We start from the raw sequence: 144179 nt of genomic DNA, 5'->3' as shown, positions 1-144179 counted from the left end.
TTATCAGAAGCCTGTATTTAGGAGCACCTGTTAGAGTTCTATAGCTGATTACATAAACCACCTTTTAAAGAGGGTTAAAACAAGACAATAATTGTCTGTTAATGACAAAACGTCTTAGGGTAGCCACAGTCAAAGACAATTGACAAAGACATTTGTTACCCCTGAGACACACAACAATTTAACATAACAATTATAATTATTACTAATAATGTATACTATGTTATATTAGAACTATAGGAGTTTCACATAATTTTGGAACATGTACCAATAACATTTTAATAAAAAGTAGATTAATGCTTTAATAAAACTCTGTTGTGTTTTAATTCCAGTGTTTACTATATGAATAAACTTAATAAAAGTCCTTTAATTTTGGCTAATGTTCACACACAGAATTCCTTTTATAGGATTAATTTTTTCACAAACCTTCCACAACTTGGTCATACCTTCAGCTTTATCCTATCTAACATAAAACAATCCTTTAACCCTCCAAACTAGGTAAAATTTACATTCCCATGCCTTCTTATAATCTTCTAACAAAAGCACATTCTACTTTCCTTGCATACCTTACATGTAAGACAGCTTTTCCAGTAGTCTCAGGAACATGTTACACTGCTAACTCTTCACAACTTTTACTTTTGTGAAAAACCTGGTAAGTAAGCAATTCACTAGACTGAAGATAAGGTCTCTTTCCAGCATAGCTGGGGGAATGGCTAACTCTTTAAGTCCCCAGGCCATACCTAGCTTTAAAATAGGCAAGTTGTACAGTGAAGAGTCAAAGTGGCAGTTTATGAAGCATTTATTTTGTAAGTCTAAAAACCTTTAAAATTGCAGAACATTTCTTTCATAAATTCCCTTTTATGAATCTTTTCACAATTTACACAGATCATCTATGGCATGCTTGGACTTTCTGACTTGTCCTAAATATCCCTCTTTTTAAAGAACTAGTCATTTTACTTTAGGACAATAATTTACCATGCAAGATCCTTTCTCATATAAAATCTCTTTTGTTTATCATCTTCCTTACGAAAAATACCTCTTTACCTTTGAATTAGACAAAAGTCATATTCCTTTTGTTAGAAAGTTGAGATTTGTACTGAATGTTGCTGTGCAAGTTCTGTGAAGGGGAAGAAAATGAGGTTATTTACATAGTATAAAAGTTATCTCCCTGTCAAGAAATTGCTCAGTTATATTTTTGCTAGGACTTGCCCAAATAATTGTAGGCTATTTCTAAACCCCTGAGGTAAAACCATCCATGTTGAAGTTGCTCATTAAAGATTCAGGTAGCTTTCCCAGGAGAAATACAGCTATTAGAAAGATGAATTCAGAGTTCAGGTAAATATTAAGCAGGCACCCATTTGGAAAGTATATTTTTGCTCAAAGGGATGTGAATCTCTTGGAGGGGGTGCCATTGGCCCCATTACCCAATAGGATTTGGAGGGGAGTTATTTAGACAAGGATATTAGCACAGAGTAGGCAGCTCTTGAAAGCAAAAGGGAAATTTATAATTTTACTTGCCACCTTCAGAGGTGACCTTGGCTTTTTCCTGTACGAGTGTTCTTAGGACAACCGAGCAGGGGTTGGAGAACTCATAAAGCAGCCAATAGTTGAGCCTGCCTCTTGTCCCTACGTTTCTCCTTTTTCTTAGCCCTGTCCTCCTTATTCTACTCTCAGTTATAAAAGATTGAGGAGGCTAATCTGAGGACCTCCTGCACAGGGGAACTGGGTTCCAAGGCTGACTTTTGTAATTTCCTCCCAGTTTATTTTTAAGCCAAACAGTATTACAAAGGAAAACTAGTTTTTTTGTTTTAACGTTTGGGAAAATCAAACTTTTCCTAGTTTTCGGGGATGCATCCCAGGGGCATGTCCTGTGCTATGGGGATGTGATTACCCATTTGCAAAGAGAACAGAAGAGAAAAAAAGGAAAAAGAAAAAAGAAGGCATTCCTTCTACATTCCTATTATCCTGAATGGGACATCCACCGTTGTCCTTTTGGTTCTGGAATTAACCGGTCTTACTGTGTACTCTTGGTCCCATCTCATCACAATTACCCACTTGAGAACAGAGGAGATACTGGAGTTAACAGTGGGCTCCCTATTCATCCTTGAGGTTCCAGAATAACTGGTCTTACTTCATATCCCTAACTTTTCATCTCTGTTCTAATGATAATCTGTTAGCCTGGGAGTACCCTTCATCTCTGTCCTATGGGTACTTTTGTCTCTTGCACCTATGGCCCTGGGTTGGCCTATACCCTTGTCTCCATGATTTTATAATGACTCTTGCTGAGAGCATTCTCTCTATAAAAATGATGACCTCTTTTCTCAGATTCCCATTTCCTATGTTAAGTAGACAAAAGCCTGTTTTTCAGCTAACTGCCACAAGGGGGCTAGACTTCCCTCCCCACTCCCTTTGAATATGACCCAGAAGGTCCTAATTCATGTTGAGAAGAGTGTGGAAGTAATTAGAGAAATGAAGGCTACAGGAAGAAGTGGGAGGAAGTGAGAGGAATACTCATGGAAAGCCTTCATATTCTTGCAAAAATAGCAGCCGTTGGATTCAAGAAGACATTTATTTGCCCTCTTGATGTAAAGTAGTAACCTCTAGAGGAGTTGGAGCTTTGGCTAATAACTGGCAGAGGAGGGGAAATTCTTCCTTTGCCACGAATGGATGCTTGCTAACTCAAAAAAAGCAAATAGGTGGGATCCTTAAAGGTCCAGGGTAAGGCCCCATGCAGGCAGACAAACTGCTTCAAAAGCCACCAGGAAACCCAGCCCTGGGGCGTAACGGGAAGGAAAAGCATATAGTAAGTCATAAGGAGCTGGTAGAGCCAAAGTTCCAATTAGTGTTTGTCCCGGCAATTTGTCAGCAGACAGGGGAAGGGTTGAAGGTCATCCAAGATGGTAAGGTAAGAACAAGAACAAGTATAAACCTTAGGAGATATTCACAAGGGAGCCCATGTCTTTGCTGCCTCTCAAATGTGGTAAGAGCTGCGGGAGTGTGTGTTTAAGAAGTCACGTGGCATGCGAAGTAAGAGCAAAGAGATAGACTTGCCACCATGGCAGATGGTCCGGAGGGTGCACAAGTCTTTTCCAGAACACACACAGAGAAAACAGGAGAATAGGCAGTGCAGGTTCTTGGGAAGGAGCCAATTTTAGTTGAAAAAGCAGAGGAAACCCCAGACATTACACCGTTTTAGGCTTCAGCCCTACCATTCTCATGAACCTCCTGTCCAGGAGGGCCATTCATGCCTCAGATCTACTCGGTGCAGATGCCACAGTCCTTCCCACCCCTGCAAGCCATCCACCAGAGTGAACTGAGAAATCAGCCAAGAGGAGCAGAATCACTTATGGCTGAAGGACTTATTCTGGGGGTTGGTTAGTAAGCAGAAGAGAGAAAAGGAGAAGACCGTGTACAGGGATTGAATGCCTCCAGCCAAAGAAGGTGTGGCAGAGAGGTCTCTTACCACTAGGGAACATATCTGAGTCATGCAGCATCAAAGTATGTTAGTGGCAGAAGTTATCCAAGTCCCATGGCACCAAAATATGTTACCAGTGGCCAGTATCCAAATGACTGGGGTGAATCTGTACAAGTCTGCAGCAACCTCAATTCTTGCCTCCTCAGAAGAAAGAATTCAGCTGAGGGACATAAGGCAGAAGGAGACACTGAGGCAAGTTTTAGAGCAGGAGTAAAAGTATATTAAAAGCTTTAGAGCAGAAATGAAAGCAAGAGAAGTACTTGAAGAGGACCAAGTGAGTGACTTGCAAGACAAGTGGGTGATTTGACTTTGGGGTTTTATAAGTTGACATACTTCTGGGGTCTTTCATTCCTTTTCCCCTGATTCTTCCCTTGCGATGGGCTGTCCACATGTGCAGTGGCCCGGTAGCACCTGGGAGGGAGCATGCGCAGTGTGTTTCCTGGAGTTTTACACATGCTCACTTGGGGCATTCTTTCCTTACCAATCTTGCATTTCTAGAGGAAGGTTATATACCAGTTAAACTCCACCATTTTGCTTAAAGCTTGAACTCGCTCACCCAACTCCTGAGATCTTATTGGGAAGCTGCTGATGACCAGTTTCAGGTTTTTTCTATCTATAGGGGGACTGCCTTTCCCTGGCACTGGCTGTGACCAATTATTATTTTAGAGAGACAGTTAACAACTGCATGACCCTCACCTGTCGCCTGACATTCCTGGTGTGTGTGTGTGTGTGTGTGTGGTGCAAGGGGGGTGTAATGGGTTGGGGGTGAACCAGGAGGAACCCTCTTCTGCTCTGCTCATGTCTGACTAGCTACCTACTGTAACACTTTTTCCTTACCATCTATCTGTGGTTTACTTCAGAACCAGCAGGAGCACTTTTTTTTTTTTTTTTTTTTTTTTTTTTTAAAGATATATTGAGCTCGGTGCAGTGGCTCACATCTGCAATCCCAGCACTTTGAGAGGCCAGTGTGGGCAGATCACTTGAGGACGGGAATTTGAGACCAGCCTGGTCAACATGGCAAAACCCCGTCTATACTAAAAATACAAAAATTAACTGGGCACTGTTGCATGCACCTGTAATCCCAGCTACTCGGGAGGCTGAGGCAGGAGAATTGCTCAAACCCAGGAGGCGGAGGTTGCAGTGAGCCAAGATCAAGCCACTGCACTCCAGCCTGAGTGTCAGAGTGAGACTCTGTCTCAAGGGAAAAAAAAGGAAAGATATATATGCTCTAGTCTCTCCTGGACTGAAATAGAGTCCCAAATTCATGCTTTTTTAGAGCTTTTTATAATGCATGCCCAGGACTGAAAATAACTTGGCTAGAGGTATATAAAATAAATTACAAAACTTTAAAATGATTTCTCCTACTATCATATTTTAAAATATTGTCTTCTAGATCCTTGAGGAATCGCCATACTGTTTTCCATAATGGTTGAACTAGTTTACAATCCCACCAACAGTGTAAAAGTGTTCCTATTTCTCCACATCCTCTCCAGCACCTGTTGTTTCCTGACTTTTGAATGATCGCCATTCTAACTGGTGTGAGATGGTATCTCATTGTGGTTTTGATTTGCATTTCTCTGATGGCCAGTGATGATGAGCATTTTTTCATGTGTCTGTTGGCTGTATGAATGTCTTCTTTTGAGAAATGTCTGTTCATATCCTTTGCCCACTTTTGGATGATGTACCATATGACCCAGCCATCCCATTACTGGGTATATACCCAAAGGATTATAAATTATGCTGCTATAAGGACACATGCACACGTATGTTTATTGCAGCACTATTCACAATAGCAAAGACTTGGAATCAACCCAAATGTCTATCAGTGACAGATTGGATTAAGAAAATGTGGCACATATACACCATGGAATACTATGCAGCCATAAAAAAGGATGAGTTTGTGTCCTTTGTAGGGACATGGATGCAGCTGGAAACCATCATTCTTAGCAAACTATCACAAGAACAGAAAACCAAACACCGCATGTTCTCACTCGTAGGTGGGAACTGAACAATGAGATCACTTGGACTCGGGAAGGGGAACATCACACACCGGGGCCTATCATGGGGAGGGGGGAGGGGGGAGGGATTGCAATGGGAGTTATACCTGATGTAAATGACGAGTTGATGGGTGCAGCACACCAACATGGCACAAGTATACATATGTAGCAAACCTGCACGTTGTGCACATGTACCCTACAACTTGAAGTTTAATAATAATAAATAAATTAAAAAAAAAAAGAAAGATAAGTGGGTAGGCAAATGAGGTATATCTATACGTCAAAATGTTATTCAAACTTAACAAGGAATAAAATTCCAATACATCGTGAAAAAAAAAATAAATAAAATAAATAAAATAAAATAAAATATTGTCTTCTTCTAATTCAATTAATCAGTGATCTGCATTTGAGAAGAAAACAAAAGGAAATATGTTCCAGTACTTTAATTGAGGACAGGAGAAAATCAGATCTGAGCATTTGTCACAATGAAGGTGAATATATTCTTCAGCATTCTGGCAGGGAAATGATAGTACATGCAAATGGGATTATTGAGAGAATTTAAAATAAACTATTTACCAGGTGTAGTGAAGGGTAAGGGAAAATCACAAGGGATGGGGTAAGTGTCCCAGGGTTCCCTAGTGGGAACCACCAGGCCTGAAGGGCAGGAGAGAGGAGGTGCAGCTGTAGGAGGGGGCCAGCAAATAGGGACTGTCAGGAGAGAAACAACCTGCAACCCAGCCAAGAAGAAACTAAATGCCCAAACCTCATCCTTCTGCCACCTTTCCAGCTCCTGCCAGCCCCTCCCACTGGCCAAACCCAGCTGGAGGCAAAGGGCAAGAATGCTGGTTGATACAGACCATGTAGTCAGCCTTCAGCCTTCAAGGGCGTGGTGTAGAGTGGAGAAGGGTGGAGCAAGGATTTAGAAGGGTAAATGGAGACTGTCTAGCACAGTAGATGATCTTACCACTGTGTATGGACACCTTAACTCCTTTATTTGCTTGACAAGTTTAAAGTATTAAAGGTAGTAAACATTGGTAAAATTCCTAGTTGCCTGGTACCTGAACATTGATGCTGCATTTGAGTAAATCTCCATATTTAAAGCCCTGTTTTTTCCCAGATAGAAGACAGAAAATTTGTTTCCCCAGCCCCTCAATTGCAGTTAGCTCATTAGCTTGTGAACCTGAGTCCCCCAGTTAGCGCTTTCCAAGCACAGCGGAGCCTTGCTTGAAGAAAGAAGTTTTGGGCAGAATTCATTGTGCTGCTGAGGATGGTGAGAGGGGTGACTGGCTTTCAGGGTCAACAGAGGTAGGACTGAAGCAGCACCTACATACTACGGAGGGTGTCTTCACAGCAGAAATGGCGGTGATGCTGGGGCAGTCATAGCTTCACTGAAGTCAAATTCCTGTAAGTATCTAGTTCATCTAGTGGTCAGTGCTTGGAGCAGTACTGATTTTTCTCAACAGGCCAGTTCTAAAGTTTTGAGCCATTTCTGAAAGCTTGTCCTCAGGTCTGGTTCTCTGGCCTTCCCAACAAGTTTGTGAGCTACACAAAATACTTGCAATAAATTACTTTTTTGACTAATCAGTCGGAGTCAGTTTTTGATGGTTGTATCTATGGACCCTGAAATACACAATACTTCTATTATTGTATCTGCTCTTATTTTTTTAATTCTCTGAGATTTATCTAAATTGGACACTTGATAGGTTACTGCCATGTGACCGATGAACTGAAGAGCATACTGGCTAATTCAGCTTTCTATGTGGAGCAAAAAAAATGCTGGTATGAACATATTTTTATTTAAAAAACAGCAGATTGAAACTGAGACCTTAAGGAACCTGGGTGTGAAATGCCTTTGCTTTGTAAACAATTAAGCATTAAGTAGAAATCATTTATCAAGCCTCCTAGTTATATCACTTTTGATATATGCTGTGGATGATTTTGTTGGAGAAATACAAATCTAGAAGAACCCAACCAGCTCTAGCTTTGCTACCAGTATACCATGTAGCTTGGAGCAAGACCTTTAATTTCTGTTTCTTCTTGCAGATCCAGAAATGAGGGGCCTATAATATAAGCCCTTTGGTATTCCTTTGAGCTCTAAAATCCTATGATTACATATCTTTTTAAAAATCTTGAGGGAATATACTTGTTTTTTTCTGTATATAAATCTTGAGGAACCACAGAATCTGCAATTCAATTCAGAGAGCTCTTGTTCAGTAAGAACAGTTTGACCCTTGACAGGGAAAACCATGACCTATTATTACTTTTTTATTGTTTAATATAGAGATGGGGTCTTACTATACTGATCAGGCTCATCTCAAATTCCTGGCCTCAAGCAATCCTCCTGCCTCAGCCTCTCAAAGTGCTGGGACTATAGGTGTGAATCATTGAGCCCGGCTCCTATTATTTTTATAATCAGCCAGTCATCCTAACATTGCTAAAGACAAAAATTCCATTCAGTTTTTAAGCATGACAGCCCATGGCCTAGGTACTAATTAACAGTCACTTGTGTGTCACAGAAAAGGGAAAGGATAGCAAGGTAGATTTTTTTTAAAACAGCTGTGGGCTTCTAATAAGCTGGGACTGGAAGTTCACACTTTCGCATTGCCATTCTTCCCCAAACACATGGCAAAGATGGATAAACTAGAAAAAAAAATGACACTGCGGAGTTCAAGACCAAAAAAAAAAAAGATGATAGTAAGCAACAGAATACAAAAGAGTGAGTCGGGCTGAAGCCATGGGCCTGCCGGCTCCAGGTCCAGAATCAGGTGGCGGTGGCTGGGTGACGGGAAGTCTACCCACCTGAGACAAGGGACCTGAATTTGAAGCATTGCTCTTAGACCGAGCTATGATTTAGGGAATCTGTGGGCCCAGGGAGGTGAGAGAATACAGATGCAGTCTTGAAACCAGAAAAAGACCCAAGCCACATGTTGCCTTGGTGACTGGACCTGAGATATCTGTGACATTGTAATGACCTAGAGCCTTGAACTGCATTTGTAGCACCTGGTTCTGACATGGAATTCCAGAAAGCAGGGTGACAAGACACCCACAAAACCACTGGATTTAGAGAAGCAGACACAGGGAGAGAGGAGAGACAAAAAGACTGAAAACAACAAAAAACATTTTAAAATAAACCTGCAAATCAAAATTGCAAAATTCACAGAATCTAATCCTGAAAAAAATATAGTCAATAAAATATGAAATCAGAACATGAAGTCAGAACACAAATTCATTCAGAATATGAACTCACTCCAGTAGGAAATTAATTTTAACGAACAGTGTGACACATTGGTTAAAACAAGGAAGCTTAAAGAGACCCATAAGAGAATAACAGTTAGCCGTCATGGAACTAAAATAGGCAAAAGTGAAGCAAGAGCAGATAAATATGCAAAAATAACCAAATAGAACTCTTTGAGTGGAAATATAGGCCTTGATATTTTAAAAAAATACTTAATAGATGGAATGAACTCTAGACCCAGTAGGGGATGTTCTCGTGAGTGGGAAGATCATAAGGAGGAGTTCACACAAAATTCAACACAGAAAGACAAAGAGTTCAAATATATGAATGAATGGTTACATGCATATGGGTCCAGAAAAAGAGAATGAAAAGAATGACAGAGAAGGAACATAAGGTGTTTAACACGAGAGCTTTTGTCCTAAGAATTATCCAGTTCAAAAGACACAAATCTCAGATTGAAAGTTCTCTTTTGATACCAGAAGAATAAATAAAAATAAATTCCCACCTAAGAGCATTGTAATTAGACTTAGAACATAAAGAATAAAAGGAAATCTTATATGTGCCAGGAAGAAAACACAGATGATCAAAAAGAATAACACTATGAGACTTCTCAGCAGCAACACTAAATGCTACAAAGCAATGGAGAAAGCAGTCTTTAAAGTGCTGAAGGAAAGAAACTTTCAACTTAGACTGTTATATCCAGCTGATCTTACTCACATTATTAACCTTTTCTCTCCCATCCCTACTCTTCCTCACTTTACTCTTCCCCCACTGACCTGGGGCTCCTTAACTCCATGATATGGACACCAAGCACCTGCAATCTCTTGCATCTCACCACCCTAGAGCAGCCAGCCACACCTCTGTGGCCTAGAGTTTCTGCTGTCTCCTTCCCTATAGCATGAAACCTGGGCAACCAGGACCAGAAGCAAAAAGAAATGCTGCTCCATTATCCTTCATGCAATCAAATTTGTGCAGGGGGTGGGGAGGAGGTAAGAAATACGAATGCCTGGGAAAAGGAGGAGATCCAGGTCATGGGAAGAAAGATGTGACACGACCTTTTTGAAAGTTTGAATATATCCACATTCTGTTGAAACCTTGAAACTTTAAATATTTGGGTTCTTGTCATTATCTTAAGTTCTTCATGCTACTCTTAACGTCCCAAAAAGTAGTCTCTAAGTCACATAGATGACCTCTTGGGCATTTTCTCTCTCAGCCATGGAGAGCTATGAAAGGCAGAATCGTTGCTTTTCTCAAGCAAGTCGATTTCTTGATGTCTTTTGGTTCTCACTTGATGCTTTGACCCCTTTTATAGATCAGAGTGCTCCAGGGTAATGGATGGTCTTGGGTGGTGAATAAAGGTGGATAAATAGGGACACGGACAGTTAAATTGGGAGCCTTTCTTACAACCTTAATGGTTTCCCCCACCCGCCAAGTTTCCTTCTCCACTGAAATGCCACACCAATGCTTGTTGGATTTATGAGGTGGCCATATCAATGTGTTGTTTTTTCTTTTTCTTTTTCTTTTTTTTTAAGCTTCCCTTGAGAGAATAAATGGTAATGGAGAGAACTATTTAACAAGGTCCTGGTTTTTCTTGCAAGACAGTAGCTAAACTTGCCTGCTTTTATGTGCATTTTTGTAGGGATCAGTCTGGTAGACAGTATTAGCAGAGAAATGACACCTTGATCTTGGTTTGCAAGCACTTCTCCAATCAGTCCTAGATTAGGCCCTGTTCAGCCATGCAGGAGTGTTGGTTTATACGTGCTGTAGCAGCGGGCGTAATGAATATAGTTTACCCGGTGGACAAAGGTATGTACCAAGTGAATTTAAATAATTGGGGTGGATTGGCTAGTAGGTAAGGAGTGGGCTTTTAAAGAGATATTGAAGATTGAAAGGTTTTTTTTTTTAAGAAAAAAAAACATTGATTGTAGATAATGAAAAGCTAGGGTTTGCCCCCTTCATATCTACTCTCCTTCCAAATAGTTGTATCCAAAACTGTTTTTCCCTCTCCCCTCCCTTGCCCCTTGTTAAAATAGAAATGGGGATTGATTAATGTCCTGCTCCTGAATACATGTAAAATTTGTACAAAAGTATCTTCTATGAAAATGATTTGTAATCTGTAGACTTATTACCTCGGAGATGTCTTGAGATGTGAAATCCCATCCTTTGGGTTGTGGGTTTTTTGTTTTCTCCAAATACATCTGATGAAAGAAAGAGAAAGAAAGAAAGAAAGAAAGAAAGAAAGAAAGAAAGAAAGAAAGAAAGAAAGAAAGAAAGAAAGAAAGAAAGAAAGAAAGAAAGAAAGAAAGAAAGAAAGAAAGAAGGAAGAAAGAGAGAGAGAGAGAGAGAGGAAGGAAGGAAGGAAGGAAGGAAGGAAGGAAGGAAGGAAGGAAGGAAGGAAGGAAGGAAGGAAGGAAGGAAGGAAGATGTGACAAGAGAGAATACTGAGAATTCAGCTATTGCCATAATAATCTATGATCTTAAAATGTCTCTTTCCCCATCATGTGTGTGTGCATGCGTGCATATGTGTGTATGTGTGTGTGTGTGTGTGTGTAATAGAGAGATGAGATGAGATCACTGAGATTTTGTAGTTTTTGAAATGTGGTTTCCCTCAACACATGTGTCTGAAATCAGGGGCAGCTAGTACAATAACACTGTTTCCTGACATTCTTGCATAACAGAGTTTAATGGAATTTCCCCTCTAACCAAGAGTCATTCTCATTTGTGCTGTGAAATTGCAGTGGACAGGGTTCCTGTTACACAAGAATGTATTGACCTAAGGCCTGATCTTTCCCCAGCACACAGTCTTACTGGTGGAATCCTCTATTCTGCATCTTCAGTCAAGTAATTTGATCTGTGTTCTGCATGCAGGAGCTCCCTGGCTCAGCACTTGTGTCTTCTTTTCAGTTTCTGGGGTTTTCATGTTGCTTTGAGGATGGAGTTTGTCCATGAAAATTTTTGCAGTAGTGAAGAGGTGTTTTATTGCAGGCCTTGTTGCCTCTTGACCAATGAAACAGCTTATTAACACCATCTAACAACTTTTAAAGATACTTCACTGAAACAAAATTAAGGCCATTTTGACAACTTTGGCACAATCAAATTTAACTTCCCCAAAGTATTGCCTAAGTAGAAAGCAGAACGCTTCCAAATATGATAGGAAGTGACAGATTTTTTTAATTGATGAAAAATGTAAGAAGTAGATGTATTTCTGAAAAGCCAAGTAATTTAAGTTATAGTCAAAATATAAGGAATTAAAATATTTCTCATGAAGTGTCTTTTTATGACATTTGTTGCTCTTTCTTTAATTACTAAGAAAAATATAGGAAGGGTAGAAGAGAAAAAAAAATCAGGTATTTTGGCCCTGCCTTAGAGATAGCCACTATTAAATTTTGGAGTCTACTATTTTATAGCCTGCTTTTTTCTCTTTGGATATAATAATTAACTTAATATACTATAACATTTTCTTATGAACTTTAATATGACTGCAGCATAACATTATTTTATGATTGCATAGTATATAATTATGTGAATGTATCATAATTTGTTTAACCAGTCCTCTACTTTCTGTCTATTTGGCTGTTTCTGATTTCTCACCCTAATAAGGAATGTTGCACTGAACTCCTTTCTACAAAAATCTTTTTTGTATATCTTGGATCCTCTTTTAAAGTGACTTCTGAAACATTATTTTTTTCATCCTGAAGGTAGGAGTAACTACCTTGAGGGATAACTTTTAAGTGACAATTTTGTTCTACCACAGGCTCTCCCAGGAGTGCTGACTTTCTGGTTCACAGTGATGTCAGTTACTGGATGGCTTGATGTTAGTTGCTAAGATGGCTGCATCCACTCTTAATGGACAGGCTCTCAACTGATGAACTCTTCATTTCCTTTTTGAAACTCTAGAATTTCAAAGATGAATGGAATGCTTTTGCCATTCCATTCAAACCCATTTAAAAAAAAATGAAATGACTCATGTCACCTTCCTGAAGCAGCTGAAATTAATTTTGATGTGTTTAATTTGTTCTCCAAGAACTGTTATTTTTGGATTTTTAGTAGCTGTTCCTGTTCTTTCACAATGCCAATTCATTAAGTTTATCAGATCCATAATGTACATTTTAATTAACCCCATCGTTGGCCAAGTAGAGTTCTGTAATACTTAATTGAAATTTTGGAGAAATTTGATGGGCATCTTCACACACGGTTCAGTCCTATTTAATATGAGTCAGAAAAAAAAAGACATCTTTGGCTCATAAAACTGCAGCCCTTACATTAAATCTCTCAAGTCTGTCTTAAATCCCAGCAGCCAGAAAATGAAGTCACTTTGGACCACAGCCTAAGAACACAATGACTTCAGAACACAAAGTCTTCAATTAGGGAGGAGTTCGTAATAGTCACCCTAACAAGAAGTAAAATTTAAACTCTCCTGGACAATAGTGAAACTGCTTATGCTCAGATAGCCAGAAAAGGGGGAAGGTGAGTGGCAGGGGAAGAAGAGAGCTTTCTCGGATTTATCCATTTCGTTTCATTGTTTTTTCTTAATTTGGTGTTTTCTGATAGTACAATATCTGAATGCATAATTATGGGATACAGTAGTTCTCTTCATTTCACCACCACTAAAAATGTTGGGAAAATGCAGATTTGTTCCAGCTGACCTAATTACTGCTAAAGTAAATCTGATAGATTAAAAGAAAATCTTTTTTTCTCAATATAAATAACAATGTTCTGAGTATCTTGGGTTTCCAGGGTGCAGCAGCTGAAAATAAAGTTTATGGCCTATGGCAAATGCAACGTATCTTAAGATATATCAAATTATCTGGCTGAAAACAAATAACTGGGGAAAATAGGCATAATGAAAGTACAGAATTTCCAGGTCAATTTTTAATATTTTTAGCAGCACTGACCCCAGAAGAATTATAATCAGTTTTTAATAAAGGCCAATTCAAAAGCAGCAGTGCAAAACGTAATATTCCTGGCACTTTTCATAATCATGGCTGTTTTCTCATAAGCCACTATTATTCAATTTATAAAAATTGGATAATGCTACCTGGCTCATTAAATAGCTTACATGAGTTCATACTAACAGGATGTCAGAGAAAGAAAGAGAAGCCTTTAGAAGGGCTGGGAGAGGAGGGCCAAGGAGAAACAGACGCTGCCCTGAGAGCTTGGGGGAACTTCAGGCATGATTCCAGCCACACCCTCCTCTTCCATACCTGAGCTAGAGCAACACTTGAGGAGCACAGAGTGACTGCAAGAATAAATGCTCCCTCATTTTTCCTCTTTATCATAAAACAAAAATTATGTGACCTTCCATCATCCGTTTGTAACTCAAGATGACTCAGAGCTGGGAAATTAGAGGAATTACCTGGGGCAGTGTGTATCGCTACTGATATGACTAAGGGGAGGAAGAGCAGAATTAGGACTTAATGAGTCTAGGAGGATAGGGTTGGGCTTCTCCTGGGGAAATATAAGCATGTAAGTCACCAGGTAACAAAGCCCTATTCCCTGACTCAATGCGTAGGAAAGAGAAGCACTGAGGGAGGGCCTATGGCATTTTAGATGCCAATAATGATAATAAACAACACTGGCATTTAGAGTTTACAAAGAACTTTAATTCTTCCCTCATTTCTATTCCATGGACTCCCTTACATTTCTAACCATGGGTAAACTCAACAGGAATGATGCCTGAAATAGTATAACATTCCTGTTGGAAGCAAGTACTCAGTGTAGCCAAAAGAAACCCGCACTTAGAATTTCTCAGCAAGGCACATTTACTTCTGCAGAAGTGTGCTGCTTGCACCTGTTACAATCACAAGAGGACACCGAAAAAAGGAGGGAAGGGGTTTTTAACCCTAATGCAGTTCCTGTTTCTATATCCTTCCCCTATTGGCTGGGGTTGGACCGCACAATCTAGGCTGACCTGACTGACTAAGACTTAAACCTTTCCAAATAGGGTTAATGCACAATTTGCAGGAAGGGAGTAGAGTTTATTCACAGGTGGCAGGAAGTTAATCTTTGAAGAGGAATTTAGGTGTCCTAACAATTTCTCCTCTTCTATTTTATAGTTCTTCCTCTTCAAATTTCTTCAACAGGATTTGGCCTTGTTGTTCTTCTTGATTATCGAGGAGCAAGAGCTTATCTGAGCACGGAGCAGGAGGGGTGAGAAAGATTTTTGTGAGAGCTGCTTCTATGAGGGTTAACCCATGAACACAAGGTATGATACAGCAGCCGACAGGATGAGTACACCTGTAACAATTGGAAGGGAGGTAAAGATTGAGGTCATGAGTCCCTTCCATTTTCCAAATGACCTTTCCATCAGGCCCGTAAAGGGGTTGTCTATTCCAGAGTTTTCAGCTAATTCATTTGCTAGGGTGGTAAGGCCTTGTAAGGCTTTTGTGACTGTACCATTGGGGGCTGTATTATTAGAAATAAAGGTACAATTCTGGACCCCAATCATCACACAGACTCCGCCTCTTTTGGCCAATATCATGTCAAGGGATATTCTATTTTCCCATGCCATCTGGCTGGTAGGGCCTAACTGTTCAGTTATTCCTTTTATGGCATCTCTAGTATAATTGACAAATCGCTGCTGATTGTAGTATATATAATTTATCCAGTCTACATTTTTGTTTATAGTGGACTACCAGAATAAGATAGACTCAAACCCAGTGGCTATTTGATTTTGAGTTTTGAAATCATTTTGTACCCCCACAGGACCCCGATACTGTCTATGTAAATGTGGGGGTCAAAGGACCCATGAGGGGCTTCTTGTTTTTTTCCGGGTTACCTGTTTTTTGTCCGGTTGATGAAATGCCAAGGTGAAAGGGATAGCCAATTGGATTAGGGCACAAGTGCCACTCCAACTGCTTGGCAGTGTACCCCATATTGGTCCCCCACAATACCACTACACATCCGCTCAGGGATGGTCTAGGGCCAACTGATTGGTTAGCTCTTGAAAACGTTTAGGCCCACCACATCCTGTCAGGTTTCCAAGGAATATCAAATTTTCCCCTTGCCAAGAGAGACACAAGGTAAAATTGGCATTGTGAGCTGGAAGTCAAATGGCCCTTGGGGGCTGTCCCATAGGGTTCCTGACCTTTGGGAAAAGTAGTGAAAGAGCAGCACATGACTTGTTTCCCCAGGCTGTGGGGTGCTGGAAGAGAGCTATTGTACAGTCCATACCTGGTTGGTTGGCCCATCTGTGTGGGAAGGAAACAGTTTGGGTCTCTAACCTGCCCGTTGCACTAGCGTAACAATCACTTTTATTTAGGGTGCGACCAGAATATTTAATCCTTTCCAGCCAGACGTTTACATCTTGATACCTGGTTTCTATGGCTAGGGTTTGCGTTAAGTCTTTGACTTCTAGTACAGCTACTTTGGCTTTGTCGTTGGGCATGAAGCAATAAATGGTTTAATTTTGTGGGTTTGGGGAAGAGGCAATGGTGGGAGATGGAGGAGAAGAAACAAAGCACATTTGAAAGAAGCCCTTAGGATCCTTTCCAGTGATATCCATTCCCAGGCTATAAAAGCACTTTAAAGTGGGTGTAGGGTTGGTGGAGGTAGGGATATTAATAGAGATAAGTACTGGGTTGCAATGATAAGACTGACAATTGGGGGAGGGGTTCCTTTGGTGAAGTGGAGGTAGGGTTTTAGTTCGGTGCCACCCACTGAGGAGGTCCAGCCCTGATGTTTAGTGGTCCAGAGAACATCACCCCACTGATAACATAATCCCCAACTTTGGGTGTGTCCCCACCAATTGCAAGAGGTGGGGGTGTCAGTTTTTCTGGAAGGACAAAGGTATTTTTCTGAGGAAGCTAGGTGTCTTTGATTTTGGAGATCCCCACAAGGCATGACAAGACAAGCATCAAATGTAATTGTTTGGGGAAAGGGTGATCGGATTACATTCATGGTAAGATGTCCTCAGGTAGCTAAAGGAAGAAGAAAAAAACTGATTAAACCGTTTTGAATGTTAGTTTGGAGACTTTGATCCTGGAATAATGGTCCATGACTTTGCAGGGGGTAGGACCCTTTTTAGTCGAGTATGGTGGGTCCACCATTTCTCGGCCATTGGATTGCTGTCTCAGTGGTTAGGAGTACTAGATAAGGTCCTTCCCAGGTTGGTTCAAGCTTTCCCTCTTTCCAACTTTTGATAAAAACATAATCTCTGGGCTGGTGTTGGTGAACTGGGAATTCGAGGGGTGGAGTTTGCACTAGGAGGCCTTGAGTTCTGATGGAGGAAAGGGTGGAAGACAGACCAAATACATATTTTCTTTTGAGAAAATAATTTATTTTTGTCTTAAATGTAGGAAGATCAGTAATGGAATTTAAGGCAGCCTGTAGAGCATTTCATAAGGGAATAGGCCAAGATATTTTTGAGGGGCCGTTCGGATTCTTAGTAAGGCAATGGGAAGGCATTTAGTCCATGGTAACCGGGTTTCAAAGATTAATTTGGTTAGGTGGTTTTTTAGAGTTTGATTCATTCTTTCTACCCTCCCTGATGAGGATGTATGTCAGGGAGTATGATATTCCCATTTGATTCCTAGTGCTTGGGTTAGCCCCTTAATGATGTGTGCAGTGAAGTGGGTCTCATTGTCTGAATCAATATTCTCTATTAGTCCAAACCTGGGTATGACCTGTTCCAACAGGGCTTTGACTACGTTACTGGCTGTTGCACTTGGGAAGGGGATGGCTTCTACCCAGTGGGTGAGATGGTCTACTATGACTAGTAAATACTTCAGGCGGCCTGTTGGGGGCATTTCAGTGTAATCAAATTGGACACTTTGGAATGGCCTCAACCCTGGGTTTCTTCCCCCAGGAGGTTGCTTCTTTAGGGTTTCCTTATTAGTTTTTCTGCACATTATGCAACCATCTGCCACTTGGCTAGCGAGGGTATATATCCCTACACACCCATAGACTCTGAGGGCTGCATCACACATAGCTTGTGGACCCCAGTGAGTTCCTTGATGAAGCTGTTACAATGTTTCCCTTCCATCTGGTAGTACCCACTTTCCCTCTAGGCTCTCCTTAGCTCCTATTTTCTTTTTTTTTTTTTTTTTTTTTTAAATTTATTTATTATTATTAAACTTCAAGTTGTAGGGTACATGTGCACAATGTGCAGGTTTGCTACATATGTATAGTTGTGCCATGTTGGTGTGCTGCACCCATCAACTCGTCATTTACATCAGGTATAACTCCCAATGCAATCCCTCCCCCCTCCCCCCTCCCCATGATAGGCCCCGGTGTGTGATGTTCCCCTTCCCGAGTCCAAGTGATCTCATTGTTCAGTTCCCACCTACGAGTGAGAACATGCGGTGTTTGGTTTTCTGTTCTTGTGATAGTTTGCTAAGAATGATGGTTTCCAGCTGCATCCATGTCCCTACAAAGGACACAAACTCATCCTTTTTTATGGCTGCATAGTATTCCATGGTGTATATGTGCCACATTTTCTTAATCCAATCTGTCACTGATGGACATTTGGGTTGATTCCAAGTCTTTGCTATTGTGAATAGTGCTGCAATAAACATACGTGTGCATGTGTCCTTATAGCAGCATAATTTATAATCCTTTGGGTATATACCCAGTAATGGGATGGCTGGGTCATATGGTACATCTAGTTCTAGATCCTTGAGGAATCGCCATACTGTTTTCCATAATGGTTGAACTAGTTTACAATCCCACCAACAGTGTAAAAGTGTTCCTATTTCTCCACATCCTCTCCAGCACCTGTTGTTTCCTGACTTTTTAATGATCACCATTCTAACTGGTGTGAGATGGTATCTCATTGTGGTTTTGATTTGCATTTCTCTGATGGCCAGTGATGATGAGCATTTTTTCATGTGTCTGTTGGCTGTATGAATGTCTTCTTTTGAGAAATGTCTGTTCATATCCTTTGCCCACTTTTTGATGGGGTTGTTTGTTTTTTTCTTGTAAATTTGTTTGAGTTCTTTGTAGGTTCTGGATATTAGCCCTTTGTCAGATGAGTAGATTGCAAAAATTTTCTCCCATTCTGTAGGTTGCCTGCTCACTCTGATGGTAGTTTCTTTTGCTGTGCAGAAGCTCTTTAGTTTAATGAGATCCCATTTGTCAATTTTGGCTTTAGCTGCCGTTGCTTTTGGTGTTTTAGACATGAAGTCTTTGCCCATGCCTATGTCCTGAATGGTACTACCTAGGTTTTCCTCTAGGATTTTTATGGTATTAGGTCTAACATTTAAGTCTCTAATCCATCTTGAATTAATTTTCGTATAAGGAGTAAGGAAAGGATCCAGTTTCAGCTTTCTACTGATGGCTAGCCAGTTTTCCCAGCACCATTTATTAAATAGGGAATCCTTTCCCCATTTCTTGTTTCTCTCAGGTTTGTCAAAGATCAGATGGCTGTAGATGTGTGGTATTATTTCTGAGGACTCTGTTCTGTTCCATTGGTCTATATCTCTGTTTTGGTACCAGTACCATGCTGTTTTGGTTACTGTAGCCTTGTAGTATAGTTTGAAGTCAGGTAGCGTGATGCCTCCAGCTTTGTTCTTTTGACTTAGGATTGTCTTGGAGATGCGGGCTCTTTTTTGGTTCCATATGAACTTTAAAGCAGTTTTTTCCAATTCTGTGAAGAAGCTCATTGGTAGCTTGATGGGGATGGCATTGAATCTATAAATTACCTTGGGCAGTATGGCCATTTTCACGATATTGATTCTTCCTATCCATGAGCATGGTATGTTCTTCCATTTGTTTGTGTCCTCTTTTATTTCACTGAGCAGTGGTTTGTAGTTCTCCTTGAAGAGGTCCTTTACATCCCTTGTAAGTTGGATTCCTAGGTATTTTATTCTCTTTGAAGCAATTGTGAATGGAAGTTCATTCCTGATTTGGCTCTCTGTTTGACTGTCACTGGTGTATAAGAATGCTTGTGATTTTTGCACATTAATTTTGTATCCTGAGACTTTGCTGAAGTTGCTGATCAGCTTAAGGAGATTTTGGGCTGAGACAATGGGGTTTTCTAAATATACAATCATGTCGTCTGCAAACAGGGACAATTTGACTTCTTCTTTTCCTAACTGAATCCCCTTGATTTCTTTCTCTTGCCTGATTGCCCTAGCCAGAACTTCCAACACTATGTTGAATAGGAGTGGTGAGAGAGGGCATCCCTGTCTTGTGCCAGTTTTCAAAGGGAATTTTTCCAGTTTTTGCCCATTCAGTATGATATTGGCTGTGGGTTTGTCATAAATAGCTCTTATGATTTTGAGGTACGTTCCATCAATACCGAATTTATTGAGCGTTTTTAGCATGAAGGGCTGTTGAATTTTGTCAAAAGCCTTTTCTGCATCTATTGAGATAATGATGTGGTTCTTGTCTTTGGTTCTGTTTATATGCTGGATTATGTTTATTGATTTGCGAATGTTGAACCAGCCTTGCATCCCAGGGATGAAGCCCACTTGATCATGGTGGATAAGCTTTTTGATGTGCTGCTGAATCCGGTTTGCCAGTATTTTATTGAGGATTTTTGCATCAATGTTCATCAGGGATATTGGTCTAAAATTCTCTTTTTTTGTTGTGTCTCTGCCAGGCTTTGGTATCAGGATGATGTTGGCCTCATAAAATGAGTTAGGGAGGATTCCCTCTTTTTCTATTGATTGGAATAGTTTCAGAAGGAATGGTACCAGCTCCTCCTTGTACCTCTGGTAGAATTCAGCTGTGAATCCATCTGGTCCTGGACTTTTTTTGGTTGGTAGGCTATTAATTATTGCCTCAATTTCAGAGCCTACTATTGGTCTATTCAGGGATTCAACTTCTTCCTGGTTTAGTCTTGGAAGAGTGTAAGTGTCCAGGAAATTATCCATTTCTTCTAGATTTTCCAGTTTATTTGCGTAAAGGTGTTTATAGTATTCTCTGATGGTAGTTTGTATTTCTGTGGGGTCGGTGGTGATATCCCCTTTATCATTTTTAATTGCGTCGATTTGATTCTTCTCTCTTTTCTTCTTTATTAGTCTTGCTAGTGGTCTGTCAATTTTGTTGATCTTTTCAAAAAACCAACTCCTGGATTCATTGATTTTTTGGAGGGTTTTTTGTGTCTCTATCTCCTTCAGTTCTGCTCTGATCTTAGTTATTTGTTGCCTTCTGCTAGCTTTCGAATGTGTTTGCTCTTGCTTCTCTAGTTCTTTTAATTGCGATGTTAGAGTGTCAATTTTAGATCTTTCCTGCTTTCTCTTGTGGGCATTTAGTGCTATAAATTTCCCTCTACACACTGCTTTAAATGTGTCCCAGAGATTCTGGTATGTTGTATCTTTGTTCTCATTGGTTTCAAAGAACATCTTTATTTCTGCCTTCATTTCGTTATGTACCCAGTAGTCATTCAGGAGCAGGTTGTTCAGTTTCCATGTAGTTGAGCGGTTTTGATTGAGTTTCTTAGTCCTGAGTTCTAATTTGATTGCACTGTGGTCTGAGAGACAGTTTGTTATAATTTCTGTTCTTGTACATTTGCTGAGGAGTGCTTTACTTCCAATTACGTGGTCAATTTTGGAGTAAGTATGATGTGGTGCTGAGAAGAGTGTATATTCTGTTGATTTGGGGTGGAGAGTTCTATAGATGTCTATTAGGTCTGCTTGCTGCAGAGATGAGTTCAATTCCTGGATATCCTTGTTAACTTTCTGTCTCATTGATCTGTCTAATGTTGACAGTGGAGTGTTGAAGTCTCCCATTATTATTGTATGGGAGTCTAAGTCTCTTTGTAAGTCTCTAAGGACTTGCTTTATGAATCTGGGTGCTCCTGTATTGGGTGCATATATATTTAGGATAGTTAGCTCTTCCTGTTGAATTGATCCCTTTACCATTATGTAATGGCCTTCTTTGTCTCTTTTGATCTTTGATGGTTTAAAGTCTGTTTTATCAGAGACTAGTATTGCAACCCCCGCTTTTTTTTGTTCTCCATTTGCTTGGTAAATCTTCCTCCATCCCTTTATTTTGAGCCTATGTATGTCTCTGCGTGTGAGATGGGTCTCCTGAATACAGCAGACTGATGGGTCTTGACTCTTTATCCAGTTTGCCAGTCTGTGTCTTTTAATTAGAGCATTTAGTCCATTTACATTTAAGGTTAAGATTGTTATGTGTGAACTTGATCCTGCCATTATGATATTAACTGGTTATTTTGCTCGTTAGTTGATGCAGTTTCTTCCTAGCCTTGATGGTCTTTACATTTTGGCATGTTTTTGCAATGGCTGGTACCGGTTGTTCCTTTCCATGTTTAGTGCTTCCTTCAGGGTCTCTTGTAAGGCAGGCCTAGTGGTGACAAAATCTCTAAGCATTTGCTTATCTGTAAAGGATTTTATTTCTCCTTCACTTATGAAACTTAGTTTGGCTGGATATAAAATTCTGGGTTTAAAATTCTTTTCTTTAAGAATGTTGAATATTGGCCCCCACTCTCTTCTGGCTTGAAGAGTTTCTGCCGAGAGATCTGCTGTTAGTCTGATGGGCTTCCCTTTGTGGGTAACCCGACCTTTCTCTCTGGCTGCCCTTAAGATTTTTTCCTTCATTTCAACTTTGGTGAATCTGGCAATTATGTGTCTTGGAGTTGCTCTTCTCGAGGAGTATCTTTGTGGCGTTCTCTGTATTTCCTGGATTTGAATGTTGGCCTGCCCTACTAGGTTGGGGAAGTTCTCCTGGATGATATCCTGAAGAGTGTTTTCCAACTTGGTTCCATTTTCCCCCTCACTTTCAGGCACCCCAATCAGACGTAGATTTGGTCTTTTTACATAATCCCATACTTCTTGCAGGCTTTGTTCATTTCTTTTTCTTCTTTTTTCTTTTGGTTTCTCTTCTCGCTTCATTTCATTCATTTGATCCTCCATCACTGACATTCTTTCTTCCAGTTGATCGAGACGGTTACTGAAGCTAGTGCATTTGTCACGTATTTCTCGTGCCATGGTTTTCGTCTCTTTCATTTCGTTTGTGAGCTTCTCTGCATTAATTACTCTAGCCATCAATTCTTCCACTTTTTTTTCAAGATTTTTAGTTTCTTTGCGCTGGGTACGTAATTCCTCCTTTAGCTCTGAGAAATTTGATGGACTGAAGCCTTCTTCTCTCATCTCGTCGAAGTCATTCTCCGTCCAGCTTTGATCTGTTGCTGGCGATGAGCTGCGCTCCTTTGCCGGGGGAGATGCGCTCTTATTTTTTGAATTTCCAGCTTTTCTGCCCTGCTTTTTCCCCATCTTTGTGGTTTTATCTGCCTCTGGTCTTTGATGATGGTGATGTACTGATGGGGTTTTGGTGTAGGTGTCCTTCCTGTTTGATAGCTTTCCTTCTAACAGTCAGGATCCTCAGCTGTAGGTTGTAGCTGTAGGAGATTGCTTGAGGTCCACTCCAGACCCTGTTTGCCTGGGTATCAGCAGCAGAGGCTGCAGAAGATAGAATATTTCTGAACAGCGAGTGTACCTGTCTGATTCTTGCTTTGGAATCTTCCTCTCAGGGGTGTACTCCACCCTGTGAGGTGTGGGGTGTCAGACTGCCCCTAGTGGGGGATGTCTCCCAGTTAGGCTACTCAGGGGTCAGGGACCCACTTGAGCAGGGAGTCTGTCCCTTCTCAGATCTCAACCTCCATGTTGGGAGATCCACTGCTCTCTTCAAAGCTGTCAGACAGAGTCGTTTGCGTCTGCAGAGCTGCTGCGTTTGTTATTATTTACTGTGCCCTGTCCCCAGAGGTGGAGTCTACAGAGACAGGCAGGTTTGCTTGCGCTGCTGTGAGCTCCACCCAGTTCGAGCTTCCCAGCAGCTTTGTTTACCTACTTAAGCCTCAGCAATGGCGGGCGCCCCTCCCCCAGCCTCGCTGCTGCCTTGCCGGTAGATCACAGACTGCTGTGCTAGCAATGAGGGAGGCTCCGTGGGTGTGGGACACTCCTGGCCAGGTGTGGGATATGATCTCCTGGTGTGCCTGTTTGCTTAAAGCGCAGTATTGGGGTGGGAGTTACCCGATTTTCCAGGTGTTGTGTGTCTCAGTTCCCCTGGCTAGGAAAAGGGATTCCCTTCCCCCTTGCGCTTTCCAGGTGAGGCAATGCCTCGCCCTGCTTCAGCTCTCGCTGGTCGGGCTGCAGCAGGTGACCAGCACCGATCGTCTGGCACTCCCCAGTGAGATGAACCCAGTACCTCAGTTGAAAATGCAGAAATCGCCGGTCTTCTGTGTCGCTCGCGCTGGGAGTTGGAGACTGGAGCTGTTCCTATTCGGCCATCTTGCTCCGCCCTCCCCAGCTCCTATTTTCTTTAGTGTCTCTTGGTCTGCATGGGAGAAGATGAGGATCGAAGCCGGATCACGGGGGACAAGGGGTTAGATGGAAAATGAGTGCCTCTTGGGAAGAGGCAGCTTGCTTAGCTATTTCATCTGTGAGGTTATTTCCCCGGCTTTCAAAAGATGGGTTCTTTTAGTGTCCTGGGACATGGATAATCGCAATTTCTTCCAACAGCTGAAGATTTTCTAGTACTTGCATGATTCATTCCTTGTGGACCAAATCTTGGCCCTTACTATTGATGAGGCCTTGTTTAGTCCAGATCTTTTCAAAGGTATGGACTACTCCGAAGGCATACTTGGAGTCAGTGTAAATAGTTCCTTCCTGATTCTGTAGGGATTTTAACGCTTGGTTTAATGCAGTTTACATGTTTAGGCAGACCAGTTATTTGGCAGTCTTCCTGACTCTACCTCTGTAAGGGTTTCCCCAGCAACTACGGAGTGCCCGTTGTGCCCTTTTCCTCCAATGACCTGGGAGGAACCATCTATAAAGAGGTGATGCCCTGTTTGGAAGGGGGTTTCGCTTAGAACCAGTCTGACTCTAGTTTGATAACTGATTAGATCTAAGCATTTATGCTCAGGTTCTTCTGGTTTTGGATTTCCTCTTAGGAAAGCAGTGGGGTTGAATGAATTGTCAGTGGTTAGTGTTAGGTCATCTCTCTCTAGTAAGATAGCTTCATATTTTAAAATTCTTTTTTTTTTTTTTTTTTTTTTTTGAGAGGGAGTCTCACTCTGTCGCCCAGGCTGCAGTGCAGTGGCCAGATCTCAGCTCACTGCAAACTCCGCCTCCCGGGTTTAAGCCATTCTCCTGCCTCAGCCGCCCAAGTAGCTGGGACTACAGGCGCCCGCCACCTCACCTGGCTAGTTTTTTGTATTTTTTAGTAGAGACGGGTTTCACCGTGTTAGCCAGGATGGTCTCAATCTCTTGACCTTGATTCGCCCACCTCGGCCTCCCAAAGTGCTGGGATTACAGGCGTGAACCACCGCACCCAGCAACCTCCCTATTTTCTTATCTGTTCCTTAAGTCGGTTTAAGAATTCCATGGGCTCCTCATCTTTCCCTTGTTGTACATTAAATGCTTGGGAAATATTTTGAGTTAGAGGATGTGATTCTTGAATGCCTTTAATTATCAAATCTCTGAGATCTCTCGTGTTTTCCCAATGGGCCGCATTGTTATTATCCCGCTGAGGGTCCGTGTCTGGTCATTTATACTCTGCTGCAAGGACATTTTGACCAGGAGAGTGTTCACACTCCCAGACTATCATAGCAGCCCTGTGGATCATGGTTCTGTCCTCTCCTGAGAAGAGAATACCTAGAATAGACATTAATTCAGCCCAAGTGTACAGTTGTGGCCCCAGAAATTGGTCTGCGACCAATTTGATCTGCGACTCCAAAAGGGTCATCTAACAGTGGCTTGAGTTCCTTTTTTAGATTTATAACCTCTGAACTAGTTAAGGGGGCATTTATGAAGCCAATATCCACTCCTCCTAGTGGTACTTCCCTTAAGGGAAAAAGGGTTTGGGCAGACTTCTTTGAGGAAGAGGGGAAAGGAAAGTTCTGAATAGCCCTTCGGCATTGTTCTATTTCTCACTGGAGCTTTCCTGAGGAAGGGGCATATTTGAGTGGCTGTCCAGTGGGGATGTGGGGTGGCAAGGCCCATGGGGCAGGGTTATAAGGGGGAGGGACTGAGTGTTCAACTTGGGGCAGAAGGTAGGCAGGGGAAGATGGGCTAGAGGATCCCATCCATCTTTAGATACAGAATTTGACTTAGCTAGGTCATCCTTGGAGGGTATTGAGTTTGGTTTTGCTTTTCATTCTCTAGGGGATAAAGGAGGACAGGTCCTTGTCTCCAATATAGACCGTAATCTCTTGAGAAACTGGACTTTTATCTTTGACATACTGGATCAGGAGTTGGCATATCCAGTCCTTGTCTGACCCAAACTTTGGCCAATAGACCAAAGGTCTAAGGATGGGTTCCCTAGTCCAAATAAAACAGCAATACTTTATCATTTGTTGTATATTCCTGTGTTTGGTCTTTTCGTTATCCTTTCAGCATTTTAACATAAGGCTTAGGGGACTGTCAAGGGGAATTTTATTGTCTGCTTGGCCTTTTGTAGTCCCTGTCTTACTTGGGGTATTTCCTATCCTGGAGGTTGGTGAGGCTCAGTATCTTGTATTAGAGATTTCTTGCACCTCCATATCCCAGAGGTTCAACCTCCCCTTTTCCCACTGGAGGTTTCTTGCACTCTCGTGAGCACTGACTTGTCCTTATTGGCTGCTTCCCTTGTGGGTATTTTAAGTCCCTCTTAGCATTGGCGGGTCGATATAATCCCCCAACTGGAAAACCGCCCTAAGCCGTATGAGGTGACCACAGAACCAAGTCCGGACTCCACACTCGCTTTGCACCCAATGGCAAGACTCACTCACACACTTTCAACCTCCAGAGATCCTGACTACCAAGGAATACTTTGTCACCCCAATAGCAATGTTTCTTACCTTGGTCTGTGCAGAGTTACCTGGTCGCCGTAGAGTTCTTAAGGATCCTTCTATACCCGCCTTGTTCAGAGTCTGGATTTAGTCATTGCTTCTGGCAGGACTCGATCTTCCGCTCCTGGGGCCTCCACAACAAGGCAGTGGGATGCATCTCCCCATGAAAGATAATCACTAGCCCCTCCCAAAGGAGAATGGGATCCCAGATGAACCCCCAAATTTGTTGGAAACAATTGCTCGGGTTAGCCAAAAGAAACCCGTGCTTAGATTTCTCAGCCAGGCACCTTTGCTTCTGAAGAAGGGTGCTGTTTGTGCCTGTTACATCACAAGAGCCCACTGAACAAAGAAGGGAAGGGGTTTTTAACCCTAATACAGTTCCTGTTTCTGTGTCCTTCCCCTATTGGCTGGGGTTGGACCACACAATCTAAGCTGACCTAACTGGCTGAGACTTAAACCTTTCCAAATAGGGTAAACGTGCAATTTGCAAGAAGCTGGTAGGGTTTATTCACAGGTGGCAGGAATTTAAGTCTTTGAAGAGGAATTTAGTTGTCCTAACATTCCCAAGTTGACAGGGAAACATTCAGTAGGTTTTAATTAAAATCACAAGAGAACCAGCTTCCAAGTGAGTATTCAGTACACAGCAGTGTTGCACTGTGGACTTTGCTGCACAAGAGGATTCACTCAATAGGCTCTCTAGGGTCATTCAGAGAGATCGAATATCCCACTACTTACTGAGAAGGAAACTTGAGAAATGCTGTGTTGCCTTCTAGAATCACTGATTTGCAGGCAAGTCTTACCCTGAGTATGGTAAAGAGGCACTAGAAGGGACTGGGAAGACCTAGCTGCCTATAAGTCTTTATTCCCCTCTTAGGTGCATGTATGCCATTTTCAGAAGAAGAGAACAGTGTTCACCTATTCTCCAATCTAGTAAGGCTGGCAGTCCCAGATACTGAGTCAATGACCAAGACTGAACTCTCTTCCTCATTTCAGATTGCCCATGCGTGATTTGACTCTGGGAAAGAGAGTTCTATATTGATATAATACCTCTCCTGAAGTTTACAAACAGCCTACAACTTCCAATATCTGTTCTTGGCTTCAATATCATAACTTTTTGCATTGCTAACATAAATCTGCTTCATCTAGGAAGAGCATTAACTCCCAGAGAACCATCGTAATCAAAGCCAACAGCTCTTCTTTCAATATTACCATCCATAGCAGGGCTCTAGCATTCCCTTGAGCCAGCTTTGGCCTTGTGATTTTTATGAAACCCTGTGACCATGGTTTCAGCAGCACTAGCTGTGGGTCCAACAATCTGAGCTATCGCGACATTAACATTCGTAGAAGCTCAGTAAAGTCTTTAGCTTTGGGAGATGAAGAAGGCATTCCATGGAAGTGCCTGATGTTTCTCTCTGCTCAAGCATAAGTAAGTCCACATTCAGCCTCATAGCTCTGGGGATCATTGACAAAGCTCCCAGGGCTGCTGGAAATGGATCAGGAATTCCCCAAGCCTTGGAGTTAGGCCTGCAAATCAGCCCGTTGAATGCCAATTTGAGGTCTACTCATAAGGGACCAACAGCTGTTGGACACACCAGAAAGGCAAGTGGGTAGCAAGCAGGGCTTCAGATGGCTTCCTCTCAGGGCCTCCTAAGCAGCTGGGCCATAGAACAGAAATTCTCTGGAGCTTTTCACTGTTCTAGCTGCCACCTTCATCATTCATGAGTTTTGGTAAAGGAAAGACACAAAGAATATGATTCAGCCAGAGAGAAGTAGCAAGGCAGGAGAAATAATGGCAGAAAAAGTTGGAGAATGAACAATTTAAGAGAATACAGGCAAGAGTAAGGATTGAAAAAGAGCAGTTACTGAAGCTGCAGCCCATCTGTAGCCATCAGTGTCTGATACCCGTGATTTAAACTTAGCTTTTGACCAAACCTCTTAACATCTTTTTGCATTACCAGGAGATGTCTTTATTTGTGTTTTGTAGATGGAGATATGAAGAGTAAGGACTGAAGTATCTTTGCCCAAGAACACACAGTGTAGTAGTCAGATTTTCCCAGCCCCTTATTTATCCTCTGGCCTTTTGAGACCTAAAATGCCTTATTGTTTAAGCCTTAACCAGTGTATTTTCTTTGAGACCTCTTCCTCGTTGGGTTCCAAGACACAATTTGCTGTTGCTATTCTGCACACTGCATAAGGAGAGATGATTGTATCATAGTTTTTTCAGAATTGTAGTGAAGCATCAGAATGAAGGAAATCAATTGTACGTGTAAGAGATGAAAGCAACTTTGGAGATCACTGAGCTCATCTCCTCATTTGCTAGATTAGAAACCTGAATATAATCCAGAGAGGTGAAGAGGTTTACCCAAAATCACATGGCTGTGCAGGGAAAGCTGAAACTGCAACAGAGATATCTTGATTCCTAGGCAGCTATCCACGCAATAGTCTTACCAGACAAAGATTTGTTTCTTTTCTGAATATATCCAATCCAAAGTAGTTAGCATTCCCAGAACATTCCAAGTGGGTGACCAATAGCAAACAACTCAGTGTGATCTAAAGCACTGATTTCTGGTGTTTTCTTCAAGGACGTTTCTGGTTTTCAGTCTGTTAACCATAAGGAATATTGAATTTAGCAAAGTACATTGACGTTTTCTATGCAACATGTTAAGAACAGCTGAAACCAATTAAATGCTAATCAATTTTATTCTGTCTGATGCAGAGTGGAAAAAAATGTTCCAAAGGTCTCTCCACCCTGCGATGTTCTTGGCAACGGGTCTCTGTGCTGTGGGCCGCCTCCCATCCCTCTTAGTCATGTACCCTCAAGAAGAGGAGACCTGGCCAACTCCCTTCAGATTTAAGATGACAGCAGAACTGAGTCCAGCATTTTCCCTTGAAATAAAAGTTTATGATTCCAAAAGCACAGGCAACAAAAGTGAAAATACGCAAATGGGATTGCACCAAACTAAGAAGCTTCTGCACAGCAAAGCCAACAATTAAGTGAAGAGACAACCCGTGAACTGGGAGAAAATATTTGCAAACCATACGTCCGATACAGGGCTAAAATACATAAGGAACCCAAATAACTCAATTGCAAGAAAACAAATAACTTGATTTTTAAATGGGCAAAAGATCTGAACAGACATTTCTCAAAGAAAGATACAAGTGGCCAACATATATATGAAAAAAAAATGTTCAAACATATCTAATCATCAGGGAGATGCAAATTAAAACCACAATGAGATATAGCCTTACACCTGTTAAAGTGGCTATTAAAAAGGTGAATGATTACAAAGTTGGTAAGGATGTGAAGAAAAGGGAACCCTTGTATACTGTTGTTGGGAATGGAAATTAGTACAGCCATTTTGGAAAATAATGTGGAGGTGCCTCAAAAAAACTAAAAATAAGGCTGGGAGCAGTGGCTCACGCCTGTAATTCCAGCACTTTGGGAGGCTGAGGTGGGCAGAACACCTGAGATCAGGAGTTTGAGACCAGCCTGGCCAACCTGGTGAAACTCAGTCTCTACTAAAAATACAAAAATTAGCCGGGCATGGTGTCAGGCACCTGTAATCCCAGCTACTCAGGAGGCTGAGGCAAGAGAATCACTTGAACCCAGGAGGCAGAGATTGCAGTGAGCTGGGATCGCACCATTGCATTCCAGCCTGGGTGACAACAGTGAAATTCCATTTCAAAAAAAAAAAAAAACCACCTAAAAATAGAATGACCATATGATCCAGCCATCCTGTTTCCAAAAAAATTGAAATTTGAAATTAGTATATCTAAGAGATACCTGCACTACCATATTCATTTCACCATTATTCACAATAGCCAAGATATGGATTCAAACTGTGTCTATCAAAGGATGAATGGATACAGAAATGGTGGCATATATACACAATGGAATACTATACAATCTTCAAAAAGAAGGAAATTCTATTATTAACAGCAACATAGCTGGAACTGGAGGAATTTATGGTAAGTGAAATGAGCCAGGCACAGAAAGACAAAATACTGTGATTTCACTTATATGTAAAATCGAAAAAAGTCAATCTCATAGAAACAAAGTGTAGAAGGTGGTTATCAGAGGCTGGGGCAGGAGAAGGGATAAGGAAAGTGACAATGTTAATCACCAAAAAGTACCAAGTTTCAGTTAGACTGGAGGGATAAGTTTTAGTGACCTATTGCACTGTACAGTAGGTGACCACAGTTAATAACAATGTATCATGTATTTCAAAATTGCTAAAAGAATAGATTTTTAACTATTATTTTATTGTCTCTTCACTATTAATCTCCCAACAAAAAAAATAAGTTGGTGAGATAGATATATTAATTAGCTTGATTAATCTTTCTCAAATGTATATAATACATAGATCAAAATATCACATTGTACCCTATAACTATTTGGTTATTAAAAGTACTTTTTGTTAATTAAAATATTTTTAAAGTTCATCCTGGGAAGAAAGAAAGCTGCAACTCTGAGGCAATGTATATCACAACTATAAGAATAGGAGAGGTGGAGGAAGACAGTGAAATCCAGCCACATCCGTCCTCTGTGGCCACCTCATGCATTTAACCAACCATCTCTATTGCCCAATCTCCTAATGCCAATTCCCCCAAGCTTCTTCCATGAGAGACAGACAGCATAGCCAAAGATTTTCAAATCCAACAAATTAGAGTTTGAATTTGGGCTCTGCCAGTTATTAGATGTGATGTTAGACAAACTATTTAATCTCAATAAGCCTCAGTTTACTTATTTGTAAAAGGAGAATAATAATACCAACTTGAAAAATTAAATGATTTGAGATCTGTTTTCCAACATGGTGACTAAATTTAAGACCAATGTTTTGTATACTTGAAAAGTGCTAATAGAGTAGATTTTAAATGTTCTCACCACTAATAAAAGAGAAGTACGTGAGGTAACATGTAGGTTAATTAGCTTGATTTAGCCCTTTCACAATGTACATACTTCAAAATATCATGTTTTATACCATAAATGTATACAATTTTTATTTGTCCATGAAAAAATAAGAAAATAATTAAATAAGATAATGGAATATCTGACACATAGTTGGTGATCAATAATGCTAGCTTTGTCCCACACCATTCCTTCTAATAAATTATTTTTGTACCCTTTCCTATATTCAATCCATTTCATTTTCCTATTAGCCTTGTTCAAATATGTTAGAGCGTGTGTGTGTGTGTGCGCGCACGCGTGCGTGCACGCACACACCCAGGGAACTGGAAACAGCCAAGTGACCCCAAAGCAGATGTGCTAAACTGCTGGCTATCATCCAAGAGCTGGGGGAGTGATCAGACCCACCTATACAGGGAGCAAGAGCACAATGAAGAGACCAAAACAAGTTATCATTCATGCTAAAGCACTAGTTTGGGAGTGGTTGGTTAAAACAGAATAAAATGCCGTATTCTAACCACCTTCTTAGTTTTGCGAGGTATTCCATCTTTTTACAAGACAAGAAGTTACAGTTCATCTCTCCTGTTCAGATGAAACATGTTTTCAAAATGGTAATCATTTGGTGTTTCTTCCTGGTTTCTTTCCTGTGGTTCAGTAGACTCTGAAACCAGCGAAGATTTTATGGTTGATTAGGATTTGCATTTTAAGTAGTTAGAGCTACTCAGATTTTTTAAAGCATTTGATTTAAAAGATGCAGGTAAAAATTTTCTATCTTACAGCAAACTGTTGCTTGCCTCCAAAATATGAGTGTTGCACTTTAATCTTCTCTTTTGAATACATTCATGCAACCTAAATTGTTTTTTGTTCTGTTCCATAAAGTAATACACCTCTATGAATTTTATTTTTGATGAATACTGACAGCACTCTTTACTTAGTAGCCAGTCCCTGGTTTGCCATACAGTATACATTCTCTATAACTTCTTTTTTGCTTAAACATTGCATCACTCTCAATGCTTTGAAATTAAAGATGCACAAGTTATAAATACAGAATAAAGAGTAACCAACTAAACTTAACTGTTTTTTACTAAGATTGTATGTAGATTTTAGTTCTGTGTTTGCTGTAAGTTCATCAAAACATATTTTAAAATGACTAAAACTCTTTGCATATTTATATGTATTATTTGATGTAACAAAGCTTATGTTCATTAACAATCAGTAAATAAAAATAAAGAATTAGACCCTAACAGATGAACAATTACATTAAATGCAAATGGTCTAAGATCATTAACTAAAAGAGATTGGTAGATAGGTTTTAAAAACAAGATCCAACTATATGCTCTGTGCAAAAAACTTGCTTTAAATATAATGATATAGGCCGGTTGAAAGTAAAAGGATGGAAAAAGATATATCATGCAAACATTAATCAAAGGAAAGCAGAAATGGTTATATCAATCACATAGACTTAATATTAACAATATTAATAAAGTAGACTTCAGAACAAAGAAAATTACCGGAGAAGGACACTATGCAATAAAGAGTCAATCCACCAATAACATATAGCAATCCTAAATGTGCTTGTACCAAACAACAGAGCTGCAAACTATGTAAAGCAAAAATTGATAAAACTGAAAGGAGGCCAGATGCAGTGCACTCCAAGCTGGAGTGCAGTGGCACAATCTCGGCTCACTGCAACCTCCAGCTCCCGGGTTCAAGCAATTCTCCTGCCTCAGCCTCCCAAGTAACTGGGACCACAGGTGTCCACCAACATGCCTGGCTAATATTTGTATTTTTAGTAGAGAATGGGTTTCATCATGTTGGCCAGACTGGTCTCAAACTCCTGACCTCAGGTGATCCACCCACCTCGGCCTCCCAAAGTGCTGGGATTACAGGTGTGAGTCACCGCGCCCGGCCTCAGCGTGACTTTTTAGAAGTAGGGATGGTAAGAAGGACTGCTCCCATCATCTCACCCCTGGTAGTCTAGATGGGCTATCATTCCCATGTTAAGATTGCATCCAGATGGTGGTGGACTGCCAAGGTGCCCCATCTGTATCACATCACCAAGCAGGGGCACCACTCATCCTGAACTAAGAAAGCATCTAGGTTTTATGCCAACATCAGTCACCCAACTGGCCAATCTTAAGCCTAGATCAAGGAGTTCTTCACATGTTTAAATCATGCAGCTATTTTTTGTGTGCATCTTATAAATATTTATTACTTGTCATGGTTTTAAAAATTTTACCTTTTACAAGTATAATTTTTTTGTTTTGATGATGTTTATAGAAGCAGCACATTGAACAAGCGTGACTGTGACACAATCGAAATCCAATTTAGTTTTCTGTTTCCTGTATCACCTCTAAACTTTATCCAGTGGTGAAAGCTTTCTTTCTACCACTGGAAAATATCCCAGCAAGCCTGGTATGTATATGTATGTGTGTGTGTGTATATATGTATATCTGTATTTTTTTTAACTAATGCTTAGATAAAAGACAGTCTTACAGACTTTTATGTGCAAACTCAGTGTTAATTTGGTAGTTTGAATATCAAGTCCTAGATATTAGTCAACTCTTTCATTTCCTTCCTGTTCCCTAGCTAAGGCTTCTGCTTGACAGCTGCCTGTTTTCCAGAAAGGGAGTGTGGCTGGTTTCTACTTTCCCCACTCACTTCCTCCTTCACTGGTTATCTGAAGTTTTACTTCTTTCAGGGACAGAAAAGGGCAGGCTGGAGGGACGAGAGGTAAAGGTCAAAGGACAGTACTTGCTGGCTAGTGGCTGAGAGCTCTCTAGGCCAAGCAGAAAGTCAAACGTGGCTCCCTGCCTGGGCACTTTCATGGAGATTTCCATCATTCCATGGTGCAGGGTACCCAATAATGTCTAGTCCAAATGGTCATTGATAACTTCTTTCAAAACCTCTTAAAAAAAACAGCATTCCCCTCTGGCTTCGTCTTGCTAGAAGATAGCAAGAATTTCTCTTCTTGTTGGAAGAAAGCAAGAATTCCTCTTCTTGCTAGAAGAAAGCAAGAATTCCTCCAGGTCACTCAATTAGGACGGCAGGTCAAGACTAACATAGTCACTTCTACATTTTCTTGGGTGGGAGTCAGGAGCCATTGCCCTATATCCCCTAAGTGCTGAGAGCACCTTCCATAGCTCTCCTTGTAGTTCCAAGGAAGCTTCTTGCACTAGGTTTCTTTTTTGTTTGTTTGTTTGTTTTTATTATCGTACTACGTTTAAGGAGAAGGCAGTACCCCCTCTCTTGGGTCTCTAGCATAGCACCAGGTCCCTCCTAAAAGGTCTTCCACAAATCCTCCTCTGTCTTCACATTCTGACTTATTTTAAATATCTTTGATTGAGCTAAGATATCCAAAATTCATAGAACAAGTTCTGCACAAATTCCTTTGGAAATTCACATGTGAGGAGCCTGTCTCACATGAACCTTGGTAATTTACCTACTGTATTGAAACCTCAGTCTAACATCCTGCTATATTTATTTGTTTGATTGCCTTCTATTTTTAAAAAGTGGGCCAGGCATTTTGGCTCATGCCTGTAATCCTAGCACTTTGGGAGGCCAAGACAGGTGGATTATTTGAGGTCAGGAGTTCGAGACCAGCCTGGACAACATGATGAAACCCCATCTCTCCCAAAAATACAAAAATTAGCCAGGTGTGGTGGCACACACTCCAGCCTGGGCGTCAGAGCGAGACCCCATCTCAAAAGAAAAAAAGAAAAATAATATCAGTTTTCCATTTATGATAGAGAGTTTATTTTTTAATTAGTATACTTGTTTGTATAGTGAATCAATTTAAAGAAAAAATATTAAATAATGAAATACAGGAGATACATATATAGGACTGAAAACATAGAGATGGTAGGCTGGGCGTGGTGGCTCACACCTGTAATCCCAGCACTTTGGGAGGCCGAGAGGGTGGATCACGAGGTCAGGAGATCGAGACCATTCTGGCTAACACGGTGAAACCCCGTCTCTACTAAAAATACAAAAACAAAATTAGCCAGGTGTGGTGGCAGGCACCTGTAGTCCCAGCTACTCTGGAGGCTGAGGTGGGAGAATGGCGTGAACCCGGGAGGCGGAGCTTGCGGTGAGCCGAGATCAAGATGCACCACTGCACTCCAGCCTGGGCGACAGAGGGAGACTCCATCTCAAAACAACAACAACAACAACAACAAAATAATAAAAATAAACATAGAGATGGTATATAAGGCATAGTCATCATATGTTATAAATCAAAGGTACTTTATAAAGATTTATTTAGTGCCAGGCACAGTGGCTCATGCCTGTAATCCCAGCACTTTGGGAGGCCAAGGCGGGCAGATCATGAGGTTAGGAGTTCCAGACCAGTCTGGCCAACATGGTGAAACCTTGTCTCTACTAAAAATACAAAAATTAGCTAGGCATGGTGGTGGTGGCATGCATCTGTAATCCCAGCTACTCGGGAGGCTGGGGCAGAAGAATTGCTTGAGCCCGGAGGCTCCCCAAGGAGGTTACACTGAGCCGAGATCACATCATTGCACTCCAGCCTGGGCGGCAAGAGCAAGACTCACTCAGTCTCAAAAAAATAAAAATAAATAAAAATAAAAGATTAATTTAGTAGAAGCAAGAAGAATATGTTGAAAGGAGGAGCAACTATAATTTTAAGTTACCATTTTATGAGTCCTGAAGACACACACAAATACATGGTTATGAAGAAGATTTAGTAGATGGTATGAGTGATGCTTGGAAGTCGAATGCCTTCTGAAAGTTCACTTACAATACAGACTGCAGATTTGCTTGCCCTGTTCTCCAACTTGTAAGGAAACTGGCCCATCCCTCCCAAATAAATCTTAAATAAAAGCAATACATTCAAAGGGGCCCACTCCCTATCCTTCCCTAGCCAGAGTTGATTGTTCCAGGATGGGAAATTGGTTTGAGTTTGGCCCATTAGACATCTTCATTAGGAATTTGGAATCATGACCAAGAGAATAAAACTCAGTTTGACTTCCCCCTTCAACAGTGAATGGATTCACTATTAGTGTGCCTGAAAATTATATTTCTGAACTTGTAGGATGGACAGTCCTCATCTCAGATCCTAATATGTGTTACCCAAACTAGTAGAAATGAATGAACAGAAAACCAGAATTTTGATTTCTAAATTTGTAATAATAAAATGATCTAATAAACTAGATACTTTGATACTTTGATTTGTAGATCAGCATACTCTGTCACTGTAAGTGAATCTATATAAGCAGCCAAATCATCAGAAATTGTCTTGAAATCAGAACAAGAGATGCTAGCTGAGTGATCGTGGCTGGTGGACCATGATAACCTGATGAACCCACCTCTTCCAAGGGGATCTACTTAACCTTGAGAGCCAAATCCTTGTGTTCTTTAGTTCTGGATGCCTTTTATTTGACCCACTTATTGGTTCTAACTTTTTTATTCTTCCACTAACAGCTAACCCACTTTTTAATTGAAACTTTGCTTTTTAAATATCTCAATAGCGGTAGGCTGAATAATGGCCCCCCAAACTATGTCTGCATCCTTATCCTAGAACCTGCGAATGTAACCTTGTTTGACCAAAAAAAGGTCTTTGCAGGTGTGATTACATCAAAGACCTTTAGATGGATGGGAAGATTATCCTGGATTATCCATGTGGTCCTAATGCAACACAAGTGTCCCTCTAAGAGAGAAGGGGAGGAAATTTTAAAAAGCAGTGGCATATCAGATGGTAGAAATCAGCTTTCTCACATTCTAGGGTGATTGGTAATGGCTTGGAGGAGAGATGTCCAGCAGGCACCTTTTGAAGGAAGACCATCTGTACCTTTATGATAAAGGAGATGCCTGGAAGGCAGCAGGAGCTTCTTGGGACTGCTTTGCTTTTTGTTGTTGCCGGTGTTGCCTAGGACAGTTCTTCACCTTGGTGATAACAACTGGTTCTGGTTTCCATTTTTTCCATACTTGTGAGCCGACCTCATAGTGTTCCCTTGGAGACACCAGCACCAGCCAGCTGTCCCCTCTCCTCAGAGATCTGAGTTTCAGCTTCGTGAGTCCCTCCTATGAGTTCAGAGACACCAGCAGTGACAAAGAGCCCCCAGCCTGGCTTCAGCTCAGCAGGGCCTCTCTTCTAAGCTTCTAGATCCAGATCACCCTGACTCTTCCCTTAGTTCCCCTAGCCCTAGGAATGGTGGCTGCTTCTTGCAATTACATGTTTTCACACTTTACCTGGACAGTCTTCCAATACCTGTTTAACCAGTTTCTTAAGTTAAATTCTTTCTGAAAAAATAACTAGTGTGGCTTTTGTTTTGTTTTATTTTGTTTTGAGACAGGATCTTGCTCTTGTTGCCCAGGTTGGAGTGAAGTGGCATGATCTCGACTCACTGCAACCTCTGCCTTCCGGGCTCAAGCAATCCTCCCACTTCTGCCTCCCATATAGCTGGGACTACAGGTTGCACCACCATGCCTGGGTTTCGCCATGTTGCCCAGGCTGGTCTTGAACTCCTGGGTTCAAGCAATTCCCCCGTCTCAGTCTCCCAAAGTGCTGGGATAACAAGCATAAGCCACTGTGCCTGGCCTGTTTTATTGATTAAACCCTTATTATTAGAGTCACAGACAGAAGATGAGAAGGCAGCATGGCCACGGAGGAAGAGATTAGAGTGATACAGTCACAGGCAAAGGGATGGCAGCAGCCACCAGAGGCTAGAGGGGGAAAGGAATGAATTGCCCCCTCAAGCTTCTTTTTTTTTTTTTTTTTTCTCGAGACAGTTTCACTCTTGTTGCCCAGGCTGGAGTGCAATGGCGTGATCTCGGCTCACCACAACCTCCGCCTCCCAGGTTCAGGCAATTCTCCTGCCTCATCCTCCTGAGTAGCTGGGATTACGGGCGTGCACCGCCATGCCCAGCTAATTTTGTATTTTTAGTAGAGACGGGGTTTCTCCATGTTGGTCAGGCTAGTTCCCCTCGAGCTTCTGAAAGGAGAATGGCCTGGAGTGAGCACAGCCCTGCTGACATCCTGATTTGGGCCCAGTGATACGGATTGCAGACTTCTGGCCTCTAGAACTGTGAAAGAGTAAACTTCCATTGTTTTAACCACCCCATTTTTGTGGTCATTTTTTACAGCAGCCAACGGAAACTAATACACCAATGCTCACAGTTTCAGCCTGAGAGCTGAAATATGGCAACACTCTTACAGGTGTCTTTATATGCCTGAATTCTGATTCATTGTATCTGTTAAGTAACTGATATACAAGTAACAGCAACCTTAGCTACCATAAGCAAAAAAGGGAATTTGTAATTAGTGTACAGGGGAGTCTGATGGAACTTGAGGTCAAGGATGCAGCTGGACCTCAAAAAGAAATGAATCGCCTGTAATCCCAGCACTTTGGGAGGCTGAGGTGGAAGGATGACCAGCCTGGGCAACATAGTGAGACCCTGTCTCTATGAAAAATAAACAAAATTAGCTGAGTGTGATGGCATGCACATGTAGTCCCAGCTACTCAGAAGGCTGAGGCAGGAGGATGGCTTGAGCCTGGGACGTCAAGGCTGCAGTGAGCTATGACGACACCACTGCACTCCAGCCTGGGTGACAGGGTGAGACCCTGTATCAAAAAACAAAAGCAAAAACAAAAACAAAAGCAAATGGATCCAGGCAACCTGGGGATTGTCTTTCACAATCGCTCTTCTCTGCTCCTTTCTGAGCATCTCTCTGCTTCATGGCCTCTCTTGCTGTTGCCTGGCTTCCTCTATGACTCAGCCCGTATAGCAGGTAATGGCTTCTACCAATGCTCTCAGCTGTAAATTGTGTTTCCTCAGCTGTTAAATGAAGAACTTGAATAATGTGCTCCGCAAGCTCCCTCTGGCTCTGAAATTTGATGGAATTCTATTAGGAGTCCTGTGCAGTGGGTGACACGGGGGATCCTGAGGAGTGGAGAGCAGGCCTGTGTGAGACCCAGCTGTGCAGGAGCAGTCACGCCTCAGGAAGGTGGCCCAGTCTGACCTTAGAGTGCCGGGTGGCGATCTCTTCAGGGGCCTGGTGAGATCATGGGCTCAGCCACACTGGAGAAGAGTTGGTGACACCTGGCATCAAGGAGGGGCATCCTGAGTCTGCACCTTTGGGCTGGCACTATCCACTTATATGCTGATGGTTGGCAGAAACTCCAGGTTTGTCATTGCCTATCTCTAATTAGCATCAATAATTTATTCATTTCTTGCCCTGTTTTGATAGGAAGAAGCCCCCCCCCCGGCCTTTTTTTTTTTTTTTAATAAAATGGGTTATACTGCCAACCCCACCTAACTACTCCCTCAGAGCACCTGCTTGAGGTAGGTTCAAATCAGCCCTCAAGCCACAGTGTGACTAAACACATTTATGCCCACACAGAGAGTTCAGGAAATTCAACTCCGCCACCTGCCAAGACACAAAACCTCACTCTAGGCCTCTTAGCCTCTTACTGATCCTGATCCTGGGATTTGGAGCCAGCAGAAAGCCCAGGGGATTTCTTGCAGAGGCTAAGGTGGGCTTCAATGGTGGGGATATCTGTGTCCCCAGACCTGGCCTCAAGCTGGCTCCTGGTCTTCACGAAACGAAACAGCCACCTTCCTTACATGGATTCTGCCATGCACCTCCCACTTGACCTTGTCTACTCCAGCCAGACTAAATTGCTTCCTGTTCATGGCTTCTCTCTTCCCTCTGGGCTTCTAAATTGCCCATAGCCAGAAATTCCCATTCCTACCCATCCCATTGTCCGGGTCCTTCAACTGGATAGTTTTCATCTGCTTATAAGACACTTCCTTTGGGACATGCTCCCTGACCCCCTCTCACTGAGGTTGCCCCTATGTGTTCCCATGGCACCCCTTACTTGTCATTAAGCTTCTCACTCTTTCTGGCAGTCAGCTATTTACTTTTTTGCCTCCTTCCACCAACCAGTAGTTCCAAACTTTATCTTTTTTACCTGCATCTCCTGTACTTAGTACAGAGCCTGGAACATGATGGAAGCCCCATAAATGTTCAATGAGGACAGGATCAAGCGCACATTTACCACTTTCACCACCTTCCTAGGGACTACCGGCCCCTTCCATGTTTCCTACTTTCAAACTGTGGCCCCTTCATGTTATAATGAGTATTTCATCATGAGGCATAGTGAAAAGTGAGATGCTGAATACCCTAAATACAGAAGAGGCAATGTTTTCTTAGATGAGCTGCCTTTCTTGTTCACAATGAACTAAAGAAGGTTTTTCCAGGCATGGCAGATATTCTGGGAGATTCAGGAAGGGATACAGGGAGGGAAACCAACCTTTCCTGCATCCCAACTTGAACCCTGAAGGGAGGATTTCCAAACATTCTCCCAGCATTGTTATGGGATGACATACATTCACCTGCTCTGAGTCCCTCTCATGGCTTTATTTATCATGCTCCCATAGATTGGAAAGCAGAGGGAATTTATTTTGAGACTTCAAATTATGTGCAGCACTCAGATGATTACATCCGTCTTGAGAAACATCACTCATTGGCCTGTCTGGAGCTATTGTTGTGTGGTTAGCTCAGCACATATTTTCCAAGCACAAAATAAAAGGGTTAATGTGTGGAGATTCAGAAGAAGTCTCTTATTTGGCACCTGTACCAGCTACGAGATGGTTCCTCAGAACCATCCCACCACTAAGCAAACCAACCCTCTCTGAAGGGTCCCAGCTACTCCCCAGGTCCTCAAGAGTTTACAGGAGCTGTGGAGCACCTCAGGGAGGGGCTCCCACTCAAGAAGGAGGCATTCTTCCTGCATGGAATAAGCCGTGGAAAGAGTCCCAGTTCTACAAGACTGAGGATATGACTTTTAAAAAAAAACAGCAGCATAGACATAATCACCGCTTCTGTAGAAGCCACATCGTTACTTCCAACCCCCAAGCGAGTGTCTGGGTTGAAGAAAGAGAATGTGAGAAAAATAAGGTCATGAGGCAACAAGGAGGAACCCTCACTTGACTCTACAGAACTGACCGTGTCTGATGTGCACACGTTATATTACTCTAGACCAGTGGTTCTCAACTGGGAGTGATCTTGTCCCCAGGAAACACCTGACAAAGTCTGGAGACACCTTTGGTTGTCGCAAATTGGAGAGTGCTACTGGCATCTAGTGAACAGAGTTCAGGCTATTTGAAAAGGCTTCAAAAGGGAGGATCTAACTCAGGCTTGGGGGTTAGAAAAGGCTTCCTGGAAGAGGTATATCTAAGATACACCCTGAACTACCAGTGAAAGTTAATCAGATAAAGGATATGATGGTTCATGGCTTTCTGGAGAGTTTCCCCTTCTTCCTTGATGCTGACCTCAGTCCAGCACATGTGTGAATTCCTCACATTTTTCTGGATGACAAGATTTAGATAAGTAGCGTCATTCTCAGCCCTGGCCTCCAATATTCCTAGCTTCTCTTCCCCATTCCCCTGCCCTGCTGCTGAGGACCCCCTGCCTTGTGGTTGGACCCCACTACATACAACCTGGTGCTCATCCTCACTCCAGCACCTGCAGCTACAAGACATCAGGTGGTACCAGGTTTCCCACCTGCGTCACTCCCTGCAAGAAAGTAGCCACCTCAAAAGTGCCAAAGAACCGTTACTCCAGAAAGAAGTTAATTCAAGTTCAATGCATTTATTGGTCTGTTCCTCACTTTTTACCTTCTTAAGCACTGGTTCTCAAATGTGGCTTCATGTTAAAAATCACACAAAGTTTTAAAAATGACTATATCCTCAGAGATTCTGACTTCGTTGGTATGGGTGCAGCCTGAGTAGCAGAAGTTTTACACTCCTCTCAGATTATTCCAAGAGGCAGCAAACACCAAGGACCACAAAGCCCTGTCCAAGTATGTTGGGCCCCAACACGGAAGCAGTACACTGATGCTCTCTGGCCTCACACATGCAGCCAATGCTCTCCTGCATAATCTTCCCACCTTGCCCATCTGCTCCCACTAGTTCTGCCTTGGACCCCACAGAATTCTCCATTCATTACTCTTAACTTTGAACAGCATTATCAGTTCTCCCTTTCAACTCAGGGTCTGTTCAGTTGCCTTGATCACCTTCCCATTCCCTCTATTCTATTCTGCCCAAGTACAACCTTCTTCTTCCCCACAACATGGAATCATTTATCTGCTTATCCATTCCCCTATGCGTAAGTTTATTGCTGCTGTGGCAATTTACCACATACTTATTGACTTAAAACAACACACAAATTTATTATCTTACAGTTCTCTTACAGAAATAGGTTTCACTGGTCTATAACCAATGTGTCATCAGGGCTGTATTTCTTCTGGAGGCTCTAGGGGAGGATCCATTCCCTGACCTTTTCACCTTCTAGAAGCTGCCTGCATTCTTTGGCTTGTGGCCCCTGCTACCATCTTCAAAACTAACAGCATGCCGTTAGAAGTGATTAGAAGAAAACTTCTAATCACTAGTTTTCTCTGACCTCTGCTTTGTCGCTTCTCTTCCTCTAATTCAGACACCGTGTCTCCCTCTTATGAGGACCCTTGGGCCAATCTGGATAATCCATAATAATTTTCCTATCTCAAGGTCCTTTACTTAGTCATATCTGCAAAGCATCTTTTGCCATGTAAAATAACATGTTCACAGGTTTGGGAAATTAGAACACAGATATGGATATCTCTCTGGGGGTGAGGGGTGCATTCTTCTATCTACTACACCCTGTTAAGGCAGCTGTCAGTCTTGTAATCTGTCAGCTTTCAAATACCTCGAGGTTCTGAGATCTTTAAAGATGGAGACATTGTAACCCTGGACATTTTGGACTTATTTCCAGTAAAATGAGAAGGATGAATCAAGCCAACACAGCAGGTGACATTGGTGGTGATAGTAGTGATTTTGCACCCCTCACCCTGGGGATATCTGACAGTGTCTGGAGATGTATTTGGTTATCTCATGTGGTGGTGCTAGTAGGAGGGTACTACTGGCATCTAGTGAGTTGAGGCCAGGACATGCACAGAACAGCCCCTCTACCTCAAAGAATTATCTGGCCCGAAATGCCAGTAGTGTCAAGGTTGAGAAATACTGAATTAGACTATTCCTACTCAAAAATGTGGTCCGTTAACCAGCAGCCTGAGCATGACCTAGAAGCATTTAAAAAATGCAGAATCTTGGGCTCTGGCCCAGAGCTGTTGAATCCGGGTATGCATTTTAACAAGGTCCCCAGGCTATTCTATACATATTAAAGTTAAAGAGCAATGGACCAGAGCAATGATTCTCCACCTGGGCTGCACATTAGAATCACCTGGGATGCTTTAAAAAAGACAATAACCTGAGTGTAAGGCTCAGCTCACAGATTAATTAAATCAGAACCTCTGGATGTTGGAAACCAGGCATTGGTATTTGTTAAAAGAACTCCAGATGATTCTAATGTGTAGTCAGACTTGAGAAGCTCTGTCCTATGATCTCTGAAGCTCTGCTATTCAAAGTGTGGTTGGTGGGCAGATATATCAGCATCACCTGGAAAAATTTTAGACGCACAGACCAATCTTTTGCTCTACCCCAGAACTTTTGAATCAGAATCTGCATTTAACAAGATGCCCAGGTAATTCCTATTCACATTAAAATTTGAGAAAAAAATCCCATTTCTTTTCAAAATATAAAATATAGATTTTGCTGAGGCCACTTACTGTATTCCTAAGTAGAGAACTACTCAAAATCTTGTTTAAACAATGCTGTTCTGTTTCCAAATACTGCATGTTGCATGACTATATTTAGTTGTGCTGTTCACAGGTAAATCACTACATTTTAAGCAACTCACAGCTTGCCAGCTTCCAGGAACAAGGCTTTCTAAACAACGTGGTGTGTGGAAAAGCACTCTCCCCGGAGAGTCAGGAGTGAAGTTAGCAATGAGAAACCTGGCCAGGATTTGCTTGGCAAAGAAGTGTTTCCAATAGAGCCCACACCTGGGTTGTGCCAAAGGGAAGGGAGGAATGAGTTACAGAGCAAAGGCAGACAGGGAGGAAGCCCTGATGATAGCACTTAAATTAGAATGGGAGGTTGCAGAGCTGGGAGTGGAGGTATGGATTTCCAGAGATCAGTACAGCCCTTGTCAGTCAAGGCTCAAAGTAAGTTATGAGCAAACATACTTTTTTTTCTTTTTTATCTAAATAGAGTAAGAACAATAGAGTGAGCAGAGGAAGAGGAGGAGCAACCTGTTCTACCTTCTCCTGGAAAATAAAAAAGGAGAAAGAGAATAATTTGGAATTAAAAAAAATACTATCTAGTCTTTGAAATAGGAATTACCATATCCATTTTATAAAGGATTAAAATGGAGGCTTTGAGAGATTAAGCTACTTGCCCAAGTACACCGACCTAGAAGTGGTTAATTTAAACACAGTTTTCTCTAATTTCTGTTCATTATGTCCTGAAGGGGGCTGTTATGGATTGAGTTGAGCCCATTCACTCCCCAATATTTACATGTTAAAGTCCTAAACCTCAGTACCTCAAACTGTAATCTTACTTGGGCATAGGGTCTTTACAGAGGTAATCTAGTTGAAATGAGTTTTTTGGCTGGGCACTAATCTAATATGACTGGTGTCCTCATGAAAAGGGGAAATTTGGAGACAGAAATGAAAGATGGAGACACAGGAAGAAGACAGCCATTTATAAGCCAAGGATGGAGGCCTCAGATTCCTCCCTCATAGCCCTCAGAAGGAACCAACCCTGCCTGTACCGTGATTTTTGTCACAGGGTGGACCTCACAATTGGAGTTTGGCCTGGGAGACCACATGAGTTCTCGGCTTTGTGCAGGAAGGAACTCAAGGGTGAGCCAACAGTAAAGTGAAAGCAAGTTTATTAAAAAGTAAAGGAATAAAAGGATGGGCACTCCATAGGCAAACCAGTGGCATGGGCTGCTTGACTGAGTACACTTATAGTTATTTCTTGATTATATGCTAAACAAGGGATGGATTATTCATGAGTTTTCCAGGAAAGGAGTGGAGAGTTCCTGGAGCTGAGGGTTCCTCCCCTTTTTAGGCCATGTAAGGTAATTTCCAGACATTACCATGGCATTTGTCAACTGTCATGGTGCTGGTGGGAGTGTCTTTTAGCATGATAATGCATTATAATTATAATATAATGAGCAGTTAGAACAACCAGAAGTCATTTTTGTCACCATCTTGGTTTTGGTGGGCTTTGGCTGGCTTCTTTACCACATCCCATTTTATCAGCAGGGTCTCTGTGACTTATCTTGTGAAACCAGTCCTGCTGACCTTCTATCTCATCCTGTAAGAATGTCTAACCTCTTGGGAATGCAGCCCAGCAGGTCTCATCCTCTTTTTCCTCAACACTTATTCCAGATGGCGTCACTCTGGTTCTAATGTCTCCTGACAATTTCAAGCTTCTAGCTGCTACACAATCAATTTCTACTGTTTAAGTAACCCAGTACTTGGTCCAGCAGCCCGAGAAAACTAAGTGACGCTACTAATAAGGGTTTAATCAAGAAAACAGGCCAGGCACAGTGGCTTATGCTTGTAACCCCAACACTTTGGGAGACTGAGACGGGGGGATTGCTTGAGCCCAGGAGTTCAAGACCAGCCTGGGCAACATGACAAAACCCTGTTTCTACAAAAAATACAAAAATTAATCTGGCATGATGGTGCAACCTGTAGTCCCAGCTACACGGGAGGCAGAAGTGGAAGAACTGCTTGAGTCCAGAAGGCAGAGGTTGCAGAGAGTCGAGATCATGCTACTTCACTCCAACCTGGGCAACAAGAGCAAGACCCTGTCTCAAAACAAAAGCCACACCAGTTATGTTTTTCAGAAAGAATTTAACTTAAGAAACTGGTTAAACAGGTATTGGAAGACTGTCCAGGTAAAGTGTGAAAACATGTAATTGCAAGAAGCAGCCACCATTCCTAGGGCTAGGGGAACTAAGGGAAGAGTCAGGGTGATCTGGATCTAGAAGCTTAGAAGAGAGGCCCTGCTGAGCTGAAGCCAGGCTGGGGGCTCTTTGTCACTGCTGGTGTCTCTGAACTCAGAGGAGGGACTCACGAAGCTGAAACTCAGATCTCTGAGGAGAGGGGACAGCTGGCTGGTGCTGGTGTCTCCAAGGGAACACTATGAGGTCGGCTCACAAGTATGGAAAAAATGGAAACCAGAACCAGTTGTTATCACCAAGGTGAAGAACTGTCCTAGGCAACACCGGCAACAACAAAAAGCAAAGCAGTCCCGAGAAGCTCCTGCTGCCTTCCAGGCATCTCCCTTATCATAAAGGTACAGATGGTCTTCCTTCAAAAGGTGCCTGCTGGACATCTCTCCTCCAAGCCATTACCAATCACCCTAGAATGTGAGAAAGCTGATTTCTACCATCTGGTATACCACTGCTTTTTAAAATTTCCTAAAATCCCTTTGTCACGACAGTACTCCCCACTTCAAAAACCTTTATTAACTCACGGCTCGCTCTCTATCCCCATTTTCTCTCCACCTTGACCCTTATCCCTTACCAGCAATGATTTCACTGGTCCCTATTTAATACTCTTTTTTATTCTTCATGTTGACAGCTCCACACTCTCTCCATAAGCCCTTTCTTCAGCTGTCTGCCTCAATCTCAGCAGTTGAGATCATTTTTCCCAAAGAAAATATGCTGTCAGACAGCAGCTCCTTAACTTATCTCCCCTTTTCCTCTAAACTTAGCTATCATGGCCCTAACTCCTCCTTCTTCCCTGTCCCAGAGGTAGAACTTTCAGCCCTCCTGTACTGGGGTAACCTTCCCCCATGTGGGCCTCAAACCTGATCCCTCATGCCTCTTCCCAGGCCTTGTTGTCTTGTCTTTATTTTGAATCTCGCCCTCTCCAGGAGCTACTTCCTCCCCACCTATAAATACACCCACATCTTCTCCCATCCTAAAAAAAGCTTTCAAAGACCCAGCTCCCTTTTCAAATTCTCATCCACACAAAGCTTCGCTCCCTCACTTTCCGGTCACTCCTCCACCCATGCAGTCTGCCATCTATCACTGTCACTCAAACACCTTCCATTAAGGTCAGCAATGATCGAATAGCCAATTTCACCAACCTCTTAGTAGATTCTAGGATGGTTTTTCTTGGTTTAAGAGTAATACACATTCATTATTAATCATGAACATTTTGGAAAATACAGAAAAAATACATAATAAAAAAGAAAGTCATTGAGAGGAGCTCCACTGCCATGGGGCATCTATGAGAGAACTGGAGTTCTTGGAATGAAAAACTAAAAAAGGAGAATATAAATTGAAAACAGTTCAGAGGACACAAAATGTTGACACTGTAATCTCAACTATTGATAATCTTTGGGGAATAGTTCTGGATAATCAAGCATTCTAAACACCTAATGCTCATCGCTGTAACCACCAAGATATTTGACTCTTATCATATAAAGCTAAAAATATATTTAAAAGATAACATACTCCCCTGCCTTCTGTGACAGAGGATACCAAATTTAACCTTTTACTGATGGCTTAAGGTTATGACACAGTGTAGCACAAACAATAATAGAACTGTATTTGTTACTTCTCCAGTATGTGCCAGGCCTGATCTAGATATTTTACATAGGTAACCTGAATATCATCATACGCCATTTCCATAGCTCATCTGCATTTTATAAATGAGCAAACTGAGGCTCACAGAAGTTATTTACAGACTGCAGCCCATGTTCTGTGCAGCAAGGCTTAGACTTGAAGCTAAAACGTTATGTTCTTTCTGCTGCACCAAGCTGCCTGCCCAGGGTGAGGAGCACTGGGTTCAATTCTTTGTCTTCCTAGAGACCTTGGAAAAGCCACAGGTCTGCTCTGGGACTAAATTACAAGCCTCAAATAGGTTTTTACTGCAGAATGCACATAACAAAGAAGCCGTTTCTTAGCATTTGGGCTTCAGTGTAGTCTTTATATTTGGGTGCTAGGACAACCTTAACCAAGTATCACAGACTGTGTGGCTTAAACAACACAAATTTGCTTTCTCAAAGTTCTGGAGGCTGGAAGTCCAAGACGAAGGTGTTGGCAGATTTGGTTTCTTCTGAGGCCTCTGTCCTCGGCTTGCAGGCAGCCACCTTCTCACTGTGTCCTCACATAGCCTGTTCTCTACAGATACACATTCCTGGTGTCTTTTGATGTGTCCAAATTTCTTCTTACAAATAGGACACAAGTAAAATTGGATCAGACCCTAATGGCCTTGTTTTAACTTAATCACCTCTTTACAGGGCCCATCTCCAAATACAGTCATACTCTGAGGTACTGTGGGGGGTGAGGAAAGCATGATGTGGGATGTACACAATTCAGGCCATGACAGTCTATGCAAAAACAATGGGAGAGTTGAGGTCCAAAGTGTGGCTTTTAGTTATCAAAAGCTAATGTTCCAAAAGACTCAGGGCATAAAATCATGTCATACTATTATTATTATGTCATATTATTAAATTATGAATCCCATATTTTATAATTGGATTGGATTCCTTTAAATTCCTACTGAGATTTAAAACACTATGATTAATTATAGTACTAGATACAAGAACAAATTAGAAATTTAAGTCGTTATATTTATACTAATGTCCTTTGACAGCATTAATTTTTTAAATGTTTATGCCTGATTTTTGTTGTACTTCTGACTCCCCCACTGCTATCATGCTATCAGGAGATTTTCTTAATCTTTGCAATACACAACCAGATCCTTCCGTCATTTACCAACCCCATTGTAGCCCAGAAATTTATGTAAATTAATAGGCTTTGTTTGAAGGTTTAAGGTGCTTACCCATGAGTCAACTCTGTTGCACAGCTTCCATGGAACCTCTTTTAGTGACTTTGCCACCTTCTACCCCCAGCTGCATTTGAATTGTTTAGGGTGACCCAGCTGCCTCAAGTTTCAGGTACATGAAATGTCATCTTGTAGAACCTTGGCAAGGGAAAATCTGTCACCTCTCCATGGAGGAAAACTTTGACATTGGCAAGCAAAACTCTAGGACATATTTAAATTCCCAGATTCATAAACACCACATTGTTATACAGAGTGGGATAATATAACCCAACATGTTCTCCCCCTGGACACCACTATCTTCCAGAATTCATTGTATCCCTTGACCAGTCTCCATTTGACCTAGGCCTAAGTCATCATTACCTCAGAGTAGGTTTGTTACAACAAAATATGGGTATCAATCAGCCCTTTGATTTTGGGTTCTAAAATAGACTTTGCAAGAGAAAAGCATTTTGAAATCCCAAAACTTGACTTTTAGATATCAAAAGCTAATTCCCCAAAACACTCGTGGTATAAAATTATACCGTACATCAGTAAATTATGAATCCCATGTTTCTAAAGGGGCAATACAGAAAGTCTCTCTGGTTGGTTCTAGTTATTAATATTTTGAAAGTAAACAATAAAATATGCTCTTTCTGTGCAGGTATTCTAATAAAAATAAAAACCTAAGTTTTGGCCAGGTAAAGTGGCTCACACCTGTAATCTCAGTGCTTTGGGAGGCCGAGGGAAGCTGATCACTTTAGGCCAGGAGTTGGAGACCAGCCTGGCCAACATGGCAAAACCCCGTCTCTACTAAAAATACAAGCATTAGCCCGGTGTGGTGGCACAGCCTATAGTCTCAGCTACTCAGGAGGCTGAGGAGAAGAGTTGCTTGAACCTGGGAGGCAGAGATTGCAGTGAGCTGAGATCTCACCACTGTACTCCAGAATGGGTGACAGAGCAAGGCGGTCAAAAAACAAACAAGTTTTAAATGAAACTATACCAGAAACAATAACTGAGAAGAATTCCAGGGGTCTACAATCCAGTCCCCTCTTCTGGGGCTGCATGAGAGGGAAGAGAAAGTCATTCTGATGACTTGCAGAAGGCCAAGTAACCTTCCCCCATAAACTCAGTCCTGGGAGGAAGATGGACAGAAGAACTCTCAGAATCATGTTTGGGAAATCTGAGCCCAGGGAGAGGTGTCCACCCCTGTGGACACCGAATGATCTGAGTATGGGCAGAGAGGCCAGAGGCTGCCTCTGAAAGTCCCTGTGTACCCAGACAGCAGGTCAGGAACCAGGGAGCAGGTGTGCCAGGAGAAGCCACACAGTGAGGATGAGGAGGACCACAGAGTGAAGAGGATGTCTTTGTAGATGCCGGGCGTGCACCCATGATGATGCCCATCCTCCCCACATTCTCCCAGCGGAAAAGAAGGAAAACAGTGAACTCAGTGATCAAACCCAGATTCTGCTACCAGGGAGAAGGGAGGCTGCAGATGGGACTTTAGTTTAGTCCTAGAAAAGGAAAAAAGGTTATTTTTTTTCTGCACATCTGAGTGTATGGCCTGAGGAAACTGTTTTCCTCCTATACAGAATATTTATCCCTTTAAAGGCTATAAAGTCCAGTTGAGAGTGATTCTTTCAGTTAACACCTATACTCCATGGCACACACGCTCCCTTGAGATGTAGACACTGGCAGTCTTCAAGACACATTCAGCTAAGCTACTCATCCACAGCTTACACATGTAAGTCACACACGTGCCTCAGCATACCCATTACCACAGGCTGGCCAGGGGTCTAATCACAGCCTACTTGTTCATAAGGACCAGAACCACTCAAGCTGTTGTCAGCAAAATTTTTAAAAAAATTTATTGGAGGGATATCAGGGTATCTCATGGAACTTGGAGGCAGAAAGAAGAACTAGGCCTCACACCAGCACCAGGCCTCTGAAGACAGAACCAGGAACTCAAGAATCAAGTTCCACTCGCCTTTTGCCAAGACCCTCAGGCTCTCTCCTTGCTTGTTTCTGCTCCTCTGCTCTGTGTCTCTCTGAAATCCAGTTTCCTCTTCTCTGTGTGCCTGGCCCCTGCCACTCAAGACTAACATGTGGTTTCTCAGCTCAAAGCTCAGGAGAGATGGTTATAGGTTCTGGAGTGCATTTCTAATTCAAGGATTTTTTTAAGAAAATCTTTTTAAAGGGGCACTTCATTTTCCATTAAAAGCTGTTTTCAACTTTTAACATTTTAAACCAAAGAAAAATGGAAAGAACAGTACAATGAACACTTGTGTAACCTTTAGTTAGATTTACCAGTTATTAGCCCTCTATGATGTCTACTTTCTTTCTCTCTCTTTCTCTGTATAATATATACAGACAGATACACTTTTTTCTCTAAACCATTTGAAAATAAACTGCAGAATCATGAGATGTTATTGCCAGTTTCTTCTTCCGGTGTCTCCTAAAAACAAGAATAATCCAGCAGACAAAATTGAATTGACTCAATCACCACCTTAGCTCTCCCTCGGTTGGGTGTCCAGGCCTGGTCCACTCAGCTGTGGTGCAGGGGTTATAAGGCACAGTCCCACTTCTGGGTTCACCTCTCTGGGTGGGGTCAGTTCTCAGAGAAGGACATGGCTGGGCAGATATTCAAAATGATTCTACTGCATCCTAATTACTTTTTATCTCTTTTAGATTAAGGTTTCAGATAAAATATGCTGTCATGAATCCTTGAGGTTGTCTATAAATAGCTGAAACTACAAAATCTGAATCTACAAATGCTGAACGTCTACAACATTTTCAAACAGCCCAAATCTATTCCTGCTAAATGACTGCACAACTTTCTACTGCTGATCACTTCCAGTAATGAAACTGTGATCTTGGAAAGCTTAGGAATAAAATAATCATGAGAAGATTCTCAGTACCTACGAATAAGTAAAATAGTTAAATAGCTAATAGTAATTGAGCATTTACTCTGTGCTAGGCACTGCGCTAAGTATTTTACATACATTATTCCATTCCATCCTCACAAAAACTCTGTGCAATATTATTCTTTATAGAAGAAGTAACTAAGGAGCAAAGAGCTTAGGCAACCAACCGGCTAGTAAGTGGCAGGTCTCTAATACTCCTTAAGCTATATTATTAACCACCACCCTGTATCCAAAAGCATAACCATGCCCTGAGTGCTTAAGGGAGCTATTCATCTTCCCCTGTGCCTCTAGAGAAAGAAACTTGAGCCCATTTTTAGTAACGAAGAATGGACACGACTCCAATGCTATAACCGGATAGCCTGCAACAACCCTTATCGCTTTTACTACAGGAAACTCCCTAGGGAACAATCAACACAGAATGAGTATTCCTGTGCGGTTAGCACTGTCTCTGAACAATCCCCAAATACTCCAAGTTCAACTAAAAGGCCACATGCCAGATAAAGAAGGGTTACCCTTTCCTCAAGAAGACGATGGTGCTGGAATGAAACCATCCTAATTACATTCCTGCCTCAGCCAACATGTTAGCGGGAGTTTCCATCAGTGCTTGGTCAGAAGGCAGGCAGTGTGCTCCCACACACCAACAGTACGCTGTGAGGGTCCTCTCACCACAATATCCTGGGCTAAGCAGTGTCCATCAAATGCACTTTTAATTACCCTCATCCTCACAGGGTCACAAAATGTTGACTCTTAAGATACATTTAATCCACAAATTGATAAATACACCATACTCCTGCCTCAGCACCTAAGTTAGAGGTCAGGGTCAAATATTGGCACTTTACGAGCCCATCAGGATGCGTTAGCCCAGTTTGAGTTCAGTTTGCAGTTTGGAGGCCCAAGTCTCAGGGGATATTCTCAACTTTATAGCCTCTGCTGGCAGCCTCATCAAGAGGTTGCATATGACAAGGATAGCAGAGCTACATAGGGGAGGGGAACATCACTCGCTTTCCTGACCTGCACCTCATAGGAGAGGAAGTAGTCCGAACATATTCAATTTTTATCAATAACGCCTTATGATTCAACAACATAGACAATTTTTAAAGCTTTTTTTCTACTTTTCTACTGTTTTCTACTTTTCTGCTTTTGTTTTCTACTTTTGAGAGTGTTCCAAAACTTCCTTTCTGCAGTGTAAGTTACCACTTCCTGTAACTGACCTAAACTACACTCTCACATTTCCTTGGATGCCCTCTAGTATAACTATTCTCAGTTTAGTCGTGGCATCATTTTGAACAGGGATTATTTACCTCTATGTTACTAGGCTCTTTCAGGCTGCTTGGAAAAGACACACTCATAATAAGGAAGAAAATGTGTTCAGTGCAAGGACGCATGAGGATGTGAGCCACTTGAATCTGCATGAGAATCACTTGCACCCAGGAGGCGGAGGTGGCAGTGAGCCAGTATCACAGGGAGGCTATCACCTCTGTCCTAACCATAGACTTCCAAGATTCGGGAGCACAACACGTTTCACAGAGACCTAGAACAATAGCTTCACATTATCTCAGTCTGAGTTCTAGTCACCCACTTTCATTTTCTCCATCTGGTATTTATTCTCCCAAAGACAGTGGACTGAATCAGCTTGTCACCATCCCACTATGGAGCGCCCCTTTTCGGTCAGTCTCTGTGACTCTTGCTCTCAATCATGTCCAACTTGTACCTATTAGATTTTGACTCAAGGGAAAAAATCTGTTGTTCCATCATTTATGGCCAGGATAGCAAGATAAGCACATAGTATATGAGAACCATCCGGAAGACAGCTGGGGGCATGACAGAAATTTCAGCCTGCATAGCCTGTCTTTTAATTTATATTTAGTAAGTTCTGTTTTATAACTTCAGAGTTGCCTTAAGTGCAGGAAATGCAATGGCCGCTGGTAAATTGCAGAGATTAAAGAATTGAAAAGTTTCACTGTCACCATGTGCAGAAAAGTGTTAACATGGCAGGGCTGAGACTACTGGACTTAGTAAGTGCTGATTGCAAGGCTTGTCCACAGCTGGCATCAGAAAACTTGGATTTAAGGAGAGTCCCCGCCACTCTCAGAACTGCCTGTGTAAACAGTATGGTTTATGCTGAACACTTGCTTTCCTTCAAGGAGTCTGAAATTCTGGCATGTGATAAAAAGAAGGTGCCTACGTGATCAGCCTCACAAAAAGCCTTGGTCACTCACTCGCTTATGAGCTTCCCTGGAGGACAACACTTGACACGTGGTGTCCCAATTTGTTGCTGGAGAAATTTAGTGCATCCTGTGCGACTTCACTGGGAGAGGACTCTTGGAAGTGTGTGCCTGATTTCCACTGGTCTTTGCCCTACATGCCTTTTCCCCACATGCCTTTTCCCCTTGCTGATTTTGCTTTCTATCTTGTCACTGCAATAAATCATAGCCATAAGCACAACTATAAGCTGAGTCCTGGGAGTCCCCCTAGTGAACCGCTGAACCTGGGAGTGCTCTTGGGGACCCCAATACACAGCCAATCACATCCACAGATTCTCATTTGTATTGGGGTAGCCTATCTCCTCACATTTAAAAAAGGAACCACAAGTCTTTTCCCTGCAGAGACATTACATTGCCCCTCTCTGCCTTCAATTACAGCTATACATTCATTACCGCTATTTAAGTCGGGAACTTGAAAGAGTCAGCTTTCTTTGGAAGTAGCCATAAGAGACTAAAACTTTAATGAGGGCAAAGAGAAGACATCAAGGGGAAGAACCAGCTGGAGGAGGCTGCCATCTGATAGGCTCACTCTGAGTGGTTATTCAGCCGGTTAGTGGCAGCAATGCTATTTACCATAAAAAGCTGGTTAAAATGAGCATTTTCTGTCACACTCAGACATTCCTAATGAGCCAGATTCTTTCACGGCATGACCTTTTTGTGCAGGTCAGCTCCTTTGAACAGCTGCATTTATTCTCTTCCATTTTTAGGTTTTGCCGGCACATTAAAAATAATACCTAAGGGTCTGAAAGAAGGCCTGTCACTGCTCAAAAGTGCCTGATTTACTCCTGGGGAGTAGCCCAGACCCTGAGAGAATCTCAATCTATGAGGTTTTATGATAAATGTCAGTGATTATGCTGATAATAGAGTGGCCCACCAAAACTATGCAAGGGAAGGCATTTTCTTTTCAGGAGGAGGGGGAAGCATGAACTGCTTCCTGTAAAGCCTATGACTGGTGCTTTAGCATCCTGCCTCTTCTCCCAAGGGAGTGGGTGAGAAGAGAGAAAGAAGGTATAGGAAGGAAACAGACTACAAGGAGGGAAAGAGAAGGAAAAGAAGTGGTCAGAGAATGAGGCAAAAGCTCGCTTCAGCTTTGAGCCTCTGGCCGTGAAAAATTCCCATCCCCAGGGGTCCTCTGAAAAGTGCTCAACCCCACCCATAACCTAATGCCACCGGTTATACTTCATGCTGCCCCTGAGGTCATCCCCTCATCAGTCCCACCGGGCTTACTCTAACTGAAGCTTACAGGAAGGTGGGCCCATCATTCTGATCAAACAAGCAGCCTCTCCAGTCTCCTCATAAATTCTAAAGGCAGTTGTTTAGCCCTGTCTGGAATATCCAATGCTTTGTGCTCAGGAACAAGTCTGTGGTTCTTCTGTCCAAATCCTACATGTCTTCATGATGTCCCAAGCTGAGAAAGAGCCAGGAACCTGGACAGTGGTTGTTTTAGTCTGCCCAGGGTCCCTTCTTTGGAGAAATCTCTTCCTCCGTGCCATGTGGTTTGTGAAGCTATCAGTAAGAGTGTGCAGCCTGCTATAGAGATGGTATCATGACCCAAACACAGCCAACCACAGGACTGCCCCCTTGACAATGTGCTTCATCCAAGGGGTGGGCACATGACACAAGCAGGGCCAACCAGAACCCTCCCCTGAGTTGGATCTATGGCCCAGGAGAACAGATGCTCTTCTGGCTAGACTGCCAAGGCTGAAAGGATGGCATTTTAGGGCTTGCACCAGCTATCTTCTCAGCCACATGGAAAAAGTAAAACAGCTGAATAAGCTGAGAGTCTGGTGTGTGTGTGTGTGTGTGTGTGTGTGTGTGTGTGTGTGTGTGTCTGAGAGAGAGAGAGAGAGAAAGAGAGAGAGACAGAGAGAAACTTACAGCATTGAGTTATGCCTTAGTTTATTAGTGCTAACTCTGGTAATTTAAACAATAGAAATTTATCTTCTCACAGCTCTGGAGGCCAGAAGTCTGAAATCAAGGGTCAACAGGGCAGGACTCCCTCAGTAGAGTCTGGGGAGAATCTGTTCCTGAATCTTCCAGCTTCCAATGGCTGCCAGCAGTTCCTGGCATCCCTTGACTTGTGGCCATATCACTCCATCCTCATATCACCTTCTTTGCTGTGTGTCTTTTCTCTCCTGTCTGTGTCCAATCTTGCTCTGCCTCTCTTTTATAAGAATGCATATCATTGCATTTACACCCCACCCAATGATAATCCAGAATAAATCACTCCTCCCAAGATCCTTAAGTTAATCACATATTTGCCATATAAGATAATATTCGCTCTTTGCCGCATTAGGTAAAATTTACAAGTTCCAGGAAGTGACTCTGTTTTGGATATGCTTTTTAGCTTATCACAAGTCCCATTTGAGTCCCCAAGACTTTAGATTCCACAGTTCTTCCTTCAGCCCCATGAGCCACCTCAGTAGACTCCTCATCAGCCAGTAAGTTCCTTCCTGGCCCAGGCTAGCATGAATGGGTTCAGTCACTTGTATTAAGGGTGTCTTAAATAACACACATCCCCGTGTCTGCAGCAGGCTGGGCATTGGAGGAAGTAGCAAGGTGCAGCAGACAGAACATTTGCTCTTTCATGAGTGTTTGGGAAAATCACTTTCCTTTCTCAGCTCTGCTGTTTCATAATCTTTGCAAATATTAAGCTTAAAGGACTATTGCATTTGTTTATGCTATCTTATTTTTTAAATACCCTGTAATTATATTTATGGCTTGATGATCATTTAACGATTTTTTTCAAATGTGATTTAAAAAACCCAACTTAAGAGGCTTGAGCAAAAAGAAGCAGGTAACAAACCTAAAATGTCTAGGGCTATATCAGGTACAGCTTGATTTGAGGCCCTAATGATGCCACTGGACTCCATCTCCTGGTCCTGCCTCTTCAGGATTGGCAGTATCTCAGGCCCAGGAGGTGGCTCCCTGCAGCTTCAGAGTCACACTATCCAGTACCCAGGCCAGCAGAAAAGAGAGTCAGCCTCCCTAATGAGTAAACAAGTCTTGGAATTGGATTTCATTCACTCTATTGGTCTGACTTCTGTTGAATTCCTATTCAAAGTAATCACTATAGTCAAGAGGATGGAATGTAGTGATTGGCTTATTCTAGGCCATTTGCATGGTTGAAGAGTGAAAGAAGAATGGTACTCTAGAGGGAAGGTGGATGTTGTTACCTGAAGTGTGGGAAAAGCATGCTGGGTGTGAAAGGAATCAATGTGTATTGAATACCATGACATTACAAAATTTTATAAAATCCATTTATTCTTTGGGAGGCTGAGGCAGGCGGATCACAAGGTCAGAGATCGAGACCATCCTGGCTAACACGGTGAAACCCTGTCTCTACTAAAAATACAAAACAATTAGCTGGGTGTGGTGGCGGGCACATGTAGTCCCAGCTACTCAGGAGGCTGAGGCAGGAGAATGGTGTGAACCCAGGAGGCGGAGCTTACAGTGAGCCGAGATCACACCACTGCACTCCAGCCTGGGTGACAGAGCGAGACTCCATCTCAAAAAAAAAAAAAATCCATTTATTTATCCAAATGAATAGGTCTGCCAAGTTTGTAATGAATAGATGGATTATCATAAACCATACTTTTATAAATATAATACAAAAATGTATACTACCAACTTGCAGAATTTTCCAAATTAATTTGAAGGAGATCGTGTGAGTTTAGTACCTTTAGACAGGGCAAAATAGGCATACATTCAAATTATGCATTACTTTGGATATGTCAATAAACACAAATATTTAATAAATACTTTATTTCCCCAAGTTGCTGATGAAACCATCTTATCACAGATGCTCTCAATGTTTACATAAATGTCACCCTGAACATGATTAATTAACCATAATAAACATTGTACTCAACTCTCGAAGTGTTCTTTTGGCCTCAGTGTGAGATTCGATTTTCTGTAGCCATAATTTTCAAACTTTGTAGTTACACACTACCACCAATGAGGCTAACATATACATTAAAAAACATGTAAAATATAAAATGAGTTAAAAATAAAATAATTAACATGCTTTTTTCTTTTTTCTTTTTATTTTTTTGGGATGGAGTCTCTGTTGCCCAGGCTGGAGTGCAGTGACACAATCTCAGCTCACTGCAACCTCCACCCCTTGCCTCGTGCCTCAGCCTCTCAAGTAGCTGGGATTACAGGGGCATGCCACCATACCCAGCTAATTTTTTGTATTTTTAGTAGAGGTGCAGTTTCACTGTGTTGGCCAGGCTGGTCTCAAACTCCTGGCCTCAAGTCATCCGCCTCCTCAGCCTCTGGAATTGCTAGGATTACAAGCGTGAGCCACCGCGCCTGGCCTAAAATAATTAACATTCTTTAAATAAATTAACATTTATTTATCAATGGTGAAAATACCTTTATGATCTCACTGAAAAAAAATAGTAGTACATTTAGTGAGCGTGTTGTCATTACTTCATTTAGAATATATTTTCTAGACCGGGCATGGTGGCTCACATCTGCAATCCCAGCACTTTGGGAGCCCAAAGCAGGCAGATTGCTTGAGCCCAGTAGTTCGAGACCAGCCTGGGCAACATGGGGACACCGTGTCACTAAAAAAAACACACAAAATTAACCAGCTTGGTGGCATGCACTTGTAGTTCCAGCTACCCAGGAGGCTGAGGCAGGAACATTGCTTGAGCCTAGGATGTCGAGGTTGCAGTGAGCCATGATGACATCATTACACTCCATCCTGGGCAACAGAGTGAGACCCTGTCTCAAAAAGGAAAAAAAAGGAAAATATTTGCTTAACATTTTGTGACAGAGAGCTGAAGGTCTGATTCTAAATCCAGTTTATTTTGATATTTGGTATTATAGCTGTCAGAGCTGAAAAAGCTAACCCAGTGTTATGAGCTGAACTGAGTTGCTTCCAAATTCACATTGAAGGCCGAACTTCCATGTGACTGTTCAGAGATACGGCCTTTAAAGATATAATTAAGGTTAAATGAGGTCATAAAGGCAGAGTCCACATTAGATAAGACTCATGTCTTTACAAGCAGTGGGAGAGACACTAGGTAAGAGCCATATGAGGACACAGGGAGGAGGCAGTCATCTGCCTGCCAAGGAGAGAGATCTCAAAAGAAATCAATGCTGCTGGCACCTCATTCTTGTCATTCTGGCCTCCAGAAATGTGAGAAAATAAGTTCCTGTTGTTTAAGCCACCCAGTCTGTGATATACTTTTATGGCAGCTCTGGAAGATGAGAGCACCCACAAATATGGCTCTATTGGCCTCACTTTGGTCAAATTCCTACTCTTAATCACTATGGTCAAGGGGCTGAAATGTGGTGACTGGCTTATCCTAGGCCATTTACATGTTTGAAGAGTGGAAGAAGAATGGTACTCTAGAGTGAAGGTGGGTATTCTTACCTGAAGCGTGGCGAAAGCATGCTGGATGCGAAAGGAATCAATGTCTACCGAATATCGTGACATTGACTTTCTACAGATACCATTGGCTCACCCACCAAATGACTCATTTTCCAGTCCTATAAACCATTCATGCAAAGGTTTTTTGTTGTTGTTGTTGAAACTTGGATCATAAATTCCCATCTGCTCTGGAAATCAAAATTAATTAAAAGGTTTTTTGTTTGTTTGGCTGGTTGGTTGGTTTCTGTTTGTTTGTTTTGAGACAGGGTCTCTCTCTGTAACCAAGGTTGGAGTAAAGTGGTGCAATCACAGGTCACTGCAGCCTCCACCTCCCAGGATCAAGTGATCTTCTCTTCTTGGCCTCCCTACTCCTCCAGTAACTGGGACTACAGGGGAGTGCCACAATGCCCAGCTAATTTTTGTATTGTTTGTAGAGACGAGGTTTTGCCATATTTGCCCAGGCTAGTCTCAAACCCCTGGGTTCAAGTAATCCTCCCACTTCAGCCTCCAAAAGTGCTGGGATTACAGGTGTGAGCCACCATGCCGGGCCCAAGTTATTATATTTTTATATTTTCAACAAATGAGTAAATAAACCACTGGAATTCTGTCTGAAGATTTTTAAACAGGTTAGAAAATTTTGTGTAAGTTTTTAAAATGTGCATACACGAGAGTTTTTATGGTGCCACACTTTTATTGTTTTGGATAACAAAATAGCCTAATGATAAGACATTTCCAAACATCCCATTTCAAAATATTTTCTCCACTGCATAGTTCTTTTAAAAAGTAATTATTTTCTCACTCATTGTTAGCATCACATTTTATCTTGAAGGGATAGATTGTGTGTAGATTTTTTTAAAAATCAGAGAGGTAACATTCTACTTGTTATCACATAAAAAGACAACAAAATGGGAACAGCTGTCTTTATGTCAAACAAAAATGTGTGTTTTCAAGTTCAACAACATTTAAGGCCTCTGTCCCGAGAACAACTACGAGCCATAATGAGGTATAAAACATATTCAGAGTCACTTCCCAAGCCATTACTGTGTTACACTCTGTTATATTTTCAACGATAAAATTTAGAAAATTAACCACATCAGTGACTTCCTATAACGTGTTATGTAGCTCTGACCTCAGTGTCTTTGCTGCAGTAGTTTATCCATAAATCGTGCAGTGAAGGATTTCATGTGTGAGCATAGCTGCGAAACTTTACCCTGAATCCTTCCACTCCGTTCAAAACTGTCATTGCCCTGCGGCTTCACTTACACAGTTCTTCCAGAAAATATTGTTTTCATTAAATAATTTATTATTAAGAATAAATGTTAGCTGGGTGCATTAGCTCATGCCTGTAATCCCAGCACTTCGGGAGGCCAAGATGGGTGGCTCACTTGAGGTCGGGAGTTCAAGACCAGCTTGACCAACGTGGTGAAACCCTGTCTCTACTAAAAATACAAAAATTAGCCTGGTGTGGTGGCATGAGCCTGTAATCCTAGCTACTTGGGAGGCTGTGGTGACAGAATCACTTGAACCTGGGAGGCGGATGCTGCAGTGAGCCCAGATTGTGCCACTGCACTCCAGGCTGGGAAACAGAGCGAGACTCTGTCTCAAAAAAAAAAGAATAAACTTTTTCCAGCGTACCTTTCTTTAGTTGCTCACAAAAAAAGCAGTTCTTTGTGTATCTCTTTATTGAAACGGAATCTAGTCAATATAATAATCTGAGAAATATTCGAGAGTTTTGTATTTTCATTCACTACATAGCAAATCTCCTACATAGTATAATTTACTCTAATATATTTTTGTTTTCCTGCTAATCCTCAGCTATATAAATACATATATATAAAAAACACATTTTATAGAGAATACATTATATGTAGAGTACATTTTATATATATAACACATTATATATATAATTTTTTCTTTGTCAGTTGATCTATAATCTATAAAAACAATGCTTATCACTGGCTTGCTGTTAATAAATATGTGGGCAAATCTCTGTTCGAGGCTCTCAGCTCTGAAGGCTGTGAGACCCCTAATTTCCCACTCCACACCTCTATGTTTCTGTGTGTGTGTCTTTAATTCCTCTAGCGCCGCTGGGTTAGGGTCTCCCCAACCCAGCTGGTCTCAGGAATTATATCTATATATAATTTTTTCTTTGTCAGCCCCAAGGGTGTGTTCCGACCAAAATATGCATTTTAGCTTGTTATCACATTGTTTTCCATGTACTATTTCTACTATTCCTTATTAAGCAATAAGGCAATTATTTTCCCCAAGGTATGTCTTTTGTCATTAATAAATCTAAAAGGAAGTCTCTAAACATTTAATATTAAACTGAGTGAAATTTTCTAAAGTACTAAGTTGAGTATTGCATGTCTTCAGACATCACTGAAAAAAAAAAAGAAAGGATTTGTCTTTATGTTCCAAACACCTGGTTTCTAAAGGTCTTGCAAATCCTAAGTACTTTTAATCAATATCTCAAAGCATACTTAGGATGAGGATATGACTAATGATAATGAATGTGAATCTGTATTTCAAATAGCCTTATGGCTACTTTTGAATTTTTCGATTGACTTGTCTTCAGTCTAAGTCATTGTTGTTACTGTGTTAATGTGGCAGACATTGAGCTCTTTTTACAAGTAAGAAACTTGTCAGTTTTGCCCTTTTCCTAAAAATAAGAAAAAGCTTTATTCTCAAAGTATAGTTTTTGTAGTTGAAATGTTTTTAATCTAGTTTAGTGAAAACTAGATAGTATAATATGTAAATCCAGTTAAGTGGGCGCACTGCAGTACATCACAATATGTTAAAGGGAACTAGCTGTTGTCAGTCCCTTCGTGTAGGAAAACGTCCACTCTCCCCTCATAGTATTTGGCAAATGGGGTTTAACTCATGACTGTCTGACATGCAGATGAAATACTGGTGTCATAGTCAATTCATATATTCACAAAGTCAATTTCTATTTTCATATAGAAAATAAGTAAAAATAGAAGTTCTAATATTCTTCCTCTGTCTCCTGGGGATGCTGTACCCCACTTTTGAGAGCACAGATTTCATTGTAGCATGGCTGATTCACTACTGTAGTGACATCGGATACTCCCAGAATCCATTCCCTGCTTCTCCAGCCAACACTAGCCTGATTTTCTTTCAGGTGGTTCCACTTGACATCAGTTTGGGGATGTCAAGAAACTCAATTTGGACTTCAAAACAGGATATCCTAGGACTTTTTTTTTTTTTTTTTTTTTTTTTTTTTTTTTTTTTGAGGTAGGGTCTCTATTGCCCAAGCTGGAGTGCAGTATAGGATCATGGCTTACTGCTGCCTCAACCTCCCAGGCTCAAGTGATCCTCCCACTTCAGCTTCCTGAGCAACTGGGTCTACAGGTGCATATCACCACGCCCAGCTAATTAAAAAAAAAAAAAAAATTTGTAGAGTTGGGGTCTTCCTATGTTGCCCAGGCTGATCTCAAACTCCTGGACTCAAGCAATCCCCCCACCTTAGCCTCCCAAAGTGCTGGGATTATAGGCATGAGCCACCACACCCAGCCTCCTAAGACTTTTGTAGCAGCTCCAAAAAGAAGCTATGTCCCTCATCCACATGGTATAGTCCAAGGGTGTGAATTGGCCAGCACTGCAGCTAGTTTACCAACCTGATAGCATAGACTGGAGCTTCCAGGAGCCACACTGTGGCATCCGGGGATGAAATGAGACTGCTGAAGGTAGGGGCAAGAGAAAGCAAGAAATGGGATCTTTGGTGACCTTATTTGAGCTCCTGGATGAAGGCTTATCTAAATCCAATCCTATCCATGGACTTCACAGCTATAGGGGTCAATAAATTCCATTTAATTGCATAAACCATATTTAAGTTGGCTTCTCTGTCACCTGAAACAAAAAAAATCCCTCACTAATATAAACTGTCAACCCTCTCATGCAGTTTGTTTTCTGATTTTTACTTATTTTCATCTTTTGCTTTATTTATTGCAGAGTTAACCATATGCCATACCACAGTTTTATCATCAGTACCTGTAAGATCTCTCTAGTGAATTATTTCCATAGCAGTGCATCTTAATTACATGCTTACTGTGTACCAGGCACTATTCTAAGTACTTTACATATTGATACATTTAATCTGCACAATAACTCTGTGAAATCAGTACAATTATTATCACGATTTTACAGATGAGGCAACTGAGATGCAGACAGGTTAAGTAACTTGCCCAAGATTACATAATAAGTAGTAAAGCCAAGATTTACTACCAAGGCAATTTTGGACCAAGGCAGTCTGTCTCATAAACCCATGCTTTTAATTGCTACAGTACATCACAAAGATTGCACTAGTCACATGCTAACACTGACATTGTCCAACTGTCTGATTTTTGCTGCCATTGTGATGAGTGTAAAGTGACATTTATAATTTACTGTGTAACTTTGGACAAACTACTCAAACTCTGTGTCTGTTTCTTCATCTGTAAATTGGAGATAATAAAATAATACTGATTTCAAACAGTTGTTGTGCAATTTAAATAATAGTAGTGATGTTGGGTATCTTTACTTATTGTCCATTTGGGATTCCCTTTTTGGAAATTGCCTGTTCATACCTATTGCCCTTTTTTATTGTGTTTCCTGTCTTTTTCTTTTTGATTTGCAGGGTGTGTGTATGTGTGTGTGTTATGAGTTACATGTCAGTTTTAGATATTTATACCTCCTTCCATCATTCTGTCTGTGGTGCCCTTAGTTGAACAGGAATCATTCGTTTCATTTTGATTAACTCAAATCCATTCATTGTGTTCCAAATGTAGAGAGGATAAAGATATGAAAAACATTGTTTATGCTCTAAGCAACTTAAAAGTAGCTGGAGAATGACGAACAACTATGAGAATAAGTGTTAAACATTGTATAGCAGTCTGCAATATAATGCCCCAAGTTGTAAGGCTGTGTAGCCAACACAAACTCAGGAAAGTATCTAAATCTTTGTGAGCTTCAGTTTTATTTGGAAAACAGAAATAATAAAAAAAAGACCCTTCAATTTACTGTATTTTTTAAAACTTTTTACTTATTATTACTATTATTTTTTTGAGATGGAGTCTCTCTCTGTTGCCCAGGCTGGAGTGCAGTGGCACAATCTCAGCTCACTGCAACTTCTGCCTCCTGGGGTCAAGCAATTCTGGTGCCTCAGCCTCCCAAGTAGCTGGCACTACAGTTGCCCACCACCATACCCAGCTAATTTTTGTATTTTTAGTAGAGACGGGGTTTAATCATGTTGGCTAGGCTGGTCTCGAACTCCTGGCCTCAAGTGATCTGCCTGCTTTAGCCTCCCAAAGTGCTGGGATTACAAGGCGTGAGCCATCATGCCCAGGCTCCTTTCCATCTATTGTGATAATTAAATAAAATAAGAGATGTTGAATGGTTCTCATAGTACCTGGTGTATAGTACCAACTACAATTTAGATGCAAAACAGATCAATGAGATAATAATGGCTATCATGTATAGAGGTCTACTACCTGCCAGGCACTTTTTATATGTATTTGCTTAAATTTCACAACTCCCTGCAAGGCATTATCACTGCCATTTGTCAGACGCAGAAACCTAGGTTCAGAGGGCTTATTATTTGGTGAAAGTCAGGCCACACAGCTAGTAAATGGCAGTGATAGGATGGAAAGCCAGATTGCTTTGACCTCAAACCTCCTGTGCCTTCTACTATGCCAAGCTGTTGTCAGAAAAGATACTAAGGAAGCAATGAAACTTGACGTGGTTCCTGAAAACAAAGCAAACAAACCAACCCAAGCATTTTAGTAGATAGGAGGAAGGGAGGAAAGATCATGCCAGATTCTGAGAGGGTGCAGTGGATCTGCAAGGGATGCAATGTATTGAGAGTTATTCGAGGGCAGAAGCAAAACTTTATCCACCATACTTCCCTTCAATCCTCACACAGTGACCAAGACAGAGTACCTGGTGCGGAACATTTATTCCCTAATCTTATTATCCTAACAGGGGAGCAGGAGTAAGTTGTCTGACTGGCGAGTTTGAAAGAGTTGGGCATGTGTCACTCTATCCCCTCAAGTTTGGGGAGCAGGCATGTCCCAGGAGGCACATGTTTTCTGCTCTTCCATGCAGTCAGTCTAGTTTTTACACAGGCAGGTTTTCCAGCTCTGCTTGTGACTGAGTGGACATGTTCAATTCTGGGCCCACTGTCCCTTCAGATCTAAAGTCATGGCTGCCATTCCAGCCTTTAGCAGAGACAAAGCTGACATTTTGCTCTCCATAAGTCTGACTCCTGCTGCTATCTCAATGGATTCTGAACTTACATGGGGACCATGGGTATTATCTTGAAGCCCCCTAAAGCCACAACAGTGGGCACTCAACAAACCAGCAGAGTGAATATGACAAGTTCAGAGGACAATGAGGAGACGGGCCTGCTTTGAGTGGAGGAAGTATGCCGATGTAGTTGAAGTGAAGTTAGATGAACAGGGTGGGCCCAGTAATGGACGGCTTATAAGAAGGGCAGAGTTTGGATCTGATGTGGGAAGAAGAGTGTTGAAAGTTTCTGAGTAGAGGAAGAACATGAACACTAGGAAGACAGTGTTTAAAATAAGGTAGCGAACGAATATGAAAATGGATTGCAGTAGAGACTACAGGGAAGAGACTGGAGCCCTAGGACAACGAAAGGAGGTTTCCAGAATTTCTGGGAGGATGAAGGTCTGGCCTAGGAAAGTGGACATGTGAACGGAGGCAAGGGGATGCATGTGAGATCTCAGCGGGTAAACTGCCAGGCTAAGGGTACAAGCCGGCTCTGAGAAAAGGAGATAGGTTTGAAGGCAACCACCCTGAAACAGGTAGATGAGCAGGCCCTGAAGCTGGGGGAAGTGAGGCTTAGCCTTGGGCGCGTGAAATCTGAGTTGCTAAGTGGATCTGTTCTCCGCACCAGTTATGGCAGGAAAGGCGCCTTAATTATGAGCATTTTAGGGAGTTAACCCTGTCAAAGAGGTAGCACACTTTCGAAGGCCAAGGGGTCGGACGAAAGTGGTGAAGATGGAAAGCCTGAACACAGAGGCTACTTGGGATGACAGGGGTGGGAGGAGGGACACAGGTGATGAGTGAGTGGGCGGAGAGGAGGGGGACACCACTCCCGGGCCCAAGAGAAGGAGGGGATGGATGAGGCTGCCGGCAAATGCTGGACTCAGGATCTTCCCAGCAGAGCAGGGCGGCCGCCACCTCACCCAGGACAATGCACCGTAGAACCCACAGCAGCCTTCCCCACGCCGGGCGGTCTTCCCGGCCCTGCACCCACTTCCCGGTGCCCCGCTGCCCTGTTGCCGTGACACCCTCGACCCCGGGATGCGGGGCCTCCTCTGACTCCCTGGGCCTCCTCCTTCAGCCGTGGGGGGCGGCTCCGCTTCCCAGGCCGCGGGACGTCTTTTCCTCCAGGTTCCAGTCCCGGCCCTTCCCGGGCCCCCCGCGGCACCGCCCACCTGGCCACAGCCGCAGCCCGCCCGGGCGGCCGCCAACCAGCAGCCCCTCCCGGGGTGGAGTTTCCCCTCCCCCTTTCCCTTTGTGGCAGGGCCTCACGGGACGCCCCCTCTGCCTCCGCTCCACGTCCAGGGGGACGAAGGGGCGCCGGACGAGGGGCCGTGCGGGGAGAGGGGTTCGGCGGCGCCAGGACTCCCGCGGGCTCCCCGGAGCAGGGGGCTGGAGGAGGGGGAGCGGGAGCCGCGGGGGCCTCTGCAGCAGAAGGGGGAGGAGAATGGGGAGGAGCTGGGGGGCAGGCAGGCGGGGAAGGAGAGGTCTTAAGGGGCGGCGAACCCAGGTCGGATTTCCTCCGAGGCTGGCGATCCGCGGAGCTCCAACCTCCGCTTAGAGCTCGCTGCGGCCGTCCTGCCCCGCGCCCTCCGGAGACCTGGACCGTACCACGGTGAGCGCAGGGCGCGAGGCGCGGAGGCCGTACTCTTCGGGCGGCCGGGGGTGCTCGGGCGGAGGGAGCGAGCCTGCGGGACCCGAGCAAGTTTCCCAGGTCGGCGCGGGGCCCGGCGCCTTCAGACTCGCTCTCTTCTCTCTTCCGCAGATGTGGAAACGCTGGCTCGCGCTCGCGCTCGCGCTGGTGGCGGTCGCCTGGGTCCGCGCCGAGGTAGGCAAGGGGCCGAGGAGTCCGAACTCGGTCCCCGGGGCCGCTTGGGTTTGCGCGCTGGGCTGGTGGGCGCGCGTCCTGGGGATGCTCTCCCGGGGTGGCGCTGGGAGTTTCCGTCCTTGGGGTGGGCTGGGGTGGAGCTGGGGGAGTGCTGTGCGGGGAGTTCTGTGGATAGAAATGCTACTCACGAAACTTAAATCTCTAAAGCAGGAAAAGTAGTTCGGGCCGTAAGCGGGAGCCCCAACGCGTCTAACATGGAGGGAGAGCGGGGAGGAGGAGAGGGGACGGGCTGGGCGGACGGGGACGAGGCGGCGACTGGAGCAGCAGCGAGTTCAAAAAGGCGCCTCAGTTCCTTCCTTCACTTCAGAGGAGACAGAGTAGTTGGGGACTTTTCCCTCCCAAGTCTGTCTCCTGGGGGCAGGGGCAGAGGAATCTCCGGATTGTTCTTTTGGGGCAAAATTAATTTTCCTTTCTCTCTTTTAAAGTGAGATCATGATTCCCTGAAATGTATTTTCTTCTTTGTGAAGTGCCCTCGGGTTATGTGTTATCATCTGGGCCATGTAACGGCCTTTTCCGAAATGTTCCCTGTAACGTTGCGCAAGTGTAAGAGAAAATCCATTGCTCTGCTCTTTGGGGGCTCGAGTTTCCAGTTAAAGCATTTCAGCGCTTGTTTTTTTGTACCAATTTTTTCAACTCTAACGACCTTCCTCAGACACTACAAACAAACCAACAAACTCTTTGCTCAGAAGCCCCTCCATTAACTCAAAGGTTTATGGACAGAAAATAAACAATTCTAAATTCCCCGGGCTCCAGTCTCCAGGAAAGTGAGGTCAGAAACTAAACATTTGATAATTATGGCAGGAAATATGGAAGGAATTAAAAAGCATGAGGGAGAAGAAATGGAATGCACATTACAAAAGAAATAGCTCCCTGGTGGGTGGTTTATGCTCCCCGTTTGAATTTTTTCCTTCATATTGCAGTTTAACCACACCCTTAGCATCGTAGCTTGACTCTGCCCAAAAAAGTCATAAATGCATACAAGGTCTTCACAATTTTTAAAAAATACGCATTGTACTGAATTCTCATTTAATTCACTACTACCTTGTTGATTAAGGTGTAAACTCAACTGTTTTTACTCCCAATGAAATAAAAGTAGCTAATATTTATTAAATATCTGCTGTGTTGTAGTAGAATTCCACTTTAATGACAGATACATTGAGTCAGAGAAGGTTACCCAATGCTCTCAGCTACTAAATGCTAAGGGTGGGATTTGAACCCAGTCTGGCTCCGGACCCAAGGCTCTTGACTACTAGCCCACACCACTCCCAAGCACAATGGTTTAACATTTACCAAGTACATTTTTGTATACCACACATTGGGCTATGTACATTACCTGCAGTTATTTCTTTTAAAGCTCCCAAACCCTGTAATGTAGGTTTTATTATCCCGATTTTACAGAGGAGGAAACAGGTTTAAGGAGATTAGGTAACTTGCCCAGGGTCATACAACTAGTTAGCTCTGAAGCAGGATCTGAGCCCACCTGTCTATCTTTGGAGCCCATCTTGAATTCCATGTCTGCTTCTTACCCATTTGGTTTCCAGGGTTTGCATTTGAGGGAGTATTCCCCTTCACTGGCTGATGTAGCCCTGGTTAAGAAACATTCCTCCATCCCCTGCTGTGGCCCTCAAAAGGCAGCTGCAGACCAGTGATGGATGAGGTGAATCCCTGGTTGGTTTTCCAGCAGGCTTAAGAATTGCCAGCCAGTGTGTGAAATCACTCAGTGAACTGGAATGCAAATATGAGGTGTGAGGAGGCTGTTGGTTCACTCACCAGGCTGTGTGGCCCAAGGTCTGGGATCTATTCTAGGCAGCCTGCAAGACACACACCCCTCCCAACCCCCTTCCTCACAGGGAAAACTTATCCCTGGTAGGAAGTTCCCCCAGCAGCAATTTCCTGCTGGAGGTAGAAGAGCATCCAGTGCTCTCACAGAATTCCCAGGCAAGCTCTACAGGGAAGAAGGCAAAATAGAGAAGTACTGAGATGTAAAAACAGAGTGTGTTGGTGGAGAAAGGAGGCTGTAAACTCAGTGTGTGGAAATGGTCACAATGAAAAGAGCGAGGGGTAGGTATGAGCTAGGTTACATTCCATGGCTCCAGGTTATTAAGGATTATTATCTTTTAATTATTCCAACTTCCTGGTGCCTGGCCAAGTAACATTTGGCAAGTTTTTAATCCATTTAATAATAATATACCTTTAACGATTGATGAAGAGGTACATTAACCCTCTCCCTCTGGGAATGGTAATTTGGATTTTTTTAAAAGCATTTTATCTTGTAGTTAGTGGTGCTTGCTGTTTAAATGTCTTCCTTGTTAACTCTAAGGACGGTCTGCAAAAATGGTCACATCATGATATTTACAGTCTTTATTGACATGAATCTATTGTAAACTTTAAATCAGCTAAAATTGTACGAATACTGTTGAACTTTTTAGAAATGAAATTTAGAAGATAAATTGAGGTGTCTTGGTGCTTTCTGCTTTTTTGCAACCGTAAATATTTAATTCAGCATATTTTTAAAAAATTTTAATCGCTTTACAAATCATGTTGATATTTGAAGCGGCCAGAGCTCTGTAGTAAACTTCAGAATCAGAGTTGCTCACCACTTGGGAAAAGGTAATTGTCATCAGTATTAATGCCAGTCTATGTCAATCCCATTTGGTTAGATTCTCAAAATTATTAACAAAAGTCATTAAGGAGCCTGGGCTTAGGGGCTCATGCCTGTAGTCCCAGCACTTTGGGAGGCCAAGATGGGAGGACTACTTGAGTCCAGGAATTTGAGACCAGCCTTGGCAACATGGTGAGACCATATCTCTACAAAAACTAAGAAAATTAGTTGGGCATGTTAGCACATGCCTCTGGTCCCAGCTACTCAGGAGGCTGAAGCAGGAAAATCACTTGAGCCCAGGAGGTTGAGGCTGCAGTGAGCCATGTTGGTGCCACTGCACTCCAGCCTGAGCAACAGAACGAAACCTTGTATTTAAAAAAATAGAAACAAACTCATTAAGCAGAGTGTCATATTGTTTTGAATGTGTTTCATGGTCTCCTACTTCCTTGGCACCTGGTGATTGCTTTCTCATTGCTGCTTTCTTACCTGCTCACTCTCTTACTACTCTGTCTGCAGCATATACCTTCAGCCAGCCTCCCTCCAGATTCTGCTACATCCACCTGAGCACACACACCCATGCACTCTGTAGTCTGCTTGAAAGAGGGTACTGAGTGCAGCGTATGTCTCTAGATGTGTGTAGATTAACGTGTGAATGGACTAGGCAGAGAGGGCAGCAGCAGAGGGAATGCCTCCACTAACAATTACACAGATACGCCTTTTCTAGATTTTCTGGGGAGGGGCCTGTGTGAGCCTGCTCTTCAACCCTTTCCCATCCCCTTCGCATTGGGAATTACTGCAGTTCATTGAGAAGTGTTGATGGTGGATGCATGGTACGGAGCCTGGAAAAATGTTAAGAACACAGGCGGTAGTGTGTGTGCCCTTGAAGCTCAGTCAGTGGATATCTGTCACTCTAACATGGGAGGCTGGAGAGAACCCTGTGAGCCCAACTGCCTGCTTTAGGAAGACAGCCCTGGCAAGTACCCAAGCATATCCCAACTCTCCTTTGGTGGATGTCTCTGCTGTCACTATGATTCCCAGCATTCCAGGTCTAGAAATTCATTATGATAAGTCACATGTACAGTTGACTGATTTGTAGTTCAGAATCCTCGTTCCGGTAAGGGATCCATGCTTGACCCATGAACTTTGAGTGCTTTACCTAAGAGAGAACAGTAACAATTCTACAAAGAGATGTACTTCACTTAGCTCTAGACGTGCAATACTAGAAGATTATGAGGGCTTTGTCCTTCTGAGTCCACGTTTCTTAACCTCATTTGTACCCTATTATCAGCATATAGTTAACCACGAGGGATTTTATTCGGGAGCTCCTCTGTGTTCTTTAGAATTGTTCTGATGGTAGACTCAAGTAAGCCTTGCATCTAACCCATATCTCTGACTGCATCTTCTTGGAGCCACAACTTGTATTATTAACAAAGCTAAAGAGATCACTAAAATGATCTCTTGCTTGTTGATCTTTTGGCAAATAAGCTACTTGTTGCAATTCTAAAGACCACTGCTGGGAATTGGGGTGTAAAATATAGCAGGGACTCTGCAGACTAGCCAGAACAGAAGGACAAGCACCCAGCATATGAGGCCCTGGCCATTGCAAGTGGCTTTAGAAGGTGGACACGTTACAGTTCTCTTAGAACTCTCTGGATTGGGTGACAGAAACCAAGACTCCATCCCCAGGCTCACAGAAGCGAGTTGGAGAGGAACCATGAGGTGACAATCTGGTTGTGGGCTGAGGTGGATGTAATGATCCCAGAGGAAATGCCCCAAAGATGAAAAGAAAGTCTTCAAAGTCAGTGAGGCAGAGTAACACATGCTGCCACAAGAACAGGAAGTAAAGGATGAGCTGTAAATACCAGTGATCACATATGAGAATTGAAAATGTCATGGATTCTTTGTCTTAGTCCTCTTCAAATAACTGGACGTCTGGCAGAATGTTTCTAACAGACATAAATTTTATTAGCTTAATGATACCAGTTAATAGGGAAAAGTAGAGTTAGATAGGTTCATGTTGTAAGCCAGATGATTAATGTCCTCGGAAGGCAAATGCATACTTTTTGTCTAGGATGCTCTATTCTGACTCCTGCCATTTTGGCAAGGGGCACTTTCTCTAAGAGGACGCCATGAATGGCGTGGCCTTCCCTTCACTGTCCTCATCGAGCCTATTCCCTCCTGCAGCTGAGCGCACCTGGTACTCAGGTGACCTGAGTCACAGTGAAGCACAGGGCATGGTCTCTGCCCTCAAATTATTTGCAATCTAGTGGTGGGCCCAGGTGCTTTAAATCGTAGCAGCTACAGTTTATATTATTATAACTACATAGTAACTAGTAGTTTTATACTTATTATTGCTGTTTGTTTTTTTAATTTACATTAATGTAGGGCTTTCCTTTGTAAGATCCTTTTATGGTAGCAAAATGCACAAATCTTCCATGTATAGCTTCATGAACTTTTACATCTGGCCCATGTAGGCACCATCCAATAAGACTGAGGGAGTCGGTACAGAAAGGAGGCTATGAACCTGTGTGTTACCATGAAGTTACATACAGAAAAGTTACTATGAAGAAAATGAGGGATAGGGATGATCTAGGGTACATGACTCTGTGCCCAAAGACAACCATCTTTTAATCTGTCTCTTCTCTTGGTGTCTAGCCCAGGTAACATTTGGCAAGTTTTTAATCAATGTTTTAACTACAGCAAACCTTCAATAATTGATGAAAGGTAAATTAACCCTCTATATGAGATTTACTATTTGGATGTTATTTTGAACATTTTAACTCGTTAACAATAAATGGCTTTCCTTGTTAGCTACAAGGATGTGCAGCAAACACAGTGAAATACAGCCTTTGTTGAGTGAATCTGTTTTAGTAAACTTTAGATCAGCTTTGGGGAGCTTTCTTGACTGTTTTGTGGATGGATAGATATTCCAGGGCTCATTGTAATCTATATTAAATTCAGCAAAGAACTCAAATCATTCTGTTAGACCACTTTGCCCTGGTCGTTATTACTTTTGAAAGGACTCTACATAAGATGTCAGTCATGTTATTTATGACAGCAAAAAACTTAACACTGACTACATAGTCAACCATAGGAGAAGGGTTAAATAAATCATGGAACAGCTATATGTGCCACCAAAAGCATTTACAAAGACATTTTGAAGCTCTGGCAAATGATTATAATTTAATTTAGAAAGCACACACCCCCCAGCTTTATTCTCACAACTGTAAACATTTATAGAAAAGTACAAACAGATGTGTTAGGAATTATCTGTAGGTAGTGGATTTATGGGTCATTTTATTCTTTGTCCTAGTCTTTTCTATATTCTCTCAGCTTTTAATTAGCATATTTTATTTTCATATTTTATCAGAAAATAACATACTAACTTTTTGATTTAAATAAAATACCACATATTAGGAGAAGGGAAAATTCCTCTTGAAGAAAGGAGGGGATCACAAGAATCGTCACGATGTCAAGGCACTAGATGCAATATCCAAGGGGCAGGACTTCAGGGATTGCTTAAGGAGAAAAAGGTGGGGTGGTAAATGGCCTTTCAGAGATGGCACAGACATGACATACATATTACTACTACCCTCTCCCTTACCCATGACACACATTTCTAATCAATCATAGAATTCTTTCCTACTGAACTTGGAGAAGGTTTGAAAATCCTACTCAGCAATGTTCTAGGTAGCCACTAGCAATGAGAGTCTATATGAGATGAAAGCTATTTACCATCCCTGCTGGAAAAATCAGTCCAATTTGACAAACATTGACACATCTTTAGCCAAAATTAAGATAATTAGAAGGCAGAGTTTGGGACTGTATGAAACTGACAAAAACAACATGGGGTAATAGGTGATAGAACTGGGTTAGCAAATGGATGAAATGTCAGGAAAACAGCACTTACACCAGATTTTGGCCCAAGCTTCTAAGCTCTTTGGATGAATCTGAACACCTTAAAATAAGCCAGACCCTCTAACAGTGGCCCCATCAACAAAATATGATGAGAATTTTCTTGGCTATTCTGATGAAGTAAACAGTTGCTCTGCTAAAGTTCTAAGAGCTGCTGCTGTCACAGATAACAGCTTTTGCATTAGCAGCAGTAACTTGCTAATAGAATGCTCTTTGGGTATTTAGAGTACAAAATAATTCCCATAAATCTTCATTTCCTGCTTTGGTTGGAGGATTTCCATTTAATCTTTTCGTAGACTTTAGATGCTCATTTGGAAGCCATCACCAATAAACTATTCCCAGGATTAAGTCTGAATGTATGACCCCCATATATCCCTTGAATAATCCTGGACACTATTTGTGACCAGCCAAGCTGTTGCCAAACAAGTCATGTGATACATGACAAAAGCTATCACATGTTGCAAGCCCAGATTTATACGTGCATGCATGTGTGCGTGTGTGTGTGTATGTCATGGGATATTGGCTTGAATTGATGTAGGGAAAACATCTCTCTGTCTTTCTATACTTTTTGTTGTTTCAAGATTTAAAATCCTATGTCTGAGGCAAAATTTGTCTTTTCTCCTGTCTTTCCTCTTATCCTTCAATGACAGTTAATAAGTGTAACTTATTGATCTACAGAAGTGTCAGGCATTATGCTAGTCAGTTTGCACATATGCTACTATTAGGAACAGTGTCGGACTAAAAAGCCTTACCACACAGATCCCTGTTCTGAAGGAGCTGCTACCACCATTGCTTCTTGGCCATTAGGGGTCAGATGTAAGGCTTTAGCAGAAATTCCCTTTCCTCACCTCTTGCCACTACTTCAGAAAATCCTGAAACATGGCAGTGGGATAGATGGCCCCTGCCCTCTCGGAATTTGAAAGACTCCACTTGGGCAGCTGGGGCCCTTTTCAGCCTGTCCACCTAATCAGTATGTCCAGTAGATGGCAGCTTTTTATGTGGAACTGTATCTTACCTTGTGACCATTCCGGGGGTCTGCTGTTTTTCTCTTCCCGTTTTCCTTGTCTTTTCTTGTTCTCATTTCTGGGTGTCTCCAAGTCTACTTTTTTTTTCTTTTTCTTTTTTTTTTTGAGATGGAGTCCCACTCTGTCGCCTAGGCTGGAGCACAGTGGTGTCATCTTGGCTCACTGCAACCTCCTCCGCCCCCCGGGTTCTAGTGATTCTCCTGCCTCAGCCTCCTGAGTAGCTGAGATTACAAGCGCCTGCGACCACACCCGGCTAATTTTTGTATTTTTAGTAGAGATGGGGTTTCACCTTGTTGGCCAGGCTGGTCTTGAACTCCTAACCTCAAGTGATCCACCTGCCTCAGCCTCCCAACGTGCTGGGATTAGAGGCATGAGCCATGATGCCAGGCCTAAATCTGTCTTTTTCACAGACTCTGTAACAAACCCATTTTGTTATTAAGAGCAACATTGTAGAACAATGAAAGAGTCTCACTTAGAAATCCTGCTGTGCCCTTTTCTGGGCCTTTTAAAAGTCATGTAATGTCTCTAACTTGTAGCTTCAGTTAAGAGCGAGGGCTTTGAGGCAGTGGACTGAGTTTGAATTCTGGCCTTGTCTAGCTGTGAGGCCTTGTGCAAGTTACTTAACCTCCCTAAAGTCACTTTCCTTACCAGTAGAATGAGAATCGTTCCGTGTCTCTGCCTGTCTACTCGATTAGATCATGGAAAAGATCTCCTCCACTCATGGTATATAGTCAACACCAAAAACAAATACCTGCAAGAGATGAAGGGCCGCTTACCAGTCCCTACGAGGCAGGGACAAAGAATGTTTTTGACTAATGATTTCACCAAGAGAATTCTCAATATTCAAGTAAACATCCACTAGGCATTGTCTTTATTTGCATAGCCTTTGTGCTGGCTCAGGTTGTTACTCTGATTACTGATTTAACCTTGAGAGAAGTATAACATAATGGCTTAGCGCTCAGACCTGGAAGCTAGATTAAATCCTAGCACTGCCCTTAGTAGCCATGTGATCTTGGGAAAACTACTTAAAACCTCTCTGAGCCTGTTTCCCCATCTCTAAAATGTGCTTAATCCAGAGTATCTACCCCATAGGTTAGTTGTGAAAATGAAATAAGCTCTTACATGTAAAGCAGAGTGTTTTGGCACACAGTGTGCAGTGTTAGTTGGTATTATCATCCTCATGACATCTCTATGGGATGAACTCCAAAAGCCATGGTGTGTGTGTATGTGTGTGTATGTGTACATGTGTGTATGTTGTGTATGTGTGTACACGTGTGTTTGAGCACACATTCACGCATGTGTATATGTGTGCTCATGGCATGCAGAAGTCTCCTTGCTGCTTTTTCCCTCTCCAGAGATTTAAGTATCACCTTCTTTTTTAAAGAGAAAACTAGGATATTTATTTCCATGGATGCTTTAAGGCCCAGAATTTTTATCAGAACCCTTGCTTCTACTGAGCTAATCTTGCCCTTAAACTTCTATATAGTGTTGCTTCTGTGAAGCCACAGTTCTATCATTCCTCCAGGAAGAGATTGAAGTACTCATGGAGCATCTCCTGTGCAGAGGCAGTAGGATAGGAAGCCAGCATAGGTTCTTCCTAAAGGTAGAGTGAGTGAATGGAAATAACTGGGAAGAAAACAGAAAGAAAAGGCAAAAAAAAAAGACGTATGTATGGAGGTAGCAAACAGATATCTTGGGTGGTCATTTTCATTTTGCTGTGGTCTTCATAGCATGACCTGTTATCAGGCAATAAATTCCAAATTGTTGGTGTGGAAAATGTGATAATGCAAAGTAATAGGATCCTTTGCTTTCATTATTTCAAAAATAAGTGCCAATTACTCTCAAAGACAGGGTAAGAAGTAGTCCTGGAGCAAGCTGGAATTTGTCCCTTTGGGAGCCAAGGCCACAGCTTCTGGTACTTTGCACACAGACCTAGAGTCCCACTAGGGAGGGGCTGCTGTGTCTGCAGCCAGTCCGATGCCAGCCTCACATGCCCACCGCTTCCTGGCCGTAGAGCCAGCTCTCTGTACCACTCCTTATGTTGCCCTTTGCTCTTGGCTTCATCTTTCTCTTCTATTTTCCTTCTCTCACCATCACAGAGAGGTCATCCTGAAGTGTCTGGGCCGCAGTAGGAGCTGCCAAACATTCACGAACCACCATGTTCACATTAGATGCAGAGATAAAACTGCACAAAGTCTCAATACACTATTTTTCATCACTCATCTGGGACAAAGTAAAATTTTTCAAAGTCAACTCAAAAGAGGAAGGCAAAAGGTATTGCAAATCTGTTCAGGCACTGAGTTAGTGCTGGTGGATAAGAGACCTTGTGCCCAAAGAGCTTGCAGTCTGGAGGGGAGGCAGACAGGAACACAGGCTCAAGGTGATGCAATGTGAGAAGTATTAGGACAGGGCTGAAAACCTAACCCAGAATAACAGGCGCAGGAACGCTTCCAGGAGGAAGTGACCCACCGGCTGAGCTCTGAAAAATGACTGATAGTCACTGTGTCTTACTTGTGGAAGTTTGAAAACATACCAAAGACACTTGTGCTAGGTAACATGCACTCAGCATTGTAGAGGCCCATCATTTAACTTTCCAGGTTACATCACTTGTTATATGGCTATGTGTCTGGAATGACGGTTCAGACTTGGCCATTCTGGCCACATAGACATGGCAGGCATGACTTCCATTTGGAATTCGGTCCAGTTACTTCTGAGTCACATTGGAATGCAGTTTTTACAATAGAGCATTTGCAGCCTAGTGACTTAGGAGTTTCGGGGGTTTTTTTTGTGGTAGTTGTTTTGTTTTTTTGACACAGGATCTTGCTCTATTGCCTAGGCTGGATAGCAGTGACACAATCTTAGCCACTGCAGCCTCTACATGCTGGCTTAAGCAATCCTTTCACCTCGGCCTCCAGAGTAGCTGGGACTACAGGCATGTGCCATCAGGCCCAGCTAATTTTTGTGTTTTTAGTGGAGACAGGGTTTCACCTTGTTGCCCATGCTGGTCTCTAACTCCTGGGCTTAGGTGATCCTCCCTCCTCAGCTTCCCAAAGCACTGGCATTACAGTCGTGAGCCACAGCGCCCAGCCTTGGGAGATGTTTTAAGGCAATTTCTTTGTTCTCCAGATGTATTCACAACTGTTCTGCATTAAATAAGGCCAAATGGCAAGACAGCTCTAAAACGCCAGCTGAGTTGCTAGGTAGGGTTGTACAGACTGTTCACTGCACAAGTGTGTCATGTACCTGTGTGTGGTACAGGGCTTGTCTGCCCACCCACAGGAAGGGGCACCTTTTTTTCTAACTGATGTGCAAAACTCCCCAAACCCAACGTTATCTCTGAGTCATATGATGTTTATTAGACTGTGATGGTCATTTCTACATTTCTGCGTCTTATAAATTGATTTTGTTCAAACTCTTGCAAAGTTTTTGTACTAGGCCTCCATCAAAAGCCAGTTCTGTGTTTTTGTAGATTTTCCTCATAGATAAGCAGAGATGATAGACATGGAAATCTTAAACATCTGGTTTCTTGTACCCACAGTGTGCTACTTTGGGCTGTTGCACAACTCAGTCTAGTTTGGGAACGGTGATTCCCAGGAATTAAAACAAGTATTCCCAGCTTCCTTCTGATTGCTGGATTAGCAGAATTTCCCCGGCCTCCAGCTGAATTCCAGCCCCTGGGAAGAAATGTCTGAGTGAACCCCCAGCCTGGAGCCTGTCAGAGGTGGTGTCATGTGTTTGCATTAGCTGAACAAAAACCGAGCAGGCTTTCCGGCCTTGCTCTCCCCTCCTCCCTGCACGCCTCTCCGCTGGGAGAGGCCAGTTAAAGTCTAGACACTGTCTGCTTGGCTCTGTGCCGTTTTAGCACAATCTGCACGGTTCTGCAGCTCTTACTTTGGTTGCCTGTCCTCACTCGTTTCCCCAGTTTTCCTAGTCAGCCTTAAACTGTCTCAGGGGACTGGCAACGAGCTGCACACGTAGGAAACAGGTGAGTGAATTTATGAGACTGTCAGCATCCAACTGCCTTGAAAGGTTCAGAGTGAAGATAGCAGCAGTGCTGGCTGAAACTGTGGCTGAGTTTACAGACATCCCTGGTGTGAGCTGGCTTCAAACGAACCTCCATTTATGGGCCAGAGATGGGCTGGGACGAATAACTTGGGACAGATAGTGGCACCCCAGGTAATGAGCAGCCATCTGACTCCTCATCTGCCACATATGGGGGGTTAGAGTAGGTGGGCTCTAAAATGCAGCTTTGAAATCCTATTCATATAAAAGGAGGCAGATATTCTAGGCTGGATTATCAAAATATTATACTTAACGGAATTGGGATATTTGATCAATTCTTACCGTGATTTACAGCCTAGCGAAGAACAGTTTGAAAGATAGGCTGGCTCAAGAATGAGAAAACAGGGTGAATAAAAACAGGAGGCATCTTGTGTCCTGTACTTCCTCTCGCCATGTAGTGAGTGGAATATAAACAGTACAGCGTATGGCACCTGAACAGTCTTCATGCCCAGGAATCCCAAATGCTGTTTACTCTACAGAAAGGAATCCCTTGATTTTCCACTTCAGAAGCCAACTGCTTAACAACACTGGGGAAGAAATGAAGAACCCTGGGTCTCCTTGTAGTCAATCAAGAAATTTTGGGGGCAAAAAAGGGAAGACAACCCCTAATTCAGAGCGTGCAATTTGAGATTTATTGAACTTATTTGAAAAACAAAAGCAAACAAAACTTTCTTCTCACTTCTGTAAATGTTCACATTTTCTTTTAAAAATAATGATGCAGTATTGCAAATGGCTTACAGAAATAGTTGTCTGAAACTATTGCATGGACCCTGATTTTGTTTTCTGGAATACTTCTTATTACCTTTCATCATGTTGCCTGGCCCATGGTCAGGATCCAGGGGCTCCTGAACAAGTATTAATGAATTGCCTGCCCTGCTCCCCTGGCCCTGATCTCTGGTCAGATCAGGGCTCTTACTACAGCCTATGGGCACTGGTCTTTTGCTTTGACTCAATGGTTAAATCAAGTGACTTGTTACGGTGAACACATAAGGAAGCAGAGGCCAATGCAGATGTTTTAGTCCTACTGAAATGCTTGGTACCTTGCCTGTACTCCAGTTCCCGAATCTCACTAGAAAATCCCAGTGTGCTAAATCGTGCTATTGATCCTGACTGGGGAGCCAGCCAGCTCAGTATTGGAGGTGGCCTTCCTAGTAAAGGTATAGTACAGATTAGGAATTAAAATTGGCTGTGCCCCAGGGTAGACTATGTGTGTGTGTGTGTCTGTGTGTGCGTGCATGGATATGTGTCTGTGTACATACAGAATACACATACATGCACACACACACACAGACACTGACTTAAATTTCACCACTAGGAGAACATGGCCATCTTCCTGTAGCTCAAATAGTGAGACTTTTCTCACAAAAATTCCTATGGAATTTGTTTTGTTTTAATTTAGTTTCACGTTTGACTTCTGTTATACTGCCCTGATTTCTTTCTAAGCCTGGACACATAGACACAGTGCTTATTTTTATGGTGTGAAGTTGGCCTGTTAATGAATTTAATTAGTGCATGTCATTATTCACTCATTCCTTACCATATTCCAAACAATAAGTTTTCCCTCCCTAATCCCACAGCCAACATATCATATTAGCTTCTGTAAGGGTTAGGCTAATTACATGTATTTTTAGCTATTGAGAAGGCCCATGTTTGTAGTTTGTGGCATAACATTTGTGACAGAGAAATAGAAAATGGATGGGACCTCAAAGATGGTCCAAGAAATTTCTGATCACTTTCACACAGATATCTGGCTCATCTAAACTGTAGTGTGAAATTGATACATGTGGAATTTCTATCAGAGAGGCTAAACACTATTGAAACAGAAATATAGACACTCACCCTGAGCAAAGACTCAGACATACTGAGTTCTCTTTATTGTCAGGGTCCCTACCAGGAGGGCCCAGCATGGCTTCTTGGCGGCCCAGCCCAGCTCACAAAACTTGCTTTGTGATGGAGGCAGATGCATGCTTGCCAGTCATTCACAAATACTCGGAGCACGCAGCTTCACTTCTCCCAGGGCACCACCATTCTTAGTTCTGCAGTATGTGCTATAATTCTGATGCCACAGGGACAGGCCGAGGCCTACATCAGAAGCAGGAAATTCACCTGGCTTCTCCCAAGAGTCCCAACAGTCTTTCAGGAATGTGTCTGTGCTTTGTTCCCCTTCCTCTAGTATCCCCTCCTTGACATTTTCTATTTTCTTTCTTTTCTTATCCTGTGTGGCCTTGGTCTTGCTGACAGCCACATGCAGAGATGCAGATTTTCTGGGTTAGCTATTTATTTTAAGAAGAAAGACGTTCACTTTATGCATTAATTGGCATCTGCTTCCTGTTCCACAGAAGGGTAATTTTCTGTGTGGCACCAAGGGCTTGATAATGATCAAAGAAAACCCCAGTTCCCAGTAGGAACACACTTCAGGTGTGAGTCCACTTTGGGTTTCTCAGTCTCCTTTCTTGGGAGATGGAGCTAGAAGGGAGAATGGGACTGGGAAGTGTTTTGAGTAGAGGCCAGACATTCAAGTCTTGTCTAAATGTTGGGTATAATAATTTCAGTACTCACTGCAGGCTTATTTCTTAATAAAACTCCCCAAGCTACTTGTGGACCATGTTGTTTTAAAGGATAGGTACAAAGTTAACCGCTTCCTCTTACAGATGGAGTTGAAGAGTCTTTGTGTTTCATTTTCTACAAAAGAACATATATAAGCTAGATAATAAGAAACCATGTTGGAGTTGTTTTGTTTATTACATGTCCTATTTTAGGTACTTTTTTTTTTTTGACAAAAATAAAAAGGGGATATGAAGTCATGTAAAAACAACCAGCACTTGAGGATGACTAACCCCACTATATTGGTCATTTTACAGCTTAGGTAATTGCGGTTTTCCTCCAAATTCCCCATACACATTTGATCAAATAGAAGTCTCTTCATTTCCTGCTTTAAGTTGCTCCATGGAATTGCTGTGTGGATTAGAGAGCAAGTTGGGTTCCTCCCCAGTGGCTGTGTTTCCGTTGGTTGATTGGGTTATTTTCCAGGTAATACTATCATTATTTTGCCCAGTCTAAATAGCATTGTCGTGTAGTGACCATAATGACTCATGTTACAGTGGCCTGGAATGTAAAGACTTCCTCATTCTCCAGTGATTTGTTGTTGTTTAACTCCAGGAAAAAGTATGTTCTCTGCCTAGGCTGAAGTGTGTGCATGTATTTGGCGCTTAGATAGCTGAGGCTCTAGACTGCCAGTCTGTGGGCTCAGATGCGACAGTAGCCATATTCAGAAAGTCATGACAGTCTCTGAGAGAGAGACAAAAGTTAGCAATTCTAAACCTAAGAGTGTTCAAAGCATGTGATGAACTGTCCCCAAATGGTTCTTGTCTTAGAAGTGGGTGGAACAAATAGGAAGAAGGAAAATAGGGATGAGGAAGACTGGGAGAAAGGAGGTGGTGATGCACGTGGGAAACTCCGTTAATTTTAGTGGGTTAAGCAAATGCAGATGAGGCGATTGAGTGAAGAATTTCTATTCTTTAAGTGCTTCATAAGAAAATACTGTGAGTGAACACTGCAGATATATATGATCAGAAAAGATATATCACTGTTTTTTGTTTGTTTTTGTTTTGAGACAGAGTCTTGCTCTGTTGCCCAGACTGGAGTGCAGTGGCAGGATCTCGGCTCACTGCAACCTCCGCCTCCTGGATTCAAGCAATTCTCGTGCCTCAGCCTCCCAAGTAGCTGGGATTACAGGTGCCTGTAACCACACCTGGCTAACTTTTGTATTTTAAATGTGTGGTCTGTAAGCAAAACTTACAAATGATAATTAAAGGTGTAAATTAACATAGGACCTCTACATAGTGTGTGGCAAGGGAGATGACATCTACAAAGGTGCCTCCCACAAGGTAAGTACTCAATAAATAGTAGCTGCTATTGTTCTCCTTGTTGTTATGGCTTGAATTCCAAGGAATAGTAACACCATAAGGAGAGACATCAAGAGTCTAGACCCAAAGTGTGTTGTGAGTGAAGTCCATATATGTGCTAGGTTAAATGGTTTTTTAGTTAGAGGACATTCCAGAGTTTTACAAAGTTCATGTGCATTTATGACTCTAGGAAGGAAGTATAATAAGTAATGTTTCCCAAACATTTTACCACAGAACACCATTTCAAAAAAAGCCATAAATATTTCAAGGCTAGTGTTCCATGGACAGACTTTCCATGAACAGGATCTATTTATATGTGACCCCAGGTCTTCGTGGCCTTGCTGAACTCACTTCATAAACTAAGTTTCCTCAGGAAGACATGGGACTTGTCTGGACCCAGAGCCTGTCTCAGAGAAGATCCTCTTGGCAGTGACTCTAAAATGGACCATCAGCATGGCCATGTGCACATCTACCTGGAACTGGCTGGGCTTTTGGATATCAACTTATGTACCCAGGAATTTTCTCTTTGATTTTTCACTTTCCCTGTTCATACCCAGTCTGTCAGAAAGTCCCATCTTCTGAACTGTCAGAATGTATCACCTCTTCATTGACTGTCCTCTGTCCCCACCCTAGCCAAGCTGCCATCATTATTGTGCCTGGACTATTGCAATAGCACCTAGCTGCTCTCCCCTTTCTCTGTCCTGCAACCTTGCTCTTTCTGTACAGGACAGCCTGAGTCATCTTTGTAAAACACATATCTGATCATGTCACTCACTGAGCAAACCCCCCCAGTGGCATCCATTGCATTAAGATAAAATACAGACTTATTATCAGTACCTTTAAGACCCTACATGCTCTACCCCTTGCCAGCTTTTCCCAGCTTACTTCTTGCTGCTTTGCCATTTGGACCCAGTGATGTGGCTACACTGGCCTTTTCGCTGTTCCAGGAATGTAACAAATTCCACCCTGCTTCAGAACCTTTGCACTTTTCTTCTCTCTGTCTGAATTGCTCTCATCCTTCTGGTCCCAGCTCAGGAAAGCATTCCCTGACCACTCAGTCTAAGTTGTGCCCTCTCTCCCAGTCATACATACTCTATTTTCCTCTATATACTGATCACAGGCTGAAATGAACTTGTTATTTTTCGTTATTCGCCTTCCTCCCTCTAGAGCGTGTACTCCTTTAGAACAGAGGCTTTGTTTCTCTCATTCTCCAATAGACCTCTAATACCTAGAACCAGCTGTGCTTAGTGTATAGTAGATGCTTAGTAAGTATTTGTTGAATTAATCCACTAGCTAAATGGATTAATAAGGCCAAATGTCTCATATGTAATGTGAAGAGGTGCCTACAATCTTTGTGTCTTAATGATAGTCATCTTTGTGCCGTATTCTGCAAGAATATTGTGCATCTGGGAAGATGGTTGATAGCACTTGCCTGTCAACAGTTTGCTTAATCTTGGACATGACAGTAGTGCTGGGCTTGTTTAATCAGACACCTGGATTGTAATTCTCTCAGCCCCAGGTGAAGCTGGAATTTAAGCAGAGGCTAGCTGAATAGTAAATATTTTTATTCTTTCCTTCCATGATCAGCAATTTTAATATAACTTGGCACCATTCCCAGAGGAAGCTAATGTCCCAAGGAATATAAAATAAAGCATTAAATTCTATTTTTGGTAATTCTTTGCCGAAAGTCACTAGTCACCTTTGTCTTTTGACCTCACTTTTGCTGAAACCTTTACTTTTTTTGGATCCTTCCTGCTCTTACTCTCTCTGGTTTCATTTAAATAACAACTGTGATGTTTCCAGTATGGATAAAATGATGAAAAAGGCATTCAGTGTCACTGGATTTACACATTAAGATCTCAGAGGTGAAGTCTCATTCTGGGGAAAGTTCCACCACTAACACAGTGGTCAGCATTGGGTGAAGCCCCAGGGAACCACCCACCTCCCACTTACCTGTGGCCTTAACTCCTTACGTCAGAGTTCCCAGACTTAGCATACTGCTTCATTTTTCAGTGGAGTTGGGGGTTCCTCAGGGTAACCCCAAACATTTAAATATGTGGCATTTCTCCAGTGTTTACACAGTTAAAATGAAGGATACCAGAGCTGTGAGAACAATATTGTTACATGATACTTGGAAGTGTTTTTACCACAAATGATAATCTATCCATAGCAACTAAGCTAGTACGTTTTTGTGTAGAGTTTCTAATGCAGGCCTTGGGGAAAGACAGAATGAACAAAAAAGGAGGTCTTTGTGCATAGTGTACAGCTTGAAGGTCCCAGAGGGTTTTAATTTCTGAAAAAATAGGGGGGAATTTGTTGCAGTGGAACAGAATACCTGGCAGCCCCTCATTGGTGGGCCTCCTGTCAGCCAAGGCCTGATTGGCCAGGATAAGTAGGTTTTACAGCTCCTTCCCCCCAGCTGTGACATCCCAACTGCTTCAAGGAAAGAATGCAAGGCAGGAATGTCTCAAGAAGAATAGAATGTGCATGTTTTCACTGACTTTAATCTCAAGGCACTGAAACTATGTGTGTGTGTGTGTGTGTAATATTGAAAGCTGGCAGCAAAAGAGTGTAGCAGTCAAGCCAAGAAAATTTTTAAAAAAGGTTTTGAAAAGATAATATCTATCTCATTGCCAAATTTGTCCATTGATTTGTATGCCCCCAAAAAAGCATATGTAGCTAAGAGAAGGCTCCAAATATGTACAACTTAATTAGCCCTTTTGCCATTGTTTCTGAGCTAAGCCATAGAAAGTCTTACAGAGAGAAAGTACCAAACATTTTACCTTATAGAGGAGACCAGAAGGGTGAAATGACTTGTCCACAGGCATTGAAAACAGAGCCAGAATTCAGCCTGAGTGCCCATGACACCTGCCCATTCTCGAAGGACTAGGTCCTCATTACTCAGTATCCTGGTCCCAGATGCAGCCTGACATGCTGCCTTGCCTGTGTGTTCAGATAATCACTTCAAAAGTATTCCAAGTTAAAGAAGGTCTTACTCTTTCTACTCAGACCCTCCTCTGACACAGTGAGGTCAGAACTCAGAACTATTTTTATTTCCTTTTTTCTTTTTTTTTAAGAGACAGGGTTTTGCTATATTGCCCAGGCTGGTCTCAAATTCCTGGCTTCAAGGAATTGTCTCGCCTTGGCCTCCCAAAGTGCTGGGATAACAGGCGTGAGCCACCGCATCCAGCCATAACTGTTTAGAACCATGCTGTTCGATGCCGATAGCTGCGAGCTACAGTGGCTATTGAGCACTTGAAACGTGGCTAGTCCAATTTAGATGTCCTGTAAGTGTAAAAGACATACCAGATTCCAAAGACTTAGTGTGAAAAAAGAGTGTACAATATCTCCATATTATTGGTTACCTGTTGAGATGGTAATATTTTGGATATATTTTCTTAAAATAAGTGATTACACTTAGTTTTATTTCTTTTGAGTTTTTAAAATGTACCTACTAGAGGCCAGGCATGGTGGTTCACAACTATTATCCCAGCACTTTGGGAGACTGAGGTGGCGGATCTCTTGTGGTCAGGAGTTCAAGACCAGCCTGGCCAACATGGTGAAATCCTGTCTCTACTAAAAACACAAAAATTATCTGGGCATGGTGGCAGGTGCCTGTAATCCCAGGTACTCAGCAGACTGAGGGAGAACTGCTTGAACCCAGGAGGTGGAGTTTGCAGTGAGCTGAGATCATGCCACTGCACTCCAGCATGGGCAATAGATTGGTCTCAAAAAAAAAGTACCTACTAGAAAATTTTAAATTCTATATGAGACGGTTATTCTATTTCTGTTGGATAGCACTGCTCTAGACAGTTGTCACTTAACCATGCATTGCATTTAACCACACATTGTCTTATCTCGTATTAGATTGTGTTGTTCTGTTATTTAAAATTGCATATATTCATTCCCCCAGCTCCTCAGCTAAGCTACAAGCTCCTTAGAGACACAGCCTGTGCTTTACTCTTCCTTGAGCCCCCAGCACTTGGCATGATGTTTGGTTTTTTTTTGTTTGATTGTCCTGTGTATTACCTATTGATTTCTTCTATTTCCGTGTTGGATAATGATAAGGAAATGCAGATTAATTTGTGTTTGGATTGCTGCTTTTCTTTTCAAAGGAACTGATTTTATATGATTCTTAATTTGTTCCACAAAGATTAACATTCCTCTAAACTGGACTATTAAAATCCAGGGGACCTCTAGAGGGTGCCAGAACTTCCTGACACCCATGCCTAGCAGAGAACAATGGTGTTAAAATTGATGCTTACAGGTTTTAAGGAGCCCCTCGTGACCACCCTAGAAATCTTGGAGAAATTCCAAACTCAGCTCAGAAACTTGTGCTCTACTTTTCAGGACCTGAGTAATGTAATAGGTGCAATAAATTAGGCATGTTGGCCCAGGGACTCCCAGCCTTAAACCAGGGTTGAGAAGAGGGCCACCACCAGCCTCAGTCATTAAATAACTGTCAGGAACTCCTACCAAATGGCTGTGATTCTCAGAGTCTTTGAGAAAATTCGAGGAGACACACTCTGGGTGGGCCTTACCCTTTCAACATCCTACAATTTTGTAACTGAGTCTGTGGCTGAACCACATGCTCATAATATCTAGGCTGGCTATCTTATGCCTAAAACATAGTCATTTCTGCTGGTGCCCTGGGAGAGCCTGACCTTTCCCTGATTTCATGACTGCAGGATCCCTGTGCCACTGTTTTCAGTTCAGATGTTAAAGAAGAGGAGTTAAGAGGAGTAGTTGGAAGGATTTGTAATGATCAAGACTTAGAAGCAAAGATGGTCCCATCTGCTGAGGCTCCCCAGCTTCCCAGCAGCAGAACCCCCGAAAATCCTCTTGTGGCTGTTCAATCAAGAGAGATTAAGGCTACAAAAGGCAGTTAATGCCCAGAGCAGTAAATTAGGGTTTGTCTTTCGTAGGTTATTGGGTTTGGGTCTTTTGAGTATGGAAAAATTTATGCCCCCTTGAAAATCCAGTCCCAAAATTTATGGCTGGGTTTCTGGGGGTCCATAGATACTAGGTTAGCATCCTCACTCTCTAAAATAAAAACCACAAATTTTCCCATCCCATAGGCAGCCTAGTAATTCAGGCGACCATGTGTCACAGTTTAGGCCTGTTGTCCAAGTGTGTCTGTTTAAAAGGTTTCCTTTAATGCTCAAATGTCCCCTTTTGGATGATAAAATATATGGCTGAAGGCTACACTCATGGTTGCTCCAGAGTGATGTATAAATTAAACTTGCAGCCTCCCTGACTGATCCTCACTGAGCTCCAGAAAGCCCCAGGGACCAGAGATTACTTGAAGAACAGCCTCTTCTGCACTAACTCTCCTCTGAGAGTTCCTCATTCCTTCCTTTGGGTGCCCTCTGAAGGGAGCCCTTGATTTGCATTTGGAATTGCTCCAGGGGTGGGGATGGGGATGAGGAGGAATTTGAGGGAGAGGGCCTTCTAGAGCCTGGGCATGGGCAAGCTGGAGGAGCCAGTCATGAAGCCCAAGCATGATGAACACCAATGGCATTTCCTTGGAAGACTGTATTCCTCGGACTCCAGGTTTAACCCCACTTTCCTCCTGGCCAGCAGTAGCTGTGGCAACACAATGTCTGAGAACTTCTAATTACATCTGTCTGCTTCTCCTAGAACCCTACTGAGCCACACATATGGAGACTTCATTTAGCTTGGAGTTTCTTGCTGGGTTTTAACCCTGTCTGCATCCTTAGGCTACAGAATAATTGCCAGGGTGCTGGAACCTTAACTGCTTTGCAGCCACACTACCCCCAGAGATTCCCAGGACTTTGTCCCTGTTGATTTTGTTGTTGTTTTTTGTTTTTTGTCTGAGACAGAGTCTCACTTTGTTACCCAGGCTGGAGTACAGTGGTGTGATCTAGGCTCATTGCAACCTCCGCCTTCCAGGTTCAAGCAGTTCTCGTGCCTCAGCCTCTAGAGTATCTGGAATTACAGGTGCAAGTCACCACACCCAGCTAATTTTTGTGTTTTTAATGGAGAGGGGGTTTCACCATGTTGGCTAGGCTGGTCTCAAACTCCTGTCCTCAAGTGATGCACCTGCCTAGGCCTCCCAAAGGGCTGGGATTACAGGTGTGAGCCACTGTGCCCGGCCTGTCCTTGTTTTTAAAGTGGAGACTGGTGCTACTCTGCTATGCTGGGTCTCCCAGCTCCATTTTGTTTCTGTCAACCCTGACATCCCTACTATCCCCCTAGCCTCCACCATTGTATCAGATGATCTCACCTCTTGGTTGGGCATCACAGTTCCTATTAATGTACCCAATCCAAGGGGAGATAAATCACGTGGGCACAGTTAAGGCCTTGCTGTCCCCTGGCAACTCGTGTTTCAGTGTATTCCACCCCACTGCAAGGTCAGCCTAGTGGATGAACCAGAGGGGAACAGTTAGAGATCCCCAGAATATTTTGGGAGTGGGGGAGGGGTAGAGCAAGGCAAGAAGCTTTTTTCCTGGTCTAGGAATGTTGACCAGCCTGCCTTCCTCTACCTCAGAGGACAGTGTAAGGGTGGGGTTCCTCAGAAGGGTTCACGCAAAGCAGTGGCCTCAGATAATAAGCCCATTTCTGCAGTTTCTCCTGCCTTCTTCTCACTTGCTTCTCTTCATCTCTACTTCCCCCTAGTATAGGCTCCCAAAGTATCAGGCAGCTCTTTGGCTGCCCCTGCCCTATACTCGGAAGTCTCACCCAATTTTGCTTTGCTCTGACATACCCCACATTCCCACATTACCTTATGTTCCTCTTCACCAAATTCTTACTTCTCTCAGCATGTCTCAGTTAGGTTATATATTAACTGTGGACAAAGGAAATGACTGAAAGCCATTTTAGACCTCCCTTGCTCTTCTGTCTACCTCATTAACACACATATGCATGCACACACGTGTGCACAAACACACTCTTCAGTGTCTTTCTGTGGGCCTAAGACAATCTCTAATTATCCAGGCTGAATATATATGACCTGGTGGTGGAGGGTGGGTCTTTAGGGTATTTCCTCAAAAAAGACCAGTTCTGGGAGGGAGCAGCCCCAGGAAAAGATTTGGCACAAATGTTGTTCCTCTCTGTCCCTATCCCAAGTCCCCAGGGCTGTGTGGTTCAATCCATCCTGTTTTGCTTTCAACAAAGGTTAATAGAGTGGCACAAGGTACTATGCTAGGTCCTACAAAAGGATGGACAAACAGAATTTTTGTCCTCTAGGAGCTTATAGGTCAGCCAGAAAGACAAAATCCATACAATCAGTTCTATTTCTTAAAAAATAAATGATCAAAATGAGTTCATACAAAGGAATCAAAGTTCAGAGAAGGAAGGGGGAATTCATACCAGTAGAAAGTAAAAGCTCACTGAGAATGGAGTGGTGTAACTTGAGCCAAGCCTTGAAGGATAGGGAGAATCTGGGCAAGCCAGACAACAAATCAGACTTCCCAGATGGTGACATTTTTTTAGGTGGTCTTATGGGACATTCTCTGCCCATCTGAAGGTTAAAGCAGCATCTAACAATTCCTCATCATGCTGACATTTTCAAAGGCTAATGAGTTCTCATTTCAAAACATACAGCCTTGGGAGCCCTAGACCCTTTTTTTTAAATTTTAGTCCACTTACAGCTTAAATCTGCTGTGGCTACCTGCTCTGTTCACAGACACTTCCCAAAGCTCTCAGTAGCCAGGGTCCCTGAGAAGTGGAGGGTTGCTTGAAGTGAGGAGCCCAAGGATCTCGAGGCTACGTGAACAATGAAGTCACCCAGGAGAGAGGAGAAACACCCTGTGCCATGTGCCAAAGACTTTGTTAACAGTGCCCAGGTAGAAGGCAGTAGGTGACAGTGTCGGGCATCCAACTCAGTGCCAGGGCAATGTGGACCACCTTGGAGAATAGTGGCTTAGCTTGCAGGTTTAGGGGGAATCATGTGCAAATTAGGGTAATGGAAAGCAGCCACAGAAGTGATGGGGGACTGTTGCAGCTCAGGGAAGCACACAAGTTCTCTGCCACAGTGGATTCCATTCCCAGCAGGTATGTGGTATCAGGTACCACCCAGGGACTACTTAAATTCAGTGGCACCCAAGGCAAAACGGGTGGAGAGGAGAACTAGATACCTCTTAGGCGATATCCATCTCATCTGCCTTCCACTGTATCAGGGAAGTAAATCCTACATTCCACTTAGAACTCCAAAGAATGCAAATCCTAATGGGTTCAGGGCTTGGGAAGCTGGGGTGGGTGGAGGGTAGGCTTGCATGGGATGGAAGGATGGGAATGTGCAGGGATGTTGGCCCAGATGTGGCAGGCACTGCAAGGGATGCTTCTAAAACTGCCTGTCTTGAGAATTTTCCCACAGCTGTCCTAGAGCTTTCTGCCTTCTTTCAGTTGAAGGTACTGGGATTTAGGTGTGTGGAATTTTTTTTTTTTTTTAAACTTTTGATCAACCATTTTCCTTGAACTACATGTGGAAATAATTAGAGCATGAATGCTGAGTAAATGTGAGCCCTGGCAGCCCCAGACATACTTCAGTGACAGCTTCTTGGCAGGAACGAAGAATTGTGAATCTCATGTGAATTTCCTTTAGCCTTTCTCTCCTTTCTTTTCTTCCCTTTTCTCCTTGCAAGGCAAATGCAAATAGAATAAGAACTTTATTAGTAGCATTCTAGGGGCATAGAGGGTTCCAGCCAGTTCACTAGAAACAAAATCAGAACACTCAATTGGGGTCCCATTACTGCTTCCCTGATTCCCTCTGCCATGATCTGGGAGGGAATGAAAAGGCATTGCTTATGAGTATCCTTTGACTATGAGAGCCAACTTTAATCCCCCCTTCAGAACCCAGCAAAAACCCTGAAACACCCTCATGTGACTGTATACATAACCACTTTCTTTAGTTTGGCCATATAGGTTAGCTTCCTTGGGTGGGTGAAGTTTGATATTCAGGAACATCTGAAATGGTAAATTCCTGAGCTTTCTAATTAATAGAATTCTTACAATTTAAGGGACTTAGGCATCACCTATAACCTCTGCATTTTATAGCTGAGGAAACTGAGACCCAGAGAGGTCGAGCACCTTGCCCCATGTCACACCATATGTTAGAGGCAGAGATATGTCCAGGGCCCATTTCAGTCCTCCTGCATTAATTCTTCTTACACAGGACATCACTGCCTCTGCCTGGCCTACACTCTGGGTTACTAGTTCAGGTTTCAGCAGAAGTTTAAAAGCTTTTTTTTTTTTTTTTTTTGACTGTTTTATGCCAACATTTGCCAAATGATTTCTCGTACATGGCATTCATCATCCACTTCTGAGAGCTCTCTAGGCTTCCTGGTTTTCCTCCCAGTTCTCTGAATGCTCCTGCTCTACTCTTGGCTGCTTTGCTGTCAGAGTTGTCATACCGTTGTACAGGCTGTTGATTGCACGAGGAGGTGACGGGCTGAAATCCAAGCTGCGCTCTGCTAGCCAAGCCCCATACCCTGGTGGTGTGCTGCATCTCCCTGGAGAGGAAGGTGCCTTTTCTGATTTACACAGAGACCCCTTGTGGGCTGTTCTTCCTGCTCTCTGTGTTCCCCCTTTTCCTTCCACGCCTTAGCCGCCCTCAGCCTTCCATGACCACCCTTTCCTCCTGAGCTCATTTGTTCCTCTGCCTCCATTTCTCACCTTTACACAGATGGCGCCCAGATACGCATTTTTAGCCAATATTGGCAGCTGTCGGTGGGATGTTTCACTGTCCCTTGAGACACATGTCCATAATTGACTCATCATTGCCCACCCCACCCTCAAGGGACACCCTTCCCAGGCTTTATCTCTGACAGAGACACACCGCCAACCCTCCAGGCCCTTGAAGCCGAAGATCTGGCAGCCCCCCAGACTCTCTCCTTCCTCTCTCTGTTCAGGATGTTGCCAGACCTCGTTATTCTGTAGAGATTTCTCTTGGATCCCTTCCTTCTGTAACCATGCCATCACTAGTGTAGATGCAACTCTCATCACCCAAGCCTTTTCCAACTGATTTCCTTCTGCCCCCAATTCCGCCTTACCCATTTCTTGCCATGTGCTACTGTTCAAGTGTTCTTCTTAACACTCTCCTGCTCAAAAACCTACAGATTTTCCATCCAGATCCTACCTTTCTTAAAGAGCTCAGCTCAAGTCCTATTTCTTCTATGAAGTTCCATCTCCTGGAGTTGGCCCCATTACTTCAAACTGCATTGGCCTGTATTCTTGTTTCATCAGCCCAGCTAGGTTAGACACTCCTGTGGTAGGGGCAGCCACATCCTCGGCTCCCTTTTGGGTGTTTTGTTGTTATTTTTAGAGACAGGGTCTCACTCTGTCACCCAGGCTGGAGTGAAATGGCATGATCCTAGCTCACTGCAGCCTCAAACTCGTGGACTGAAGCAATCTTCCCATCTCAGCCTCCTGAGTAGCTGGGACTATACGCACATGCCACCACACCCAACTAATCTTATTTTTTGTATTGACAGAGTTTTGCCATGTTGCCCAAGCTCATCTGGAACTCCTGAGCTCAAATAATCCTCCCAAAGTGCTGGAATGACAGGCATGAGCCACCGTACCCGGGCCTCCCTTTTGGGTTTATGCCACAGAGCTTGTGCTGTACTTATCACAGACCATTCTCTTTTATGTTTTGCCATTACAGGCATTCATCAAATATGCATTTTGATGGGTTTAAGTCATTTTCCTTGGCTGTTACTGAAGAAGACTGGAGGATTTATACTCTCTATATTGGCCGTCAAAGTGGACAAGTCTTAGGTAGACAGTTGGAGAGGAGAAAATAAGAACCATACTCAAACCTAACAAGCTAATTCAGGACAGATAAATGGTCTGTATTAGAAACTTCCACTTGGGCTTTCCTAAGAAACTGAAGGGTGAAATTGTGAAACTAGTGGCAGCCTTACAAAAACACTCTTTAGGAAGAGTGACGAGATATCTTGGGAACTCCCAGGAATCACTCTGAGGAGTGTTGCTTTCGTAATGGGGAGCCCGAAAGACCCCGTTAGTAGCAGTGGAGTCACTGAGTGTTCCTGTGTTGAGAAGGCAGTGTGGTATGTCACAGGGGAGACTCTCCAGCTCGTCACTGTGGACGTGAGAACAGAAGCACCTCTCTCAGGTACCAGAGTTGGAGCCACCTGGGTCTGACTCTTACCGCAGTCATGGCCCAGCTCTTGAAGTCACAGTCTCCTCAGCGCAAACAGGGATGAATCCCTGAGCCTTATGGATCTTTGTGAGATGATTTTCAGTCCTATATAAACAGGCCTAACATGTTTCTAACTCTGTAAGTGCTTACTATACTGCTATACTTCTGCCATGACTAGAAAAGACCATTGCAGAACACAGGAACTGATCATTCTTCAGAAACCAAGCATCTAGTGTGCTATGCTATGTCTGGGCCACTTCAAGAAAGCCCTAAGGATAGGCAGCAGGAGGCATTTCAGAGATGACATGTGAGCGGCAGTGAAGGGGAGAGGCTTCCGTGTGAAGGTGGCCTGAGCCAACCTAGATTCTTCAGTCTGAAAAGACAAATACTTAGAGAATGTGACAGAATCTGTAAAATAATAAAGAAAATGGTTGAGGTAAACAGCACTGTCCCATTTGAAATCTGAATGTAGTAATTTCCAGGCACACAATATGCAATGAGTAGTAAAAGGAACGTGTTATATCCCATAAGCTGTGATAGAGGCTAATCATAGAAATTAATCAAAGGGTAATTAAATAATTCTTGATTGACAGGGCACAGTGACTCAGGCTTGTAATCCCAGCACTTTGGAAGGCCGAGGCAGGTGGATCACTTGCAATCAGGAGTTCGAGACCAGCCTGGCCAACATGGTGAAACCCCATCTCTACTAAACATATAAAAATTGGCCAGGCATAGGGGTGTGCGCCTGTAATTCCAGCTACTCGGGAGGCTGAGGCAGGAGAATCACTTGAACCCGGGAGGCGGAGGTTGCAGTGAGCTGAGATCGCACCACTGCACTCCAGCCTTGGCACCAGAGTGAGACTCCATCTCAAAAAAAAAAAAAAAAGGCCGGGCGCGGTGGTTCATGCCTGTAATCCCAGCACGTTGGGAGGCCGAGGCACCATCCTGGCTAACACGGTGAAACCCCATCTCTACTAAAAATACAAAAATTAGCAGGGCGTGGTGGCAGGTGCCTATAGTCCCAGCTACTCGGGAGGCTGAGGCAGGAGAATGGTGTGAACCCGGGAGGCGGAGCTTACAGTGAGCTGAGATTGCGCCACTGCACTCTAGCCTGGGTGACAGAGCCAGACTCCATCTCAAAAAAAAAAAAAAATTCTTGACTGACAGCTTCATAGTAGATTTTTAAAAATCTTAAAGCTAATCTTCACTGGGCAATACATCTCTTATTTGGATGTCATGGAGCCCAGCCGTACTGACCCAAAAATATCCTAAGTGCCACTGTTGGCTGCTGCACTAACCTGAAGAGACTGCAAATGACATTTTAAAATAATTTTTCTTTATTTTTAAGCAGCTTTATTGAGATATCACTGACATATAAAAATTGCATATATTTAAGGTGTACAACTGTTTTAATGTTTTAATATTCGTATATATGGTGAAATGTTCACCATAATCTAATTAACATATTCACTACCTCTACATAGTTACCATTTTGTGTGTGCATGTTGAGAAGATTTAATTTATGATCTATCCTCTTATCAAATTAAAAGTATACAAACAGTATTATTAACTACCATTGCCATGCTGTACATTAGATCTCCAAAAATTACTCATCTTGCATAACTGAAACTTTGTACCCCCAAATGACATCTAATATACAAACCATTTGTTGAGCATTTTCGCAGGCAGTACACTGTGGTGGGTCCCTGGGAAGCTGAAGTGTGCAAGGCTCTTACAGTCTACTTGAGATAAGCCATATGTGCATCAAATATTGACTAGGACTGTCTCTAATAGACTAAGGACCCAAAAGCCATTATTGGAAAGATCTTGTTTATGAAGAAAATAATAGGGCAAATGGAGAGTTGGATTACCATGAAGCTAATTAAGCTTTGATTCCAGACCTTTTATTTGCAAGGGCCTTGCCAGGCCATGTACCCAATTTGCATTTATAATTGCATATTCTTTTTCTTATAGAGCCCTCCCAAAACCATTTAAGCTTCAGGCCCCACAAAACCTGGGTCTGGCCCTGGTACGTTAACCTTGAGATGGGGGACTGATTGTGAACACATATAAGGAAGGGACACCTATAGCAGGGACTACACACATGCAGTGCCCCCTCCCACACACATCAGAACCACTGCTAGAAATCACCAGTCCCTCTTGTCTGTCCATAGCATATGCAGGATGTACCAACACATTACTTTCCAGAAAAAATAATCAGAGAGACTTGAGCAAGGTCATGAGATATTCCAGCAAGATTTCAAGGTCCTGAAGCAATTTTGCTCTTTCCCTCTGCTTTTCTCAGGCCTGTGCTACTGGGTTCCAGAAGAGCTGCCTGGGAGCAACCAGCATCTCACCCCATACGCCCCACTGCAGACCTCCCCCTGCTCTTCCCAGTTCTGCGAATTCCTTTGTCCCCAGCTCCATGGTACTCTGTGTATATCTGAGGGGCCCTGGTGTTCCTGTGAAGTTTCCATGACTAATTCTGGCAAAGCAAAGAGAGCTTTTCTCACATCAACAAAGCCACTCTGTCACAGAATAGTGGCAAGTGGAGCCAAAATTCCACCTTGGCATAAGTAGAGCTGTTCTTTTTTAAAAGAGTTGGAAAGAGGAAAAGTATGGAGGGGACAGAGCCGACCCACTTCATGTTAGTGAAATGATGGTATATTAAGCTGACAGTTTTATGGCTTTGCTTATAAGCTTCCTCCCCTGCCAAAGCGCACTGTTCTTCCAGAAATTGTTTTACTTCAGAAGACTTCTTTTTAAACATTCAACGTGTGTTTTATGTTCAGACTTAATTCTGGTTGGCCCAGAGACTCAGATACACGATCACCTCTACTGGTGGTTTTGTAAATAACTTCTTTCTCCATTTGCTTGCAAAGGATCTTTTTTGATTGCAAAAATAATTCCATTTTTTAAGACCTTGGATTCAAGACAACACCTTTCCTAGCTTTGATTTGTAAAGAGGTAGAGTGGTTTAGTGGAAAGAGGCTTGGATTAAAGTCTGGAGACCTAGGGCCAGGCCTCAGCTGTACAACTGTGAGATCTTGGACCAGTCACATGTAGCTGTGAGCCTCAGTTTTATTTTCACCATAGGATCTTAAATCTGGAAGGGCCTCACAGGTAACCCCTGCCTGCCTATCTGTAAAAATTACAGATTAACCAAAATTGCTGTGCAAGTATGAAGTATCATTATTGCCATTTCAATGGTTGCTCAGATACTTTCTACCTAGTAAAAAGTCGGGAATGTTCCCAGTCTGTGTTCTACCAAAGGGAGTTTGCAATGTGAAAATTAATGAGACCAGATCGCCAGAGCTTGGCTTGCAACACACGAAATGAAAACAACATGGAGACTAGTTAGGAAGACAATGCAGAAGGATAAAGCTAGAAATCTGATGTTTCTCCATTGCAGGCAGATATTTTGTTGATTTTTATCGGTATGTCTGAGTGTCCACACTTCCAGAACACACCCTCTACCCCCACTCAAATCAATTACATTCTCACAGGTACATTTAGACTTATAGGTTAATACTTTTGTAATATTGGACCTGCCCATAACCTCATACTCCTAGAGAACATCCATGTGCCAATATGGTCATCTGTGCATACACGAAATTCTCATACTGATTTGGGACATCATTCCTAAAATCATTACAGTGGTAGAGCAAACAGTTCTATTTACAAGAACTGCATTGTACCTTGTGACCTCACCCTGTGTCAGCCCTTGGAACTGTCCCCCCTCCCCAAAGATCACTGCCTTGATTTTACCCCAAGAGGGAACCTTGAGGCTCTGGAATCCGGCTGGCCTTTGTTCTGTTCCTGACTCAGCTCTCACTAGTTATGTGGCCTCCATGCATCACAGAGCTTTTCTGACTCTCCAGTGCCTCTGCATCTGTTACATGGGACTAAAAATACAGAGACCTGCACAGAGGTTGTGAGGACAGAGATATCTGCAGAGCCTCACTCAGCTGAAGGTGCTAAAATTAACATTGGCCTTCGGTCCTAGGCCCTTGTCATCCCTGACTAGATTACAGTCTTAAACCTGGCCGGTTTTCCTGCTTGCAGCCTCTCTCCATCCAGTCTGCCCCGCACTTTGAATCAGAATTTCAGAAAGGACCCGACACAAATTAACATTCCAAATCACCATATCCATCATGTTACCTACCCAATCCCAAACCTTCCAAGGTTCTCACTGCTCATAGTTGCTGTGGAGAGCCCCCCGGTCAGCCATCAAGCGCCACCTCTTTCCCCACCATCACCTGCCACCCTGTTCATCTCCCTGTTCCTCACCACAGCCCTCCCCACCAGGCAGCCATTACTCCAGCCCATGAGCATGTTCACCCCCTCTCAAGGTGTTCTTTTCCCCACTCCGAATCAGTCTCTCAGCAGATGGGTAAGACCACCCACCACCCTAAGCAACTTTCTAGGCACCTCAGGGATGCACCTGACACTCCCACTCCCAGAGAAGATGAGGCTTGGAGAAGGGTTTTCAATGGCACAAAAGCTATCTCTCTGGAGAAAATTTTCTTCATTGTTCATTTCTGCATTAAAGCATGCCTGTGAATGGGGATCACTGGGGAGGACTGTGAGGCTGCAGGTGAGACCTCTCCCACGTTGGTAGATCCCCCTACCCATATTTGTGGGGCAGCCACCCTATTCTTCCACCTCCTGCACCACTTCTGGCTCCGAGGACAGAGCTGGGTGGAGCTGCAGGAGCCAACACTGCGCTTCTGCATTGCGGCACTGGGCTGTGCAAGACAAAGAGAGAGATTGCCACCTATTGACAGACGTGTCACCTGCAAAGAGGCATGATTGTGTAACTAGTGGCTCCCCTCTTCCCTGTGTGCTCTTCAAACGGGCCTTTTGTTTTTTCTGTTCAGTCAGTCCTTCTGTTCTCTATTATCACTGCAGTGCAAGAGAGGACAGGGAAAAACGGGACATGACAGCCCAAGGTGGTAGTGACAGCATCTCAGTGGGAAAGTTGTCTGAAAATAAATTGCCCATTGTAGTAATAGCCACTTTCAATTGTGTGGCAGGCACTGTGCTGCCTGCAGTCCATCCCATTTAATCCTCACAACAACCCTCTAAGAATCAGTACTCCCAGTTTTCACTTGAGGAAGCTGAGGTTTAAAGAGAGCACCTGGCCCACGACCAGCAAGTATGGAATAGAGGTGGAATGTGGGTAATTTAAATCTAAATCTCTGACGCACTCTTAACGCACATTCTCCCAACACTTGCTAATTATGCAACTCACACCCCCGTCATAATTTCCTTATGTCATCTGGATATGAAAATAAATCAAATATAAACTGCTTTCCCTTAGATTGGGCAGAATTCTAGCTCTGCCACTTTCTAGTTATTTAAGGCTCAGCCCTCTCACCTGTGAATTGGGGCTAGTGATGTCTAACTTAGGGAGTTATTGAGGAGCTTAAATCACATATAATAAAAATAACTTAGTAGGATGCCGGGTATTTATAAATGGGAGTTTAGTTATCAGTGGTTGAAGATATGAGTTGGAATCCTAGCTCCTCTCATTTCTAGCTTTGGAACCTTGGGCAAGTTATCCGACCTTTCTGGTCTTCAATTTCCTTATCTATGGAATAGGGTTAATAATAATATACCTGTTCTTGCAGGGTTTCCCTGTAAGATGAAATCATGTGTATGAAAACATTTTGTAAATCTTAATTGTACTATTCAAATGTTAGTTGTTATAACTCAAAAGTTATGTTTCTTCAAATGGATTGTTGAGAACTATTCCTAAAAAATGACTTGATTGAATTCAATCTATTTTTGATACTTACTAAAAACACCAGTATAAGTTAAAAGGAGGTTCCATACATGCCACAGGCTTTTCTGCAACAGCTCTATAAGGCATTCCCATGAATAACAGGTTTCATAGGCAGCTTGATTTACAGTTGGTACTTCCAAATGTATCTCACTGAATGTCCACAGGGCAGGGCTGGCATTTACCCCTACTTTATAGATGAGGACATGTGAGGCTTAAAGAATGAAAATTACTAGTTAAGGACAGAGACTAGTGAGTGGAGGTTTGTGGGTGTTTGCCTGTGGAGCTGTGTGCGGGTGTATTTGAGTGCAGGCATGTGTCTGAGCATGCTTTTTTATGCATTTGTGTGTCCATAACTCATGGGACACACCCACAGGGAGGTGCATATTTGTCTGTATCCCTTGGCTAGAGTGTCGTTTTTTGGGAGACTAGAAGGTAAACATATCTGAGGTTTTTTACAACTCGTCAGCAAAAACCTTTTCCTCTTCCTTTTTCGTGTTGCCTTACATTCTCAGGCAGTTTCCCCAAGATGGCCCTGCGCGGAGAATATCCTTGATTTTTATCTCCACTCTCTGTTTAGGAAAACAACAGCTCTCCAATCCCCGCAGACTTCTGGGAATTACTTCCTCTTTCTTCCCCGCCTGCTAGCTTTCTTGAATTCGCCTTAGCAACATTCAAAAAAGAATTGGTTTATCCACAGCATGTGAACCAATGAAATGTGAGCATGAGAACGGCTTCTAGACCAATGGGAGCCCTGCATGACTAGCAAGCGGGCTTGAGACAGAAAATAATAACCTGGAGTTTGCAGAGCAGCCTCTGGGTGGCAGCAGACTAGCTGTATTGGATACAGCACCTCAGCTCGAAAGCCTGTACTTTCTTTTTGCCTTTTTTGCCCTAATCTTGAATATAAAACATTCACCAATTATAAGAATTGTACTGTTACAAGACTTGTGGGTGTGAGTTCTCTGCATAATGTAGTAGACATGGCCTGGAGGGTGGACTGTTGGGTTCCATCCCTGCCTTACCACAGCCAGCCCGATGACCCCATTGTGCCTCCTGCAGTCTTTGTTGATTTTGTCACAGCCAATGCTAGCCCAGTAGCCTTGGGCCCGGAGGTCTTTCACGATTTTGCCTGCCCAGCCAGTCAGGATGAGAAGCTGGGGAATCACATTCTCCTTCATGTAACCACCACTACCCCTGAGTTGAGTAGTGAATGAGGTGGGGCTGGCTTTCTGCCACCAGTGAATGGGAGGGAAGGGATGAGCCACCAACAGATCAGTGTCTGTCAATACCCCCACGTTCTCAGGTGCATACACTGAGACCATTCCCTGCCTTTTCAGTTCTGCTGCACATGTCTGAACAGGGAAATGCCTGACTAGCAAATGATTTGAGAATAGTTCTGCTATCAGGCAGTTTAGCCCTCTTAATCTTGAAGCCAGTGACAGACATGGGCAGAGGCTAAATGGGACCATAGCAAATATAGCAAATCCACGTTTCCAATGGTTTAGCCATCCTTCTTTTTGCCCTTTGAGATGATAATGCCTTGAACACCATTCAGTCACGTTTGGGTCCTTCAGATAGTCATAGTTCTCCACAATGTTTCCATTTCTGCCTGACTTACTCCTCTCATCCTTTAATAATCAGTTAAGGCCTACTATCTTCAGAAAGTATCCTCTGAAAAATTCTCCCCCTCCCCCTCCCTTCCAGCTCCCTGGTGATCCTGTTCTTGCACTTCCTGTGTTGTTTTCCAAATGTCTCTTTCTTTGTGAGTTTCCTCTGAGAGTCATGGAGCTTCCTGAGGACAGGGTCTGTCCTTTGTATCTCCATCCCTTAGTGTAATGTTGGCATAAGATAGGTGCTTAATAAGCATTTTTATGAGAAAGGAAGCATGCAAGAAAGGAACTCTTGCTCTTTGAGAAACATATTAGGGACTCAGAAGTACCTGAACCTGGGCTGAAGCAGTGTCTGGGAGTAGGGCACTCGCTGTTGGAGGCAACATCTAGCTGTTTAAGACCCAACATCTAGCTGTTTAAGACCATGAGCCATGACTCCAGAGCAAAGTCCAAGCCTGAAAGATAATCTCATTATGGGCTTATCCCTTAATGGGTTCATCTCAGTCACATGGTTTCCTTTATGATTGTGTGTTTTAGGAAGAGCTAAGGAGCAAATCCAAGATCTGTGCCAATGTGTTTTGTGGAGCTGGCCGGGAATGTGCAGTCACAGAGAAAGGGGAACCCACCTGTCTCTGCATTGAGGTAAGTCCTAATGTCAGGAGCCAGAGGACAGTGGCCAAGGCCAATGTTGCTACCTTGCAGAGCCACCTATCAGCAGGCAGTGCCAATGATTTCAGTCTCTTTATAAAAGCATACCTCATGCCTCTGAGAAACATGGAATTTTTATTCCAGGTTCCTGATTTTTAATGCATGGATATTTTTTCTTTTTTTTTAAATTTAGCTTTATAAGATTTTTTTAATTAAAAAATAAGAATTGTTTTATATAAGTCAAATAGTACAGACATTTACACAGACGTAAAATTGTAATCTTCCCCCATAACCCTTCAATCCCTTAGTCTGAAGTAACCAGTATTAACAATTTGGTACATGTTGTTCCACATGTTTTCTTTTCTATGTTACTATAAGCATTAGGGTTTATATGCTACTGTAGACATAATGGTTCCCCCTATTTTATGCAAAAATGGGATCATGATATGGATATAGATGTATACAGTTTGTATTCTTTACTCATGATCAGGGATAACACTCTAGATCAGCACATGTAGTTTTAACTCATTTAACTCATTGTAGTGGCATAATATTTAGTAATACAAAAGAACTAGATTTATTCTATCATTTTCCCATAAGTGGACATTCAGTTGGTTCTATGGATTGTTTACCACTATAACCAATAACATCCTTGTGCAAATACCCTTACATGCTACTGCCTTTATTTCTGTAGCATTGATTGACACCAGAGCTTACTAGGTCAGAGGATACGCAAATTTTTAAAAACAGTAGATGAGATGCAGGGTTTTTTTGATGTTTAAAAAACAGAGCCTTTGATAAATACTTCTTCTGTAGGCTGGATTCTGACAAGTTCTGCCGCCAAAGTGAACATAAATACCCTGGACATTCTCTTTTCTGTCAAACCAACTCATAGCCTGGAAACATGTCTTTCTGCAAATTAAATACAACCAATTTAGTCCCCAGGTTAAGGATCCTGATTTGTTGCCCCAGAAAGGAAGTTTTCTAACTCAGAAACCTAAAAGCCAGATCCTGCTGGGGATCCGTTAGCTCTGGGAGGTCCTCACTGGCAGTGTACCTGGCCACAGTGTGGTGGCATAAGCCTGGACTTAGGATCTGGAAACCTTATCCTAAAAATTGTACAACTAGATGTGGGTGAGCTGAAACCAAACCTAAGGTCTCAGGAGATGCTGTGAAGACAGAGACCACGTTTGGTTTTGTCCATTTCCCAGCACATAGTGAGCACTCCATAATAAATATTGGTTCACTGAAATTTGTATTTTTGGTATCGTCAACTAAAATTGGAGAGGTTGGGCTGCCATCCACTTTCAGTGCTCTGTGCTTCTTTTTACCATCTGCTCTTTCTTGTTTCACTTTCTTTCTTTATTGGATCTGAGCTAAACTTGCTTCCTACTTCTCCCCTTTAAAAACCATAGAAGTCCAAAGAAACTGAGCTTGCCTGTGATCTTGGCACCTTCAGCAGCCAAAGCATAAGCTAGTTTCGAAATGAACTTTGTTCCATTTCCCTGTCCATAATGATTCTCTGTAGTACTTCACAAAGACTCAGACAACCTTACTCCTAGCTTCACAACAAAGGCTTGAGATTAGGAGGAAAACAAAGTGGCCCCCCAATAGTATATAAAGCAAGAGATCCTTATAATTAGGCTGTGGAAGAATTGGAGTGTGTGTGTGTGTGTGTGTGTGTGTGTGTGTGTATGTATGTGTTTGCCTGCCTGCCTATCAGTCTCTCCATATTCCCAGCTCTCAGCTCTGGCTGTTTTGTGTCATTGAATGTTGGAATATTAAGGGATCTTAGATCTTCTGAGATATAAAATGGCTTTTTCCAAAGTGACAGAGAATTCAAATTTCTGATTTTTCATAGAACGCCCTTTCTGCTAATTTGATGTGGTGAGGCGGTTGTCTTTGTTTGTTTGAGCGGCTGTAACAAAATATCTGAGATTGGGTAAATAATAAATAAAAAGAATTTAATTCTCACAGTTCTGGAGGCTGGGAAGTCCAAGATTGAGGTGCAGGCAGATTTGATGTCTGGTGAGGGCCTGGTCTCTAACTTCCAAGATGACCTTGAATGTGGCATCCTCACATGGCAGAAGGCAGAAGGGCCAAAGGGCCAAATGCTTTAGGAAGACTGTTATATTCACTTCTTAACCTCATCCACAAGGGAGGAGTCCTCATGACCTAATTACCCCCTAAAGGCCTCACCTCTTAATACTTTTGCATTGTGGATTAAGTAGCAACATGAATTTTGGAGGGATCACAAACATTCAAACCATAGAGGGTGTCTCTTTCTTCACTGAATAGAAGAGATGACCCTGGACCAGGATAAGCACTAAGGGCCACAGGCAACTGAGACAGGGTCAGTTGGCCAGAACTGTGGCTGCCTGTACCCTGGTAGGATAGAAGCATCATCTCTGGTGGTGGAGAGTGCCCTTACAAAATGGCTCTGTGTGTGTGTGTGTCTATGTGTCGATATCCATAACTGCACAAACATTCTCATTTGGGTCTGTTTCAGCAATGCAAACCTCACAAGAGGCCTGTATGTGGCAGTAACGGCAAGACCTACCTCAACCACTGTGAACTGCATCGAGATGCCTGCCTCACTGGATCCAAAATCCAGGTTGATTACGATGGACACTGCAAAGGTAAGGTGTGTTCTCACCACTGCAAGGCAGCTTCAGCCATAGGAGCCAAGGGGCAGAGCAGTGTGACCTGGCTGACCACATGGTCTTTCCACCATGACCACAGCCTTTCAGAGCTGTGGAAAGCACCCAGTTGGTTGGAGTTGCATCCTCTTGTCACTCATGAGCCTGCTGGGTTTGCTCTGGATGGCCCAGGCCTCTTCCCGGGGTTTGCTGTATCAGATCCCCAGGGGGGTTTTCAGCACTGTCTGCAGCTAGATAGTAAATATGGTGGACCCCATCAGTAATCAGTAACAATAATGAAGTTCCTTAAATGAATTATGTACCTTTTTAGAAAGCACGTAAGTTTCACTTTCCTCATGCTTTTTAATTTGGGCACCTCTCAGTATTGTTTCCTCTATTTTGCGCTGAAACCATTGCCATTAGAATAAGAAGGAAGTCCCACACTTGTTGCTAATTAGATACCAGCCCCCTGCCAAGCCATAGCCCTGCCCAGCCGCTCTCAGCCTTGCCCTTCCTTGAAGAAACAAGAAGCTGTTTCCCAGGTGATTGTCTCCACTCCATTCCCTATCCAGAATGATTCTCCATTTGAATTCTCAAAATCCCAGTGACCCCTCAATGCAACAGGAGGAGGTGTGAGACCAGAAGGGTAACTCAGTGGCCCTAAATTGTCAGACAAAGCAGGAAACAGAAGATCCTCATACCTGGGCCTCAGAAGAAGGAAAGGATTCAAGACAAAATGATGAAAAGGTTACAAATAGTCCTCTACATGTGGAGCAGCTGTAATCCTAGAAATACAGAAAAATTTTCTTTTTTTCTTCACTTTGCATTACACATTTTCTTTTTTTGTCTTGCAGAGAAGAAATCCGTAAGTCCATCTGCCAGCCCAGGTGAGTGCCTATTTTTTCTACCGTGTGCATCTCGGGGAGGACATTCTTTTTATGATAGAAATACTGTGTTCCACAATCCCTGCCAAGCTCATAAGATCTTCTGTGCATAAGAATTGTGTCCCAGAACTGGCCACTCCTCAACACAGCTCAGAAAAGCTGCAAAACTACATTTGTGTGTGTGTGTGTTTGCCAATTGAAGCAGCTGGTTGGGTCAGAATGTTGACTGTGTTTTCCCATTTTTCCTGAGTAGTGATTGAACTGCATGAACAGGACAGCCACTGAGTTCGTTTTTCAACATCCTGTAAGACATGCTCATGTTATGGGACTAGCAAATAGAAGGCACAACTCTTTTTGAAAGGGGATAACTGGAAGTGCCAGTAAGACTTCTGTGGCTTTCTATTAGTGATCACTAAAATTTTATCATGATTTATATTTACAGAACTTTTTTGCGCATACTTTCCTTAGATTCTCATAGTAGCCTTTGTGAAGTAGATTGTACTGTAATTACTATATAGATGAGGAAATTGAGGCTCGAAGAGGCTAAGTGAGTTTTCTGTATCACACAGCTGGTAATTGGCAGACTGGGGAAGGACTCCCAGATTTTCATTCCCCTGGCCCAGTGCCCTTTTCACCCGCAACATGTGTTGTCTTCCAGGAATTCTCTTTTGCCAAAGCTTTTTCTCCTCTGCTTCCCCATCCACTCAACTCTCAGCACCCCCTGTTATTTCCAGTGGACAACAGCTGTCCAGAGCATGGCTTCGACATGGCCCTCGCTGGGCTTCACATTCTCTTGTTCATAATAAAGGACGATGTAGGTGGTATACAGTTGTTAAGTGGGGGAAAGTTTGGATGGACCTAGTTGGAGAGAAAGGGAGAAACTGGAGAAAATCAGAAATCTAGTGGCATAAAAAACTGTAATATTCTCATTTATTCATGTATTTCAGCTCATCTTTGAGTCAAGAGAGCTGCTTTATTGATTTTTTTCCCCTTCAGCTTCCTAAAGTTAATGAAAGTATCCTTTATTTTTCTGCTCTAGTTATTTCTCACATAAGCAGCAAAATCTCTCTGTTTCAATATTCTCAATCTTTACAAATATTTTAGAGATGGGAGCTTGAATCCTGGGCTAGACTTTTTCCAGTTGTGTACCCTGGATGTGCTAATCCTGTCTCTGTGGGCACCGATCCTCCCACACAGTGGGTACCAGATATCATTGGGGTCCTCCCCTGACTGCTCCAGCTGACATCCTCCACTTTCCTGCAGTTGTTTGCTATCAGTCCAACCGTGATGAGCTCCGACGTCGCATCATCCAGTGGCTGGAAGCTGAGATCATTCCAGATGGCTGGTTCTCTAAAGGCAGCAACTACAGTGAAATCCTAGACAAGTATTTTAAGGTAATCCAGAGGTAGGAGGAAGACTATTCAGGCCCATAGAAAGGGAAGCTTCCTTCTCCCATTGCCCGATCACATCTTCCCAGACCACAGGAAATGTAAACCTGTATAGACTCCCTGAGTTTCCTCCTCATAGATCATTGATGAAGCCATGAAAGTTGCCTTCTCACCAGCTTTATTAGTGGGAGTATGCAGTGGAGTCTTTGGGATCTAACACACATGTGCTGCTGCCTTCAGGCAGTTAAAGCCACAAAGGTCTTGGAGAACCTGTCAGTTAGGGCCAAGCTTTGTCCCCTACTCCCCGTGACACATTATGGAGCTGGCTGTTAATACAAAATACCCTCTGATTGTACCCAGACCGGGACCACTTCAGCCTCTTTCCTGCCTAGTTTGACATTTCTCTAAGTCATTAACTTGACTGCCCATGGCCTGGAGAGATTCTTCATCTGAGAAGAATCAATGGACTGGCATTTCATGGGTCCAGAGATTCTTCCTGAACTTAAAGATATTGCTGTTCCCTATCATAATTAGTTGAAGAGACAGAGTGTTCCACTTGGGAGCAGGAGAGATGCTATTTTCACAAAGAGAAATTAAGGAGGTTATAATATTTAGTGATGGCTCGGGCTATCATGGCATGCAGATCTTTCACATAACTTGAGAGTTAGAAGCAGCAATTAAGGGCATTCTTACAGCTGATTGACAAGAACACAGACACACACAGGCGCATCACACTCAGAAGCACAAAGACACACTCAAACTCAAACATGCAGACGCACACACACACACACCACATACAGAGACTCACATGCCACACAGAGACACATCCTACACGCAGACATATTCAGATACCCACATTTCCATGCAAGCACCAAAGCCCTCTTCACTTACAGACATCTAGGTAGATGCCCCAGCCATCTACTCCCTCACATACCTCCAGGGCTCAACCCAGTCGGGACTTGGGAGCAACTTCAGACACATGAGGGACTTTTTGGCTGCTCTGAGGCCACCTAATGTGGCCAATGCCAGTCTAGTCTGTGGATTTCTCTTTCTGACACTATAGAACCTACAGATGAAGAAGTACTGTGTTGGCTTCAAATGGATATTTGGTTAAGACTTCACTTGTGTTACTATTTTTATATAGAGATTTCTCTCCTCTATGGCAGATATTAAGTTTCTGGATTTCAAGTTTTTGAGATCATACCCAGATGAAAAAACACAACCTTTCTTGCTTTGTCCTCTGTCTCAACCACTCCCACATTACGGAGCCCTTAGGGCAAGAATGGTTCCTCTTCTACAGAAAAACACATCATAGTGCTGAGCCAGGAGAGTTGGACAGGAACAAAAAGTAATGTAAAGAAAGTGACTGTTCAAAAGCTGAGTGAATGGCAAAGGTACCTGCAGGGCCTGCTGTGAGCAGTGACTTTGCCCTACAATTATAGCATAGGAGGTGTGGGACCCAGGACACTCCTTTCCAAGGGCCACTTGGGACCTTGTAAGCATTTTTTAGTGGCCCTTCGATGGCACTCCGCCTCGGGCATCACTGACACCTGCTATTAGATTTGATTCCCAAGAACCTAGACCACATTCCCCTCAACACATTTCCATCTCCTCCAGCAGCAACTCACTTTTACAGGCTCCCTTCTGAAAGCTGTAAGGCCCTTTGAGAAAGTAGCTCTTCTCTAGGGCATTCTCACACCCGAGCATCTAAGAAAGCTTGATCATGACTGACAGACATAAAATCTCCTCTTCCCAGACACTCTGGCAGTGTCTTCCAGGAGAAAACAGGTTTCATTTTCTACTTTTTGACGATTATCAGAGTCTTATGTGCTGCTGTCTTCAAAGGAAGACTGCCTCCTCCTAGGTCAGCAGCTGCCTGTTGGTGAGAGGTCTTACAGGCACAGAGAGATACTAGGTCTTTGTAACTGACTGACTGAAGAGAGGCTGAATGAATTAGGTTGGTTCATGGTCCATGATTAGGAGGACCTCACAGGCAGACCCCCCAGGCATTCCAGGCTATTTCTGGGGCAGGCACCAGAATTCTGTGTTCCTGTGGATTCTATATACAGCTCTGGCCTGGAGAGTTGAGCCCTGGGCCCTCATGAGTTGAGAAAGCACATGGGCTGGACCTTCCCCCAGCTGCAGGCCTGATTCTAGTCCTACTGAAGTGTGTGTACACAGCACTACCTTTTGAGAGCTGCCTGGACTGTGGTTGCCAGGTTCATGGTGCCCACTTGGGCCATGTGGCACTGGGTCTGTAGCTAGTGCTGGACGGTTCCCCTCCCTACACTCATTCCATCATCAGGCCCTGACGACACTGGGGTCTTTGAGGGTTGCTCCCATTTGCCCAGTACATGCAGCATTTGAACTCAAGAAAGTCCTGTGCTACTAACAGTGGCCCCCAGCCAAACTTATTTAATTATTTTCGATTACTTAATCAAGACCTCACAAGGTAAACACTTAGGGAAGTTTCTCAGGGAAAACTGTATAGTGAATAAAGGACATCAGAGACCTGTTCCTGGGAATTAGGACAAGAATAGTAAGCACGTACTAAGCATAGGCCTAATAGTTGTTTCATGCACACCTTCATTATACAATAGTAGAGTGGAACACCTGTGACACGTGGCAGTCAGGAGAGAGTTGCTAGCTACATCTTGCCCTTCTATCTAGAAATTTGGACAGATGTTTCTTCCAGAATCCCTTGCACCATCTGGGGAGCCATCTTGAAAGTAATATGGGGAAGCTAATCCTTTCCCAGGGCAGCAGCATGAGGCAGCCTAGGGAAAGGATTTGGGAGGGAAGGGGAAAATGCTATCGAAACTTGTTAGGAGAGCAGCAGTATGCAACTTGGAATTTGATCAGTCTTGATTTTGACACCCTCCTGCAGCTAGTGCCTAGGTATCTTGAATGGTCCCAGATGGCTGAGGTCTCAGTTTAGCATCTTGCCATAGAGAACAATGTGTGAGCTCACTGCACCCCTCACTTTGTGCTCGTGGGATGCCAGCTGGGTCATGAGGACAGCCTGAGCTGGGTGATCTGAGGACCTGTGCACACATCTGCAGTGGGGCCCACAGGGCAGAGGAGCAGGAACTTTGCATGATGACCCCTGTCTGTAGGTTATTGCTTTGAGGGCTTTGCCTGAGTTCTCACTGATGTGATCAGTTACGGGCACCAAGGTGAAAGTTAAGCACCGAGAACAGGACAAGGAGGCTGGAATCAAGCAACAAGAAATGATCTTATAAGTCCGAAGTGAGCTCAGAGGGTTATCTGCATTGCTGTTCCTGAGCAGTTCATTAGAAACATGTTCTGAGACCTGCTACAGAGATTCTCATTCACAGCTTGCAACTTTAAACTCTTGTTACATGTTCGTCAGGGTTTGAGAACATGATGTGGAGGTTGGTCTGTACCCAAAGGTACAGTCAAAAGTGTCTACAGGGCAGTGTCAGAGATAGGGCCACACAGTGTGCTTAGGGACCCCAGGGGCCTCTGTTCAGGTTGCCTCCTCTCCCCAGGCACTTTTCCTCTTTCATCTTGGGCACAGGTACCTTCTCTGCATGTCCCACGGATTAGAGCATTTGTTGCCATGACCCTCTGAGGCCAGGGCAGAGTTGGAATGTATTAAGAATAAGATGAATCAGAGGCGGGTCAGCTGAGTGGAGCAATGATGGAACAGGGGTTCTGCAAAACATTCCTGAATGATCTCGTCATGCCCTTTCTAGAACTTTGATAATGGTGACTCTCGCCTGGACTCCAGTGAATTCCTGAAGTTTGTGGAACAGAATGAAACTGCCATCAATATGACCACGTATCCAGACCAGGAGAACAACAAGTTGCTTAGGTGAGAGGAACAAGGGGTCAGAGAATGATCCACAAGGGAAGGCTGCCTAGGAGAGGGGACTTAAACCCTTTCCCACCTGCAAAAGAGCCACCAGTGAGAGAATGTCATGTAAAAAGCAAAATGAGAATTCTGTCCTGTTCTATTCTATGAAAGTATGAATTAATATATTGAGTACCACTGATATCTAATCAAATAGTTATTGTTTTTGGTCAGAACTTGCAAGGAATAGAAGAATATAATTTTTAAATAAATTGCCAAGGGCACATCAGGGCAAGTTGTTTCTGAATGTTGTGGGTGATGTTTTACTGATTAATTTTCTGAATGAATTACATTAATCTATTATTTAACTGTAGGTCCAAAATAGCTTTGTTCTGATTTTTAGGTAATTAGTGCTATTTCATGTCGATTGCCCTGACTGTTACAGATACATGCCCATCTACTTTTATGGTATTATTCCAGAATAAATATTAATAAAAACTAATCGCTAAGAAACTTTTGATGTGGTTTCAGCATCAGTAAGAATTAAAAATAGGAAAAGCATCTCTTTTTTTAAAAGAAGTACATTGCACAGTTTCTAGAAGGATTCTTCTTTAATAATAGTCTATGACCTTAAAGTATAGGTTCTGTAAATCCTTCACATTTTGATAATCTGAAGTTATATAATGTTTTACAATTTCAACGTTTGAGCCTCATGATATCTCAGTGAAGGAGGGCTTCTTGACCTCCTTTTACGGATGGGAAGACAGGCTCAGAAAAGTTGAATAACTAGCCCAAGTTCATTTGAGTAGTAAGTGATTGAGCCAGGCCTCAAATCCAGCCCAAGGGAGAATTAATGGAGCTGACTTCTAGAAGCTTTTCTGAAAATCTCTTTCTAGAATGATGATAATGGTGATTCTTGCTTGAACTTCATATTCTTTCAAATCCTATATTCTTTTCATATCATCTGTCATAGCTCTTCTGTTTTGATTTTCCTAGTTTGGTTGACTTGACATGTGTATACCATGGGGAAAGGCAATTGCTAGTGGAAGGTGTGCAGGCAGTGAAAACATTTGTCAATCAAAGTAGACAAAACCATTCACGAAACTTTAGTCATCTTAAGGGGAACATTTGAACAGCTGGAGTGATCTGACATTCAGTATAACAAACTAAAGGTTAGATGCCTGCACTGGTGAGGATGGATAGTAGTTGTGTTGGGTCAGTGTAGAGAGAGGCTGTTTCAGTTAGCATTCATCTTCTTGGCCTCCTATGGAAGCCCTGGGTGTATGTGGTCTTGATGCTTACTTCCCTTCTTCTGAGTGAAGCTAAAGTCTTGCTAACACATTTATCCTGTGTTTTGTTTCAGGGGACTCTGTGTTGATGCCCTCATTGAACTGTCTGATGAAAATGCTGATTGGAAACTCAGCTTCCAAGAGTTTCTCAAGTGCCTCAACCCATCTTTCAACCCTCCTGAGAAGAGTATGCCTAACCTAAGAAATAGAGAGCTGTAGGGAATGGAGGCATTTTGTAGGAGCCAAGATAGAGAGGATTGGTGGAACTCTCCAGAGCTAGCTGAGAAAATGCCCTCCCATGATTCTAAACTGGGTCCCAGCCCATTATTCCCATGGTGAAGTTAGGACCCCACATTCTTTAGGTTGATGGTGGCATTTGCTCAGATATAGTGCTTCTGAGTGACAGGCAGGTCTTGCCTGGGAAAAAAGGGTAAGGTGCACAGACTGTAGCAAAGATGCCCTGTTCCACCCTTACAACTAAACTGTTGCCTCACATTTCTGACCCAACAGAGTGTGCCCTGGAGGATGAAACGTATGCAGATGGAGCTGAGACTGAGGTGGACTGTAACCGCTGTGTCTGTGCCTGTGGAAACTGGGTCTGTACAGCCATGACCTGTGACGGTGAGCTGTGCTTCAGAAAGAAAGAAAAAACAGCAAGGAGAGAGCTTCATGAAATCAGCATGAGAGAAGTTGGGGTGGGGATGATGGAGAAGAAGGTGGTGGCTGGGAGCAAGGAACCCAGGGAGCAACTGGCAGACCCACACCTGTAAGGTTGGAGCCCCAAGTGGGGAGCTTTGAGGGCAGAGCACTTATCCTATAGGCATTCAGTTTGAAAGTCACTCCAGAGGCTTGGAATAAGAGAGGACCAAGACCCAGGGCAAAAGTAAATGATAATGGAATAGTAACATTATGGAAATAGTAATAATGGAATAATAATTTAAAATAATAATAATTAAAATGTTAAAATAAAAATATTTAATAATTAAAAATAATAATAATGAAATAGTAACAGTGAAAGCAAATACTTACTCAGCAAGAACCATTTGCCAGGCTCTCTTCTAAGCATTTTACATATTAACCCATTGATCCTTATAACACCTTAGGAAATAGCAAAAGACTCTGGTGGTTGAAAGACAAAATGACTTCTCCTTGCCATACCCAGCAGAAAAAGAAAAAATGTTTGTAGACCCTCTTTCAACTAACAGAGATGGGTAATCTTTTTTAAAAAGAGAAAGTTGAGCTAATTGAGATGTGTGCAGGGTGGTCTGGGGAGACAGAGAAATCTGAGAGTTTGGGGGGCAGTGTGAGGCTACAGGTTATGTTGGAACCACTGGAGTCCCATCTGGGTCCTGGGCTACAATTATGCCAAAGATCAAGAGGGACTCTTAAAGCCAAGCCCTAGCAAAGAACCAGGGACATTCAGAGTGGAGGCAAGACAGAGAAGGGTGTCGAAGCTAGGTCTGCGACAGAGAGTTGCCTTAAGGTCAGTTGGAACCAGGCCCAAAAGTTTCACCAGCTAGGGTAAACCTAAAGTTATATCAGCCAGGGGCAGTGGCTTATGCCTATAATCCCAACACTTTGGGAGGCCAAGGTGGGAAGCCCAGGAGTTCAAGACCAGCCTTGCCAACATAGCGAGACCATATCTCTACAAAAATGTGAAAATTAGCCAGGTGTGATGGCACATGCCTGTAGTCCAGCTACTTGGGAGGCTGAAGTGCAAGAATTGCCTGAGCCTGGGAGGTTGAGGCTGCCATGAGCCATAGTCACACCACTGCATTCTAGCCTGGACAACAGAGCAAAACTGTCTTTAAAAAAAAAAAAAAAAAAAAAGTTGAAGAAGTTAACTGTGTCGGCCGGGCATGGTGGCTCACGCTTGTAATCCCAGCACTGTGGGAGGCCAAGATGGGCAGCTCACAAGGTCAGGAGATCGAGACCATCCTGGCTAACGCAGTGAAACCCTGTATCTACTAAAAATACAAAATATTAGTCAGGCATAGTGGTGGGCGCCTGTAGTCCTAGCTACTCGGGAGGCTGAGGCAGGAGAATGGCATGAACCCGGGAGGTGGAGCTTGCAGTGAGCCAAGATTGCGCCACTGCACTCCAGCCTGGGCAACAGAGCGAGACTCCGTCTCAAAAACAAACAAAAAAAAAAGTTAACTGTGTCAAGAACTGGCTGGAACCTAGGATCATGTTCAGGAAGATCAGGTTAAATGGTAACTAGGAGCCTCTTCTAGACAAGGATCCTAGAGAACACCAACAGTATAAATGGTCCAGTATTGTCTAAGGTATCACTGGCCTACCACTGCCCAGGACCAAGTCTGTTTTCGGTGTGGAAAGACAGGAAACCAATGTAACTCCAGGGACAGGTGAAAGAACAGGAAGAGGCTATTTAGAGACTAGACATTCCTACAAGTTCCTGGAAGTCAAGACCAAGCCAGGATCTCCAGAAGAAACACAGAGTTGCTACTGAAACCAACAAAAAACAGTCAGTGGCCTAGCCTGCCTCAACCATGAAGCATCCTATACTTGTCTTCCCTAAACTCCATTCAGTACCTCTCTGCTTCTAACTGCTGCTGTTCTGGCTTTGTAAAGGTAGCCCTCCATTTCTAAGGTGCAGGCAGTTGGTATGCAGTTGGCTTACAGAATAAGCGTGGTCATTTGGATAATAATCTCTATCACATGCATCAGACAAAATTCAAATGATCAGCCCCATGGGACACTGCCCATTTCCACAGCCACTCAGCTGTGGGCTGCTCATCCTCCCTGGATGACCAAGTCCAGAACTCTGTGTGGGTATAACGTGGAGCAATCCATGTTAGATGGTGGTGCCCCAGGGGTCTGAGCACGTATGGATGTGTAGGCCATGGATCTGAGAGGAGTTTGTGGAGCCAGCATTCTGGGGCATTTTCAGGTTAGTACCTGAGAGCAGTCTGATCTTAGATCACAAATCAAAATGGGACGGGCAAAAAGGGGCATCAAGATGTGAAGCCAGGTGGAGGCAGAGCCAAGGGAAACTGCTGTGAGGGGAAGATTGATAGCAATGTTTGGAAGATACGTCCTAGCAGTGTTTCCTAATGGTCAACATTCTTCTTGATAAGCATAGAGATTTCATCCTAAACATAGTGAATCAGCATTTGCAAAAGAGCAGCTTGGGAACCTGTGTAGTTTTTGTTTTTGTTTATCACTGCAAGTTTGAGAAACATTGCTAGATGAAATGGTTGTCAACCCTGGCTGCACATTAGAACCAACCAGAAAGACATGTAAAAAAAGTACTGGTGTCCAGGTCCCACCTCACATCAATTAAATCGGAATCTCTGAAGGTGGAACTAGGCAGCTATCTTTTCAAATGTTCTCCAGGACATTTTGATGGTATGTGAATGGCTGAGAGTCATTGTCTTAGAGGAATCTCCTGTGTCAGGATCCAGGTTTTCACCATAACTTTTTTTGCAGGGCCAGCTTCTGGCAGGGATGTGCTAAGCAGTTAAAGGAACAAAAGCCAGAGAGGAGTTGGGATAGATTGCGTTGTTACAGTGTGTTACCTTGGAGGTATCAAGTACACAGGGCCCCTTCATGCCTTCATACTTAGAAAATGTGGGTAATTCACCTCTCCTTCCGCAAGTTAAATGGGAGATGAATTGAGAGCCTCTAGGTAGATCTTGGTGGATTCCTCACTGGCTTACCACAGCTGCCACTGCTCTGAGCTTTGGTTCTTCTTGCAGGAAAGAATCAGAAGGGGGCCCAGACTCAGACAGAGGAGGAGATGACCAGATACGTCCAGGAGCTCCAGAAGCATCAGGTGAATGGTAGCCTCCATGCTGGTTCAGGTGTTGCTGTTGCCATCAGGCCCTATACCACTCAAACACTGCCCAGTGCCCCAGGAGACCAAGGAGGCACTCTCTGTTCAATACAGTAGATCTTGAGTGATACCCCATCACCTGTACTATCAAACTGTGATACAGACAGTTTCCTGATGAAGTCCTCACAGGGCCCAGTAGGTCTCAACAGGTATAGGTTACAGCTCAGTGAGTGGCTACAAAAGGCAAAATCGGGCAGGTGGTCATTTGCAAATGAGGTGGAAGTGGTTTGCAAATGAGCATGGTTTAAGGAAGTGTGTATCCTGTCATGACCAGTGTCCAGACCCAAAGACTGTGAGCTCCTGAAAGCAGGCTCTGTAACTTGCTCATCATTGTACCCTCGCAGGGTCTGGTATGTAGTCAGCACTCAGTGAGTATGAAAGTAGTGGATTGGGGCCACAGCAGAAAGGATTTAAGTTCAACATCAGTCTAGCTAGAAAATAGCCTGGGGTTAACAAAGAGTCTCCTTCCCAGAGACTCAAGAAGATAATAAGAACATTGTTCAGGTTCTATGTCATTAAGTTAAAGGCTTCCTTGGGGAAGGAGTTCTTAGCAGAATAGTGATCCTCTGACATATTGTGGAACTGTTGAACTCCTGGCCCATCCTCCTACTGGCTTATTATGTAGTCTTAATACAGGATATTGCACCTTCCATTACCTATCTGTAGACCAAATGTAGTAGTATTAGTCTTCTCTCTGACATAGATGTTTTTAAGGAATGTAATGGTCATAAGAACTGCTAAACTATTGATATGAAATATTTGACATGAGCAAACAGAACTATTACTATTAATAGTAATTACTCATATCTATTAATCATTCTCGATGTGCATTTTGTCATCATTGTTACTGATAGTATAGAAATCTCATGTCAGTTGTTTAAGCAGAAGCAAAAGCTTCTAGACTTTTGCTTTTTCAGATTTCACCAGTCTTGAGTCTCCAAATGAGTTCAATCCCATGAAGGAGAAAAAAAACTTCATAGGAATTACTTTCGTCTAGGATACAGTAGTTATCAGACAGTACGGAGTGAATTATAATAGCTAATATGTTTAAGTTTCTGTGTTTGATGTGAGTCCCCTCAGATCTGATACTGAGGCAAGGATGCAAGTACACATAGTTTATTTGGGAAGCAATGCCAGGAAACACCAGGGGGAGATTTGGGAAATGAGTCCAGGAAGGGAAGGAAGTAATAAAGAGTGTGTATTCAGGCATGTTACCACTGTTAACAAGTGGCTCTTAATGCTCTTGGGGATCTCTGGGAATGGAATAACAGTGCCTGAGTCGGGATGAAGCTGGGCTGTTTCTATAAGAACTCCCATCAGCCACTGGCTGAGGGCTTCTACTGGGAAACAATAATTCCCTGGCATTTGTGGCCTGCCAGTGTGTGTGGACAGAGTAGGCTACAGCAGCCAGAGAAAGGCGTCAGGCAGAGATGCAGGTGCTGGCAATAGGTAGGAAGTCATGCCAGTGTACACCGAAACATTAAACACAAAGGGGCTATGGATGGAACCCCAGCAGTGTCTGCTAGATATCAGCCACTGTTGTCAGGTTTTTTAAAATTTATTTCTTTAATTGAAATATGATTCACATAGCATAAAATTCACCCCTTTAAAGTGTATATTCTTAAGATTGTCAGTCATCTCACTACTATCTTAATTCCAGAACATTTTCATTATCCCAGAAAGAAATCCCATACCCATTAGAAGTAACCCTCCATTCTCATCTTCCTCCAGCCCTTTGCAACCACTAATCTACTTTCTAACTATAGATTTTCCTGTTGTGGACATATTACAGTAGTATCATACAACAGTATAGCCTTTTCGGTCTTTGACTTAGCATAATGTTTTCAAGGTTCATTCTTACAGTATGAATCAGTACTTTTTTCCTATTTATGGCTGAGTAACATTCCATTATATGGATATACCACATGTTGTGTTACCCATTCATCATTTAATGAATATTTAGGTTGTTTCAATTTGGGGGCCCTGATAAATAAAGCTGTTAGGAACATTTTCGCACAAGTTTTTGTGTGGATACATGTTGTCAGCTCTTGGGTATTTACCTAGGAGTGGAATTGCTGAGTCATACGGTGACTCCATGTTTAACCTTTGGAGAAATGGCCAAACTGGTTTCCAAAGCTACTGCGCCATTGTACATCTTCACCATAGAGTTCCAATTTCTTCACATACTCACCAATGGTTTTGTTACTGTTATTTTTTATTTTAGCTGTCCTAGTGGGTGTGAAGTGGTTTTGATTTGCATTTTCCGCGTGATTAATGATGTTGTTGAGCATCTTCGTATGTCCTTATTGGCCATTTTGTGCCAGGAACTGTTGTAAGAGATGGTACTTTATTACTGTGGTTTTGCAGTTGAAGACATTGAGACACAGAAGATTTCACAGTATGCCCAAGGTCACCCAAAAAGTAGCACAGCCCGTTGAAGCTCAGGCAGTCTGCCTCCGGAACCTGTTGTACTTAATTAACACTTCTTTGGACTTGTTGGATTCAGAACATCTTGTAGCATTTCCATTTAACATCATTTTCTTCATTCTTAAAATGGGAACCATAATGTCTGATCTGTTTGTTTCATAGGAGTCCAAATGGCGTCAGCTTAATTCAGTAGACAGCCCCTGCATGACTATATCATGAATAGGCCATAGTTCTTGTTCTCAAGTTGTTCATTGTCCACAGAGGAGCCAGACAAGTAAACAACTAAAATTCAGCATAAGCTTGTAAATGCCAATGCTATATAGTCTTGAAGAATAAATGCCAACAGTTGTTTAATATTTCCATGACGCCTATTTTCTCTTACATCTCAAAGGAAACAGCTGAAAAGACCAAGAGAGTGAGCACCAAAGAGATCTAATGAGGCGGCACAGGATAGTGTCTGGAGCCCAGCATCTTCTCTTCCACTTCAGCGCTGAGTCCAGTATACACGAGTGTCTGCTACAGTCGCCAAATCACCAGTGTTTGCTTATATAGCAATGAGTTTTATTTTGTTTATTTGTTTTGCAATAAAGGAGATGAAGGTGGCTGGCTAGGAGGGGAAGGGCCACAGCCTTCATTTCTAGGAGTGCTTTAAGAGAAACTGTAAACGGTGCTCTGGGGCCGTTTAGTAAGGAAACTGCATCACGATTGAAAGAGGAACAAACCCAAATCTGAACCTCTTTTGAGTTTACTGCATCTGTCAGCAGGTTACAGGGAGTGCACACAATGCCAGAGAGAACTTAGCAGGGTGTCCCTGGAGGAGAGGTTTGGGAAGTTCCACAGAGAGGAACGCTCTCTGCTTCCAGCCTCTTTCCATTGCCGTCAGCGTGACAGACCTCCAGCATCCACGCATCTCTTGGTCCCAATTACTGCCTCTAGATACATAGCCATCCTGCTAGTTAACCCAGTGTCCCTCAGACTTAGATGGAGTTTCTGGGAGAGTACACCCAAATGATGCAGATACTTGTATACTTTGAGGCCCTTGGCAACCTAACCAAATTTTAAAAATACTTTTTACCAAAGGTGCTATTTCTCTGTAAAACACTTTTTTTTTTTGGCAAGTTGACTTTATTCTTCAATTATTATCATTATATTATTGTTTTTTAATATTTTATTTTCTTGACTAGGTATTAAGCTTTTTTATTATTTTTCAGTAGTCCCACCACTTCATAGGTGGAAGGAGTCTGGGGTTCTTCCTGGTGCAGGGGCTCAAATAACCCAGATGCCCCCACCCTGCCACATACTAGATGCAGCCCATAGTTGGCCCCCCAGCTTCCAGCAGTCCACTATCTGCCAGAGGAGCAAGGGGTGCCTTAGACCGAAGCCAGGGGAGGAAGCATCTTCATAAAAAACTTTCAAGATCCAAACATTAATTTGTTTTTATTTTATCTGAGAAGTTCAGGCAAATCAGTGTTCCCAAGGATGGAGATAAGTACAGCCAAGCGGGCTTAGGATATCCCAGCCTACCAATATGCTCATTGGCCTACAACTAACTAGGAGAGTGAGTTGACCCTGTCTCTCTTCTTTTTTCTGGACCTCAGTTTCCTCAGTGAGCTGGTAAGAATGCACTAGCCTTTTGATTTGATAAGTTATAAATTTTGTGGTTCTGATCATTGGTCCAGAGGGGAGATAGGTTCCTGTGATTTTTCCTTCTTCTCTGTAGAATAAATGAAATCTCGTTGTTAGAACAAGAAATGTTAGATGGCCAAAAACAAGATGACCGGATTTGATCTCAGCCTGATGACGCTACAGGTTGTGCTGTGATACAGAGTCCTCATGGGTAAAGCAGGAAGAGAGTGGGAAAGAGAACCACCCCACTCTGTCTTCATATTTGCATTTCATGTTTAACCTCCGGCTGGAAATAGAAAGCATTCCCTTAGAGATGAGGATAAAAGAAAGTTTTTAATTCAACAGGGGGAAGAAAATGGAGATTTAATCCTAAAACTGTGACTTGGGGAGGTCAGTCATTTACAGTTAGTCTTGTGTCTTTCGACTTCTGTGATAGTTAACCCCACTCACTACCCTGTTTAAGATGCATTTGGAATACCAAAGATTAAAGCCTTGACATAAGATCTCATTTGTAGAAAGTAGATTAAAGACCATCAGAAGGAAATTATTTAGGTTGTAATGCACAAGCAACTGTGAGAAACTGTTGTGCCAAAAATATAATTCCTTCTAGTTTTCCTTGTTCTTATTTGAAAGGAGAAAATTCCACTTTGTTCAGCATTTTAAGCTTTTGTGTATCAATCCCATCTAAAAACTCTCTTCAAACTCCACTTGTTCAGTCTGAAATGCAGCTCCCTGTCCAAGTGCCTTGGAGAACTCACAGCAGCATGCCTTAATCAAAAGTTTTGCCAGCCCTTGGACACTATGGGAGGAAGGCAAGAGTATCAGTTTGTTAAAAGCAAAAAAACCACAGTGTCTCTTCACTAGTCATATTTAGAACAGTGGTTACCATCCAAGACTACTCTATCCTGCAACATTGAACTCTCAAGAGCAAATCCACATTCCTCTGCTTCTGTGTAAATAGGGCAGCTGTTGTCTATGCCATAGAATCACATGATCTGAGGACCATTCATGGAAAGCTGCTAAATAGCCTAGTCTGGGAAGTCTTGCATAAAGTTTTGCATGAAGCAAACAGGATTCAATCAGGTTTGGTTCCTTCAGCCCTCTAAAGGCATAGGGCTTAGCCTGCAGGCTTCCTTGGGCTTTCTCTGTGTGTGTAGTTTTGTAAACACTATAGCATCTGTTAAGATCCAGTGTCCATGGAAACCTTCCCACATGCCGTGACTCTGGACTCTCAGTTTTTGAAAGCAGGGTTCCTCTGCCTGCTAACAAGCCCACGTGGACCAGTCTGAATGTCTTTCCTTTACACCTATGTTTTTAAATAGTCAAACTTCAAGAAACAATCTAAACAAGTTTCTGTTGCATATGTGTTTGTGAACTTGTATTTGTATTTAGTAGGCTTCCATATTGCATTTAACTTGTTTTTGTAACTCCTGTTTCTTTCTTTTCGGATACTATTGATGAATAAAGAAATTAAAGTGGTAGTTTTATTGGTTTCCTTTCCCCCAATTAAGGCCAAATAAAGTTGTGAGAACATTACCCATTTGCTTCCTAAGAGTGGATTGGAGTTTCAGGAGCCTTACAAAGGACTGAAGAGTTTCTCCTGGGACTGCAGCTTGGATGGGAAGTTTACTCGGGGACTGGCAGAACAAGTTTCTTTGAAAGGATCATGGATAGTGGGTCTGGAGTAGAAGGTGATGACAAGTCAGAGAGTGTCTTAGTCCCTTCAGGTTGCTATAACAAAATGCCTCAGACTGGGTAATTATAGACAACAGAAATGTATTGCTCACAGTTCTGAAGGCTGGGAAGCCTAAGATTAAGGTGCCAACAGATTTAATGTCTGATGAGGGCTTGTTGAAGCTTGTCTGCTTCAAAGAATGCACCTTCTTGATGCATCGCCACATGGTGGAAAGGGTGAACAAACTCCCTTAGGCCTCTTTTATAAGGGCACAAGGGTTAAACTTTTGATGACCTAATCATCTCCCAAGAGCCTCACCTCTCAATACCATTGCTTTGGGGGATTCAATTTTATCATGAATTTTGGGGGGACATAAACATTCAAACCATAGCAGGGTGCATTCCTGTATTGGGAAGATGTTAAATTAAATGACTTCTAAATCCCCCATACGATTTAGGAGACTAAATGGCATCCTGTGAGGCTGACTGCAGTGGCCTGTGAGAAGGCAAATAAACATGGGAAGGTAGTACAGGGAACATGGAATCATTGCCAGGGACGGGCTAAATAACCTTAATGGCACTTCCTTGATACACACATTCCATGGGGATAAACATTTCCAAGTGGGCTGAATGTTGGCTGGTTAAAACCTCTTCTGCTCCATCTTGGGGACACATGACTAATGTTTTCCAACCTGCCATTTTCATATGTATCGTGCACTCTCCACCCCCAATAATTCTGCCTCCCAAAAGAGCATGTTATAGTTGATGAGGTTTAAGGTTTCTTCAGTCATGTGGAAGTGTTGCTATCCTAAAATTATAGCTGGATCACTTTGATTGGATTTGGGATATTACCCAAATACTAATCAAATATTAAAAGGCAATCTTTTTTGTTATGTAATTGCTACAGATTACTGATCTCATTTGTCACAGTTTGATTCTTCAAATTTTCATTCTCAGAAGGGAATCTTAAACCCAGTTTGAAGGGTACCTTGTCCACAACCACTTTTAAATTTTAGCTAACTACTGTGTTCTGGGAAAACTTCTTCTGCTGTTATAGTATGTATGTATTCAGGAAGTGCAACATTATTAAAATAACCTAAACTAAGCATAATTCAGAAGTTTCCTTTCATCAAAATTTAATATTATGAATTGTGCAAAGAAGTACGTTACTTTGATCCACTTTATTTTAGAACTTCTTTATCAAGTTATCAGTCCTCTTGAACTATTTCTGAAATAAGGGGAAGGAAGGAAGGGAAAAAATATGAATGTGTAGATAGATCTAAGCAGATGCCCTCAGAGCCCTGGAATAATCCTAGCCAGGATGTGGGACATGAAAACAACTCTGGCCTACTGCTGCTGGAAGGCTGCTTCATGGTGTGACATAGGAAGTAAAATGTTGCTGTATGAATGGGAAGAAGGGTCTTCCTGTCAATGAGAATTAATGTTTTTCTAATGATTTAACTTTTTTACTGAAAAAATAATATGTATACGTGGTAAAAATCCAAATTGTATCAAGGAAAATACAGTGAATAAAACCATCCTCTCAGAGGATGTGTCCATTTATAAATTTGCCTATGATTGCCTATAAAGTCAAAGAGGTTGCACAAGTATGCATGCCTGCCGAAACTACATAAACTGAGCATATCTATTTCCCTACATGTTTGCAAACATTATGCCTTCAAGCTTTTTGGCCTCTGATAGAGGAAAAATGGTAACTCCTTGTTTTATTTTTTACATTCATTATTCCTTTTGTAAGACTAAATCTCTTCCCATGAAAAATTGGTTCTTGTCATTTTCTTTCATTTCCTTCACTTGTTTTTCTAATGGTTGCTGGTCTTTTTCTTATTGGTTTGTCATAGTTCTCCATAAGTATATCGTTAGCCGTTTGTCGTGAATGTGACAAATACTTTCTCTCAGTTTGTTTTTCTTCTTTTGACTTTATGAGATGCTTTGCCTTGTAGAAAACTTCACTTTATATAACTCAATTTCAATTTATACATCTTTTCCTTTCTGTCTTTAAGACAAAAGAACTTTAAAATCTGTGTCATTGTTGAAGCTTAAGGACAGAAAATGGCCAGCATAGAACTCTGATGCCCTCAAAAAGAATGCAGAAATATCCACTTGGGGAGGACAGAACATTGCCAGTCTTGGAATATATAAGCTAAATCTAAGGTTGTAATTAAGGGAGTAAGAACAATATAGAAGGGGATCCAAACTGGGCCTCAACTGTCCTTTGATGCATTCTATTCTATGATTGGTTAAGCGTGATTTTCAACTCTTTTGTAAGGAAAAAGTAGAGATGGAGATCAATATCATTTATTGTTCATTTACCAAATATTTGTTGTGTCTATACTATGTTCCAGGCATTTTCCTGAACTATGCCATCACTTATGCATTGGTGTACATAGCTACCCATCAAGTAGGTCCTTTCAAGATTCTGGTACAGAACGAGCAAAACCAGGAGTTGCTTACTATAATCCATGTTGTGGAAGAGCTTTAACATTTGAAACCCTTCTATTGTGCCTTCTAGAACTTGCTATTAATCACCAACAAATCCCTTCTACTCTTAGCTTCTGTTAACATTTCCCTCACCTTGTTTTCTACCTGAAACTTGGCTCCCCTCTGAGGACACTTCCTCCATAGCCCTTTCAAATGGTGTAGTTTTCTTTACAACATCTTTCATCAACTGGATCCTTTTTGTTCCTTCCTCTACAAACCTTCAGTTTAAAACATCAAGTCATTAGACTTTGCTATCCACTACACTTTCATCACAGTTTTCTGTTGTTCCTCTCCCCACCTCTACCATTCCTTGATTTTAGCTGCTGACTTTGTAAAACTCTGCATCACTGCTTCTGTCGTAACTCTTGATGTCACTATCTCATAAATGATCTATCCCATGACCTCCTTTGGACCTTGACCTCCTCTCCCCCAAGGATTTTTTTTTTTTCTCTATTTTCTTTTAGCCACTTTCCTCTTGGTTAGAACTTAGATCATATCACTGGCAATAATCTCAATTTCAAGCATCCTACTCTTCAACAACTACCTTCTGTCCTTTCAACTCACTTTCTCTGATACCCCAACTCTAACAATTCTTTGGTTCCCATCAGGTCCTAAAATCCAATGATCCTATCACTTTTTCACTTTGCTTCTCCCATTTTGCATCCTTCATCCTCCCCATCCCAGCTTAGATTCCATGGTTGATCATTATAATCACTTTCTAGCATGCAGGTCTTCCTTTGTCATGCTTGCACAGCAAAACTTCAACATTCAATTAACCCAACTCTCCTCCCGTTCTGTGTTTGTACTCAAGCAGCTAAATTAGGCTGCATAAAATACAACCACACTGAGTTTTCTCACTTTATTTTTTAATTTGTTTTAATTTTTTTTTTTTTTTTTTTTTTGGAGACAGAGTTTTGCTCTGGTTGCCCAGGCTGGAGTGCAATGGCATGATCTTGGCTCACTGCAACCTCCACCACCCGGGTTCAAGAGATTCTTCTGCCTCAGCCTCCTGAGTAGCTGGGATTACAGGCATGTGCCACCACTCCCAGCTAATTTTGTATTTTTAGTAGAGACAGGGTTTCTCCACGTTGGTCAGGCTGGTCTCTAACTCCCAAACTCAGGTGATCCTCCCACCTTGGCCTCCCAAAATGTTGGGTTTACAAGCGTGAGGCACCGTGCCTAGGCTTTCTCACTTTAAATTCATGGTCTTGAACCTCAAAAGTGCCTTTAGCACTACCCAGGATACCTGGTATATTTCTTTAGTTATTATCTCCTACTCTCCTAGATGACTGTTTTCATTCTTTTTCCTTAATACTGCCATATCCAGCCTCACACTCAGCTGATGAATTGCCTCTGGTTTCACTAAGAAAACTAGAAGCAATCAGAATTTCCAGAAGCTTTCCCTACCACAGTATCCACCTTTCTTCATCTAAGCCCATATACTTTATCTTACCTCCTTGTACATAATCTTACCTAAAGCAAACCTGGTACTTGTGCATTAGACCCTATCCCTCTGCCTCCTGAAAGGCATTGCTCAGCAATTCTCCCCCTTCTTTTGTAGCATCAAACTTACCCTCTCCATCTGTCCCTTATCACACTATTTCTCCCATTTTTTATATTATTATACTTTAAGTTCCAGGGTACATGTGCACAACGTGCAGGTTTGTTACATATGTATACATGTGCCATGTTGGTGTGCTGAACCAGTTAACTCATCATTTACATTAGGTATATCTCCTAATTCTATCCCTCCCCACTCCCCCCACCCCACAACAGGCCCCGGTGTGAGATGTTCCCCATCCTGTGTCCAAGTGTTCTCATTGTTCAATTCCCACCTATGAGTGAGAACATGTGGTGTTTGGTTTTCTGTTCTTGTAATAGTTTGCTCAGAATGATGGTTTCCAACTCATCCATGTCCCTAAAAAGGACATGAACTCATCCTTTTTTATGGCTGCATAGTATTCCATGGTGTATATGTGCCACATTTTCTTAATCCAGTCTATCATTGATTGACATTTGGGTTGGTTCCAAGTCTTTGCTATTGTGAATAGTGCTGCAATAAACATACGTGTGCATGTGTCTTTAAAGCAGCATGATTTATAATCCTTTGGGTATATACCCAGTAATGGGATGGCTGGGTCAAATGGTATTTCTAGTTCTAGATCCTTGAGGAATCGCCACATTGTCTTCCACAATGGTTGAACTAGTTTAGAGTCCCACCAACAGTGTAAAAGTGTTCCTATTTCTCCACATCCTCTCCAGCACCTGTTGTTTCCTGTTTTTAATGATCACCATTCTAACTGGTGTGAGATGGTATCTCATTGTGGTTTTAATTTGAATTTCTCTGATGGCCAGTGATGATGAGCATTTTTTCATGTGTCTGTTGGCTGCATAAATGTCTTCTTTTGAGAACTGTCTGTTCATATCCTTTGCCCAGTTTTTGATGGGGTTGTTTTTTTCTTGTAAATTTGTATAAGTTCTTTGTAGATTCTGGGTATTAGCCCTTCGTCAGATGGGTAGATTGCAAAAATTTTCTCCCATTCTGTAGGTTGCCTGTTCACTCTGATGGTAGTTTCTTTTGCTGTGCAGAAGCTCTTTAGTTTAATGAGATCCCATTTGTCAATTTTGGCTTTTGTTGCCACTGCTTTTGGTGTTTTAGACATGAAGTCCTTGCCCATGCCTATGTCCTGAATGGTATTGCCTAGGTTTTCTTCTAGGGTTTTTATGGTTTTAGGTCTAACATTTAAGTCTTTAATCCATCTTGAATTAATTTTTGTATAAGGTGTAAGGAAGGGATCCAGTTTCAGCTTTCTACATATGGCTAGCCAGTTTTCCCAGCACCATTTATTAAATAGAGAATCCTTTCCCCATTTCTTGTTTTTGTCAAAGATCAGATGGCTGTAGATGTGTGGTATTATTTCTGAGGACTCTGTTCTGTTCCATTGGTCTATATCTCTCTTTTGGTACCAGTACCATGCTGTTTTGGTTACTGTAGCCTTGTAGTATAGTTTGAAGTCAGGTAGCATGATGCCTCCAGCTTTGTTCTTTTGGCTTAGGATTGTCTTGGCAATGCGGGCTCTTTTTTGGTTCCATATGAACTTTAAAGTAGTTTTGTCCAATTCTGTGAAGAAAGTCATTGGTAGCTTGATGGGGATGGCATTGAATCTATAAATTACCTTGGGCAGTATGGCCATTTTCACTATAGTGATTCTTCCTATCCATGAGCATGGAATGTTCTTCCAGTTGTTTGTGTCCTTTTATTTCGTTGAGCAGTGGTTTGTAGTTCTCCTTGAAGAGGTCCTTCACATCCCTTGTGAGTTGGATTCCTAGATATTTTATTCTCTTTGAAGCAATTGTGAATGGGAGTTCACTCATGATTTGGCTCTCTGTTTGTCTGTTATTGGTGTATAAGAATGCTTGTGATTTTTGCACATTGATTTTGCATCCTGAGACTTTGCTGAAGTTGCTTATCAGCTTAAGGAGATTTTGGGCTGAGATGATGGGGTTTTCTAAATATACAATCATGTCATCTGCAAACAGGGACAATTTGACTTCCTCTTTTCCTAATTGAATACCCTTTCTTTCTTTCTCCTGCCTGAGTGCCTTGGCCAGAACTTCCAACACTATGTTGAATAGGAGTGGTGAGAGAGGGCATCCCTGTCTTGTGCCAGTTTTCAAAGGGAATACTTCCAGTTTTTGCCCATTCAGTATGATATTAGCTGTGGGTTTGTCATAAATAGCTCTTATTATTTTGAGATGCATCCCATCAATACTTAATTTATTGAGCGTTTTTAGCACGAAGGGCTGTTGAATTTTGTCAAAGGCCTTTTCTGCATCTATTGAGATAATCATGTGGTTTTTGTCTTCAGTTCTGTTTATATGCTGGATTACGTTTATTGATTTGTGTATGTTGAACCAGCCTTGCATCCCAGGGATGAAGCCCACTTGATCATAGTGGATAAGCTTTTTGATGTGCTGCTGGATTCGGTTTGCCAGTATTTTATTGAGGATTTTTGCATGATGTTCATCAGGGATATTGGTCTAAAAATCTCTTTTTTTGTTGTGTCTCTGCTAGGCTTTGGTATCAGAATGATACTGGCCTCATAAAATGAGTTAGGGAGGATTCCCTCTTTTTCTATTGATTGGAATAGTTTCAGAAGGAATGGTACCAGCTCCTCTTTGTACCTCTGGTAGAATTCAGCTGTGAATCCATCTGGTCCTGGACTTTTTTTGGTTGGTAGGCCATTAATTATTACCTCAATTTCAGAGCCTATTATTGGTCTATTCAGGGTTTCAACTTCTTCCTGGTTTAGTCTTGGGAGGGTGTATGTGTCCACGAATTTATCCATTTCTTCTACGTTTTCTAGTTTATTTGCATATAGGTGTTTATAGTATTCTCTGATGGTAGTTTGTATTTCTATGGGATCGGTGTTGATATCCCCTTTATCATTTTTTATTGTGTCTATTTGATTCTTCTCTCGTCTTTTTTTTTTTTTTTTTTTTTTTTTTTTTGAGACGAAGCCTCGCTCTGTCACCCAGGCTGGAGTGCAGTGGCCGGATCTCAGCTCACTGCAAGCTACACCTCCTGGGTTTACACCATTCTCCTGCCTCAGCCTCCCAAGTAGCTGGGACTACAGGCACCCGCCACCTCCCACCCATCTCGGCCTCCCAAAGTGCTGGGATTACAGGCTTGAGCCACCGTGCCCAGCCCTCTCATTTCTTATTAGTCTTGCTAGCGATCTATCAATTTTGTTGATCTTTCAAAAAACCAGCTCCTGGATTCACTGATTTTTTTGAAGGGTTTTTGCATCTCTATCTCTTTCAGTTCTGCTCTGATCTTAGTTATTTCTTGCCTTCTGCTAGCTTTTGAATGTGTTTGCTCTTGCTTCTCTAGTTCTTTTAATTGTGATGTTAGAGTGTCAATTTTATACCTTTCCTGCTTTCTCTTGTGGGCATTCAGTGCTATAAATTTCCCTGTACACACTGCTTTAAATGTGTCCCAGAGATTCTGGTATGTTGTGTCTTTCTTCTCATTGGTTTCAAAGAACATCTTTATTTCTGCCTTCATTTCGTTATGTATTCAGTATTCATTCAGGAGCAGGTTGTTCAATTTCCATGTAGTTGAGCGGTTTTGAGTGAGTTTCTTAATCCTGAGTTCCAGTTTGATTGCACTGCGGTCTGGGAGACAATTTGTTATAATTTCTGTTCTTTTACATTTGCTGAGGAGTGCTTTACTTCCAACTATGTGGTCAATTTTGGAATAAGTGCGATGTGGTGCTGAGAAGAATGTATATTCTGTTGATTTGGGGTGGAGAGTTCTGTAGATGTCTATTGGGTCCGCTTGGTGCAGAGCTGAATTCAATTCCTGGATATCCTTGTTAACTTTCTGTCTTGTTGATCTGTCTAATGTTGACAGTGTGGTGTTAAAGTCTCCCATATTATTGTGTGAGAGTCTAAGTCTCTTTGTAGGTCTCTAAGGACTTGCTTTATGAATTTGGGTTCTCCTGTATTGGGTGCGTACATATTTAGGATAGTTAGCTCTTCTTATTGAATTGATCCCTTTACCATTATGTAATGGCCTTCTTTGTGTCTTCTGATCTTTTTTGGTTTAAAGTCTGTTTTATCAGAGACTAGGATTGCAACCCCTGCTCTTTTTGTTTTCCATTTGCTTGGTAGATCTTCCTCCATCCCTTTATTTTGAGCCTCTGTGTGTCTCTGCACGTGAGATGGGCCTCCTGAATACAGCACACTGACGGGTCTTGACTCTTTATCCAATTTGCCAGTCTGTGTCTTTTAATTGGAGCATTTAGCCCATTTACATTTAAGGTTAATATTGTTATATGTGAATTTGATCCTGTCATTATGATGTCAGCTGGTTATTTTGCTCGTTAGTTGATGCAGTTTCTTCCTATTATCGATGGTCTTTACAATTTGGCATGTTTTTGCAGTGGCTGGTACTGGTTGTTCCTTTCCATGTTTAGTTCCTCCTTCAGGAGCTCTTGTAAGGCAGGCCTGGTGGTGACAGAATCTCTCAGCATTTGCTTGTCTGTAAAGGATTTTATTTCTCCTTCACTTACGAAGCTTAGTTTGGCTGGATATGAAATTCTGGGTTGAAAATTCTTTTCTTTAAAAGAGAAGGAAAAATGACACACTATAACTTTTCCAGTTAATACACATTTCTGTGTGGCCCCTCTTGGAAGCAAACTGTCCTCAGTGTTAGCATTCCATTAATCTGTTCTCAGTGCCCAAAAGTTGCCTATATTCCTTCATTCAAATGATCTATTCTCAGTCTTCATCTTACTTGACCCATCAGTAGTCTTCAACACAGTCAAACACTCCTTCCTTCCTGAAATGCTTTCTTCATTTGCTTTCAGGTCATGACACTTCTCCTAGTTTTTTTCTACTTTACGGTCAACTCCTCAATCTTCTTCACTGGTTTCTCTTTGTGTCTCTGACTATAAATGTTGAAGGGTTCCAGGGCTCAGTTCCTGAACCTCTACTCTTCTTCATCTATGTCTACTCTCTTGATAAGCCCATCTAGTCTTATAATTTGAAAAACCACCTATAGGTTGACATCTCCCAGGTTTATGTTTCAAGCTTAGACCTCTCTCCTAAACTCCAGTTTTATATCTAATTACCCACTCAGCATTTCCTCTCAAATGTTTCAAATGGGCATCTCTAATATAATATGTCCCAAACCAAGTTCTAGGACTTCTTAATCAGAATAAATGGTGGTTCTATTCTTCCAGTGGCTCAGGGCAAAAGCTTTAGTCATCACTTGACTTCTCTCCCTTATACCCATCATCTAATTTGTCAGCAAATCATATTTGCTCTACCTTCAAAAATGTATACATAATCCAATCTCTTCTCACTAATTCCACTACTAACACATTGAACCAAGACACTATCCTCTCAAAAGCACCCATTAAGATCCTTATAAAATATAAGTCACATCATTTCACTCCTCTGTTCAAAACCCTCCAGTGGCTTTCTTCCATCTCTTCCCACAGTATGAGCAAAAGCCAAAACCCTTACAATGGCCTTTATGATACCACACAATCTAGCCTCCTGTTATCTTTCTGATCTGAACTCCTACACTGTCTCATGAACTCTCTTCATTGCAGCCACTGGCCTCCTGGCTGTTCCTCAAATCCACCAGCCCTTGCCCAAAATCCACTAGCCATTGCTCACCTCAAGGCCCAGCTCCCTCACCTCCTTCAAATCTTTGTTAAAATTTAACCTCAATGAGCTTTCTCTGGACTGTCTATTTAAAATTACAACTCTCAGGCTAGGTGCAGTAGCTCATGCCTCTAATCCCAGCACTTTGGGAGGTCAATGCGGTGGATCACTTGAGGTCAGGAGTTCAAGACCAGCCCGTCCAACATGGTGAAACCGTGTCTCTACTGAAAATACAAAAATTAGCCAGGCATGGTAGCAGATACCGGTAATCCCAGCAACTCAGGAGGCTGAGGCACGAGAATCATTTAAATCCAGGAGGTGGACATTGCAGTAAGCCAAGATCATGGCACCACACTCCAGCCTGGGTGACAGAGCAAGACTCTGTCTCAAAAATAAAATAAAATAAAATAAAATAAAAATTACAACCCTCCCTACCCCACTCCCCTCTTTCTATTCTGCCTTCTCTGCTTTATTTTCCTCTGTATGACTATTCATCATCTGATATATGAAATATGTTTTACTTTATAATATACATGCAGAAAAGTACATTTAAGTGTCCAGCCCAATTAATTTTCACAAACTGAATACAACCATGTAACCAGCATCCAGATCAAGAAACAGAATATTACCATCATCCCAGGAGTCTCTTCCTGCTATCTTCCAGTTTCTGTCCTCCTCCCATACTCCAAGGGTAACCACCATCCTGACTTCTAACAGCATAGATTAATTTTTTCTTTTTGTATTTCATGTAAATGGATGCATACAGTGACATACTGTATATTTTAATTATCTTTTGATTGGCTGCCTATTTCTCCCCACTACTAGGATGTAAGCTTCTTTAGGGCAGAAATTTGTTTTGTTCGCTGCTGCATCTCCAGTGCCTAAGAGAGTATCTAGCACAGTTTGAGTATCATAAAACAAGTATTTGATGAGTGAATGAATGTAATATTGAATAAATGGAAATGTGACAGAGACGGAGTTAAGACACAACCTGCCAAATAAATAGAAAGACATTACATGTTCATGGGTCAAAAGACTTAATATTGTTAGGATGACTAGTATAGTTTGGATGTTTGTCCTCTCCAAATCTCACACTGAACTGTAACCCCCAATGTTGAAGGTGGGGCCTAATGGGAGATGTTGGATCATGGAGGCAGATGTCTCATGAATGACTTGGTGCCCTCATGGCTATAATGAATGAGTTCTTGTTCTATTCATTAATGTGAGAGCTGGTTTTTTAAAAGAGCATGGCACCCGTCCCTCTCTCTCATTCCTTCTCTCACCATGTGACATGCCTGCTCCCCCTTTGCCTTCTGCCACAAATAAAAGCTTCCTGAGGCCTCACCAGAGCTGAGCAAATGCTGGTGCCATGCTTGTATGGTCTGCAAAACCTTGAGCCAAATAAACCTCTTTTCTTTATAAGTAATCCAGCCTCAGGTATTCCTTTATAACAATGCAAAACAGACTAACCCAATGACAGTACTGTCTAAATTGGTCTGCAGATTCAACATGATACCTATTAAAATCCCAGTTTGCTTTTGACCAGAAGTTGAAAAAGCTGACCATAAAATTCATATGAAAATGCAAAAGATACAGAATATTCAGAAAATTTTTGAGAAATAACAAAGTTGAAGAATTCACACTTCCAATTTTCAAAAATGAGATGAAATTTGAAATTAATAACAGAATGAAATTTAGGAAATACACAGATATGTGGAAGTTAAATAATACACTCCTAAGTAACCAATGGGCCAAAGAAGAAATCTCAAAAGAAATTAGAAAATATTTTGCAATGACTGAAAATGAAAACACAACATACCAACATACCAAAACTTATGGATACAACTAAACTAGTGCTCGGGGAAATTTACAGCTGGAAATGCCTATATTAAAAAAGAAGAAAGATCTCAAAGCAATAACCTAATCTTTCAAATGAAATTACTAGAAAAAGAAAATAAAACTAAACCGAAGGCAAGTAGAATGAAGGAAATAACGAAGGCTAGAATGGAAATAAATGAAATAGGGAATAGAAAAATAGGGAAAATAAAACCAAAAGTTAAAGAATTAAAAGAAAAATTAACAGCAATCCTGCACAACCTTTTCCAAAAAACAGAAGGTAAGGGACATATTTCAACTCACCCTATGAGACCAATATTATCCTCATACCAAAACCAGACCAAGACATCACAAGAAAAGAAAACTACAGACCAATATCTCTTACAAATGAATACAGATGCAAAAAGCTTCAACAAAATACTACCAAACTGAATTTACCAACATAGAAAAAGGCTTACATACCATGACCAAGTAGGGCTTATCCCAGCAATACAAAGTTGGCTCAATATACAAAAATTAATTAGTGCAATATATCATATTAATAGAATAAAGGATAAAGCCCACATGATCATCTCAACAGATGCAGAAAATGCATTTGGCAAAATCCTAAATTTATTCATGATAAAAACACTCAGAAAATAAGCAACAGAAGAGAACTTTCTCAACCCGATATTATCCATTTACAGTAACAACAACCTACAGCTAACATCATACTTAATGATGAAAGATGGAATGCTTTCTCCCAGAGATCTACTCTTACTTTTTCTATTCAGCATTGTACTGGAGGTTCTAGCCAGGGCAATTAGAAAGCAAATTAAATACAAGTAATCAAGATTGGAAAGGAAGAAGTAAAACTATTTCTATTCATAGATAACATGGTCTTCTATATAGAAAATACGAAGGAATCCACAAAAATCTACTGTATTTCTTTATATTAGCAATAAACATTCTAAAATGAAATTAAGAAAACAATTACATTTCCAAAGCATGAAAAAGAATAAAATATTTAGGAATAAATTTAACAAAAGAATTATAAGACTTATACATCGAAAACTGCCAAACATCACTGAAGATAACTTAAAAAGACCTAAACAAATGGAAAAACATCTGTGTTCATAGATGGAAGACTTAAAATCATTAAAATGCCAATACTCCCAAAAGGAATCTACAGATTCCATACATTCCTTATTGAAACCCCAGGTGCCTTTTCGGCAGAAATTGACAAGTTCATCCTAAAATTCATATGAAAATGCCAAAATATGAATAGTCAAAGCAATCTTCAAAAAGAAGAACAAAGTTAAAAGAACACACTCCTCTGTGACAAAACTTACTAAAAAGCTATAGTAGTCAAGACAGTGTGGTACTGGCATAAGTACAGATACATAGATCAATGGAATACAATTGAAAGCCCAGAAATAAACCTTTACATTTATAGTAATTTGATTTTCAATAAGGCCATCAAGACAATTCCATGGGGGAAAGAATAGCCTTTTGAACAAATGGTCCTGGGATGTTGGACACCTATCTCATGCCACATAAAAAATTAATTTAAAGGGATCATATGCCTGAAGGTAGTAACTAACATTATAAAACTCTTTGAAGAAAACATACAAGTAAATTTTTGTGACCTTAGATTAGGCAATAATTTTTTAGATATAACACCAAAGGCACAAGTGACAAAAGAAAGATAAATTGGACTTCATCAAAATCAGAAAATTTACTGCTTCAAATGACATCATCAAGAAGTGAAAAGACAACTCAGAAGGGGAGAAAATTTCACAAGTCAAATATTTGATAAGGGAGTGGTATTCAAAATATATCAACTCTTACACCCAGATAATAAAAAGATAAATAATCAATTTTTAATGGACAAAGAATTTGAATAAACATTTCTCAAAAGAAGGTGTTACTGGGAGATCCAGGATTGCAACAGTAATCATATTAAAAGATGCCCAAGATTAGCCATCAAAACCTCAAATGTCACTCACTAGAATGACTAGAATAAAAAAGATCATGAGTGCTGGCAAGGATGTTGACAAATCAGTAACCTCATACATTGCTGCTAGGAATGTAAAATTGTGCAGCCGCTTTGGAAAATAGTCTGGTGGTTCCTCAAAGGGTTAAAAAATAGTTACCATATGACCCAGCAATTGCACTTCTAGGTATATACCCAAGATAAATGAAATTTAACATAGATTTCCACATAAAAACGTATACGTGAATGTTCACAGCAACATCATTCATCAGAGCCAAAAAGTGAAATCAACCCAAATCTTCATCAACTGATGAATAGATAAATAAAATGTGGTAATAGCCATACAATGGAATAAACTATTATCCAGAAATAAAAAGAAATGAAGTGCTGACATATGCTACAACATGGATGAACCTTTAAAACATTACGCCAAGTAAAAGAAGCCAGTTCAAAAAGACCACATATTGTATAATTTCAGTTATATGAAAGATGTAAAATAGGCAAATCAGAAAGTAGGTTAGTGGTTGCCTAGGACTGGGAGATATGGGGAATTACTCTGAATGAGCATGGGGTTTATTTTTAGGGCAATTAAAATGTTCTAAATGATATAGTGGTGATGATTTCACAATTTTATAAATATATAAAAACAAATTGTACACTGCAAATGGGTGAATTTTATGGCATGTAAACCATTTTTCATAAAGACATTTTTTAAATATTTAAAAATATAGCTTTTTTGTACTAAAAATAATGTATGTTCATTATAGAATGTTGCATAAAACACAAGTACAAAAGCAAAAACAAAAAATGCCTACAATCCTATCATGCAGAGGTTACCAGCAATTACCGTTCATATTATGATAATAATAATAATAATACATCCTATCATTTACATCTCCATATAGTTAAACAACTTGGGCTCATGCTACACATACAAGCTACTATTTTGCTTTTTAAAATTTTAACATGATAGTGTGGGTATTTTCCCAAGTCACTAAAAATTTAAATAAATACTCTTAACGGTTGTAAATATTTACGGCTAGTTACTGGGAGATCCAGGATTGCAATAGTGTTTTGAATGCTTTGATTAATTGCCAGGCCCATACAGACTAGACCTGAAAGGTAACTGCCCAACCTTTGCATGAAGTCAGACTCCCTTAATACTTCTTGTATAGAGGCTGTATTACCTTGGCCAATTATTCACCTCTCTGGACTTCTGTTTCCTCACCCCTACATGCTGTGATTGGTAGATGATGGCTAAAGTCCCTGCCAGAGCTAACCCTCCGAAGAAGTCTTAGTAAGGGTCTCTAAGTCAGAGATACAGGTAAGTAGACGGAATTAGCTCACCGTGCAAGTTTATTCATCACCATCCCTTCCTTCTTGATGGAGAGGCAGGTGAGGTCACACGTGGCAGAATAAATCAATGACCTCTGCCTGAAGCTACGGATACTTTAACATGAGGAACTTAAGGCCCACGAGTCAACCACACAGTGGAATGTGCCCAAGCCTTTGTTAATAATTAGACCAGAGTTCAAGTCCTGGGTTCTAAGACTGCCAGCTGTTTAGCCTTTGGTAAATACTTTAACCTTCTCTCAGCCTTGGTTTCCTTCTCTGCTAAATAGTGTAATATTAGCATCTAACTCAGAGGTCATTGTGGGGTTAAATACCTTATGCAAAAGTACCTGGGTCCCCCCAGCATATGGTATGTGTTCAGCAAGTACCTGTTCTTTTTTTAACATGCTTTTTTTTTTTTTTTTTTTTTTTCAAATTCCTGACTTGAAAAAGTTTAGATGGTTTAGAAGTAACAGAATAGCTACACGAAAATGTATCCATCAAATTTTCTCTGGAGGACTCTATTAAGGTTCCCCACAATGTAGACAGCCTTTGATATGGCAACTTAAAGACAGGCCAGGATTTATGAGTGGGAGCAGTGACTCCATTTCTTGCCTCCTTGCTTATTACACAGGGACTCCCTTTCTCTGAACTTACATGACTTAGATCTATTCATGCAGTCTACAGTCTTAGATCTGTAAGTGCAGTGTGGTATATGTATAAGAAAAATGAAGTGCATGAACTTTAGATTCAGAAAGAATGGGTTTGAATCCTAATACTTGTGCTTGTTATCTATGTCCTTAGCCAAATTATTTAACTTGTCAGTTTTCTCATATAGAAGGGGGACAGTAATAACAATTACAATGGAGGTAAAGATTAAAATGACAAGTGTAAAGTGCCAGGCACACAGTGAGAGGCTAATAAATGGGCACTATGACTACTCAGCCTGCCGTGTCATAAAGCTGATGCTCTGTGCAGAGGAAAAGAAGCCTCATCAATAGTAAGAGTCACATCTATCAGGAGAAAACTGTCAGTCCCTGAAGCATGTTCTTTTTTCAAACCCAAAGAGACTCCACTTCACCACCTTATCTTGCCCAAGGCTCCAAGCGTATGTTCCTGATGCTTCTTTAAATCCCCAAAGTGCCAAGGCATGCCTGATATATTTGACATTCAGTAAATATTAATGAATGGTGACTTTTTTGTGGTGACATGCACCCCACTTTCACTGTTCCTTTTGGATTTGCACTTACTTGGGTACTTGTGGATGATTCTGAAGAGCTGGTTGTTCACATCTGTCTCTGTTATGTGACAGACATATTTCTCATTTAACTTGACAGGGTATTTCAGGATGGAGAACACCCTGCAGAAGCCATTCATCTGCTCCTCCAGGATTTCCATGCTGCTGTGGTTGCTCAGGTCCCTCCCTGCCCGGTCCAGCCATGTCACAATGGGCGTGAGGTACCAGTCCTTTTAAGATGCATGTGGCCACATCCTCATCATCAATCCTGTCAAATTGCACCTGGGGCATTTCAGAGTCTGATTGGAAAAAATAACAAAACAATTAGTTCCTCTTTTATTTCAGCCCCAAGAGGCTCAGGCTAGCAGAAAACGTGCTCTCGTTTTTTACATTAACCCCTTAAGTAGGCAACATACCTTGAGGTTCACTGTAGTTAAAATTTTGATCCAAGCATAGTAAGAGAAGAACAGGATACATGTATGCTCCTGCCTTTCAGTTCTTATCTATCACTACTGTCTTTATTTTTTGGAAACTTCCCCTCTTTGAGTGGATTCATTCCAGATTCTCCACTGAACTCCAGATACTCTGCTGAGAAACACAGAAGATAACAAATTATTCTTACCACCACCACCTTCTCATGTCTTCCAACTCTTATCCTGGAGGAATTCTGCCATGCCTTCCCCAGTCCCCGAAAGTCTCTGGTGGGGAAAAAGCTCTTCATGCAATCCTTTGAAGGGTATAGACCCCTGGATCACTACGGAGATCCGCTGATCCAGTCCAACCTACATTTTAATAGTGAGAAAAAGTGAAGCCTAGAAACGCTAAATGAGTTGCCCAAAGTCATCCAAAATTAGAATATGGGCCTCCTGACTCCCAAGGCAGGGCTCTTCTCACTAAACCACATGTCATATCTCAGTGTTTTCATGTAAGACTGTTATGTTATATCATATTTTGATTTTTCAGTGTTACAACTTGTTTGTAGACTTTTTGATAGACCAATGCTTGTTGTTGTTATAGTTGTTGTTGTTGTTGTTAATGTTTTGTTTGTTTGTGTGAATGAATGATGTATATAGGTATAGATACAGCATCTTTTGCTCAGGGCAATATTTTTAGCTAAGATGAATTGACATGATAGGAATAAGAAGAGGTTATAATAATTTGAGTAAAAGGGGAAAAGTGAGGGAACTAGATAAGTTGTTGCTGTTATAACTTATGAATAGAAACAGAGCTTGAAATCAAGTTCATTCAATAAATTCCCTTACCTTCTACGATTAGCTTAATTGTAATTTTACCTCTTCCATCTGGTGTGATGGCTGAGCACTTGTAGATAGCTTCATCCATGAAATCCACATTTATTAGTAAAAGTGATAGAGTCCCCTGAGAAATTTCAGCCTGATCCACAGATACTCTTCCCTCGTACAAGAAGTTTTGATCTTCCAGTTGCTCTGTTATTGTGAAACTGGTAAACCAACTTCGAGAAAACTTAAAAAAAACATAGTACTTGAAAAAGAGGTAATTTTCTTTATCATCCTCTACCTCATATTCCTCTTTGATGTCTTCTCTCTCTCAAGAAAACTCAAGATTTTCGGTGCCCTTCACAAAGGAGAAATGACAGGAGAGGGTAACATCAGTGAATGGATGGGCCTGAAGCTCCTCTGTAGACACTGAGAATGTCAAAGAAATGAAGTTAGTAAAGACCAATGAGCACTGCATCTGGTGAGATTTAGTAAGCAATAAAAGAAATCACTCTAGCTATTTCATGCAGAAGGGATTTAATACGGAGAACTAGACGTTTACAAAATCATTGGAAGGCTGAAGAAATGAGCCCACAGAAGGGCATGGAAGGTGAGACGTGTAATACGTGTGTCTGTCCTCCCTCACATTATGCTAGACTCAACAACACTGCAGTAGTCTTCTGGAAGAACAGTTGCCTCTGCCTTAACAAGAAGCTGGTGATGCGGGCAGTCATCACCACAGGTGTTGCCTCCATAGCCAATCTGCACCTGCTAGATTGCAGTGGCCAAAGAAAGGATGCCTCACACACTATCACCTTTCTCCCTACTTCAATCAGTTGTCATTTAATTCTTGAGAAAATGTATCTGATTGGCACACTGTAAGTCATTCCCGGAACCCTAACTGCAAAGGAACCTTGGAAATATGTTTTACTCTCCAGTTTCAGCAATCCAGGAATGCACATCAGAAAGGCAGAAAAAGATGTTCAGTAAGTAAGTGTATTCTACCTGCCACAAATATCTGGGTAGAGCTATCAATAGCAGGACCTGAGGGCTACAGGGAATATAGCCATGCACTATGTATATTCATAGAATAATGACATGGAATAGAATGCTGGTGTGTTATATTTGCAAGAAAGCCTACAAATTCTCTGATTCAATGTTTTTGAACTATTTTCCCCAAGCCCACCTCACAGATTGCCACTGATGACCAGGTGAAGACCAAATCAGTGAGATCTCCACTCCCTTAACACTTCAATCAGAACAATCCCTCTCCAATTTACTTTATGAATTAGGCTTCCAAATTGAATTCTTCTGTAAAATGTCTCTGCTACTAAAAGACAAAACTGATTCCCAGGAAGCAAAATTGCTTAAGGTCACAAAGTAAGATACTAGTACCACTGCAGAAAGAAATAAGACCTCTCAGAGTTTAAAAAGGACCATTAGGGTCATGGTTACAAAACCTTTGAACATAAAAGACTAATCAAATTTTCAGCTTGAGTAAGAGAGAATAATGAGACTTAAACATTGTGAAAATAGGGACTCCAATAAGAAGGCAATTTTTTTCCTCCTAGAGACACTATGCAGGTAACAAACAAGCAGTGGAAAGACAGAAGAGTTGGTCAGTGTGAGCCTAAATAAGAATACTGTTTGATATTTCATCTCACCTCATTATATCAAATGATATAATGATATAATTTCATCAAGGTGAGATGAAATAGAAGACAAAATAGGTTATGCATCAAGAGCAAATTCAAATGGTAAGTTAGTAGACAAGGAAGCTTCCAAGACATCAGCCCAGCAAAGAGCAGCCCAAGAGACATATAGTAGGGAACATTCCAGGTGAATGATAGATATAATCTGCTCATTCCAGTAGTGACAACCATGTGGCTGTTGATGGAGGTGCCCAGATATTTGGTCAAACATTATTCTGAATGTGTCTATGAGGGTGTTTCTGGATAAGATTAACATTTGAATGGACAGACTGAGTAAAGCAGATTGTCTTCCCTAATGTAGGTGCCCTCTTCTAATCAGTTGAAGTCCTATATGGAACAAAAAAGCCAACGCTCCTTCAAGTAAGAGGGAACTCCTGCTTTTACTGCTTGACCAGTCTTTTCCTGCCTTCAGATTCAGACTAGAACTGCACCATAGGCTGTTCTGCACCTCCAGCTCGCTGCCTGCAGATCTTGGGACTTCTCAACCTCCACAGCAGAGCTGCATGATCCAATTCCTTCAAAAAAAATCAGACTTTCTCTCTCTCTTTCTCTCTCTCTCTCTCTCCCTGCCTCCCCAAACCCTCTCCCCGCCCCCCCCGCTCCACCCCTTTCTCCAGTTTGTTCTGTTTCTCTGGAGAACTCTGACTATATCAGGTAACATTTATCAAGTATTTACAATGTTCTAAACATATTCTAGGAGCTTTTCTGGCATTAATTCATTTAATCTGATACTAACACTGAGGCAGGTAGTGTTATTATCCCCACTTTACTACTGAAAAAACCAAGGCACAGTGGGTGAAGTAAGTTACTCAAAGATACACAGATAGTGAGTAGTAGAGCTATCATTCAATACCAGGCAGTCTGACTCCAAAGCTCTCCAATTGAAATGTGCTCTTTCGTCTCCTAATAGTAGGCACTGGTTTGAAGTTTGATGAATGGATCAGTGACGAATTGAATGAATGAATGACTACAAGACAGGATGGAAAGAAGGCAAAGAGAAATAACCTGCATAACCTTTAGAAGGATTGATTTGCAAGTAAAAACACGAAGTGCTTTCTTGCTCAAATTATTTTTCTGAAGTGGTAATCACCAAAAAACAGTGTTTAATTATAGTTTTTGAGGGATTTTCTTTTTTTGTAAAATCCTGGTCTGACCAATTGTAAATCCAAGTTCTAGTTCTAAGTATCCCCTTACTAATCATTTGGCATCAGGAAAGGCACTTAATCTCTCTGAGTTATAGTTTCCTTGTGTATAATTAGAATGATAACACTTGCCCCAGGTGTTAATGAAATACCATGAGATCTTAGGGACTGTTTTTATATGACATGGCTCAGTCATTTTCCAGAGCGACAGGAGTACAGTAGATGAGTGGACACTTTAGTAAGCTGTTCCCCCACCCCAATGTCTCTCACAAGAATATGTAGTTTACCCGTGAGTGGTCCTTGATTCTAGCTTCTCTGGTTATACTCAGGAGTTCTTGCTACAGCTGTACCCTTTCTGGCCCAGGGGAAGGGGTCTCAAACTCAGGAATTCAAAGGCTCTGGCCAATGCATCATGAAACACAACTTCCTGATGATGTGACTGGTATAAAAGACAATTTCTAACTGATATGTCTGCAGATGGCCCTGCTCGAATCTGAGTAACTCCTTTGTCAATTTCAATCTATGTTATTTCTAGACCATGTGTCTTTAGCTTCCCAAGGCTTAAGAGGCCAAGGCAAAAGCTCAGGAAAAGGCTAATAATGTGGGGAAACACTTAGAAAAATGTAGAAAGATACTGTCTAAAGCACCTGCCATGGTACCTAGCACATAGTATTAAGTTCTTAATATTACTACAAAATGTGAGATTAGAACCAACAGATCGTTCCCTTTTTTGCCTACATACATACCTATTCCTTTATTTGGTTGAGTTTTTCGTAACTATGAGTGGATTACCACCTTACTTTGCTTACTGCTCTCCCCTACCCACACACACACACACACACACACACACACACACACACACACAGAGATATCCAGGCCCCCCTGCCCTCCTCCCCACCACATACACACACTCACACACACAGAATAATCAAACATCAAGAGAAAAGAGCCAGCAAATGTAACCTGGGTTGACCAGGCCTTGTACTAATTCCTGAATTGAACTCTGGAGCCTGAGGATGCCTTCAAGTTGCTGCCACCTTTAAGGGACTGACAGAACTGCTGCAGGTCTCTGGAAGCTGGCATAAGCCTGAAGACTGTAAATGTGTTTGATCACTTTACGGAGTAGTTATACAGCCAGGTTTGGAATATACGGTATTTTTTTTAAAAAAACTTTTGCTTATGGATTTTTGGTTAGTTGAATCATATTAACATTTCCAACATCTGTATATTGTTTGTCACAAAGAGATTTGAAGATTTGAGTACAAAAAGAGTTACATAAACCCTTTGTTGACTGCCCATCCAGATTTTTCAGGACAGACCTGATTTCAAGTATTTTGGATACTACACTTTATATAAATTGGCACTTATCAGAGTCACTTGAAAGTGGGCGTCTAGTATTGTTTGGTTTGGTTTGGTTGGGAGGTTCATACTATAGATATGAATGAGATTCAGATATAGCTTCAAATGGACAAACCAAATTGGGGGGTGGGATGGAAGTTTTTCTCATTAAATAAAGAAAGCAGAGTAAACAATAATGATTTACAATATGCGTCTGTTATTTTCTCCCATCTGCTCTTAACCATTTCCTGTGAAGTAAATATAGATTTTTAAAATAAATATAATTTTTCCTATAAAAAATAAATTTATTTTCATTTAACAAATGAAAAGAATGAGGTTCAGAGATTATGTCGTTTATCTTCAAACAACTGTTTTCCTCACTATCCCCAAAGCTATTTCATAAAAGCCCACAAAGTTTTTTGAAAAATGACTCACCTGCACTGTGAAGAAGTATGTTAGCAGTCACCAAAAAGAAGGACATTCTGTAAGAAACAAAATGAAAGGCAGAAAATTTGCTTCAGCCAAGAAACTGTGGGGCAGCATAACCATGGAGCCACCTGCTGCTGGGACCCAGGATGGCCCTCACAGACACCCCTTTAGATTCCATGCCCACCAGTGCAACTTTAGTAGACAGGCTTC

The 144179-nt window shown here is 42.2% G+C and overlaps 1 protein-coding gene and 1 long non-coding RNA gene across 2 annotated transcripts; one reads left to right on the top strand and one right to left on the bottom strand.

The window, feature by feature from the left end:
• Window positions 1-67393: 67393 nt before the first annotated feature.
• FSTL1 (follistatin like 1) lies at window positions 67394-121862 on the top strand. Its single transcript, XM_007985669.3, has 11 exons — window positions 67394-67502; window positions 67653-67715; window positions 102345-102449; window positions 104965-105094; window positions 105949-105981; window positions 107242-107372; window positions 111086-111204; window positions 112547-112659; window positions 112983-113093; window positions 116192-116268; window positions 119147-121862. Exons 2-11 carry the CDS (start codon window positions 67653-67655, stop codon window positions 119189-119191), a joined length of 927 nt encoding a protein of 308 aa, XP_007983860.1. The 5' UTR covers window positions 67394-67502; the 3' UTR covers window positions 119192-121862.
• A 14351-nt stretch (window positions 121863-136213) lies between these two features.
• On the bottom strand, window positions 136214-138599 carry LOC140709820 (uncharacterized). Its single transcript, XR_012090536.1, has 2 exons — window positions 138530-138599; window positions 136214-138412 (listed from the first exon to the last, which is right to left on the bottom strand). It is a non-coding gene; the product is annotated as an uncharacterized lncRNA (long non-coding RNA).
• Between the last annotated feature and the right edge of the window lie 5580 nt (window positions 138600-144179).

The sequence above is a fragment of the Chlorocebus sabaeus genome, chromosome 22 (genome assembly GCF_047675955.1).
Source record: "Chlorocebus sabaeus isolate Y175 chromosome 22, mChlSab1.0.hap1, whole genome shotgun sequence".
NCBI lineage: Eukaryota > Metazoa > Chordata > Mammalia > Primates > Cercopithecidae > Chlorocebus > Chlorocebus sabaeus.
This window is presented reverse-complemented; position numbering and strand designations above follow the sequence as displayed.

What these genes read in the sequence shown, in the direction of transcription:
- FSTL1 (XM_007985669.3), top strand. Translation starts at nt 67,653, where the DNA reads ATGTGGAAACGCTGGCTCGCGCTCGCGCTCGCGCTGGTGGCGGTCGCC. An exon ending in CCACCTGTCTCTGCATTGAG is followed by an intron (nt 102,450 to 104,964) that starts GTAAGTCCTAAT and finishes GGTCTGTTTCAG; the next exon opens with CAATGCAAACCTCACAAGAG. An exon ending in TACAGCCATGACCTGTGACG is followed by an intron (nt 113,094 to 116,191) that starts GTGAGCTGTGCT and finishes TTCTTCTTGCAG; the next exon opens with GAAAGAATCAGAAGGGGGCC.